Here is a 144,179-nt window from a genome sequence, read left to right on the forward strand (position 1 = left end):
AAGGCAGGAAGCTGGAGCAGGGGGAGCCCAATGCCAGCCGCTGGCCCCTCTGGGGATTGCAGGACCTGGCTGCTCCGCGCTTCATCAGCGACCTCAGGAAAGGGCTGGGCAACAAGGGGGACTTGCCTCCACCCGAGTAGGCCTGAATCCTACAGGGGCCATGTGGCTTATTTGGCCATTGGCCTCTCGGCTGAGACCACAAGCAAAGGAGCCTGTGAATGCCAGTGGGGTGTGTGTATGTGTCTGTCTGTGGCTGTGCAGGGATTCCCAGGGCCCAGGATTCATTAGCCCTGCACCCCATTGACAACTGTGACTCCCCCATCACAATCCCCCTCTTGCCCTCTGCCTGCCCGATCTGTTAACTCGTGCAGCAGGGCCTCTCTCTCACCCCGTTTCTGTACAGCACCTGGCAGAGCAGAGCTCTACGCTCAGACTGGGGCCCCTAGACCCTGCTGGGATATGCACAGTGATGGGGGAAAACAGCTCACACACGTGGTGAAATAGCAGTGGGGAGCCAATGGCCTCAACAGCCGTGCCGGTTGCGTGGCTGAGACAGACTGTGTTGTATTGCCTGTTGGTGCCTGAGCAGAAGCACAGCCAGTGCCCAACTTTGGAGCGTTTTGCTCTCCTAAGCAAACTAGAAGGCATCTGAAATGCACCCACCTCTAGGGTGGAGCATAGAGGGCACTGCAGAGCAGAACAGGGAGGAGACATTGGGATCAAGCTACAATAAGTGCCTGGGATGATTAAGGTCCACACTGGCTCCAGGTCTCCTCCCAAGGGCTCTAACACTGAAAACTGCATGCTGCTCAATTTATCTACCTTGTACACACCACAGGGTTGCCTTGACCTTGCTGGGACTTGAACCGCTGGCACCAGCAATTAGGTATGCGGAGTCCAGTACTTGGAAAGGCGCAGACTAGTTTGCCACCCTTAGTGGTGCCCTCCTTTTGGCTACTGCCACAGCTGCATATCAGCCGGCCCCTCAGCAGGGGCAAAATACTCTTACCTAGACTAGCTGTGTGTATACATTGCCTGCAGGTGGCCCTGTCACACCTCATTTCCCCTCTGCTAGCAGCCCCTGCATGTGTAACCCAACCAGACTAGGTCTGTTCTCTCTCACAGAAGCAGGATGGTTGGTGTCTGTATGTTGGGGTGTAAGGGAATGGGAAGAAGTTGGTTATAAGGCAGGAGAGGGGGAGGGGGGTGTTTCAGGGCTGCTCACTGCACAGGCTGCCCGTTGCACAGAGAGAACTAGTCACGGTCTTAGTATTTAAAGCTTTTAGATGAGCATCTCATCTGATATACGTAACGGGCTGCAGTGTCTCACCCGGTTACCCCGGTACTGAGCATGCTAACTCGTGCTTTAGTCACACCCACCTTCCGGGAAGGCAGCCCATCTTGATCTGAAGGCAGCAAGAGCTGGAGAATGCACCACTACTCCTGGGAGTTTGTTCCCGGGGTTAGTTAAGTTAATGCCTTATTTCCAGTTTCAGCTTCAGCTTCCGACCGTTGGGTCTTCTCCTGCCTATAGGACCAGCTTACCTTAGAAACGGCCTTCTCATGCACGGTGGGAGTCCCACGCCACTGTTTTGTGATGGCAGGAGGCAGGGCCTGTTCTGTGCGCAGGGCATGCCTGTCAACTTCTCTCCCTTTGGCGTACATCAGAATCTGCTGGGGGCACCCGTCAGGGCAAGACGTGGGCTGAGTCTCTCAGATAGTGTCAATCAGCAGAACTCCACTGAAGCCAGATGCAGCTGGGACAATGCCAATTTACGCCAGCTGAGGTTCTGGCCCAGAGTATCTTCTTAGGGATTAATAACAAGAACTTTAGTTATAAGTTGGGGACTCATCAATTAGAAGTAACGGAAGAGGAGAAGGACCTTGGAGTATTGGTTGATCATAGGATGACTATGAGCTGCCAATGTGATATGGCTGTGAAAAAAGCTAATGCAGTTTTGGGATGCATCAGGAGAGGCATTTCCAGTAGGGATAAGGAGGTTTTAGTACCATTATACAAGGCACTGGTGAGACCTCACCTAGAATACTGTGTGCAGTTCTGGTCTCCCATGTTTAAAAAGGATGAATTCAAACTGGAGCAGGTACAGAGAAGGGCTACTAGGATGATCCAAGGAATGGAAAACTTGTCTTATGAAAGGAGACTTAAGGAGCTTGGCTTGTTTAGCCTAACTAAAAGAAGGTTGAGGGGAGATATGATTTCTCTCTATAAATATATCAGAGGGATAAATAACGGAGAGGGAGAGGAATTATTTCAGCTCAGCACCAATGTGGACACAAGAACAAATGGGTATAAACTGGCCACCAGGAAGTTTAGACTTGAAATCAGACGAAGGTTTTTAACCATCAGAGGAGTGAAGTTTTGGAATAACCTTCCAAGGGAAGCAGTGGGGGCAAAAGATCTATCTGGCTTTAAGATTCTACTCGATAAGTTTATGGAGGAGATGGTATGATGGGATAATGGGATTTTGGTAAGTAATTGATCTTTAAATATTCAGGGTAAATAGGCCAAATCCCCTGAGATGGGATATTAGATGGATGGGATCTGAGTTACTATAGAAAATTCTTTCCTGGGTATCTGGCTGGTGAATCTTGCCCATATGCTCAGGGTTTAGCTGATTGCCATATTTGGGGTCGGGAAGGAATTTTCCTCCAGGGCAGATTGGAGAGGCCCTGGAGGTTTTTCGCCTTCCTCTGTAGCATGGGGCATGGGTGACTGGAGGGAGGCTTCTCTGCTCCTTGAAGTCTTTAAGCCATGATTTAAGGACTTCAATAGCTCAGACATAGGTGAGGTTTTTTGTAGGAGTGGGTGGGTGAGATTCTGTGGCCTGCGCTGTGCAGGAGGTCGGACTAGATGATCAGAATGGTCCCTTCTGACCTTAGTATCTATAAAAAGAAAAGGAGTACTTGTGGCACCTTAGACCTTAGTCTCTAAGGTGCCACAAATACTCCTTTTCTTTTTGCGAATACAGACTAACACGGCTGCTACTCTGAAATCTTAGTATCTATGAATCTATGAACCTTTCCTGGAGCACTGTGGTGTTTTCATTCAGGGGAAGACTTAAGACAAAGGGCAATTTAAAAAATGGTTACTAGCTGTAATGGGCAATCAGCTGTGCAGAACTGACTGACTTTGATGGAAGCAATTAGGTGATAGGTGTGCCATTACTTATGGCTAGGAGGGACCTACCCATTAAAGCACTGGTCTGGTAGCAGGTGTGGTGTGGAATTAGCTCTATACAAAGTGTCTCTAGTCACCTCTTTTGTGGCCTGTCAAGGTCTTTTGTCTGGGTGCTGGCAAGGGGCTGTCTCCTCAGTTCCTATACAAAGTGCCCAAGCCTGCCTGGCAGTAGCACTGTCAGACGTGGCTTGATAACAGTGCCGAAAGTCCAACATTTCGCTCCTTTATAGCATTCCCCATCTATAGATCTCACCATGCTTCGCAAGGGACAGTCATTATCATCACCCCCAAAATGGGGGACAGAGGCACAGAAGTGACTTGCCCAAATGCACCAAGCTGGCTAGCAGCACAGTTGGGATTGGAGCCCCATCTCCTGACCCCCAAGTTCAGTGCTTGAGCCACGGGGCTGTCGGAGAAGTACTGCAGCAATGGGGAGCCCTGTTCCAGTCCCAGGTGTTTCTATCCCATGGGATAAATCAGTTTTCAAAGGGGATTTAAACACAATAAGGAACAAACAGCTAGAAATTCAGGCATATTTGATGCCATGAGCGTAACTCAATCTATAGCCAGCAAGGATTGCTGTCGAAGTCAGTGGGGACCAATCCCGCGCTCAGCTACCCTGCTGTCATCATGCCAGGCGTCCTCCCTTGTCTCATGGCAACGCTGGTGCCAGGGGAAACCAAGTAGGTGGCGTGGCCAGCACAGGGAGTGTAAGATGGAGACAGGCCCCATTCCTTTATTTTACACTCTCAGGTTGGAGTGTTATGTTTCATATCATTTCTGTTCTGCCCCTGGGGGTGGAAGCGGCACTCCTGGGCATGGCCACTGGACCCCGCTCTGGTGGCACAGAGAAGACCGAAATCCAGCATCACGGGCTGGCTGGGGCTTCCCTTGACAGAAGGGGAATCCGGGGGTGGTCAAAAGCCATACAGCAGCTTCTAAGCCACGGCCTCCAGGCCCTGAGCACAGGAGACATGCCCAGGGGACAAGGTACATGGGCAGGCTGTCTCTGTGCTCTAGCTTTCCCCAGCTTCCAAAACTGCCCCTTGGAATAAAGGCAGACAGCTGTGATTAGAGCAGGCCTCAGACTGATCCCCAGCTGGCCCCAGAATCTAAAGACCATGAAGGTGACTTAAAGCCATAAGAACATCAGAACAGCCCTCCTGGGTCAGACCAAAGGTCCATCTAGCCCAGTATCCTGCCTTCCGACAGTGGCCAGTGCCAGGTGCCCCAGAGGGAATGAACAGAACAGGTGATCATCAAGTGATCCAGCCCCTGTCGCCCATTCCCAGCTTCTGGCAAACAGAGGCTTGGGACACCATCCCTGCCCATCCTAGCTAATAGCCATTGATGGATCTGTCCTCCATGAACTTATCAACCAACTTCCCCTCGTGGTGTGCAATGCTGCGCTAAACCGGAGTAGGGACTTGGGCCCACTGAATGCCAAATGGGTGCCAGTTTCACTCCTGTACCACTTATACCCATATTCTGGCTAAGGTTCAGCCCCAGGGCAACCCGCCTGGCCACCCCCCAATGCTGCTTAGCTCTAACTACGCTGGCACAAAGGAGTGTACATCCCATCTGCGCGGTGACATGTGTGAAAATGGGGCTGTGGTTAATGGGAGGCAGGAACCAGGGCTCCAGGCATAAAAAAACTCATTGGCACATAAAAGGAAAAAAACATCACTGCCCGCCCGGGACAACAGCCTGACCCACACCAGGTGCTCGGAGAGTCCCAGCAATGAGGGGCATTAGCCAGAGAGCTTCAAACAGGAAACCAGGTGATCTGGGGGAAAACCCTCAGCTGACGTAAAATGCTGTAACTATTGAAATCAGTAGCGCTACATTGAAGCACATGGATCAATGCTGATTTACACCAGCTGAGGATCCAGCTAGAATGGAGCTGTGCTGGTTTACATCAGCTGAGGATCTGGCCCCACTGGCTTCAGTGGAGCTGTGCTGGTTTACACCAGCTGAAGATCTTGGTTGGAGTGAAGCCGATTTACACTAGCTAAGAGTCTGGCCCTACGTTTAGAGATGATTGTTCTATCATCTGTTTTCTGTATTAGTAGCAGTATTTGGCCTCGTTTCAATTCCTTCCATGGGAGGCTTTCCAAGGACTTCCCAAAAATGAATGAGTTAAGCCTCACTAAGCCCTTGGGAAGTGGCTCTCATTATTCCCGCTTGCCCCTTTGTCTGACCACAGCATCCCATCGCTAACACCAGCGACATCCATCTGTTGAGCAGTAGCAGAATTTTGGGGGTTTTCAGATTGGCTTCCTAGGGGAGGAAAGATCAGTGGCATGGAGTGTGAGTATAGGCTAAATTGAACTTGTTTTAGGTACACATATATGCCAGTCCTGGCACAGAGACAGTCACAAACAGCATGCAGGAAATCCCTTCTAGCAGAAATCTCAGCCCACACACCAGTGCCCCAGGAAGCTACTCTGACCTAAGAATTGCCACCAATTATAGAGAATAAAGCAGAGAGCAAACTGTCTGCTATCTGCCATAGCTTCTCTCAAAGGTTGTTACTTCATAACAAAACAACACAGCTTTTCTTCAATGGACTGAAAGCTTGCTCACGCACTAAGGACTTTAAGACCATGTGTAATAGCACCATCTAGTACTTCTGCCATGCCATTCCCACTTACAGATGAGGGAAATAAGGTGGCGAGCTGAAGTGATTTACCCAAGGCCATGCAATAAGTCTGTGGCAGAGCCAGGATTCAAATCCTGGTCTCCTGATACCTAGTTAGCTACTCTGCTCTATCTATCTGTTTATGCACCCTCTTAATTGATTAATGGGACATCACTATAATTTTTACAGTAACCAAATATGATGTCACTAAGGAGAATATCTTCAAGTGGCAAATACGCACCAGGCGCAGATAGACTTTTAAAAATAAGGGATCTCATCCAGACAGGTGGAAGTCTCTGGACTCCCTGACTGACATGGAGTTGGACCTGTTTACATTAGGTCTGAATTTAACCCAAAGACTCTATTTCCTCCCAAACTCCCTAGTCTGAGGCTCACATTGAACTGCTCAGCACTGTCAGGCTGTGGCCAGCTTTGCACATGCCCACTGGCCAAATGTTAGAACATAATATAAGACCAGTCATACTGGGTCAGACCAAAGGTCCATCTAGCCCAGTATCCTGTCTTCTGACAGTGGCCAATACCAGGTGCCCCAGAGGGAATGAACAGAACAGGTGATCATCAAGTGAACCATCCCCGGTCGCCCATTCCTAGCTTCTGGCAAACAGAGGCTCAGGACACCATCCCTGCCCATCCTGGCTAATAGCCATTGATGGACCTATCCTCCATGAATTTATCTAGTTCTTTTTTGAACCCTGTTATAGTCTTGGCCTTCACAACATCCTCTGGCAAAGAGTTCCACAGGTTGACTGTGCACTGTGTGAAGAAATACTTCCTTTTGTTTGTTTTAAACCTGCTGCCTATTAATTTCATTTTGTGGCCCCTAGTTCTTGTGTTATGAGAGGGAGTAAATAACACTTCCATATTTACTTTCTCCACACCAGCCATGATTTTACAGACCTCTGTCATACCCCCCCTTACTCGCCTCTTTTCCAAGCTGAAAAGTCCCAGTCTTATTAATCTCTCCTCATACGGCGGCTGTTCCATACCCCTCATCATTTTTGTTGCCCTTTTCTGAACCTTTTCCAATTCCAATATATCTTTTTTGAGATGGGGCGACCACATCTGCACGCAGTATTCAAAAAGAGGGCGTACCATGGATTTATATAGCGGCAATATGATATTTTCTGTCATATTATCTATCCCTTTCTTAATGCTTCCCAACATTCTGTTCGTTAGGTGACTTTGCTGTCAGAAACGTAGGCACCTAAAGGATTTACGCACATACAGGCTGGTTTTGAGGATCTAAATGTTGAACTTGGTCACCTAAAAGTGGCAGTCAGGTGCCTAAATCCCTTTGTGGCTCTACCCCTTAGTCTCTCTGTGCCTCAGTTTCCCATCTGTGACATGAGGGTAACAGCACTGCCTTAGCTCACAGGAGTGTTGGCAGGGTAAATGTATGAAGGCCTGGGAAGTGCTCATGACATGGGACGTGTAAGCACCTTTTGAATAGTTGTCTATCCAGATTCTTGGTCTCTTATTTTGCTTGATGGGTTTCCCTGTACGGACTCCTGCGCTTTGCAAGTGCCAAAAACGCTACCCCACGCAGGAGGTGTGGTAGCCGAATCAAACCCGAAGCTCTCTAATTCCCCTCTGGCGACGGCCTGGCAGGTGGAATCTCCACAGGCAACCACTGAGGGGAAAAGCTATCTCTACAGCACACGATCCCCCAAAGCCCCTGCGCTAGCCACGCCCGCACTCCCTGAGAGGAAGCTAGGTAAGTCCTGGCTTTGTAACTGTGCTTGCTTTGAAAAGGAGCTGTAGTTATAGGTGTCTGGCTAAAGAGGAGCAGAGCCCTAGATTTCCCCTCCTCTCCTTGGAGATTGCGCTACTGAGAGATGCTTTGCATCACACCCTGCAGCTGACGGTACCTGTGATGATAGAAAAGCCACAGGACCCCAAAAGCGAGCCCAGTTGTTTCCATGGAGCCATTCAATCTGAGCTGATTCAGTGATCATAATGGTGACCATAACGTTTTGGCTGCAGCCTTTTTTCCTCAGTCGTTTTACTTTTTCCTCTTCTCAGAAATTCGGAGTGACGGTCAGGCTGGTGGAAGGTGCTGGAGTGACAGCCCCGGAGCATGGCGGCCTTTGTTTTTCCAGAGAGAAAAGCCAGCACAGGCAGCTGCCAGTGCAAGAGGCTGCTGCCTGGCCAGCTTGTCTTAGCCATCACCTGGCAATGTAAGAGGGGAGTTTAGTCCCAGATCCTCAAAGGAATTTCAGTGCCTAACTCCCATTGATTTCAAAATACCTTTGAGGATCCAGGACCAGACCTTCATTATTTGCTTCATCCTTGATCCCCTCAGCTAACACCTCTCTCAGTTCCTAGTATGCAGCTGGGTCTACATCCATACTCATCTCATCTACCCTGTCTGTTCTCCTATCTGCCTCAAATATGTCTCTGCTGCAGTGGCAATCTCTGAATCCACTCTCAGAGCCCCTGCCTGGCAGTACAGCGACACCTGCCCCTTTGCCAGGTGCTAATCATTTTCTCTGCAGCTGCAGCGGGCCGATGGCCCTTGCATGTTGATTCAGCACCCAGTCACCTTCCCTCGTTCTGCTCAGCAAGGGCCCGATCCTGCTCCCCTTCAAGTCAGAAGTAAATTTGCATCTGGATGGATCTAGCCCTTTGGTCCAGTCTGGTTCCTCTTTCAGCTCAGTTTGAGCTCTTTTCAAATGGTGGGCAAGAAGGAGGAAGTGTCATGACAATAAGAAAAAAGAAAAGGAGTACTTGTGGCACCTTAGAGACTAACAAATGTATTTGAGCATAAGCTTTCGTGAGCTACAGCTCACTTTCATCCGATGAAGTGAGCTGTAGCTCACGAAAGCTTATGCTCCAATAAATTTGTTAGTCTCTAAGGTGCCACAAGTACTCCTTTTCTTTTTGCGAATACAGACTAACACGGCTGCTACTCCGAAACCTGAAAATAAGAAAAGAGGAGGTACGGGTGTCTCTGCTGAGGGAGAGTTGACACCTCTGGTTAATTAGGAAAATCACTGGTCAATTTCACTCCCTGCTGAAAATGACAAGATGGGTTTACAGGGAGGAATAAACCCATTTTTATCCCAATGATTGCTACCTATTTCCAGGGGCTGAAGCCAGGTGGTTCTTTGCTGCTGGAGTGAAATGACAGGTCTGGGTGGGGATGCTGCTTTTTTACAAGGGGAACTGTTTTTAGAGCCCACAATTGCTTTATGATGGACACTTGAAGGGCTGTAAAAGTGCGGGTGTGTTTTTTAGGCGAGCGCCCCTTCTCCGTAGGCCCTGGGTCGTGTTTTTAATCTTGATTTCATGCTGCAAGTGAGAAAGGAAGTAGGGGAGGAAAATAATGTCCCCTTGAAGCTAAAGTAACGACTGAATAAAAGAGGAATTGCGTGTCCCCACCCCACACACGTAATAAAGTGTGGAGCAGTGAGGGTCCTGTCACGTATGTGTTAACTGGTGCTTAACTATGGGAAATGAAGCTTTATGATCCGTTGGGTTCTAGGCCTGGGCCATAAGCGCAAGCCAGAAAGCTTGGGCTAGGAGTTGTAGGAAAGCCACTGTGAAATTTCAGCACCGTAAAAAAGTGGCTTTGAAATCTGACAGCTGCAGCCAGTCTGGCATCTTTGCTTTCCAGCTACGGCAAAAGGAAAGCCAGGGGGCCTGATCCAGAGCCGCCCTGCCACTTGTGTTGTCATTTATGGTGCAGCAAAGCTAGTGCAGCCTGCTACCCTTCAGATCTGGGCGTGTTTCACAGCCACTTGGCACTGGCCCAAGGTACAGGGCAAAGGAGAATCAGGCCTGAGACCCAGGGCAAAGGAGAATCAGGCCCACAAGCATACATTTGCCGATGCACTCTCCAAATGGGGTGCCTCAAATTCTATCAGGGTCCGCTCCTAGTTCTGGGGCGTGGCCAAGCCGACCACAACATTGGGGCAGAGGTGGTTGGTCCACCATCTTTGCACCTTCAGGACTCTGAGGCTGCCAGTGGCCAGTTTGGACATGCAAGGTCTGATTCCCTTGGGGAAGTTTGCACTGACGCAGCTGCACAGCCCCGGAAAGCAGATGTGCTGCATGCGTGCGAGATGGGGTTCACGGTGGCCCAGCTCATTCTGGTAAATGACTGGAGTACATTACATTGGTGCAAGGCCCACTTTACACCAGTGCAGCATAACCACAGGAGAGGTTTGCCCTAGCATAGCTACATCAGTGCCAATGCTGGCAGCCCCTCAGGGCCAGACTTTCCCCTGTGGACCAAGGTCCCTTGCCTGACACCTGACAGATGACATCATGAGGCATTTAGGGTTCACCAGTCAGCTAGAACCCAAACCAGAATCTGACGGTCTTCAGGCTGACTTGCCCAGCAGCAACTCCAGATCAAGTATTCCTTGTGTTGCTCCAGATTTACACTGGTGTAACTCCATTGAAATCAATGGGGTTACACCGGCACAAAACCAGAGTAACCCAGGGTGAATCAGGCTCCTGAATTGCTAGACATTTATCCGAAGCTTTGATTGTTCATCCCCTGCGACTATAGTCCCAGCACCCACCTTAGATGATGATGATTTGTATTATCATAGCATCTGGGAACCCCATTGTGCCAGGTGCTGTACATACACAAAACAGACGGGCTCCAAAGAGTTTATAATCTAAGTCTATGACAAAAGACAACAGATGGAGCCAGACCAATGGGGCAGTATGAGGAAACAATGAGATAGTGTTGGTCAGCAGTGGTCCCAGCCCATCAGCACCCAGAAGATGCCCTCAGATGCCAGAAGCAACCCATTTCCAGGTGCTGTGTGGGGAATCCTGTGACTGTATCATGCCCATGTGAGGATCCCCAGAGCAGAGAGCCCCATGGCCAGGGGTTTCACTACCAGGATCAAGTTTTTCTATGGAGAACCTGAGAATCAGAGAATCAGAGAATATCAGCATTGGAAGAGTCCTCAGGAGGTCATCTAGTCCAACCCCCTGCTCAAAGTAGGACCAACCCCAACTAAATCATCCCAGCCAGGGCTTTTTCAAGCCTGACCTTGCCAATGCAGTGAGCTGGAATGATGGCCCAGGTTGGTTGGGACACCTTCCTCACGTGCTAGCTCCTTCATTTCCAGATTAAACTGATTTTTACCAAAAAATTTGCAGGTTTTACAAAAAGTGTTATTCATTTTTTTCCGATTTTCACCCTACTTTTGTATCATTCAAATATACAACCAATAACGTTTTAGTCTAGAAGATACACACAATAAACAAACGCACACACCAGCTCTGAAGTGCATGCCCATCTGAACGTACTGATGAATCTCACGCCCACCAGGTACACATTTCAAGCCGTTAGCAGATAAGGGTTTAAAGATCTGACACGCTAAAATGGGAAGAAAAAGAAAATCTGTATCAGACTATGGTTCCGAACACAAGGAAGTATTTGAAACTTTCAACGAAACAAAACCTGGAGAAAAGGATGAAGTTAGGCGTATGTGCTGCAAATGGTGTGGCCCAATTATTAAATGTAAATATTTGTAGGCTAATAGTTCTAAGTCTACAACAGTAGATTGTAACCTGTTCATTCAGATGAAAAGTTTGATTTGGGGATTAGAGATATCTTGTTTTCTTAAACTCAGAGGTGGCTTTGTGTTTTGAGCTCTGTTTTAGTTCCGCAGCAAACCACATGGACGAACGGGATTCAAAGCATGAATCTAGGGAATACTCTTCTCCCCCCCCCATCTTTCTGTCCACTAGAATAAACCCAATATTTACCCAGAAAAAGTGTAAATAATGTTTTGCACTGATTTTCACCTGTTTTTGTTGTTGTGGTAATAAACACTGATAAATTCCTGGGGAAATTAAATAAAAGAAAAATGAAGAGCCCTACTCATGTGATCTCTGCTGGCCTGGCAGCAGGGGGAAGGACAGCTGAAATCCAAGAGGGGCTGGGGTGGGCTCAAAGTGTTCCTCAGACAGATGTAATTAATAAAAATATTTGTTACTGTTAATTAGTGCTGCAGCAGCACCTAGGAGCCTCTGGGAAAGGGAAATCTCTTTGAAAGGGCCCCTGATTTTTTGGATTTACCAGTGGGTCCCTGATCCAGCTGACCACTTCCCTCCCCCCTTGTCCCTTTTACTCAGGAAACACCCTGAGGATGAACTGCCTTTCCTTTCCCCGTGGTTCCCTCCCTCCCTCAGCTCAATAAAGCCTTTAATTACTCCTGCGGAGACAGGTCTAAGCAGGAGCGTTGGTCTCAATCAAGAGGCGAGAGGAAGTGGAGATGACTTCATTAGCCTTCGAAATCTCTGTTAATGGTATAAATCAGGCACAGGTATGTTCCACGTCTCAAAGGTCAGGAAACAACCCTGACAGGATCCTCCTAAAACAAAGGCCTTCCCAGCAGTGATTCAACGGTGCCCTAACCTTTGCATACACCAGACGCCTCCCACCCCGCCTTTCCCTGGCTGCATTGTGAAACAAACCCCTGTGTTGCAGAACAGTAACCAATTACACCAGGACTAGAATCCAGAGCCGTCAGCTCCAACAGAGGTCTCTGTGCCTGGAGCTAGAAAAAAAAATCCTTAGGAACAGAAGAACTGCCATAGCAGATCAGATCTGGGCTCCATCCCACCCTGGATTCTGTCTCCAACAATAGCCAGCACCCACTGCTTCAAAGGAAGGTGCAGGAAAGCCTTCAGGAGGCAGACCAGGGATAAACTGCCGTAATGGAGTGTTACTTCCTGACCTCCGATATTTAGAGCTTGGCTTATACCCTGAAGCAGGAGGGTTTATAGCCCATCCAAACTTCCTCTGAATGTTCATATTATTCATGGAAATGCTTCAATCCTACTGAACTTTCAGACTCAGTGATATCCCGTGGCAATGAGTTCCACGGTCTCATTGTGCCTTGAGCAAAAGATGGATTTTCCTTTATTATTTGAAATGAGCGGCTTTCCAATTGTTCTGAATGTTCCCTTGTTCATAACTGATAGCGGGGTGTGTGTGATTAGTAGCATCTGCTTTGCCTTCTCTGTGCCATCCCTTATTTTGTAAACCTTTATCATCAGGCCTCTCTATCCATCTCCACTCAGAATTAAACAGACCCAATCCTTTCAGCCTCTCTTCATGCCTATGGAAGTTTATCCAGTATTATTACGTCTCATTCTTTCCGCAGCCTACACTTGGATCGCTTTATTTCCACTGCTGCTGCAGATTGACGAGCGGCTTTTGTTGAGCTGTCCACACTGATGCCCAGCACACACAGTCTCCTTAGAGCCCAACTCCAAAATCACAGGCTTTTACTACATGAGCTAAAGGAGAATCGCCATTCACTGCTTGTAATGTAGAGATTGTGCCACACAGTTGAGCAGTTCTGAGTTGATCCAGTAGAGGACAGTAGAGCCCATACAGACGAGCCATTCCATAACATTGTACTTTATTTTTATTATTTTTTTTTTATTATTTTTTGGTTTGCAGGTAGCCTGTAGTTTCATTAATTTACCGGGAGAAACACATTTAGCAGACGCTGTTCATTTCCAGCATAGTAGTATTGGCCCTGGGCTGCCCAGTTCCAACAGCGCAACAATAAAAGGCCACTTTAGGTCTGGCTTTTCCAACTCAGTTCTCTTCCAGAGGTATAAAGAGGATCTATTTTTAGGCTCCTATTTTGGGGCGAGGGAACAGGAAGTGGCACGGTTGCTAAATGAATCACAGAGTTGCAGCGTGGCCGGAATGCATGCAGCACACCCACGAGAAGCTCTTTTGGAAAAAAACCTCCCCGGCGTAGGCCCTGGATGCCAGCTGTGTGGGAGCCTTCACGCATACCGGGTGAGAACCACCCCTGGGCAGGGGGCTATGCTGCATCACTCTGGGCTGGAGGAGGACTTGCTGGGTGCCTAAGCCTTGTGATAGCTGTTTGCCCGGAGGGGTAGATTTCCCCCGCCATGAATGATGTCAGCAGATGATGTACAGTTTCAGGTAATCCCTTTTGGCTGAAGAATGGCCTCTTTTGATAAAGAGAAAAAGGAAATGGAGATAATTATTGGCTGTCGGGAATAAAGGAGAAACTCTGAACTCACCGTCCGGCTGACATGAGAAGGGGAAGCCGGGGCACTGTTGACAAATGGCCCTCAGCTCCAAAAAGCCCTGCCTCCAAAATGCCACTGGGCCCTGATGCAAAGTGCAGTTGGTGATTTAAAGAGAGGGAGGCTGGGACCTAGAACTGGGGTGGGGTGGGGATGCCTACAATGAACCAAGGGAGCAGGCTGTGCATCCTCCAGTCCACGCAAAGCCCCAAGACACAGCAGAATCGGACCTCAGGTGGCTTAGGGCTTGATCTAGCTCCACTGGAATCAATGGGAATTACACCTATTGATTTAGATGGGAATTGGATCAGACCCAGTTAGGGGCCTGATCCTGAGCACTGGAAAATGCCATTTAAATCAGTGAGGTCTGGATCCCTTCCCATTCCCCACTGATTGGGGGCTGGGGCGAGAGCCCTGCAGACCTGCAGCTGATCCATTGGCCTTCTAAGAAAGCCTGTACTTCACTCCACAGTGTCATCCCTTCTCCCACTGCCTCTAAAAAGATTTTCTACAATTGAAATACCTCTCCATGATAGGCCGGATGAGTCACATTTCCATGGCACTGGCCATGTTTATAAGAACCTTTCTGCTAGGCGGACCAGCTAGCAAGTGTGAAAAATCAGGACTTTTTTTTTCCAGGGGTGGGAGGATAGAGGAGGATAGAGGAGTTGCATCTATAAGACAAAGCCCCTAATATTGGGACAGTCTGGATAATACCTAGACATCCGGTCACCCTACCTTCTGCCCATCTCTTTGGGCTACTTTAACATGCAGCTCATTTATTCTTCGGGCAATTCCAATTACTGCAACAATGATTCCCCTCCACCTCCCCGACTCCCCAGTCTCCTTCGAGGGGACTGTTGTGTCTTTTTCTCTTTAGAGAATAAAAACAGTACATGTAGAAATGTCATGGGAAACGGAGGAGATAGCGCTGGGACTCAGGGCTTGGACCGGACAGCCCTTAGGAGAGCGGGACTCAGACTCCAATCTTTGCTCAGCCAAGTGCCATAAAGACAGTGATCTTCTCGCTGCTGTCACAACTGACAGCACCTTGAAAGAAGAAAAGCAGTACTTGTGGCACCTTAGAGACTAACAAATTTATTAGAGCATAAGCTTTCGTGAGCTACAGCTCACTTCATCGGATGCTGCAACAGTTGCAAGTGACTTGGGAGGCCAGGAGGGGGAGCTCTCTTGCTGTGTCAGGCAAAGAAGGGGCCAGCCAGTAGTGGGGTTTAGCTGAGATTTTTGGTCTTCCTACCCTTCTGCCTGCCTCAGGATGGCATTTGCTGCAGCTTCGTGGAGCTCGATTCAAAGGTCTGGTTGCTAGGGAGTGATTTGGTTTCGGTTCTGTTATGTGAAGATGCTTGTGCGGCTCAAATCCAGCCCTGGTTTGGGCTGATTTCATTCCAGGGCTGAATTTGCCCCTGCTGGGTGCGCAATAGCTAAAAAAGATGCTTTTGAAAAGCAAAGTGTCCCAGGCGACTTACCTGCAGCAGCATCTGTACTCCATTTAACAGTGGGGGAAACTGAGGCATGGAGCAATTACGTGGCTTGACCACAGCCATACAGAAAATAAATGGCAGAGATGGGCCTAGAACTCAGCCCACTTCCCAGTATTTCACTGCCCTCTTTTCTCCGGTTCAGTTTGTTTTGAATGTAGCTGCTGTCACTGGAGTGTCTGAGCACCACACACAGCAAAGCAGAGCTGCCTGGAGCTATCCAAAATAGATTCATCAGAGGATTCTGCCCCATTCACCAGCTCTCACTTTCCCTGGCATAAACAGGAACTTTTCTACCCCACCTGCTGCCTGCTCGTGCCATGCATTGCTCACTGCTATCAGTACCTGCTCACTGCTATAATTATCTCTGAATACATAGCGCTGCTCCTGCTACAAAGCCGGAAGTCAGCAGGGCAGTGGTACTGTTAAAGGGAAGGGTATCTGGCAAGTCAGCTCCCTTGTACGCAACAGAGCTGGGTACCGAAAATCCAACTGATCACAGCGCTGAAGGAATAGAAGCACAATCCTTCCTAACACGGCAGTCGCTGTTTCTTTTAAAAAAAGAAAAGGAGTTCTTGTGGCACCTTAGAGACTAACAAATGTATTTGAGCATAAGCTTTCGTGCATCCGATGAAGTGAGCTGTAGCTCACGAAAGCTTATGCTCAAATACATTTGTTAGTCTCTAAGATGCCACAAGTCCTCCTTTTCCTTTTGCGAATACAGACTAACACAGCTTCTACTTTGAAACCTGTTTCTTTTAAGATTCAAGCTAATGATGATATTGTCTCTTCTTAAAACAGGGAGTATGGGTTGTGTCTTGCTGGACGAATACTGGGCTGGGGTCAATGATGAGTGTTTGGCAATTACTAGGGCAACCAGACAGAATTACTGAGTTTTCACAATCACAAAGCTTCAAAACCGGCCTGCTTGACTGGGTCGAATACCCAGTCAATGGATAAGGCAACTAGAGCCCAGCGCCTCGAAGGTAGTTAGGCATTTCACTCCTGTGATGCAGGACAGGAAGGGGTTAAGGTGTCCAGGTAGGCCTGTTAACTGCCCTGGCTGCGGCTGGAGGAAAAGCCAGGCAGGGCGGGGCCCTAATTGCTGACAGCGCCCAGGTAAAGAGGAACAGGCAACCGAAGGAAGCTGCCCAGAAGTAGGCTGCAGTTGCTCCATTAGAGGAGAGTGGTGGGAGGTTGGTGAATCCTGAAAGGTAGGAGAAGGCTCAGGGGAAAGCAGCAAGGTAGGACAGTGCAGGCCTTGGCTGCTGACTAGAGGGCCCCTGAGCTAGAACCGGAGCGGAGGGCAAGCCCGGGATCCCCCTGCCAGCTGCTGCTGAAGTGGCATTGGTGAGGCAGTGAGCAGGAAGACAGCCTGAGCCCAGTGGTCAAGACTGACTTTGCTACCTCCGGAAGGGGAATACATATGGAGATCTAGCCGGAGGGCTGAGTCACGAAGAGGAGGCTGCAGTTCCTGGAGCGAGAGAGGCCGCAGGGTGAGACAGGACGGGTGAAGACACCACCTGAGGAGAGTGCAATGCCTGGCAGAGCTAATCCCTAGGTTGGCCTGGAGGAGGTGCCACCAGCAGTGAGTGGATCCCGTCACGCTCCCATGGAGGATTTGGGCCCAGGATACTTGTGTAACTAGCTTGGAAGCCTGAATGTCTATATGCCCTGGGCTGCTGTTTGTTTGCTGGAGCTATTCCTTGAACGTTTTCAAATGACAATCAGGTTCCTAACCCATGGGAGTGGTTTGTGCATGTGTCACAAAGCCAAAATAAAGTCCATCATTGATTCAGGAAAGCACTTAAGCACACCCTTCACTTTAAGCATGTGCCTAATTCAGCATGTAAGTCAGCGGGCTTTGCTGAATAGGGACGTGCTTGAGTGTTTTGTTGAATAGTATTTGGCAAATACTATTGGACTAGGGCCTGTGGGCTAGAGCCAGGGCCGCGTTAAGGGAGCTTTGCACTACTCCGTTGGCACAAAGCTGCCCTAGAGCTGGTGTAACCAGCCACATCCAGATCACTCACATGTAAGGGGATCCTCTAGGGACACAGAGCCAGTGTAGCTGCTCTGATACCCTCCACTGCAGCCATACAGGAACAGTGGCTGGGGAAAAAGGAGGCATGGCTGGGATATCCCCATGTCTCGAAGATCCCCGGTTGTCAATGGCAACTGGTGCAATTTAGAGCAGCCCCTAATAGAGGATACCCTAATTTGTGCCTGGGAAAGACCTAACTCAGATCAGTCCAGACCAGGGGAGCACAGAAGCATCTTAAAGCCACTAGCTCTCCCACTGAGCTGCACAGAGTTCTCCTTGGCCCCAGCTCAGAATCAGGTTCTGCATGGCCTCATACCATTGCCCATATCAAATACAACAAGCTCCGTCCGCTTCCAGTTTAAAGGGACTGTGCCAAAATGGAGTATTTTAAAAACTGTTTTATGAAACCTAATTGATAATCCGCCTGGAAATGTCAGGATTTTCAACAAAACCAGGTCTGTCTTTTTTTGTTTTGGTGAGTGGCACAGACTGAAGAGTTAAGCCTTCCCCTGCTGTCTTGGAAATCCTAACTCAACAGCATTGGCTTAGCAGTAGGTGAGAATGCGCAAGAGAAACTGACTATACATAGAAATCAAAAAGAAACCCAAGCTGGCCAGGCTGAGCGAAGTGGAGACAATAGACAAACAAACGACAGCTGTAGCAGAAAAGGAATTCAATTGTGGAACAATCAGAAGTGCTCTCGGTAACCCAGCGATGGAATTTTTCATATGCATGGAGTGTTTCTTTTGACAGCCCTGGGGAAGACATCATGCTATTGAACCTCGAAGCTGAGTCCTGAAATCTTTACTCAGTTTAATACTTAGTCATCAGGATTCCGGCAAAACGCCATTTGAAATCATGGCGTAAAGACTTCAAGATTTGGCCCAATGCTCCTACACCGTTGTTGGTGCCCAGATACTACACTGCTGGGCACGTAAAAATGCTTATCAATAGACACTATCCTTTTAAATAATAGCTCCAGTCTGTCTTTTACTGTAAACTGAAGGGTGTTTTGTAATAATACTTTTTTTTTTTTGGTTGGTCTTTAATGTGACTTTATTCTTTCAGTAAAAAGAAGAGTGAACTCTTATGCGACCAGAGCTGAAGCCGTGGATCACTCGTACTTCCAGTTGGGTGGGAGTACTCTCTTGGTCTTGTAGTAACGAGCCAGCCTGTGAATTCTGCTCTCAATCAGAATAGACGAAATTTGGCATCTTTATCCTTTCTGTTTCCGAACAGCAACAGCTTTCTTGATCAAGTGGTACAGATCCTCTGGAAGGTCTGGGGCAAGTCCCTTGGACTTAAGGATCCTTAAAATTTTGTGGCCACTGACAAAACGAACTTAGGCAGGTATAAACACGCCCCCCCCCTTGACCTAGGGATCGTCAGCAGGATTTGAATCCACAATTTTCAGCACTGGACTTTACTGCATGAGCTAAAGGACTAGCCTGTGAGCAGCTGGAGGTTGCCCAGGTCGTTCTCATTTATCACCGTTGCAGCACCCTCAGAATAACGTCTTGAGAAACGTGCCCGTTCCTTCTTGTGCACGTGATGGCAAATGTTTGATCTGCAGCCACTCGGCGGCTTAAACCGGCCTTTAGGGTGGACCGCAAGGCTGCTGTGCAGAGGCGTGCCTGGCTAGACTTCACCTGGCTGGGAACGATCCCTGAGACACCCAAAGCCGACGTTTGGGGCTGCCGTGCTGGGTCTTAGCCAGCGAGTTCACCTGGAGCTCACCCACTGGTTTGTGGCGGCGGAGGGAAGAGCTAGAGAGGCCCCTGCGTGAATTATCCCAAGGCTCAGGGCCAGCCACTGAGAGACAGAGTTCAACTATTTGTTTCTCTGTGGAGAGACCTCCTTGAGCGTGTTTGTCAGCAAGAGCCATGTGACCCGTGGTCATTTCTGAGATGCAGGCTACTGAAGAAATGCTGCTGAGCCCTCAGGCCCCAAACCTGCTCACCCGCCTCTGGGACTGGCATCACTGAGTCAAACAGGAGGAAGAAGCAAGCAGGGCCAGGCCCCCCAGTGCTCTGCAGAGCCATGTGGGGTTACAGCCAGCAGTTGGTGGTTGGGTGGCTATTTAGGCAGAGGTGGGACCTGCGTAAAATTCCCACTGACGCCACAAGCGGGTGTCTGGGCAGAGATCGGCTGAGCTGCTACTAGATCCCCAGTGGCTTATCCTGGGAGTTTTTTCTGTAGCAAGTCCCTGGCTATGGGACTCGCTCTCCCTCGTGTGTCCTTCTGAGCCTGATTTTAGGAAGCCATACAGTATGGTGTCAGGCGTGTCCTGTTGAACAAGCTTTCCCTTGTCCACGCAGGGCATTTATGGCTGGATGGGGCTATGCACACAGGCGGTGCTACTCTGGTGCACAAGGGGTTCACTTCAGCTCAACTTCCGCTTGCACGGATGGTCAGGGGAAGGGCTATAATGGGTTGCTTGCGGGAGGCAGAGGGCTGAGGCTGCCTTTGGGAAGACAGGGACCCACAGCCCGGCTCCCAGGCGTGAGGTGAGCCCCAGGCCAGAGGTTTTGCTTGTGTTAACGTGGTTTGATTTCTGGTGCAAAGGAAAAACCCACGCCGACTCCTCTTGTCTGTGGTTCCTGCTGAGTCATCTGGCCACGGCCTTGTTCAAATTGTCTGCTATGAACAGATTGATTCAGCGACTGGTTTTTCCAAATGCGGGACATACACGGAGCGGGCAGAGACCCTGCCATCACAGCCATGTGCCTAAGGTGCTGAAGAATTGCCATGCCAAGTGCCTGGATAGAGAATAACAGAGCTCGGTGGTTTCCAAGCATCCCTGCAGCTCTGAACCATCCGAGAGGGGAAAAAGGCCCGGAAAAAGAAATGAGAACCCAGTTCTGTAAGCCGAACCCGCGGCTCCCAGACACCTGGCGATCACGGTCCGACTTGGGAACAAAGTGCTAAAGCCAGATCCCCCAAGGACTTAGGCTCCCAACTTCCACTGAAACCAAACATGTATAGGAGCACGTGGGCCTAAGTCCTCAGTCCCAGTGTTGTACTGCCGGGGAGGCGGATGCCTTGGGCATATGGCTCAGGGCTGGGTTGTGTTATGTCTCAGCCTTGAAGAGCTCCTGGCTGCACCTTGTAAACTGCTATACAATCCGAGCCATTGGCACGGCCTCCCGCTCCACTGACGCGCCTTCCATTACAGGGTCATGCGTTGTGAAACTCCAGCCTTGGCGTTGGGCATCATTTCCACAGACCGGCTGTGACAATCTTTGCCTTGTACCCTCCCAGTCGAGCTGATAGTGTGTGTGTGTCTGCTGCGAGCTTCCCTTATATCCAAAGGGAAAGACCCCTCAGCTGGCGGAAAATGTCCTAGCTCCATTGCACTCAACGGGGCAAGTCCCCACTAATGTAAAATGTCCCAGCTCCACTGCAGTCAACGGGGCAAGTCCCCACTAATGTAAAATGTCCCAGCTCCACTGCAGTCAATGGGGCAGATCCCCACTGGTGTAACATGTCCCAGCTCCACTGCAGTCAACAGGGCCAATCCCCCACTGGTGTAAAACGTCCCAGCTCTACTGCAGTCAGGTGAGCAGATCCCAGCTCCATTGGACTCAGTAGAGTTGTCACAGTTTACACCATCAGAGGCTCTGCCCCCCAGAGCCCTTTTTGCTGTTACCGGGAATAATTAGTGCTGCTTCTCGTCTCTGTTGCCTGTTGTCCGAGACTCTCTGAAGCCTCGATGAACACACAGCTCAGAGCGAAGCTGTCAGGACCAAACTCAGCTGTGGTTGATGCTGTTTCATTCGCCCTGCTCCACCAAGGGAGCATTTACCACAACCCAGACAGATGGAGTGACTCCCCCATGGTCCCACAGCAGCACAGCTGGATCATGGCCTGGGAATTTTGAAAGGAGTCGAAGGAAGTTAGGTGCCCAACTCCCATGGGAGAATCTAGCTGTCCTGCTCTGTCCTCTTCTGTAGCCCCTCTTACCTCTCTACTGAACCCTCTTTCTATAGCTCTTGTTAATAATACCTAGCTCTCACCACTTTAATCCCTACATCCCAAAGTGCTTTGCAAAAGGAAGACGGATCATCATCCCCATTTTACATATGGGGAAACTGAGGCACACAGCAGGGGAAGTGACTTGTCCAAGGTCATCCAGCAGGCCAGTGGTAGAGCCAGGAACAGAACCCAGGTCTCCTGAGTCACTGTCGGGTGCACTACCCATAAAGCCATACTGCCTCCCAAGAGCAAAAAGGGGAGCAAGCTCTTCCCAGGAAACATATTGTGCGACCCACTTTGTTGTAACCACAGCTGGGAAAAAATGCCACAGCTCTTTCACCGGCACGACCACACTGCTTCCTGTGTTGGTCATCGGCTCAGACAAAACAGAGATCCTGTCGACTTGCGGTTGGCATAGACTCTATTGCGCTTTTTTACAGGAATCGGGGTGTTCACCCAAAGGTCTTCGCCGAACTCCCCTCTGTGCTACTGCTGCCATGTTAAACTGGGCATGGTGGCTCCTCTTCACTTTCCCTACTAAGGTATGGCCTAATGCTAGCCTGTGCTGTTAAAATGGTGGCCGTGTTCCTCCCCAGAGCTGATTGCTTTTCAATGCTGGATGATACGATCGCTCCTTGGGTAAACCTTAGCTATTTGAATGTGCAGCGGGGCACCCAAATAACTGGCGTTTTAGGTAAATGAAATTCATTCCTGTATGAATTTGGCACTCTGGGGACGTGCCCAAATTTCAGATAATCAGGATTCTGAGGGTGGGGATGTGAAGGGGAGGGGCTGACCTTGAGATGTTATAAAGGAGCAGCTGTAAAGCCCTTAGCAAAGAAAGAATGGTCTTGTGGTTAAGGCTGTGGGGTCTATTCCTGTGTGACCTTGAGTGTCTCTCTCTCTCCTTAAGTTCCCCATCTGTAAAATGGAGCTAAATAATCCTTCTTGTGTCTGTCTTGTCTATTTGGATTGCCAGCTCTTTGGAGCAGGGTCTGTCTTACTGGGTGTGTGTGCAGCACCTAGCACACTGATCGTGATCTCGGCGGGAGCCTCTGAAGTCCAGCTGTAATCCAAGTACCAAGGAGTCCCAGGCAGTGAAGGGGTGCCCCAAAACTTTCCACCCTTGTCTAGGTCGTCACATATTAGTATCATTATTCATTTTATAGGTTTGTAGAGTCTAAGGCCAGCAGGGACCACTCTGGTCATCTTGTCTGCCCTCCTGCACCACACAGGCCCTGGGACTTCCCCGGAATGATCCCTGTTTGTGCGGCAGTGAAGCCCAGAGGCCCAGTCGGGGCTCTGGACCCTGCTGGGCTAGGCACTGTCCACACATCAAATGGTGTCTTACAGGCTACGCTCTAGCCAAACCCTCTGCAGCCCTCAGTTTCTGCATCCCCAGCAAGGACAGAACGTTCCCGGAGGCCGTTTGCAATTCAGGCCCCCTGGTTGCCACCCTTCCCCTGTTTCCAGGTTGCTTTTTTCACTCTATCAGTTTACCAAGTTGCCTTTCCCCACCACAATGTTGGGAGAACACCCCACCTGCTTGACTGCAGTTTCCACAATCCGCTTCCGTGCCCTGAGCCTTTCCCTTAGTCCTCCCCCGAGCACAGGTCTGCCTTTGTGAAATCCAGCCGGCCTGCTATGCCAGTTGCACGTCAGCTCTGGCTTTGAGGCCGTATTTGGCTCTCTTCCCACACCCCACACCTAATGAACCCTAGAGAACATTCATGAATACACTGAACAGCTGTGAAATATCTCCTGACTCCGTAATTCGCTTTTTCCCTTTCAAGTGCATCCCGAACCTTGTGTGGGCTCCTCAGGTCCGGTGTCCCGTTACAGCCTTGGCCTCTTTGGTTTTGCAAGTCCTATTAAACTGGTGGTTTGATAGATGCTTGGGACTTCCCATGCGACAAGGGGAGGGAAGGGACAGAGCATCCCAATGCTCAGCAATCAGTCAGCACGGCAGCAGGTTCTCCGATTTCAGCCCCCGCTGCGTGTAAATGCGCAGGGGTCACCATAGCACAGGGAAGCAAATGGGTGCTCTGCTGTGGTGTGGGTGAAATTCCCTCCACTTGCGTAATGCTGGAGTTTGCAGAAGCTGTGGGGATGAGGGCCATGTAGGTGGGTGGGTGGATTACATTGGAGAGGGAGGATGGATGGATGGAATGAATTTGGGCTGCATGTGGATGGAGAGGTATCCACCCCCTCCCCAGCCCATGGCTAGGATGGGGGGCTGCCTTCTTCCCCACACCCCCCTAACTCCTCCTCGCTGGCTACACAAGGGATTTGCTCTACACAAATGAGCATCCCCAGCCCCTCCCCGTGAACTGCCCTAAGGTACCCTTCCTCACCTGCACTAGCTGGTGTGACGACCAGCTCTGCAGCATGCCGGGGCTGGAGGGGGGAAAGGCCTCATGCTGGGGGGTGAATCTCACCCAGTCTGAGACCATACAGCAGCACCTTAACCCAACTGAGGTTCCCTTGTATTGATGCAGAGTTACTCCCTACAATCTCCTCCCAGCTGTAGGGTGGGATCCCAGGTGCCAGGGAGAAATGGGGCCGTGCATTGCCTGGTGCTGCTGCACAAGTTTGGCAGGGGAAGTGCCTGCAATGGGAACAAATTTCCTTCCCTTCCAGGGACCGAGGCAGTCTCTGGATTTTCAAACCCCAGTAGTGCCCCTGGGGAGCACTATTTGGCTTATGGTACTATAAGGGCTAGGGAACAGCATGGGATTAGCTCCCTCAGTACAGACCCCAGACCCCACACGCATCCTGTCCTCAACAGAGGGCATGACTGTCCAGGGAAGGTTTAGGATGTAATTGGCCTCAGGTCCAAACCCCATCACGCAGCAGGGGGGATGGTCCTCCTTCCTCCAGTAAGGGACCACGTTACTTAGGAATTCAGAGAGAGTGGGAATAACTGGTGGCCCGTCTTGAGCCTTGTGCTCCTGCTCACTGGGCATATGGGGTACTTCCTCGTGTGCAAGGCCTGGAGCCTGAATGCACAAAGGAGCCAGCCTGAAGCCACCACTATGACCCACGCACAGCCCGGCACCCCATCCTGACCCGCTTCTCAGCCGCATCCCTCCCACAGTTGCAGGGTGTTTAGAGTTCAATGGTCGCTCACTGCGCATGTGGCACCCACCCATCAGGCCTATTTCCTCAGGGCTGAGGGCAGCCCCTACTGTTCTAAGCAAAATGCCAAATCACACTTAAAATGCCTGCCTTCTGCATGCCCATAGCATGCACCCACAGCCACCGCTGTGTGCTAGAAACATCCCGCAGGGGCTTCAATGTTATTTAATGGAGGGTGGGGGGTGCACCTCTTTATTACTGATGGAACTGAGGGCATGAGTTGTGACTAGACCCCTCCTTTAGAAGGGTGGGAAAGATAACACTGGGCCAGATCCTCAGCTGGTGGAAATCCACTGGAGCTCCATAGACTTCAGTGACGTTATGAGGATTTACACCCGTTGAAAACCTGTGCAGCTCTCCACCATCATAACAAGGACTGCAGATGAGCCTGATAGGGCTGTTCCCAGCTAGGCACATCATAGAATCATAGAATCATAGAATATCAGGGTTGGAAGGGACCCCAGAAGGTCATCTAGTCCAACCCCCTGCTCAAAGCAGGACCAAGTCCCAGTTAAATCATCCCAGCTAGGGCTTTGTCAAGCCTGACCTTAAAAACCTCTAAGGAAGGAGATTCTACCACCTCCCTAGGTAACGCATTCCAGTGTTTCACCACCCTCTTAGTGAAAAAGTTTTTCCTAATATCCAATCTAAACCTCCCCCATTGCAACTTGAGACCATTACTCCTCGTTCTGTCATCTGCTACCATTGAGAACAGTCTAGAGCCATCCTCTTTGAAACCCCCTTTCAGGTAGTTGAAAGCAGCTATCAAATCCCCCCTCATTCTTCTCTTCTGCAGACTAAACAATCCCAGCTCCCTCAGCCTCTCCTCATAAGTCATGTGCTCTAGACCCCTAATCATTTTCGTTGCCCTTCGTTGTACTCTTTCCAATTTATCCACATCCTTCCTGTAGTGTGGGGCCCAAAACTGGACACAGTACTCCAGATGAGGCCTCACCAGTGTCGAATAGAGGGGAACGATCACGTCCCTCGATCTGCTCGCTATGCCCCTACTTATACAACCCAAAATGCCATTGGCCTTCTTGGCAACAAGGGCACACTGCTGACTCATATCCAGCTTCTCGTCCACTGTCACCCCTAGGTCCTTTTCCGCAGAACTGCTGCCGAGCCATTCGGTCCCTAGTCTGTAGCGGTGCATTGGATTCTTCCATCCTAAGTGCAGGACCCTGCATTTATCCTTATTGAACCTCATTAGATTTCTTTTGGCCCAATCCTCCAATTTGTCTAGGTCCTTCTGTATCCTATCCCTCCCCTCCAGCGTATCTACCACTCCTCCCAGTTTGGTATCATCCGCAAATTTGCTGAGAGTGCAATCCACACCATCCTCCAGATCATTTATGAAGATATTGAACAAAACGGGCCCCAGGACCGACCCCTGGGGCACTCCACTTGACACCGGCTGCCAACTAGACATGGAGCCATTGATCACTACCCGTTGAGCCCGACAATCTAGCCAGCTTTCTACCCACCTTATAGTGCATTCATCCAGCCCATACTTCCTTAACTTGCTGACAAGAATGCTGTGGGAGACCGTGTCAAAAGCTTTGCTAAAGTCAAGAAACAATACATCCACTGCTTTCCCTTCATCCACAGAACCAGTAATCTCATCATAAAAGGCGATTAGATTAGTCAGGCATGACCTTCCCTTGGTGAATCCATGCTGACTGTTCCTGATCACTTTCCTCTCCTCTAAGTGCTTCAGGATTGATTCTTTGAGGACCTGCTCCATGATTTTTCCAGGGACTGAGGTGAGGCTGACCGGCCTGTAGTTCCCAGGATCCTCCTTCTTCCCTTTTTTAAAGATGGGCACTACATTAGCCTTTTTCCAGTCATCCGGGACTTCCCCCGTTCGCCACGAGTTTTCAAAGATAATGGCCAAGGGCTCTGCAATCACAGCCGCCAATTCCTTCAGCACTCTCGGATGCAATTCGTCCGGCCCCATGGACTTGTGCACGTCCAGCTTTTCTAAATAGTCCCTAACCACCTCTATCTCTACAGAGGGCTGGCCATCTCTTCCCCATTTTGTGTTGCCCAGCACAGCAGTCTGGGAGCTGACCTTGTTAGTGAAAACAGAGGCAAAAAAAGCATTGAGTACATTAGCTTTTTCCACATCCTCTGTCACTAGCTTGCCTCCCTCATTCAGTAAGGGGCCCACACTTTCCTTGGCTTTCTTCTTGTTGCCAACATACCTGAAGAAACCCTTCTTGTTACTCTTGACATCTCTTGCTAGCTGCAGCTCCAGGTGCGATTTGGCCCTCCTGATATCTTTCCTACATGCCCGAGCAATATTTTTATACTCTTCCCTGGTCATATGTCCAACCTTCCACTTCTTGTAAGCTTCTTTTTTATGTTTAAGATCCGCTAGGATTTCACCATTAAGCCAAGCTGGTCGCCTGCCATATTTACTATTCTTTCGACTCATCGGGATGGTTTGTCCCTGTAACCTCAACAGGGATTCCTTGAAATACAGGAAATCAATCAATATATCAATCAATATACACCAATATCCAGTTTATACTCCAGACTGCAAATGCATAGCCTTTGGTAGAATAATCTGGATTGCAGGCAGTTCCCAATTCCTTGGCGTTATAATTTCCTTACACAGGAATTTTGTTACTGAAGAACACTAGCAAACTCCATATACAAAGACAGAACAAACAGTGACAGGATGCACACGGTGCTTGCTGGGAGGACTACCTAGGAGATTGACCTTGGAAACATAGCTTTCCGTAGTGGAGATATTCCTCATATGTGCCATCTCCATTACTGGAGGTTTGCAATGGTGGTCGCCCATTCTGTACAATTCTCTGCTCATTTCTTTGTGGCTGAATAGTCCTTTGATCCACCTGGGATACCACATTGTCCATCCAAGAGTTTCTTTTTCTGCCCCGTGTTCTTCTGCCATCAGCTATCCTTTCCAATGCCGGTCAACATGCCTGGCCTGCTGAAGTCTTGAAACGTGCCCTGCTACTCAAATCTTACTCTTCGTAAGATCTCTCACGCATTTGGCTAGCCCATCTCCAACACGCTGACTTCTGCCCCACAAGCAGATGACAGCAGCATGGTGGCAGGACGCGACATGTGATTGTGCAGTGAATCTAAGCACTGGCTATGCTAAAGAGCAAGCGACTGAAATGCGCTTTGCATTCACGGGTTTCAATTTATGCACGCCCTAGATTCTGCCCCTACTGAGATTGGGTCCTATTGTGCTAGGTGCTGTGCAAAGGCTTGTTACACAGCAGACCCCGTGCCCTGAAGAGCCTATAATCTAGAGACAAGACCAACAAGAGAGGCGAGAAAGGAAGTATTAATTATCTTCCTTTTACAGCCAGGGACTGGAGACACAGAGACCAAGGGTGAACGCTGGGCACAGGCACAGATTGCCCTATCCGAGCTAGCTGAAATCCAGCTGCTGCAGGTAACAATGCAGGGAAGACAGGGCCGTGCAGGTTTCAGCATAGGCTCGGGAGCTGAGTACATACCCAGGGCATGTGCCAGGCTTGTCCTCCCTGCGCTGAAGCCCACGCTGCAGGTTCTCCGGCAACGTTAGCTTTGCTATTGGGATTCAAGCCAGCTTGGACAGGCTGTGCAAACCTTCCGTTGCATGGATCCATCTTAAGTGACCGACCTAAGGTCACAGTCCGTGGCTGTATCCTCCCTCATAAATCACTGAAGTCGTGATAGCTGGCAGGACGACGACTCACTGGATTGTGCGCTAGGGTGATGGCTTTGCTAGAATGACTGCTGGGGTCAACTCGGCCAGTGGTCAAAGCCAGGAGAGCCTTTGCTTGCTGGCTGAGTCCCTTCCCAAAGGTCCTGCTCCCGCAGTTACCACCTCAAGCAGCCCTTTACTCCCACTCTGCAGGTCTTCAGCCAGCAAGCCACAGCAGAACTGGCAGCCCTCTAGCCAGGCAGTGGGAGAAATGACAGGAACGGTAAGCAGGCAGTAGCAGCATCTACCCAGACGCTTAGTACGCAGCAGGGTGGTGCAAGGTAAATTTACAGCCCAGCTTGCCAGGGGCTAACTGCATCTAGACAAGCGCAGAGCATAGTAATCAGTGAATCATCAGTGTTCAGCTGTGTGGAGTCCCACATGCTGGCATATTAATGCAGGGGAGAAGCAGCATATGCTTAGAATGAGGGAACAGAAGAGAAGAGGGGGCAGACATTGCAGCCTTAGCCAATGAGTCACAGCTGGAGCAGAACTGCAGCGAGAGAGCGGAGAGTTTTATGGCCACATTGGGTAAGACCAATGGTCTATCTAGCCCAGCATCCTGTCTTCTGACAGTGGCCAGTGCCAGATGCTTCAGAGGGAATGAACAGAACAAGGCAATTTATTGAGTGATCCACCCCTTGTCATCCAGCCCGTTTCTGGCAGTCAGAGATTGAAGAATACCCTGGCCATCTAGGCCAATCCTCTGTGAGCTTAATTATTTTTTAAACTCGGGTATAGGTTTGACCTTCATAGGTTGCCTGTGGATGGTGTAAAGAAGTTTTTTCCTTAGGATTTTTTTAAATCTGCTGCCTATTAATTTCATTGGGGGGACCCGTTTCATGTCTTACGGGAAGGGGTAAGCAGCACTTCCTTATTCACTTTCTCCACACCATTCATGATGGTATCTATTTGTCTTATGGTACTATAAGGGCTAGGGAACAGAATGGGATTAGCTCCCTCAGTACAGACCCACATGCATCCTGTCCTCAACAGGACATCATATTCCCCCTTTAGTCATCTGTGTTAGAGGGATGCAGCGATTCTCTTGGCTTTCATACTTCTGCCCAAAAGGAAAAAAAAAAAAAGAAAAAGCCACCAAGCCTGCAGGAAAGGGATAGACTTGTGTGAAGCGTTAAAGGGGACTCAGCAAGTAAAGGAGGCTCACTGGCTACTGATGACAGATACCCTGTCAACCCTAGTGTAACTGCAGGGCAAACCATGCAGCAAGGTACAGGTAGTACAGACGCGCTTAATTGTTTTGCAACAGGTACTCTCTCTAGCGAGGAGGCGGCCATAGCTGGGTTCCACATTTAAAATCTTTCAGGTAGTTTGTATCTCAATTTTTTCTATTACAAGCACAACCAGTTCAACACCAGCCCTGAAAAGCAAGCTGGGTTCTGCCTGAAGGCACCTCGGGTGATAAAGATCCTGCAACTAGGATAGGATGTTTTGTTGATGAATGTGATGGGGTGCTCCACTCACTGCTAGGAATCTAGCTGGTCACTGGGGGGGAATAGCTCACAAGTCAGCACCCCTTCCCATGGTTGCACACCATCCTCACCTCTCTCTCGGTCTGCAGTCCTGCTTGCGCCCCGAGCTGCTGCTGCTGCTTCTTTGTAACTTGGCCCTCCAGCCAGGTCACCAAATAGTTTCTCCGTCCAGGGGTGGAAAGTCTTTCCTCACCAGCAGTCTTAGGCATTCTTCCCAGTAACTACCTCGTAGTGCCACTCCCTAACCGGGGCCCATCCTCTACTCTGGGTTCCAGCTCAGGGGCCCTCTAGCCAGCAGTCAAGGCCTGTTTCCTTCTAGACATTACCTTTCCCGAGCCTCATTCTACCTTCCTTGTGCCGCAGCCCAAACATACCTCTTCCCAAGGAGTGACTGCACTTTCCCATCAGCCCCCTTCTGCTTCCAATTTCCTCTTTATAAATCCAGCCCAGCTCCTTCCTCCTGAGCTGGGCTCCCTCACTGTCAGGGAATTGCTGAGCCACCTGATCTCCCTCAGCTGTGGCCTGTGGAGTTAATTAGCCCCCTGCTCTCTGCATGAATCCTTTCCAGGCAATTGTGGGGGGTAAAAAACCCTTATCACAATGAAACAAAACCAAAGTTAATCCAGGTCAGGCCCCAGTATCTCCTGCAGAGCGCTCACAAGCAGAGTAAGAACTTGCTTGTGTCAGCTATGGCTGAATGGGTAGCAGTGCCAGATGGTGCTCATTTTCTTCTTTCCCCAGCATTCTTTGATAATTCACAATGGCAAAAGGAAGTCTTCGGTCATTAAACTGACACCATGTCAGGGCAGGACTGTTTTGTTGTTGCAGAAGTGAAGTCACCTGAAGGTGGGGTTGGTTTAGAGTTCAGAGATAAAGTGGATATTTTTAATATGGGCCTGATTCCTGTGTGTTTTTCTCCTGTCCACAGACCTCTTTTCTATATGCCGTCGAATCCAATGCTTGTGCTCCCATTTCCTCCTCCCGTCTTCCCCCAGCCCAACCACCTCACCTGCAATAGTCCAACAATCAATTCTCCGACTCCACTTGGGCAAGCCAGCCAACCCCTCCCAGATCAGAATACTGCCCCATCTTAGAAATTGCTCCAGCCCCCAGGCTAGGTACTAGTCTCTTCCCTTGCTCTGAATCCCCTCAGATCACTGGATTTTTGTCAAGCTCAGACTTCCCTTCCCTCTCTCTGTTGAAGCAGGAAGCAATTGCAGGGCAGAAGACCCCAGTACCCACAGGAACTAGTCTGAAATCAGCTCCTCAGAGGCATTGTTTTGCCTGCTCTGTCTACTATCAGAAGCCAACGTGCTGCAGTATTTCTGATATGGGCTTTGCTCCAGTCCACAGCCAGGTTCACTGCAGTCCCCTAGGAACAATTACAGCAGCTACACCATAACGTGTGGTTGACAGGTGGGACATTTTTAGTAGGATTTCACCCCAGGACTCAACCAAACTCCAGAAGGAGGCATTGTTGAGATGCTGGGATTTTATTAACCATGTTGTTCAAACTAAGAGAAGGCTTATTTTCAGATCCCACATTAAGTTACTGCTTAGAAGTACGACAAGGGGTAGATTAAAATCCAGTGAGCAACCCCCACTGGATTTAAGCAATTTAAGGCCTAACACCTCCCTGAGAGGATTCCTTACTGCTCAGGTAGAAATGTGACCCATAATTACAAGTTAGGCAGTGATGCAACTCGGCATACCACAAATCACTGAATCTTTAAAATCAAGAGTAGATGTTTTTCTATTAGATCTGCTCTAGGAATTATTTTGGGCAGTTCTACGGCCTGCATTATACAGGAGGCCAGACAAGGTGATTCCAAGGCTGGAAGGGATCACTGATCTATGAATAATACTAGTGCAAGTTTCAGGAAACATTTTATTCGACAAGTATTTCTTTATGATTCTACAAAGGTGATCAAATAAACAGCAAGACATAAAAACATGAAATAGTTAAGAGATTTTATTCTAATAGCTTTAATTACAGTGCTTATTTGTCAAAATGAAAACTGAAACAAGTATACAAAACAGTTTGATTACTAATTGTGTATTGAAAGCATAAAGGTTTCTGCAACACTAAACAAACCAGTTCTGATAGTTCCCCAAGTTTAAATGTTTTCAACAGCTCCAGCTTCTTCAGTGTTTATCAAAATACGAAAGAAAAAAAAGTAAAGAGATCTTTTTCTGATGGCAAATCTGAACCTTGCAGTATGAGGGATGCCCAGGGTTTTCACACATATACAGATATGGGATTGTTCCAAAATGGGTTTGAATACTTCTAGAATGGAATGATTCTCCAGACTCTCATGCTTTTTTCTAGACACTATACCTAGATGTTTGGTGAATTTTTCATGGCATTTCTTATTTACGTACAGTACTTTCTGACTATAGAGCTTAGGACTGACATAGGCTGTGCTTTCTGTGGAAAGGTTTTGCCTTCTGGAGTGGTTTACACACAAGAAAAGTACAAAACACTTTACATAGAATGTAAGAGGTTAAAAATGTGACCCTCCCAGAAATTATTCAAGTCTGATGGAAGATCACAATATCAACCTTATCTGAAGCAAAACAGAGGTTTAAGTTGTATGAACAAATTTTCAAACTGCTCTAAACCAGTTCAAACAAACCTTTGAACACACATGCTATGAACTACAGAAAGATCCAGAGATCTAGCAGTTACATGGATCTGTATTTTAATCAGATGAAGCTTGGTTTCATCTCTGCTTTGCCATGTCAAAGGAATTAAAAGTCACTGGTATTCAAACTGGAATCACAGAAATTATGTCCAACATACTTCTTATGTGCTCAAGTGTTTTACTTTTCTATAGCTTTTTAAAAAATAGAGCATTCAGGTTAAAAACCAACCACCAAAATGGATCTCAACAGATCTCACAACCCAACAGGGACAGTATTCAGCTCTACTGCACATTGACTACTGGCAACCCATATGTTAATCCGCTTAAATCCCTTCCCAGTACTAAACAGTGAGTTGATTCTTTACAATAAAAAAAGCTGAGTAATATTGCATAGGAGTACCAGAAACTGCCTCATTGGAAACAAAAACTATTTACATTAAATAAGAAACCTGTTTTCAGGCTTGTATTTGCCACATGTAGCACAGTACAATACATACTGTGGCAAAAGTAATGAAAACAGCTTCCGGCACTCAATACCACAAAGTAGCACAGTTTGCCACATTAGAGTAAAGCGAAGGGCGAAGAGGAGGAAATAAAAGGGAGGGGAGGAAAAAGAGGGAAGAGGAAGTTTTATGGTTTCATTTCTGGTTTCGGAGCTGATTGGACAACCAGTCCAGTCCTTCATAGAGACCATCTCCACTAGTGGCACAGGTTGCCTGGATATACCAGCTCCTGTGACGAAGAGAATGGAGTCCAAGTTTGTCTGTAATTTCTGCTGCATTCATTGCATTAGGGAGGTCCTGAATGTGGGAAAACAAGGAAGTCATTTTCCACTAAGAAAAATCCTTTACATATTTCAGTTCAAGTGTTCACATGAGAGGGTACGAAACCAAGTAATACTTAAATGAACACTGAGAAATGTTTGCATAACACCTTCATATGTAACTATCCTAACTAAATGCGAGTTTTCAGAAAAATTTAACACAACGGTCAATGAAAGGTATTTATTTCATCCTATGAATGGAACTGCCCCAAAGTACTGTATTGTATAAGAAAAAGGAAGCTGATGATGCAGAACTGAAGTGCAGAATTCATTTTATTAAATGGAAAAGCAAGGATATCTAAAGATTTACCTTTTTAATTAAATTAGCAGTTAAATTTTAATTTAGCAATTTTAAAGAATTTAAATTACACCTTTGAAAATCTCTGCTCTCAGGTTAAGATTCTGCTTTCTCTCAGCTATAGATTAAAAGTAACAGCTTTCTGTTTACTCTTAACTTTGGTAATGTGCTTTTTAAAAAAGAGAATCTTACAGTTGGATCAAATTAGAAAAAGTGGTGGAACTCTATTCAAGCTGTCTACAATTCTATAACTGCTGGATGCTTCTACTAAGAGATCAGCAGCGAAATGGTTAATGTTGACATTTAACCTCACTAACCTCAGTAGAGAGCGCTCAGCGGTTGATTTATCGCGTCTAGACTAGATGCGATAAACTGACTGCTGGTGGATTGATCGCTGCCCGCCAATCTGGTGGGTAGTATAGACAAGCCCTAAGATTCAGAATTAACATGCACTGAGATAAGACAGTTCTCACTTCAGTGCAATTGTTTCAGGCCATCTGGGAGACCACATAATGTCAGCTCCCATTTATTCACGAGGTTCTCTTCACAGCTAAGGAAACGGGATATTTCTGAAAAAACTTGAAGTGCAGTTCTGACAAGCAGGTACATAAATAGCACTCTTAACAGCTCTGCTCCCTGCCCACCTTCAGTCTTGCCTGAAGTCTTTAACAACGACTACGTATTGCTTTTAATGGCTGTAGCCAATAAAGCTGAGTCAGCTGAATTCTATTCTTACACACAGAAGAGTTAATTAGTTGCACGTGTTCAAATTTGCAATACAGTTACATGAGTTTTAGGGAGGACCTAATCTGGACCAAACCATGCACTACTGGTGGTGATGCACGAGACAGAACACTTAGCTAGACTCAGTCTATGGAGAGTTTGCAGAGCTTGCCATTCTATATATTTTTTTTTTTTTAAAAAAGGGATACCACAAAGACAGTCAACTGACAGAATTTTTGTATCTATTACAAGGGACACCTAAATTTACCATAACTAATGGATTAGATAAACTATCTTCAGGTTACTGTATGCTTTGACAGTATTTATTTACAGTCAGTTTCCTGACTGCATGGGGAAATTCAGACAGGTGCAATAGCAGAAAATACTTTTAAATTAATTTTCCTTCAAGTTGGCAGCATTCTTTACTAGCAAGCTGAGAATTTGGTATGGAAATTAGTGTGATAAAAATACGAAGATTTATGATGTCACTTTGATGGAGTCAATTTTCCGAGAAGGACCCACAGTTTAAATTTTGCTGAAGCCCGTGGAGCTACAGATCAATGTCAATATGGTATTCCACTGAGTACCCTTTCAGTCTCTCACTAAGGAATGTTGAAGACTGCCATATCACAGTGTACCAAACATTTTTACACAACTATTTCATGACTCTTCAGAATTTTTTTTTTAAATAGAAGCCTTTAAGATCACTTGCTAACGCATACCTGTTTGTTAGCAAACACTAATAAGACAGCATCTCTCAGCTCATCTTCTGCCAACATTCTCATAAGCTCTTCTCTGGCCTCATTCACTCGTTCTCTGTCATTACTGTCAACCACAAAAATCAAACCTATAAAACAAAAACATTCATTATAAAAAACCCCAACTAGCTGCACACCAGAAATTCTCCTTTTTTTTTTGGGTGGGGGGGAAAATCAAGTATTTTGAAGTTTTAACAGAAGATAAAGCAAACAGCTTAGCAATACGTACCACTGTGTGTCTCTGGCTACTAGAACGTCTTTTGTTTGAGATGACAAATCCCAACAAATGCTGACTATGCATAGATTTTCTCCCAGTTTTGGACTAAGAACAGATTTCAAATTACACACACACACACACACACACACACACACACACACACAACTAAAACTACAAAAATATTTTCACAGTGTAAGTTCTCTTAAAAAAGAATTGTTATAGGGCAGGAGAGTTGCTACAAGACTTGTATTTTACATGTTTTAACATCAATTCCTCTAGTTATCTCATGTCCTTCACTCCTGGCTCTATGTTAGCTCTGTAGTAGATGACAAGTACTTAAACAAAAAATGAGCATATTTTCTCCATTAGTTTAAAAGCAGATTTTCAACTCTTCTAGAGGAAAGAATTCTGAACTCTGGTTTTGACAGGCAAGCAGCAGAGCTGATTTTCAAGTGTTTTAAAGAAGCAACTGTTGTCCTTTTTACATCTATGTTAATCTAATTTGGGAATTGAAACAAAAACACTGAAGTTTTGGATTGGTACCCACTTACCAAACCCTTGAATGGACAGTTTGATGCTTTGGTTTATGTTTTCATGTTGTAAGCAATTCAGGAAAAAAAAAAAAGTCTAACACACACAGGTTTCTTTACCATAGATAGTCATTTAACTGAGGACCCACCTTGTGTATTCTGGAAATAATGGCGCCAGAGAGGTCTGATCTTATCCTGACCACCTACATCCCACACTGTGAAGCTAATGTTCTTGTATTCTACTGTTTCTACATTGAAACCTGAAATAGAAATGGTGACAAAAAAATTGATCAAGCAGGAAAATATATACTACTGTCTCCAATTCATGCTCAGAAGTAATCATAAGACAAGTATATGAAGTTAAATTTAGATGCTTTCACACTTTTCCTCTCAAGACCTCAACATAGTTAAGAGCTGTTTCTCTTGCCTACTGAAGTCCCCTAAATATAGACAGTAATGAGTGTGTATGAATGGCTCCTCAACTGTAAGAGGAACTAAAGAGACTTAAATATATTCCTTTGTACTTTACCTTCAGATTTTATTGATTTGATTCCAACCTCTGATCATTCCATCTCCCCAGAAGAGCCACTGTGTTTTTCCATCCCTACCCCCTCAAATGCTTCATGTTCGCGGTGCCCTTAGAGAAAAGTTAGACAAACTTCTCCAGCCTATCAAGAGTTGCTCCACACACTGGCCAGAAGGAAGGAATGGAATTGAAAGCAGTCATATGCTAAGTTCTCTGTAAGCTGTGTGGCCACATGGCTGGCTATCGAGGGCCATGCAGACATGCAACCACAGGGGCCCTAGACTGGAGAGATGCCTCTCCCCCAGCCCTAGCCCCGGAGCTGCCACAGCCAGGAAAAGGTGCCTCTTCCCTGGCCCGCTGCAGTGAGATAGAGCTGGGGGGTGTGTGGTCCTTTCCCTCCACCACAGCCTGCACCCCAACCCCCTCATCCCTAGCCAGAACCCCCCTGCACCAGACCTGAGCCCAGTTCTGCACCCCAACCCTCTGCAACCTGCACCCCAAACCCCTCATCCCCAGCCCTCTCCCTACTGTATCCCCAACCCTCTGCCCCCTCCCATGTTCTGAACCACTGGGCCCCACCCCCGCCACACATCATCTCCATATTGGTGCATGTAACAAAATTCATTCCGCACATGGATGTAAAAAATTAGAGGGAACATTGGTCATGGGTTCTCTCCTCCTCCCAGGCCTAAAGAGGTAATTGCTTCCACCTCAACCCTTCAGAGGTGAACTGTCACTAGAGCCAAGTCAGGATGCAGCACCGCAACCAAGCCACAAAACCAGCAAAGCACATGACTGACTCGACCCTGATGTATGTAAACAATGCGCCACAGGGACCAGAATCTCAAAACAGTTAAAAAAGCAAGCAAAATGTAAATATCTTACCTATAGTAGGGATAGTAGTTACTATTTCACCAAGTTTAAGTTTGTACAAAATAGTGGTCTTTCCTGCAGCATCCAGACCAACCATAAGAATACGCATTTCTTTTTTGCCAAAAAGGCCTTTGAAGAGGTTAGCAAAAATATTTCCCATGCTTGAAATATGGTGTTCCCACACTGGCCAATGAAATCTAGAGAGAAGAAATTAAAGAATTAAAAACAACATAAGAATGGTTATAGTGGGTCAGACCAATGGTCCATTTGGCTCAATGTCCTGTCTTCTAACAGCGGCTTCACAGGAAATGAACAGAACAGGGCAATAATTGAGTGATCAATCCCCTGTTGTTCAGCCCCAGATTCTGCCAGTCAGAGGCTTAGGGACACCCGGGACACGTGGTTGCGTCCTGACAATCTCAGCTAGTAGCCATTGATGGACCAATCCTCCGTGAACGTATTCAATTCTTTTTGGAACCAAGTTATACTTTTGGCCTCCACAACATCCCCAGCAATGAGTTCCACAGGTTAACTATGCACTGTGTGAAGTACTGCCTTATGTGTTTTTTTTTTTTTTTTTTAAACACTTGCTGCATATTAATGTCAGTGGGTGATCCCTGATTCTTGTGTTCTGGGAAGGGGTAACTAGCACTTCCCAATTCATTGTCTCCACACCAGTCATGATTGTATAAGCCTCGATCATAACCCCCTTAGTCATCTCTTCTAAGCTGAGCAGTCCCAGTCTTCTAATCTCTCCTCACATAGAAACTAATAATTTTTGTAGCCCTTCTCTGTACCGTTTTTGAAATGGGGTGACCAGAATGGCACGCAGTATCCATGGTGTGGGCGTACCATAGATTTATCTAGTGGCATCATGATATTTTCTGTCTTATCTATCCTTCTCCTAATGGTTCCTAATATTGTTCGCTTTTTTGACTATCGTCGCACATAGAACAGATGTTTTCAGAGACCGACCTATGACGACTCCAAGATCTTTCTGAGTGGTAACAGCTAATTAAAACCCCATTATTTTATATGTATAGTTGAGATGTTTTCCAAAGTGAATTACTTTGGATTTATCAACACTGAATTTCACCTGCAATTTTGTTGCCCAGTCACCCAGTTTTGTGAGATCCTTTGGTAAATCTTCCCAGTCAGCTTTTGACTTAACTATCTTGAGTAATTTTTATTGTCTGTAAATCTTTGCCATCTCACTGTTTCTCTTTCCAGAAATTTTATATATTGAACAGCACTGGTTCCTGTACAGATCCTTGGGGGATTCCACTATTTACCTCTCTCCACTGTGAAAACCATTTATTCCTACCCTTTGTTTCCTATTTTTAACCAGCTACTGATCCATTAGAGGACCTTCCCTCTTATCCCATGAGTGCTTACTTTGCTTAAAAGTCTTGGAGACTGACTGTCAAAAGCTTTCTAAAAGTCCCAGTACACCATATTCACTTGCTCACCCTTGACCACGTTTGTAGACACCCTCAAAAAACTAACAGATTGGTGAGACAATTTCCCATTTTACAAGCCACACAGACTCTTCTCCAGCATACTGAGTCCATTTATGTATCTGACAATTTTGTTCTTTACTCTATTTTCAACCCATTTGACTGGTACTGAAGTTAGGCTTACCGCCTTGTAATTGCCAGGGTTGTCGCTGGAGCCTCTCTCAAAAATTTGCATTATGTTAGCTATCCTCCAGTCATCTGGTACAGAGGCTGATTTATGCAAAAGGTTACATACCACAATTAGTAGTTCTGCAATTTCATATTTGAGTTTGTTCAGAACTCTTGGGTGAATACCATCTGGTCTTATGTACAAGTTACTGCATGTCTAACTACTGACAACATTCTTCATAGTAACATGGGCTAAGAACAGTTATAGACTAGCAGCTGAACACAAATTCTAACAAAAGCTGTCAGGAGCTCATGGTCTATTTCAGGATTTTAAAAATGCACTGGATACAGATTAGTGGGTTTTTAACGGTTTTGCCTCACTATGGAAAATGCAACGACTTTGACAAATAGGGGAAAAGGTAGCCCTAATTATAAGATAGCTACCATACGTAGTCCTGAATCTTGTTAGTGTGCTTATGCAATGTCTTTCAATTACCGACATACTCAGCATCACCATCCTTTTCCAATGCTGAAAAGTTATACAAAAGCTAAGTATTAATTTTTAGTGAAAGAAAACATTGAAGTGTACATGATTTATCAACATGAACACACCTGACTACTTCATCTTGCCTCAACGCTTTGTGTGAGTTACTCATAGCACATTACCTCAAAATGATAAATATACCATTCACTCTAAGCTGACTAGAAGATGTTAAGACCTGAGCGACCTTTTTAATTTTTTTAAAAAAACCAAAACACTAACACTACTCTGTTCACTAAACAAAGACATGGGAAGTGACAAATCCCCTGACACAGCCCACCATGTTTCCCTGCTCTTTAACAGTTGCTTCCGTCCTCACTAGTGGATTGATTTATACAAGGAAGCCAATTTGCAATGTGAACAACATATTGGTTGAGGCTTTGCTAAATACCAAACCCGCATCTTTGAGACAGACAATCTTCTCAAAAGTGGATCAACTGGTTTTATTGAAATTTTCTATGAGATATCATTGACTGTTGGTTGAGATTGGGTACGCAAAAGTATCAGTCAAAATGACAATATGAGAAAATGATGGTGGTGTTAATCATTCTACTCTAATCCTCTATCTACAAGTGAGCATACAAGTGAGCATTGAAGTTGAGATGAAAGCGGAAGACCAAAAAAATAGCTCAGAATATGATTCTTTAGGATTTGAGGAAACTAGTGCTCTGAAACTGTTAAAATACAAGACTAAGTTTTAACAGATATCTGCTTTTCTACTTTTAAGTCCTGACCCACAGGGTTACATTTTCAGCAAAACCTTTGCAGTTCACCTATGTATCTGACACACTGCTATATTTCCACTAAAAGGTACATTATGTTGCTATCAGCAAATTCAGTATTACATTCTAAGGCTATGCAAAAAGAAAAGGAGTACTTGTGGCACCTTAGAGACTAACAAATTTATTAGAGCATAAGCTTTCGTGAGCTACAGCTCACTTCATCGGATGCATTTGGTGGAAAAACATCCATGAAGTGATCTGTAGCTCACGAAAGCTTATGCTCTAATAAATTTGTTAGTCTCTAAGGTGCCACAAGTACTCCTTTTCTTTTTGCGAATACAGACTAACACGGCTGCTACTCTGAAATAAGGCTATGCAGTGTTGTAGCTGTGTGGGTCCCAGGATATTGGTGAGACAAGGTGGGTGAAGTATCTTATCGGACCAACCTTGTGTGTCTCATCAACAGAAGTTGGTCCAATAAAAGATATTACCATGTCATTCTAGGGATAGGAATTATTGCTGTTTATGACAACAAAAAATTATTCTTTTCTAACAAATATCACTGTATGTTAGTGTTCAATTGAAAGCAGCATCCAAGACAAATTTTACCAGAGAGAAGGGGTAAAAACTTAAGGGCATTTAAAAACAAAAGCTTAACATTTTTTACGTTCCTTAACTAGTAGATGGTTGCACTGCATTACATTGAATTGGTGACATAATTCACTTTGTTACTGTTTTGCCTGGAAACTGAGGTCTCAAATGTACATTGATATATGTAGAGATGACCATCACGAATAGAAAAGTTAAGAATTTAAAATTAAGGTATACATTTTAGAACAAAAAAGACAGCAGGAATATATAGTCATAAACTGCATGATTTTTTAGAGGATTTCTATTTACTACAATAAGCCAAATTCTTTATATAATATGATGTGTACTTTGTTAAACCATTACCAATGAATCGGTCATCTGAAAGTTTATTGCACACGTGCAGTAAGCGAGTGAAACTTAAGACTGTCCCTTGAATTTAAGAAACACTTAAGATAGTCCATGTCACAGAACTTAATTTCCTTTTGATGACTAACACGTCAGTTATTACACTTCCAAAATACTTAGCAATGAGTAATGCAAAGAGACCAGAATCTACCTTGAGTTGTTTAGCAATGCGTTAATAGTATAGTTACACTGAAAAACTCACTGAAGGTGCTCAGCAATTATGTTCTTAAAAATGATGTTCTAGTCGATACATTTTAACCAAAGTTTTAAAAATAATTGTGGAATTACTGAATATTACTGAAGCCAATATATAAATATCGGAAGTTAGACTAAATATGACTCTGTAGTGCCCCAAAAAGATTTGCGCATCCCAGTGCCCTCTGTCAAAGGGATCCTTATTAGTCTCAGAATGATCAAGAAGCTATCACTCTCTTTCACATAGAGAAAGACTAAAGTTTAGGATCGGCACAGTGGAATGCTTCTGTTACACCACTGTCCATGCTTGTTTTTAGTCTCGAGGGCTGTCATTCTGGAATCTTTCACCAACATTTAATTCACTTAAATTTAATAAGATGTGGCGTGGAAATTGTCTTTAGTGTTAGGTTTACTTCCAGTTAAAATTTGTTTTATTGTCATAGTTAAAGAGATGCTTTCTCTTAAGAAAGCTTAATGCTTTCATATTCCTATAAAGCCAAAATATTGAGCTACTGGAGAGAACTGTAGTTCAACTTATGAATGTTGTATCACACAGAAAGATTATGGCATGACTCATTTGCAAAGGAATGCATTTCCTTCTTTCTAGAGCCCCCATTTCCTCAAAACACTGTCACCAGTCTTCCAGACAAGAACAGGAGATGCCTCCTTTTGCAGCAGACAATGTCAATCCTTATTTGGTGAGGGGAGTGAATGACAGGAAGCATTCCACTGGGCAGGAGTGTGTTGCCTCCACAGAAGCTCCCTATACCAGGCTAAAAAAAAGATTTGGACTTTATTTTGTTATATAGGCATTTATAACTACACTCTTGCTGGAGGGCTGAGTACCACCACTATTAGGCTACTTTACAAGCCCTGTAAAAAAAGTGGAGTAAATTTTAAAAAAATATTTTACATGTTTAAAGACATAACTGATTTTAGGTTGACTATCTTGACAGCAGCCATTTAAAATTTGATACTCAGTGAATATGTAGTTGAGATTCTTAATGTCTTCCCATGCCTCAAAAGAGGCATACAATCTGTGATTGTCTTACAACAACAAGTTTCTATGGGCAGGACTTCACTACCCGCTGGATCAGCGGGTAGTGATCGATCTATTGGGGATCAATTTATCGCATCTCGTCTAGACGTGATAAATCGATCCCCGAATGCGCTCCCCGTTGACTCCGGAACTCCAGTTCGCGAGAGGGGGAAGCGGAGTTGACAGGTGAGCAGCAGCGGTTGACTCACCGCCAGGTAAGTCGACCTAAGATACACCGACTTCAGCTACGCTATTCGCATAGCTGAAGTTGCATATCTTAGGTCGGACACCCCCCCCCCCCCAGTGTAGACCAGGGCTATGTTTACACTTAAATTCCATTGCTACTTCCCCACCACAAACTATGGAGACAGGAGGATTTTCCTTGAATTCTTTTAGTGGCAGATAAGTTTGTACTTCCCATTTAAACCTAAATTAAAACTATCATCCTCCTCAGTAGTTTTAGGACATCCACCGTTCTATTCAACTTCAGATTTTTACACTTTTCACTATGTCTCCATTTTAAATGATCTTTTCTAGTGAATATAAACTTAGCTCCTCTCTCTCCCTGGATACAATGTATACTTTACCACACTTGTTACCCAGTTCTGTGTCTTGTCCAATATTCTCTATAGCAGCACCCAAACTGTACACAAGACTTGAGGATATAGCTGTAGTTCTTTTAATGGCATAAAAATATTTACCAATCTAGTTTCCATCCATGTAAAAGTCAGAACTTGAAACATTTACAAGGTACCCATTAGATAGAAGCAAGACTTACCCAGTAGCAATGCTCTATAGAGAAACCCAGCTACAAACCTGCATTAATTATGCAATTCCTGGTGCTATTCCTGGACCCTGCTTGGGGTCTCTTTTGTATTTGCCTCTGGCTAGATGTCAGATAAACTTACCCCCAACCATGGCTGCTGGAAGGAGGGAAGCTTCTATTATTTTACACCTCTTCCAGTCTCCAATTCCCCTTTTGTCTCCTTTCACTAACTCATCTTCCAGTTTGTATCAATCAGCATAACTTGCATTCTCTCACCACCCTATAATCTCCCTCTCTTTTTTTTTAAGACAGGCTTTAGTGCTATTTTTACATATTATTGTTAACGTAAGAGATTCAGTCATGCCTTCTGTGTCTATAGATTCAGTCTATCTTCATGTGTCTGTATAGCGCAAAGTATAACAGGGACGCAATTGTGACTGGGGCATCTCACACTATTGTAATATAAACTGTCTTCTAGTTTTCCCCTAGCACATCTACTTATGAAGACCACCAGCCTAACTATTAACACTGACAATTTCTGAATAGTTATTCTCCACCCCATATGGCGAGACCCTTACCCAAAAAGGCCCATGAAAAGTATATTTACATTGCAACTAAATATCCATGGCTGGCCCATGTCAGCTGACTAGGGCTCACTGGGCAGTTTAACTTCAGTATAGATGACTGGGCTGAAGCCCAGATGTCTACACTGCAATTAAACAGCTCTACAACCTGAGCTCCTTGAGTCAGTCAGCTGACATGGGCCAGCCATGCATGTTTACCATGTAGACATACCAATGTCTTCTCATTCTCTTGCCTCTTTCAGATGTCTGGACATGTGCCATTATGTGTCTTACCTGAGAAAAGGCAAACTATACTAAAGCGAGTCTTAACTACCCAATATATAGCCTATTCTTAAGTAAAGAATCATCCTTTACTCCGGTTTGCTTTTCCCCTAACTCAAGTTAGTAGAGACCCCAAATATTACCACTGTTAACAGTTTGACAGTCCATGTGAAGCTAGTTTGGTGGTCTGTCTAGTTCCCAGTGCACAGGTATAACCACCACAAGTAGTTCAGTCAGGGCTTGTCTACGCAACAAAAGTTACCTTAATGTGGTTTATCCTTGTCTTCATATGCAGCCAAACCATATTCAGCACCACCCACTGTCAGCAATAGCCAGTTTTTGTATATAGGCAAGTCCCCAGCTAGCATCCTCAGAAGAGATACAAGAGAATTAACAGATTCCATTGTTCTATAACCTGTAAAGTAGGGCCCTCCAGGTCAGGGTTAATTTTACAGATTGAGCTACTGCTAAATGTGCCAACAGCATTTTATAGACATGACTGACATCTATGGAGGCCAAAATCTAGTACCATTCACCAGCTCTGAATATGCCAAAACACCCTTTGCTACTCTTACTTCTGTTTTGCTGCTCATTAGGACGAGCCCTGGACTACATACAAACTTATGTTGGTATAACTACATCCCTTAGGTGAAAATCCACACCCCTGAGTGACGTAGTTATACTGACTAAACCCCTGGTGTAGACAAAATTATGTCAATAGGAGGGCTCCTCCCGTCAACTTAGCTATTGTCACTCAGGGAAGTAGAGTACCTACACCGAAAGGAGACGCTCTTCTGTGGGGTAGGTAGAGTCTTCACTAAGTGCTACTGGGGCAGCTGCATCGTTGTAAGTAGACAAGCCTGAGCACTACAGAGCACACCCTTACTCTGATGTTGCATTCTATAGCACCTCCCACAAGGTTTGCACAGTGGTAGAAACCTGTTATTCAGGTTCAGTTAAGATGTTGCATGTCACTGGTAAGAGGAACAAAGACTCATTTCTGGATAGACTGCAAATTTATACCAGGAAGTACATCACATCTCAAACTTCAGGTACATTTCTAGTCATAGCAAAGTTAAAATTTGAGTGAATGAGTCTTATAGTAATGCTTTTACTACGCAGAATTCATTTTAGAAGTTTGCTCAAGTGGTATGGCACCACTGACAAATGTTAACCTTTAAGCGTTACATAATCTAAAATAAAAGGGACGTGACTAAAATGTACATGTTTAGTAGTGTTCTATACTTTAGCATCCATACCAGTTTTAATGGCATTTTATTTTACTTGTGTGCCTTTAGAAATTCAATATGTTCCTCCTTTTGCTGCTTCCATGCTATCCAACAGTTGTTGAATAAAGCCAGTCTATATACAGTATAGTTTAAATTAAAATTAGTAATCTGCCAAGAAAGGTGTGTGTTTTTACTGATGTTTTAGCTGGGATTTAAGATCTTTGAAAACTGGAATGCAGTCTTTTAGTCTTTCATGGCACAGTTCTATTTGGCCACGTACAACTGATTCAAATTCTTTATTGACTAAATAAAAAAGCAATTGTAATTTAAGTCACCATTTCCTGTAATTTCACACTGTTTTAACGAAAAGATATTATAGAATGCATCAAGGCAGGGGTTCTCAAACTGGAGGGTGGCGAGGTTATTACATGGGGAGGGGTCACGAGCTGTCAGCATCCACCCCAAACCCCACTTTGCCTCTAGCATTTATAAAGGTGTTAAATATATAAAAATGTGTTTTTAATTTATTAGGGGGCGGTCGCACTCAGAGGCTTGCTATGTGAAAGGGGTCACCAATACAAAAGTTTGAGAACCACTGCATTAAGACAATAGGGTGGGGAAAAACCTGGATATCCAACATCCTTCTGCCATTTTCACAATTTGAGTAGTAGAATGTTAGATGCAAAACCAAAATATTTACATCTGTGCTCCTCCATAACCGCACTCACATGGAGCTTCAGCAGCCATTAAACTGGTGTTACACATGTCTACTGTTTCAAACCATGGCAAGAAAAGCTACTGGGTAGGAGTATAAGCATCTTGCTCACAAACTGTCTTCTACTATTGATGATGTCCAACATAGAAAAGATGGAAAGGCACTGCTAGCAAATAAGACTGACTGCAAAAAAGCTTAATTCCCTACTTCAGAATACAAACATGCCATGTCTGTTAAATAGAAAGCAGCTGTAAGGAAGGCATTCTGAAGACTTGCTAAACCCTTAGCCAGCACTAGCAATTTCAGCTGTTTTTCCTTTAGCTTTTTCTTTCAATAGCTACAACTGATAGAGTATCATTAATATACACATTCTTGTACACCACAACATGCTATTTACAATATAACTAGTTAAAATGACTCCTTTGTATAAAAAAGCTGACCATATTGAAGCCACAGCACTATCGGTCTGAAATGTAATATTAAACTTGAGATTTCAGATATTTAAAATATTTTTCACAGCAGTCCTTTTCTCTATCCCCAACTGCCTATGTTAGCTTTCTTGTCAACAGTATAACCAAAATGTAATTTTAGAAACTGCTTCTTGTGTCCAAATGTTTTGCCAGCTACTTAAACGCTTAATGGGCACGAATGACAGGTTTATGAACCAATTCCCCCCACCCAACATATCAAAGGCACTCTTCCTCATTAAAGAAGAAGTAAAATTTATATTTGCACGGACTTATATGAAGTGCTAACAAATGCACAGAGTAAGAAAAACAGTTTTACCCAACCTCTTTAGTTTTCCTTGGTGTGCCTTTGACCTGTAAAGTACTATTTAGATGTTGGGTCATTTCTAACTTTCACAGGGATAAACTATTTTAGAAGTTTTAGTGCCAACGTAATCTAGCAGCATAGTATTTCACACCTGAAATGGATATATAGCCAGTTAAACAAACCTGCATGCTTTCGTACTTGAAGAATCTGTTTCCTTGCAGCTTAAAATGTTCTATTGCAGAAAATTTTAAAAATAGCTCCTGATCAGAATACTGTCAACTATGTAACTAAACACTATTCAACAGTTATACCCAACGGTTTGTAGAAGTTGTTTACTGGCCTTTCACCTATGAAGCAAAGGATGAAAGATGGCGAAATAGCAAGTAGATGTCAACAACTCAACAAATTCTTTGAAGCTGGAATTATAGTTTCAGATTTCTAATTTTTTCTACTGAAATCAAGACTACTACTTTCAAGATATTATTTACAGGACTAAAATTAAGCACAAGTTTTAGATATAGAAGTCATGTTAATTTTCAGAATTTTTAGTCTAAGTATGCATCATCAACATCATCATCTGCAATCTAACTTTCTATGAAGTCTTAGAATTAAAGATGAGTCACAGAGAGTATTTAAAGATGAGCTGCAAAAAAAGAGATGGTAACATATAATACTCTCACCATGATGTATAAAGACTACCTCTACACTCCTCCTCTTCCCTTCCACTAACAACTTGTTACAATATACTAAGCCCTCTGATCTCTTTAATGGAGGTATTTGGTAAGATCTGTTGTGCATCTTAAATGGTTGATCGCACATAATGCCATAACCAGAGCTGCAACTTTCCCTAATTCCAACTGAAGGGGGTGGGAATGGATGCTGAGTTTGAAAAAGGAAGGAAAAAGTTAAAAAGTTACAGTATCTTGGTTACTTACCAACCAATACAAGGAAAGCAGAGATCTGACATTCCTGATGTTTCTAACGTAAAATAAACCATTCCTTCTGGAAAAAGCCACTTGAAAGCTGTCTATAAAGACATGGTACAGTGAAGGGAATTCTGTCTTTGCTTCACAGTTCAGCTTTAAGAATTCCCTTCTGTGCCCATTTGAAGTGATTCTTCTTCATGGTACCACAAGAGCCATCAAAATGTATTCTTTTCTTGCTAAGCGTAACTGAAGATTGATCTAAATGTGGCTTTCATGTTCTCCAAGACTTGATGAACAGGGCACTCTATGAAACTAGATGAAGAATCATGCAGATGGGCTGGAGGAAAACATGTATACAGTAAGTTATTTTCAACCAAGAGTGGCATCTAAGCCTTTTAAAAAGAATGTTGAGGGCCACAACTGTTCTCAAATGCTTCTCCAAACGAACTGAACATCTCTGCCAAACTACCATACAATAGCAGCTAAATATCAGGACCAAATAAATGCAACTACTGCAGGTGCTGAACACAGGTTGGCACGTCTTCAAATCAAGATAATGTTCTTCATTGGTAGTAGATCTTACTTGTGACTTTGGCCACAGCTTTTCAATTGCTTCTGCACAAGAATGAAACATGACTCCTAAGGAATATGAGTTCACCTATATTCCATCACATCTCTTCTGTCTGTTAGAATTTAAGAAGATAGGTGAATGTAAGTTCTGTGAAGAGACCTTCTTCACATTGTGTGTTCGTACAGCGCTTAGCATAATGGGGCCCCTAGGTGCTACTGTAATAGAAATAAATAGGTGGGACATGAGCATGAACAGTTAGATATTGCCCTAGTGCACGAAAGATTTAGTCATTCCTGCAGTAATGGGAACAAAAGTAGACTGCACAATGTTCTAGAATCCATGGAGACAAAAGGTGGACCACTTAACATTTTACTTAAAAGCCACATCTGTCCGGGGTTCTTGTTTTCAAGTTCAACCTGATGCACGAGAAGTAGTGATGCAGTTCTAAGTTTCAAAAAATAAAACCCTGAACCACGTTAAAATATTATGAACAGTTTGTGTATCAAGACAAAGAACAGGGGCAACCCAATATTGTTTATCTAAAAAAAAACCAGGTGAATAATTTAACATATTCCACAGTAATCCAGTGGGCGCTCTCAGCTTTTGGCAGCCCACATTTTTGCAAAGAGATATTAAGTTGAGAGAGGCTCATTACTTCTGTATCTTCCTTTAAAAAAAGATTGGCAAAAAATGGAAAGAAATTCACCCTACTGAAGGAGTTTGACTACAATCATGAGATTTCTGGGCAGAAGCAGAAGGCTATTCTATTTTTTCCTTCTGGATGCCCCCAATTTCCTGAAAGAAGATGTCAGAGTTAAGTGTAGTCTCCTACCCAGTCAAGGCACATCTAAAGTAATTTGATTACAGCTTCATCTGCTATCAAAAATGGTGAAACCTAAGAACACCGTGCTCGTGAAACCTAAGAACACCAGCAGAAAGTGTTAACTACTTCCACTTAAACAGAACGTGGCTCAGACTTACAATAGCAAAATACTTATATACTTTAAAACTGCTCAAGTTTTAAACTATGTCTGACATACTACCCCATCCTCATTCACTATACGAGTTCAATGCTATGACTAGACTCACCCTAGATACTGTGAATAAATTCAAGTTAAAGAATAAGTGAAACAAGATTGGTGGCTGACACTTGACCAAATCCAAGAGCCAATGCTCAACTGACTGTTTGGATCAAGATCAGCATATGAATAGGAATTATATTAGAATTAAGACATCAGCAAAAGTAATACCATATATTCACAATGTTTTCATGTATTAGAAACAAGAAATGAAATTAGAAACTTACAAGCAGCAAGAAAAACTGCTGAATAATGCAGAACAGCAGCTGTTGTATCAGGAAGCTGATTCAAAACTTTTGCCCATCAGTACAAGGAAGAGAATGATAGCTGGGGATAGTGGTAGCTGTATTACTAGTTCTACAGTCTCCACACTAACAAGGCCTTCAACAGACCGGGGGGGGGGGGGGGGGGGGAGAGGAAATGGCTACATGAGAAAGTTTACAGCAGCGCAACTGCACCGATGGAGCTGAGCCACTGTAAGCTCTCTAATGCAGTGGTCTCCAAAGTGGGGTGTGCACAAAACCATCCCTGGGGGCACGCCGGTGGCAGCTCGGCTCTCGCCGCTCCGTCTTCGGAGGCATGCCAGCAGCAGCTTTTTTTTTTTTTTTTTGCACTTCCCCAGAGCTGGCCCTGGGGGTTCACGATTCAAAAAGTTTGGAGACTCGTGCTTTTATGTAACTGCTCTAAGCAGACGGGAGTCTCCTGTCCACTTAACTAATCCACCCCCAATGAGTGGCGGTGACTATGTCAGCAGGAGCTTTCCTGCTGCCATAGTGCTGTCCACATTGGTGCTTAACTAGGCACAAGTTATGTTGCTCGGGGGGTGGCCAATTCACACCACTGAGCAACATAACATATGTCCACTTAAGCTATAGTGTAGCCATAGGCTATGCTGACCAAATATACCCATTGTAAAGAATCCAGAACACTGAAATACTCATAAGGATGACCTACACTTGATAAAATATTTCATAACAGATGATGAAACTAAAGTGTGATTCTACTCTGAATTGTAAATATTGTCATCTCAGTGATTTTCTACTGAGCAGGTTTGATAGAAAAGTTGTTTTACTTAACTACCATCCTTCTAAACTCAACCAATCTTGTTGTCAAGATGGGTTTCTTTCCTTCTTCCACCAATTTATGTAATAAGGGTTCTGCATGGTAATTATGCCCTTAGTTGTACCCATGCAATTTTAGTACTTAGGGACAGTTTTACACAGGGATAACAAACACAGCGAACAAGTCTGCTGAGTCACAAAAAGAAACAGAATCCAGTCCATTCCTAACTCTGCTAGCTTCAAAGCCTAAGAAACTCTCCATTTTGTCAACAGACTCAGCAAGTATGACTCAGACCTACACAAAGATCTATTGAGTAAGAATGTACCACTTTTACAGTCCCTTTTCAGATAAGATTTTTTTTTAAAAAAAAAAACCTTTGATAACTTTATACAAAGGGATTTGCTGATACAGACTGATGTTGAGATTAGTAACAGACACTATATCCAATTTAAGGTTACTGAATTAGGAACCCACAGCAAATAAGTGGACACCATGATCAGTCAAGCCACCTATTTATGGGCACAACTTACTCTGCACCTGATTTTTAAAGGCGTTTCTTAACCAGTGTCCATTGCTGTAGCATCCAAAGCTGCTGAGCGGGTAGAAGTGACATTTGTTTAAACCATCTCATGGTTTTGCTGCTTTGCCAGAGCAGAAGTGTCAGTAAGCATGACAAATGAAGACAGTCAAGCCAGTCAACTTAAGAGCTTCAAATCAGGTAAGTTTTCTCACCTTTTCATCCAGGGCTACCATTACAATAATGGCTTGAGGAAAGTAGTCAGCTCCCAAGCTTTGCAGCAATTATGGGTGTCCAGTCGAGGAAATAATGGCATCAAACCAACCCTCTAAGTACATTTTCAGAAAATCTCTTTCCTTCCATACCTACAAGCTTAACAGTGTATATAATGGTACCGATTTGAGTAGAAAGTCCACAAAGAAATAATGAATATTTGGAGGAAAATTTTAACTCCCTTAAAGGAAAGTTATGATAAGGAATACCCAAATTCAGATAAAAACCTGTTGGGTTATTAGAGTGGCAAAAACAGTAATAGAACTGTTATGCTAAATGAACTTGGACAAACCACTCAACTTTAAGCTTTCAATTTCTCATCTGTACAACAGGGATAATAACGCTCTTCTAAGAGGTGTTGTGAGGCTCAGTGGTTGCACAGCAAAGTTCAAAATATCTGAATAGTTAACGTTTCCGCTATAGATTAAGCTGATGGATTCAAAAAACTTCTGTATACACTCAGTCAACCTGAAGAATTTGCTTTGGTAGGTACCAAGTGCCAGAGTGACAAAGTCAAATACCGTGACTGGATAATTTTGTGACAAAAGTTTTAATTATACTAAGATGGGGTAAATCCAATCATGCCTCATGACCAATGAATTCTATACTACTAGCGAGATGAATTGTGGGAGAGGTTTACCTTCCTGGAGTGTCATATATGGGCCACAGATAAAAGGCAGATGGGATTTTGTAGGCCAAGTTATAATCTGTTAAAAGGAAGCCTTGCATGCAGAGTAGTGGAAGTCTGACCTCCTGGGTCACCCACCCAAGCAGTTTATCCTGGAACAGAATTTCTTTCCAGTCTCAAGACAGCAACTCTACTCTTCACCATTTCATCCCATCACACAATCCAACCCAAGCACTACAAGAATTAAGCAATTATACCCTCAAACCTTTAATGAAGGCACACATCCCAGATCACACTCCCAGAACTGGACAGTCATTAAATACCTAAAGCTAGCCAACCGTCTGAGGAAGAGAAGAATCCATATGCCCTGGGACAGCTCTGAGTTACTCAGAGAGAGAGAGAGTTGGCCTGACCACCCCCATCCAATTCCTCCACTGGGGGGGGGGCCGGGGGAGGATGTTGGATCTGTAGACCTGACAAGGCCACGGTTGTGGAGTTAGGTCTGTAGAGCTAGCCAGGCCAAGGTGGGAGATTCCAGACTGAGGACTGGGTCCCTAAAACTGGCTGGGCCGAAGTCGGGTGCCTAAGCCAGGCCCAGGAGGCGGTGGGGCAGCAAGCAGGTCAGTGTCTAGGATGGGGCCGGGGGGGGGGGAGAGAAGAGAAGGGGGCAGGCGGGTCGGGTGCCTAGGCCGGGCCCAGGCTGTGGGAGGAGGAGAGAGAAGAGAAGGGGGCAGGCAGGTCGGGTGCCTAGGCCGGGCCCAGGCTGTGGGAGGGAGGGGGAACGAGAGAGAAGAGAAGGGGGCGGTGGGGGGGAGAAGAGAGAAGAGAAGGGGGCAGGCAGGTCGGGTGCCTAGGCCGGGCCATGGCTATGGGGGGAGAGGGGAGGAGAGAGAAGAGAAGGGGGCGGTGGGGGGAGGAAGAAGGGAAGGGGGCAGGCGGGTCGGGTGCCGAGGCCGGGCCCAGGCTATGGGGGAAGGAGAGAGAAGAGAAGGGGGCGGTGGGGGGAGGAAGAAGGGAAGGGGGCAGGCGGGTCGGGTGCCTAGGCCGGGCCCAGGCTATGGGGGAAGGAGAGAGAAGAAGGGGGCGGTGGGGGGAGGAAGAAGGGAAGGGGGCAGGCGGGTCAGGTGCCTAGGCCGGGCCATGGCTATGGGGGGAGAGGGGAGGAGAGAGAAGAGAAGGGGGCGGTGGGGGGAGGAAGAAGGGAAGGGGGCAGGCGGGTCGGGTGCCGAGGTCGGGCCCAGGCTGTGGGGGGAGGAAGAAGGGAAGGGGGCAGGCGGGTCGGGTGCCTAGGCCGGGCCCAGGCTATGGGGGAAGGAGAGAGAAGAAGGGGGCGGTGGGGGGAGGAAGAAGGGAAGGGGGCAGGCGGGTCAGGTGCCTAGGCCGGGCCATGGCTATGGGGGAGAGGGGAGGAGAGAGAAGAGAAGGGGGCGGTGGGGGGAGGAAGAAGGGAAGGGGGCAGGCGGGTCGGGTGCCGAGGTCGGGCCCAGGCTGTGGGGGGAGGAAGAAGGGAAGGGGGCAGGCGGGTCGGGTGCCTAGGCCGGGCCCAGGCTATGGGGGAAGGAGAGAAGAAGGGGGCGGTGGGGGGAGAAGAAGGAAGGGGGCAGGCGGGTCAGGTGCCTAGGCCGGGCCATGGCTATGGGGGGAGAGGGGAGGAGAGAGAAGAGAAGGGGGCGGTGGGGGGAGGAAGAAGGGAAGGGGGCAGGCGGGTCGGGTGCCGAGGCCGGGCCCAGGCTATGGGGGAAGGAGAGAGAAGAGAAGGGGGCGGTGGGGGGAGGAAGAAGGGAAGGGGGCAGGCGGGTCGGGTGCCGAGGCCGGGCCCAGGCTGTGGGGGGAGGAAGAAGGGAAGGGGCAGGCGTCGGGTGCCGAGGTCGGGCCCAGGCTGTGAGGAGAAGGGAAGGGGGCAGGCGGGTCGGGTGCCTAGGCCGGGCCCAGGCTATGGGGGAAGGAGAGAGAAGAAGGGGGCGGTGGGGGGGAGGAAGAAGGGAAGGGGGCAGGCGGGTCAGGTGCCTAGCCGGGCCATGGCTATGGGGGAGAGGGGAGGAGAGAGAAGAGAAGGGGGCGGTGGGGGGAAAGAAGGGAAGGGGCAGGCGGGTCGGGTGCCGAGGTCGGGCCCAGGCTGTGGGGGGAGGAAGAAGGGAAGGGGGCAGGCGGGTCGGTGCCGAGGCCGGGCCCAGGCTATGGGGGAAGGAGAGAGAAGAGAAGGGGGGGGGGGGGGAGGAAGAAGGGAAGGGGGCAGGCGGGTCGGGTGCCGAGGCCGGGCCCAGGCTGTGGGGGGAGGAAGAAGGGAAGGGGGCAGGCGGGTCGGGTGCCGAGGTCGGGCCCAGGCTGTGGGGGGAGGAAGAAGGGAAGGGGGCAGGCAGGTCGGGTGCCGAGGCCGGGCCCAGGCTATGGGGGAAGGAGAGAGAAGAAGGGGGCGGTGGGGGAGGAAGAAGGGAAGGGGCAGGCGGGTCGGGTGCCGAGGCCGGGCCCAGGCTGTGGGGGAGGAAGAAGGAAGGGGCAGGCGGGTCGGGTGCCGAGGCCGGGCCCAGGCTATGGGGGAAGGAGAGAGAAGAAGGGGGCGGTGGGGGGAGGAAGAAGGGAAGGGGGCAGGCGGGTCGGGTGCCGAGGCCGGGCCCAGGCTATGGGGGAAGGAGAGAGAAGAAGGGGGCGGTGGGGGGAGGAAGAAGGGAAGGGGGCAGGCGGGCCGGGTGCCGAGGCCGCGGCCAGGCTGGGGCGGTGGGGGGACGCGTCCCGGGGTCGGGTCGGGTCGGGGATGCGGGGGCTGGAACCCCACGCGGGCGGCGACCCTTTGAACGGCTCCCCGGACCCCTTCTGGCCGCCCCCCGACCGTCCCACGCTCCCCAGGGAGGGGCGGCCCGCGCTGCGGCCTGCTGGATCCTCCCCTCCTGGGCAACACCGGGGCCCCCGGCAGGGACACGCCAGCCCGCCCCCGCCGCTCCCGGACACCCAGCGGCCTCCACCCCCGGGCCCGGGCCGCAGCCCGGCCTCCCGCGCCGAACGGCACCAGGCCGCCGCCGCCGCCGCGCGGGGCGGGAGGATGTTGGGCCGGCGGCGCGAGGGGGAAGGCGGCGCTTACCCGGCGCTGCTGCCCGGGCTCTGGGTCTCGTTCGGGGCCGGCTCCCTCCCGTGCTTCTCTCCCGCTCCCCGCCCAGGCTCACAAGATGGCGGCTGCAGGCGGCCACGTCAGTGCCAGGGCCGCGCGGGGCACGCCGGGTGACCGAGGAGGGACAGGGTGGGCGGGGCTCGCGCTGCGCCCAGGCTCGGCGCGCGCAAAGGGGCGGGGGGCGGGCTCCGGGCGTCGCCGTGCGGCGCGCTGAGGGGGCGGAGCCGAGAGCCTCAGGCAGGTGCGCGCCGGGGGCGGGGCCCGGCAGGGGGCGGGGCCGGGCGGGGGCCCCGGCCTTCGACCTTTGCCCGCCGGCCAGGGGCGGTGAGCGGGGCGGGAGGGGCCCGGCGGGGGCGGCCCTGGGGCAGAGCGGGCCGGTGCGTCCTGCCGGCGAAGCCTCCGGCGCCTGGCGACACGCGCACGCCTCGCCTCGCCTCCGGGGGGTGACACGAGCCCCTTGCACGCCTTGGGGTCACACGCACAGGGCTAGTGGTGATAGCACACCCCTTGGGGTGACACACACATGGCTAGTGGTGACAGCACACCCCTTGTGGTGATAGCACACCCCTTGGGGTGACACGCACACACCTTGGAGTGACACACACAGGGCTAGTGGTGATAGCACACCCCTTGGGGTGACATGCACACCCCTTGTGGTGATAGCACACTCCTTGGGGTGACACACACATGGATAGTAGTGACAGCATATCCCTTGGGGTGACATGCACACCCCTTGTGGTGATAGCACACTCCTTGGGGTGACACACACATGGATAGTAGTGACAGCATATCCCTTGGGGTGACATGCACACCCCTTGTGGTGATAGCACACCCCTTGGGGTGACATGCACATGGCTAGTATTGACATACTTCCCTTGTGCTAGTACATCCCTTGGGGTGACATGCACACTGCTTTTAATGACAGCACTCCCCTTGGGGTGACGTTCATACCCCTTGTGGTGATAGCACACCCGTTGGGGTGACATGCACATCGCTAGTGGTGACAGCATATCCATTGGGGTGACACGCACATGGCTAGGGGTAACATACTTCCCTTGTGATAGCACACCCCTTGGGGTGACACACACATGGCTAGTGGTGACAGCACACCTCTTGGCGTGACACACACATGGCTAGTGGTGAGATACTTCCCTTGTGATAGCACACCTCTTGGGGTGACACGCACGTGGCTAGTGGTGACATACTATCCTTGTGATAGCACACCCCTTGGGGTGACACGCACACACCTTGGAGTGACACACACAGGGCTAGTGGTGATAGCACACCCCTTGGGGTGACATGCACACCCCTTGTGGTGATAGCACACTCCTTGGGGTGACACACACATGGATAGTAGTGACAGCATATCCCTTGGGGTGACATGCACACCCCTTGTGGTGATAGCACACCCCTTGGGGTGACATGCACATGGCTAGTATTGACATACTTCCCTTGTGCTAGTACATCCCTTGGGGTGACATGCACACTGCTTTTAATGACAGCACTCCCCTTGGGGTGACGTTCATACCCCTTGTGGTGATAGCACACCCGTTGGGGTGACATGCACATCGCTAGTGGTGACAGCATATCCATTGGGGTGACACGCACATGGCTAGGGGTAACATACTTCCCTTGTGATAGCACACCCCTTGGGGTGACACACACATGGCTAGTGGTGACAGCACACCTCTTGGCGTGACACACACATGGCTAGTGGTGAGATACTTCCCTTGTGATAGCACACCTCTTGGGGTGACACGCACGTGGCTAGTGGTGACATACTATCCTTGTGATAGCACACCCCTTGGGGTGACACGCACACACCTTGGAGTGACACACACATGGCTAGTGGTGACAGCACACCCCTTGTGGTGATAGCACACCCCTTGGGGTGACACGCACACACCTTGGAGTGACACACACAGGGCTAGTGGTGACAGCACACCCCTTGTGGTGATAGCACACCCCTTGGGGTGACACGCACACACCTTGGAGTGACACACACAGGGCTAGTGGTGACAGCACACCCCTTGTGGTGATAGCACACCCCTTGGGGTGACACGCACACACCTTGGAGTGACACACAGGGCTAGTGGTGACAGCACACCCCTTGTGGTGATAGCACACCCCTTGGGGTGACACGCACACACCTTGGAGTGACACACACAGGGCTAGTGGTGACAGCACACCCCTTGTGGTGATAGCACACCCCTTGGGGTGACACGCACACACCTTGGAGTGACACACACATGGCTAGTGGTGACAGCACACCCCTTGTGGTGATAGCACACCCCTTGGGGTGACACGCACACACCTTGGAGTGACACACACAGGGCTAGTGGTGATAGCACACCCCTTGGGGTGACACGCACACACCTTGGAGTGACACACACATGGCTAGTGGTGACAGCACACCCCTAGGGGTAACACGCACATGGCTAGTGGTGACAGCATATCCCTTGGGGTGACATGCACACCCTTTGTGCTAATAGCACGCCCTTTGGGGTAACCGCACATGGCTAGTGATGACAGCACACCCGTTGCGGTGACACGCACATGGCTAGTGGTGATAGCACACCCCTTGGGGTAACGCACATGGCTAGTGGTGACAGCATATCACTTGGGGTGACACGCACATGGCTAGTGGTGACATACTTCCCTTGTGATTGCACATTCCTTGGGGTGACATGCACACCCCTTGTGGTGAGAGCACACCCCTTGGGATGACACACACATGGCTAGTGGTGACAGCACACCCCTTGAGGTGACAGGCACACCCCTTGTGGTGATAGCACACCCCTTGGGGTGACATGCGCACCCCTTGTAGTGATAGTACACCCCTTGGGGTGACATGCACATGGCTAGTGGTGACATACTTCCCTTGTTATAGCACACCCCTTGGGGTGATATGCAGAACCCTTGTGGTGATAGCACACCCCTTTGGGGTGATACGCACATGGCTAGGATGACAGCAAACCCGTTGGGGTGACACGCACATGGCTATGGTAAGAGCACACCCCTTGGGGTGACATGCACACCCCTTGGGGATAGCACACTCCTTGGGGTGCACACACATGGATAGTAGTGACAGATATCCCTTGGGGTGACATGCACCCCTTGTGGTGATAGCACACCCTTGGGGTGACACACACATGGATAGTGGTGACAGATATCCCTTGGGGACATGCACACCCTTGTGGTGATAGCACACCCCTTGGGGTGACATGCACATGGCTAGTATTGACATACTTCCCTTGTGCTAGTACATCCCTTGGGGTGACATGCACACTGCTTTTAATGACAGCACTCCCCTTGGGGTGACGTTCACACCCCTTGTGGTGATAGCACACCCGTTGGGGTGACACGCACATGGCTTGTGGTGGCAGCATATCCCTTGGGGTGACACGCACATGGCTCGTGGTGACATACTTCCCTTGTGATAGTACATCCCTTTCCATGACCTGCACACCCCTTGTGGTGAGAGCACACGCGTTGGGGTGACACGCACATGGCTTGTGGTGGCAGCATATCCCTTGAGGTAATACGCACATGGCTAGTGGTGACAGCACATCCCTTGGGGTGACACGCACATGGCTGGTGGTGACAACACACCCCTTGGGGTGACATGCATATGGCTAGTGGTGACATACTTCCCTTGTGATAGCACACCCCTTGGGGGTGACACGCACATGGCTAGTAGTGACATACTTCCCTTTTGATAGCACACCCCTTGGGCTGAGACGCACATGGCTAGTAGTGACAGCTTACTCCTTGGGGTGACATGCACATGGCTAGTGGTGACAGCACACCCCTTGGGGTGACATGCTAATGGCTAGTGGTGACATACTTCCCTTGTGATAGCATACCCCTTGAGGTGACATGCACACCCCTTGTGGTAATAGCACACCCCTTGGGGTAACACGCACATGGCTAGTGGTGACAGCGCACCCCTTGTGGTGATATCCCTTGGGGTGACATGCACATGGCTAGTGGTGACATACTTCCCTTGTGATAGCACACCCCTTGTGGTGATATGTGGTGACATACTTCCCTTGTGACATGCACACCCGTTTGGGTGATATGTGGTGACATACTTCCTTTGTGATAGCACACCCCTTGTGGTGATAGTACACCCCTTGGGGTGACATGAACATGGCTAGTGGTGATAGCACACCCCATGGGGTGACATGCACATGGCTAGTGATGACATACTTCCCTTGTGATAGCACACCCCTTAGGGTGACATGCACACTCCTTGTGAGAGCACACCCCTTGGGGTGACACGCACATGGCTAGTGGTGACAGCATACCCCTTGGGGTGACATGAACATGGCTAGTGGTGATAGCACACCCCTTGGGGTGACATGCACATGGCTAGTAGTGACATACTTCCCTTGTGCTAGCACATCCCTTGGGGTGACTTGCACACCCCTTTTGGTGAAAGCACTCCCCTTGGGGTGACATGCACACCCCTTGTGGTGATAGCACACCCCTTGGGGTGACACGCACATGGCTAGTGGTGAGAGCACATGTCTAGTGGTGACATACTTCCCTTGGATAGCACACCCCTTGGGGTGACATGCACACCCCTTGTGGTGATAGCACACACTTTGGGGTAACACGCACATGGCTAGTGGTGACAGCATATCCCTTGGGGTGACATGCACACCCCTTGTGGTGATAGCACACCCCTTGGGGTAACACGCACATCGCTAGTGGTGACAGCATATCCCTTGGGGTGACACGCACATGGGTAGTGGTGACATACTTCCCTTGTGATAGCACATCCCTTGGGGTGATATGCACACCCCTTGTGGTGAGAGCACACCCCTTGGGCTGACACGCACATGGCTAGTGGTGACAGCACACCCCTTGGGGTGACACGTACATGGGTGGTGCTCACAACACACCCCTTGTGGTGATAGCACACCCCCTTGGGGTGACACACACATGGCTTGTGGTGACATACTTACCTTGTGGTGATAGCACACCCCTTGTGGTGACATGCAGATGACTTGTGATTCGCATACCCCTGGTGACAGGTTTCAGAGTGGTAGCCGTGACATGCACACGCCTCTTGGTGATAGCACATGCCTTTTGATAACATGGTCATGCTTCATACCTCATGGTGACACATGCTTTTCATGGTGACATGCACCCACCCTGTGGTGGCACAGGCACGCTTTACACCTCATGGTGACAGCATACGTCTTGTGACATGGGCATGGTACGCACTTTGTGGTGACAGCACATGTGTTGTGGGCACACGGGCATGCTCCATGCCTGGCGGTGACACACAAACACCTCGTGGAGATAGCACACATCTCTTGGTGACATGGGCATGCTGCACGCATCTTGGTGACTGTGCACATCTTGTGACACGCACATCTTATGTGACATGGGCATGCTTCATGCCTTGTAGGACTTGCACACATCCTGTGGTGACACACGCTTGTGACACTCTCACTTCTTGTGGTGAGAGCACACACCTTATGGAGACATGGGAACACATCTTGTTCTGTGGTGACACTGGCACTTACTGGTTTGTGGTGACAAGCACATGCCCTGTGGTGACATTGGCACACATCATGCCTTGTGGTGAAACATACACACCTTGTGATGATGGGCCTGCTTCATGCTGACACACACGTGGTGACACATCACACATCACACTGATGACATGCACATGCTTCATAAAGACACAGACGTACTTTGTGCCTCATGGTGACACATTTAAGCCCCATGTTGCTGCACTGTCACGTTCATGCTTTGCACAGCCCCATGAACAAGTTCATGTCATGTGGTCATCTTTTCACACTTGAGCCACTGTATAGTCATTTGCAAAAAGAAAAGGTGTACTTGTGGCACCTTAGAGACTAACAAAGGTTCAAATAAATGTGTTAGTCTCTAAGGTGCCACAAGTACTCCTTTTCTTTTTGCGAATACAGACTAACATGGCTGCTACTCTGCAACCCGTATAGTCATTCATGCCTTGTTTATGCCTCACATCCTTCTTGTAAAATAGTCATACCACACCACTTCATACCTTGTGAAGACAAAACCATGCTTTGTGGTTCTCAGGGGGCAGCTTGTGGCAGAGCCAGTAACTTGGCAACTTAATGAGCACAGTCAGAAGCTGTGTTTGACTTTGACTTTGCTCCAGGACCCCACCCCGACTGGAGTCAACTTTAACTAGCTGGGTGGATTGTCGCTCCAATCATTAGGCCAGACCACCCACGACTTAGTCACTGACAGTGGTGATGTGAAGTATTTGTGCACTGAAGCACAAATGTGACGTTTTGGTGTGCTGTCACTGTGATATTTTGATGTGTCACAGTGACTTTTTCATGTGGTGGGGTGATGTATTGCGGCACCGTGGCACGGTTTTGTTTTCATGTGTTGGTGTCTCTTTGTGATGTTTCACATTACTGTCTGTTGATGCTAATGATGGAGCACAATGAGGTTTTCCCAAAGCACCATTGGGATGTGTCACAATAGCTCAGGCTTCCCATTGTGTATTAGGAGCATGCTTGGGGCTACGTTGTTATTCAAACCTAGATTAGGGCCCCAATTCATCAAGGTATCATACAGCCCCCCAACCTGAAGCAAATACTCACCAGCAACCACACACCACACAACAGAACCACTAACCCAGGAACCTATCCTTGCAACAAAGCCCGTTGCCAACTCTGTCCACATATCTATTCAGGGGATACCATCATAGGGCCTAATCACATCAGCCACACTATCAGAGGCTCGTTCACCTGCGCATCTACCAATGTGATATATGCCATCATGTGCCAGCAATGCCCCTCTGCCATGTACATTGGCCAAACTGGACAGTCTCTACGTAAAAGAATGAATGGACACAAATCAGACGTCAAGAATTATAACATTCAAAAACCAGTTGGAGAACACTTCAATCTCTCTGGTCACTCGATCACAGACCTAAGAGTGGCTATACTTCAACAAAAAAGCTTCAAAAACAGACTCCAACGAGAGACTGCTGAATTGGAATTAATTTGCAAACTGTACACAATTAACTTAGGCTTGAATAGAGACTGGGAATGGATGAGTCATTACACAAAGTAAAACTATTTCCCCATGGTATTTCTCCCCCCCCACCCTACCCCCCACTGTTCCTCTGATATTCTTGTTAACTGCTGGAATTAGCCTACCTTGCTTGTCGCCATGAAAGGTTTTCCTCCTCCCCCCCCCCCCTGCTGCTGGTGATGGCTTATCTTAAGTGATCACTCTCCTTACAGTGTGTATGATAAACCCATTGTTTCATGTTCTCTGTGTGTGTGTATATAAATCTCTCCTCTGTTTTTTCCACCAAATGCATCCGATGAAGTGAGCTGTAGCTCACGAAAGCTTATGCTCTAATAAATTTGTTAGTCTCTAAGGTGCCACCGGTACTCCTTTTCTTTTTGCGAATACAGACTAACACGGCTGCTACTCTGAAACATATGATACTACTGTAGCACCTAGGAGCCCTAGATCATGGGCCAGGACACCGTTATTCTAGGTGCTGTACAAAACGACCTTCCCTACCCCAAATAGCTTAATGTTCTTGATCTTCCTTTAGTACCTGAACTCTTACATTGAATGAGGAAGGGCTCACCATGTGTTTTACTGCCATACCAATTTATCAATGCTGTCCATGCAAAGCACACCCCTCTTTCATATGTAGAATATTGGGAGGCAGCTTTTAAAAGGCCTCAAAGTTGTTAGAAGATGAATGTGCATCCACAGACTATGGTTTTCAAACTTTCAGTTTGGTGAAATCAAAACAGATTTTCATCAGGACAATGAAAGGCATTTACTTCTCCTTCGTCAGAGCTATTTCCTTGCCAGATTTCAACTTCTTGCCCTCATCTTTTCAGCACTAGCGCAGTTCTAAAAACGTTGCAATTTTTTTTTAATGGAAATTGTATGCTTTGTTCATTGAACTGGTTTTGCTCAAACTTAAAAACCCTCCAAAAACATTTTCAGGCAGAAAATTCAGGCTGAAAAGTGAACATTTTAGAAATGTCTGAACAGCTTACAAAGGGTAATTAGAATGGAAATATTTAGGCCAGTGATCCACAGAGCATTGACTGTTGGTATGTATTGAATCACATGATGGCATTCCTTGTTTCCAGCTGCTGCCACAAGCATCCAGGCTTGCCATTTGCAAAAATGGCCTGTAAAAGCAGATAAAAACAATGAGGAGTCAGCCTAAGTGCCTCTATTATAAGGTGCAGCTGCAGAAAAGGAGAAAAAATAGGACCACCATCAGGCATGGGAACCACCAGAGGGACTGGAGCTGCTACTTACCAGAATGCAACATCCCGAGGAGCAGGGGAGAGTGGTGTCAGGAAACTGAGCAACAAGTGCGGGGGAGCAGAGGGAAAAGAGACTGAGGTTGGGGAGTATATCCATGGGAATCACGGAAGAACCAAGCAGCAGAGAAATATGTGTGGGGTAGAGGAAGCAAAGGGGACATACTTTCCTAATATTCCTCTTTTAAGTAAACATTGTCTGGAGTTGCTATGGGGATGTTATGTGGTTTTGAATGGGAGCGAAGATATGAGGTGGGAGGAGAGGTAGTTCTCTATTAAAATATGGTCCACCCATTCTATGTTAAAGTTTGAGAAGGCCTGGGTTAGACAGCCTTAACTAATCTGTCACCACAGTTCCAGTTATAATGACTAAACACATGGAAAAAGAAAAGGAGTACTTGTGGCACCTTAGAGACTAACAAATTTATTTGAGCATTCTCTCTAAGGTGCCACAAGCACTCCTTTTCCTTTTTGCGAATACAGACTAAAACGGCTGCTACTCTGAAACCTAAACACATGGAGAAAGGCAGAAGACTGGAAGCCATGAGATTTAGGTTCTCTTCTTACCTTTGCCACATTGTCTGTGTGTGAACTTGGGGCAAAGTTGCTTTCACCTTCCTGTGCCTCAGTTTCACCATCTGGAGGATAATAATACCTATCTCACCTCAAATGATATGAGTAACAAATGATACGGCTAGATTCTCGCTGGAAAGTATTAAGGGAGACTATACTAGGCTGGGGAAGATGCTTAAGGAAATTGAGGCTCAGGTGATCTTTAGCGGGATCCTTCCTGTTCCTAGAGAAGGGCAACAAAGGTGTGACAAGATTATGACTGTCAACAGATGGCTTAGGCAGTGGTGCTATAAGGAGGGCTTTGGGATGTATGGCCACTGGGAGGCATTCACGGACAGAGGACAGTTCTCTCGGGATGGACTTCATCTGAGTAGGGAAGGAAATAGACTTCTAGGATCGAGGCTGGCACAACTGATAAAGAGAGCTTTAAACTAGGAATTAGGGGGAGATGGATGGGAGATGTCCAGAAAATCTCCACGCCAGATTTTAGCATTGAGAGGGAAGAAGATGAAGTAAGAAAGGATACAGCCGTGGGTAGGAAAATGTATATAAGGAGCGAGGGCGGTGTGGATACTAGTCTAATAGGTTATACTGGCTGTAGAATGACTGTGCCTAATAGGGTACAAAATGTGAGCGAAGCCAAACAGCAAAAATTAAGCTGTTTATACACCAATGCGAGGAGCCTAGGTAACAAAATGGAGGAACTAGAGCTACTTGTGCAGGAAGTGAAACCAGATATTATAGGGATAACAGGAACATGGTGGAATAGTAGTGGACTACAGGTCCACTGGATGACTGGACTACAGGTATTGAAGGGTATGTGCTCTTTAGGAAAGACAGAAACAAAGGTAAAGGGGTGGAGTAGCATTGTATATCAATGATGAGGTAGAATGTAAAGAAATAAGAAGCGATGCAATGGATAAGTCAGAGTCTGTCTGGGCAAAAATTACATAGGGGAAGAAAACTAGTAAAGCCTCTCCTACAATAGTGCTTGGGGTGTGCTATAGACCTCCGGGATCTAATTTGGATATGGATAGAGCCCTTTTTAATGTCTTTAATAAAGTAAATACTAATGGAAACTGCATGATCATGGGAGACTTTAACTTCCCAGATATAGACTGGAGGACCAGTGCTAGTAATAATAATAGGACTCAGATTTTCCTAGATGCGATAGCTGATGGATTCCTTCATCAAGTAGTTGCTGAACCGACTAGAGGGGATGCCATTTTAGATTTAATTTTGGTGAGTAGCGAGGACCTCATAGAAGAAATGGTTGTAGGGGACAATCTTGGCTCAAGTGATCATGAGCTAATTCAGTTCAAACTAAATGGAAGGATTAACAAAAATAAATCTGCAACTAGGGTTTTTGATTTCAAAAGGGCTGACTTTCAAAAATTAAGGAAATTAGTTAGGGAAGTGGATTGGACTGAAGAACTTATGGATCTAAAGGTAGAGGAGGCCTGGGATTACTTTAAATCAAAACTGCAGAAGCTATCAGAAGCCTGTATCCCAAGAAAGGGGAAAAAATTCATAGGAAGGAGTTGTAGACCAAGCTGGATGAGCAAGCATCTTAGAGAGGTGATTAAGAAGAAGCAGAAAGCATACAGGGAGTGGAAGATGGGAGGGATCAGCAAGGAAAGCTACTTAATTGAGGTCAGAACATGTAGGGATCAAGTGAGACAGGCTAAAAGTTGAGTAGAGTTGGACCTTGCAAAGGGAATTAAAACCAATAGTAAAAGGTTCTATAGCCATATAAATAAGAAGGAAACTAAGAAAGAAGAAGTGGGGCCGCTTAACACTGAGGATGGAGCGGAGGTTAAAGATAATCTAGGCATGGCCCAATACCTAAACAAATACTTTGCCTCAGTCTTTAATAAGGCTAAAGAGGATCTTGGGGATAATGGTAGCATGACAAATGGGAAGGAGGATATAGAGGTAGATATTACCATATCTGAGGTAGAAGCAAAACTGAAACAGCTTAATGGGACTAAATCAGGGGGCCCAGATAATCTTCATCCAAGAATATTAAAGGAATTGACACCTGAAATTGCAAGCCCATTAGCAAGAATTTTTAATGAATCTGTAAACTCAGGAGTAGTACCGAATGATTGGAGAATTGCTAATATAGTTCCTATTTTTAAGAAAGGGAAAAAAAGTGATCCGGGTAACTACAGGCCAGTTAGTTTGACATCTGTAGTATGCAAGGTCCTGGAAAAAATTTTGAAGGAGAAATTAGTTAAGGACATTGAAGTCAATGGTAAATGGGACAAAATACAACATGGTTTTACAAAAGGTAGATCGTGCCAAACCAACCTAATCTCCTTTTTTGAAAAAGTAACAGATTTTTTAGATAAAGGAAATGCAGTGGATCTAATTTACCTAGATTTCAGTAAGGCATTTGATACTGTGCCACATGGGGAATTATTAGTTAAATTGGAGAAGATGGGGATCAATATGAACATCAAAAGGTGGATAAGGAATTGGTTAAAGGGGAGACTGCAACGGGTCCTACTGAAAGGCGAACTGTCAGGTTGGAGGGAGGTTACCAGTGGAGTTCCTCAGGGATCGGTTTTCGGACCAATCTTATTTAATCTTTTTATTACTGACCTTGGCACAAAAAGTGGGAGTGTGCTAATAAAGTTTGCAGATGATACAAAGCTGGGAGGTATTGCCAATTCGGAGAAGGATCGGGATATTATACAGGAGGATCTGGATGACCTTGTAAACTGGAGTAATAGTAATAGGATGAAATTTAATAGTGAGAAGTGTAAGGTTATGCATTTAGGGATTAATAACAAGAATTTTAGTTATAAATTGGGGACGCATCAATTAGAAGTAACGTAAGAGGAGAAGGACCTTGGAGTATTGGTTGATCATAGGATGACTATGAGCTGCCAATGTGATATGGCTGTGAAAAAAGCTAATGCAGTTTTGGGATGCATCAGGAGAGGCATTTCCAGTAGGGATAAGGAGGTTTTAGTACCGTTATACAAGGCACTGGTGAGACCTCACCTAGAATACTGTGTGCAGTTCTGGTCTCCCATGTTTAAAAAGGATGAATTCAAACTGGAGCAGGTACAGAGAAGGGCTACTAGGATGATCTGAGGAATGGAAAACTTGTCTTATGAAAGGAGACTTAAGGAGCTTGGCTTGTTTAGCCTAACTAAAAGAAGGTTGAGGGGAGATTTGATTGCTCTCTATAAATATATCAGAGGGATAAATACAGGAGAGGGAGAGGAATTATTTAAGATCAGCACCAATGTGGACACAAGAACAAATGGGTATAAACTGGCCACCAGGAAGTTTAGACTTGAAATCAGACGAAGGTTTTTAACCATCAGAGGAGTGAAGTTTTGGAATAACCTTCCAAGGGAAGCAGTGGGGGCAAAAGATCTATCTGGTTTTAAGATTCTACTCGATAAGTTTATGGAGGAGATGGTATGATGGGATAATGGGATTTTGGTAATTAATTGATCTTTAAATATTCAGAGTAAATAGGCCAAATCCCCTGAGATGGGATATTAGATGGATGGGATCTGAGTTACTATAGAAAATTCTTTCCTGGGTATCTGGCTGGTGAATCTTGCCCATATGCTCAGGGTTTAGCTGATTGCCATATTTGGGGTCGGGAAGGAATTTTCCTCCAGGGCAGATTGGAGAGGCCCTGGAGGTTTTTCGCCTTCCTCTGTAGCATGGGGCATGGTTGACTTGAGGGAGGCTTCTCTGCTCCTTGAAGTCTTTGAACCATGATTTAAGGACTTCAATAGCTCAGATATGGGTGAGGTTTTTCATCGGAGTGGGTGGGTGAGATTCTGTGGCCTGCGCTGTGCAGGAGGTCGGACTAGATGATCAGAATGGTCCCTTCTGACCTTAGTATCTATGAATCTATGAATCTATGAATCTCTAAAGTACTTTAAGAGCCTGAGATGGAAGATGCTATGTACACGTGTAAAGCAGTATTGCCAATTCCAAATGTTACAAAAAGTTAGTGATTCAAATTCAGGTTTGGCGTAAGTGGGAATAATTCCTGTTGAGATCATGTTTCAGTTTTGACTCTCACAGTGACATGAAGCTCATGAGACTGACTTAAAAATCATGAAATTAAAAAAAAAAACTTTAGGTTTATTTTTATTTGTCTTCTGATTTGATGGCCTTTGGGTACATAGAGGTACATTTTTAAGCTTTTCTCTGCCACTGTGAGGGCTAGAAACTTATTTTTTAACAAATGAAAGCTAAGATTCTGATGTACTCACATAACTCCAGTAACTGGGGCTCATGATTATGAGATTCTCCATAAAAACATGAGAGTTGGCAATATTGGAAAGTGTTATTTGTTAGTCTCTAAGGTGCCACAAGTACTCCTTTTCTTTTTGTTATTAAACAGAAAGTGAAACAGATCAGTCTATAGTTTCACTGTCTATGGTGAATGAAGTGCAAACAAGTTTGCAAATTGCAGACCTAGAGGAAAGCAAAATTTGACTTTTAAGACTCTCTTTAACAACCAAAAATGTTATTAAATAATCCAGGAAAGATATTTTTAAATAGTATTTTATATTGTTTTATTTTATATTGAAATCAGTTAATAGTTTAATAGTTTTCCAGCCCGGGTCATGGACATGGAAGTAGATTTGGGGGCATGGGGAGGGCATGATGAAAAATCTATGGTCTTGGATCCACCACTCCTCATGTTGCAAACATGCTCTTGCTGCTCTACTAAAGCGGTGGCTGGCTTCTTGAAAGCCACCCACCTTCCGTTGGCATCCTTATAGTATTCCTCAGCATAACTGGTGGTGGGAGAAAATCACATGGACAAGGTTATATTCTCAGGCAGCCCTGCCTGCTGGCCCAAACTCCTCCTCTTAGGTCTACTCATTGGCACTCAAAACCACAAGAGCAGATGCATCCAGGACTTTGCAGCCACCAATACATCAAGGAAAAGAGAAAAACAACAAATGGAAAACAAAATATCCCCCACAACAACACAGGATTAAAACAAAAGAGAATGAAAAGGACAGGAAAGAGAAAATTGATAGAAAAAAGGAGAGTGATTATACTGAGACATGGTTAGAAGGGATCTTGGGAGGAAAAGGATCCATCCTCCAATCCCCCTGCCACCACTGCTGTAAATGACCATCTAGTAGAAATTATTTTATTTATAGTAGCACCCACAGTTAACTAGCACTTTCCAGTCATTAAAGGAGGTACAGCTACTGCCTTGGGGACCTCAGAGTGTTAAGACACATAGACATATAGATAGAGGTTAGGGAAAGGGGAAAAACAAATACGGATTTTTTTAAAAATACAGATCCACTACAGGCAGCATGGGAAAAATGGGTCTTTTCGAAAGACTTAAAGAACAGAATAACAAAGCAACTGTTGCCATGAACAGATTGTTTCACAATTCACAGTGATGAGAGACGTAGTGTGAAAACTACTGGGTTTTCAGCTGTCTGTCTCTATGTGTTACAGAGTATTTGTATAAATATTGTACTCAGCTTGGGCATGGACATTCCAGAATTATTCTTTGAGGGGAGAGCTGTCTGTCATCTATCAAAAAGAAAAGGAGTACTTGTGGCACCTTAGAGACTAACAAATTTATTAGAGCATAAGCTTTCGTGAGCTACAGCTCACTTCATCGGATGCATTGAGCTGTAGCTCACGAAAGATTATGCTCTAATAAATTTGTTAGTCTCTAAGGTGCCACAGGTACTCCTTTTCTTTTTGCAAATACAGACTAACACGGCTGCTACTCTGAAACCTGTCAGTATTGATATGGTATCCCCACTGATCTCTTCCTGATGTTATAAAGTAGAATCATAGAATCATAGAATATCAGGGTTGGAAGGGACCCCAGAAGGTCATCTAGTCCAACCCCCTGCTCAAAGCAGGACCAAGTCCCAGTTAAATCATCCTAGCCAGGGCTTTGTCAAGCCTGACCTTAAAAACCTCTAAGGAAGGAGATTCTACCACCTCCCTAGGTAACGCATTCCAGTGTTTCACCACCCTCTTAGTGAAAAAGTTTTTCCTAATATCCAATCTAAACCTCCCCCATTGCAACTTGAGACCATTACTCCTCGTTCTGTCATCTGCTACCATTGAGAACAGTCTAGAGCCATCCTCTTTGAAACCCCCTTTCAGGTAGTTGAAAGCAGCTATCAAATCCCCCCTCATTCTTCTCTTCTGCAGACTAAACAATCCCAGCTCCCTCAGCCTCTCCTCATAAGTCATGTGCTCTAGACCCCTAATCATTTTTGTTGCCCTTCGCTGTACTCTTTCCAATTTATCCACATCCTTCCTGTAGTGTGGGGCCCAAAACTGGACACAGTACTCCAGATGAGGCCTCACCAGTGTCGAATAGAGGGGAACGATCACGTCCCTCGATCTGCTCGCTATGCCCCTACTTATACATCCCAAAATGCCATTGGCCTTCTTGGCAACAAGGGCACACTGCTGACTCATATCCAGCTTCTCGTCCACTGTCACCCCTAGGTCCTTTTCCGCAGAACTGCTGCCGAGCCATTCGGTCCCTAGTCTGTAGCGGTGCATTGGATTCTTCCATCCTAAGTGCAGGACCCTGCACTTATCCTTATTGAACCTCATTAGATTTCTTTTGGCCCAATCCTCCAATTTGTCTAGGTCCTTCTGTATCCTATCCCTCCCCTCCAGCGTATCTACCACTCCTCCCAGTTTAGTATCATCCGCAAATTTGCTGAGAGTGCAATCCACACCATCCTCCAGATCATTTATGAAGATATTGAACAAAACGGGCCAAGTACTTTTGCTTGGTGACACCCGAAACTGCTCACTCGCAGTTTGTGGTGCTCAGTTTAATTTAAACAGTTCAGGGGAGCAATTTTATTACAGCAGGCAGAGACTGTCACAGGAGACCTTCTATATATAATGAAGGGTGAAGAGATGCCATTCAGACAATGCTGTTTATTTATATTCTGCAGAGATTCCCCTTTGTTTTTTGATTGTGGTGGTGTAAACTCACATAGGTGACGCCTGCTGGTGACAGCTTGCACTGAGAGGCTGCTTGCTCTTCTGCTATCAGGTTTGGTATGCTTCAGGGCAGAGAGCAAAATAAGAAAGGAGGAGGGAATTCCTTAGTTAGGCAATTGTTTATCATTTCTGTGCTTAGCCACTCTTATTGACTTAGCCACCTAATAACTGTAGTCCAGATACAGTCCTTATTCATAGCAGTATTTCGGTGGCGCCTTGTGATCAGGATGCCACTGTGTTAAGCACTGGACAAACACACAAGAGACAATCCCTGTCCCAGTGAGCTCGCAGTCTAAATAGGTAATGTAAACAAAAGGAGGGAGGGGAAATAGGGGCGCAGAGTGACTTGCCCAAGGTCACACAGCAGGTCAGGGGCAGAGTTGGAAATAGTACCCAGCTCTCCAGACTCCCATCCAGTGCTCAATCCACTAGACCTCACTGCTTCCCATCAGTGCAAACTTCCCCATCATCCTCAGCAATGAGCCTAAACTCTACTCTGGAGGCGCTATTTGTATTGGTTGAGAAAGTCTTCTGTATTGCTAACAAAGGGCCTGATGATACATAACTGGGCTAGGTTTTGTGAAGAGAATATTCTTCCACTGGCAGCTAGACTGAGATCCGCAAATTCACTTCACACAGGCTTGGGCTAACCTAAAATGTGTTAATTGAGTGTAAACTGACACAGTGCTGTTCTCTAGCATTTGCGGGCATCCAGAAACAAAGGCTCAGAGGTGTGAATTCTGCACTTGCACCATGGCAATGTTAACTCTGAAACCTTAGGATGGTAACATACATGAAAACATAACTATTTAACTTCTGATCATTTTAGCAAAAACATCCAGCTAACGTGTTTATCTCACCATCCACATCTTCTCAGGTATTAAAATCCTCCAGCTATTCAATAACCAGCTGGCAAAACCTCCAGCTTCCCAACTGACAGTTTCTATGGCGCAGATATGAATTATCTGTGCAAAAATCTGTGGCAGGTTAAAAACTGAAAATCTGAGGGCTGCGTAAAAATAAATATGTAAACTAAATAATACATAGGCTGTTATACATGTTTATAATTAATAAATTAATTATCCCCCATTTTACTTTAAGTGAAGCAGTTGCAGAGCTTCCAAACTTCTGCTACAGAGTGTGTCAGAATCTAAGGAGGTGACTGCAAAATTTAGATCCAGCTCACTTCAAAGCACACAGAGCCTTGTTTAATAGCACAAGTATAATCCTGAATAGTCATTAACCAATGAATCCTCCTTATGATCCTATAAAGGTATAGGTAAGTATTATTATTCCTATTTAACAGAGGGGAAACAGAGAGCAGAGTAAGTCACTATCAGAGCTGGGATTAGAAAGCAAGGGTTCCGAGCTCCTAGTTCTGTGCTCAGCCCACCAGACCACACTGCTTCCCAGTATCCCAAAAGAGACCAACATCAGTGAATAAATCAGGATTTACACAGGGAAAGCCTATACAAAGTTGGCCTCTTGTCAGTCTGAGACACTGACGACTGGTGGTATGACGCAAGTTGAAAGTTTTGCCGGGTGACTCATGAAATATATGCAAAGAGACAGCCCCTCTTTCTGTGGGTAGAGTGACGGAATGATATGTTTGGTTTCTTTTCTGTTAAGTTTCAGGATCTGAGGCACATCAAATTAAAATGAATTCCTCCAGGGGCAGTTTTGTGTGGACCTTAAACAAATACATAATGCTAGTGCAACAGGATCTATAATGCAAAAAGAAAAGGAGTACTTGTGGAGTACACATCGAATGCATCCGATGAAGTGAACTGTAGCTCACGAAAGCTTATGCTCTAATAAATTTGTTAGTCTCTAAGGTGCCACAAGTACTCCTTTTCTTTTTGCGAATACAGACTAACACGGCTGCTACTCTGAAAAAGGATCTATAATGTTTTTTTTCCACCAAATGCATCCGATGAAGTGAGCTGTAGCTCACAAAAGCTTATGCTCTAATAAATTTGTTAGTCTCTAAGGTGCCACAAGTACTCGTTTTCTTTTTGAGGATCTATAATGATTTCTGCAAACCTTTCCACAGTACATTCCCTTTGGTATTGCTTTCCCTTGGGGAGATTCGTGTGACAAATCTTCGTGCTGAATAGCATTCTTTTGTATTTGACTTATGAAAATAGTCACTCCCACAATTCACTATTTTCTGAGGTTTTAAAAATTATTACAGGATAGCAGCACTTGCTTGAGGAACTTTTGACCAATAACATGGAAAAAATCTCAGGCTAGATTCTCTATTGCTCCTTGACATCTAAAGGGATTTGGATAATGAATATGGGCTAGGAAATACCTGGGTCTTCCTAGCTGGGAATTGCTCTGGCTTGGGGAAGTCTGCAGTTATTGTAAAACCATTGTATCTAGCTCTTATGGCCTCCAGGCAGCCCTGGGGTAGGAGGTGTTTTGGAACATGGTCACAGCACTATGCACTTTGGTTATTCTCTGCTGGCAAACAACCCCTTGAGAGCCATAGCCAATGTGGGTACGTTATAGCTGTTCCCAGGAACTGCCATCAATCATGAAGCTGGTACCTGCCCCGCTGCAAGCCCCCCAGCTCTGTTGTGAGTAGAAGAAACTGCAACAGAAAATATGGACTCTTGTTTTTTATAATGTAATTTAGTGCAAGTGAAAATGCTGGCTTGACAGATCTGGAGAGTGAAGTCCTTTACCTGCAGAACAGATGCTATAATGGTGAGCAGAAATGGAAGCCACTCCACGCTGCCCCACTGATGTAACTGGGTGGGACAACTCCTAGCACTGGGAAGGTGGCTTGCTTTTCATGTCCTTTCAGTTCTTAGCCCCCCATGCTGAGATTGATGGCTGAGAGAGATGCTAATTAGTACCAGTGTTTTGGAAACCTGTCTGTTAGGAACTGTAGCCATCCCATTCCCTTCATAGGTGACTGAACATAGAAGATTAGGGTTGGAAGAGACCTCGGGAGGTCATCTAGTCCAGCCCCCTGCTCAAAGCAGGACCAACACAAACTAAATCATCCCAGTCAGGGCTTTGTCAAGCTGGCCCTTAAAAACCTCTAAGGATGGAGATTCTACCAGCTCCCTAGGTGACCCATTCCAGTGCTTCACCACCCTCCTAGTAAAATAGTGTTTCCTAATATCCAACCTAGACCTCCCCCACTGCAACTTGAGACCACTGCTTCTTGTTCTGTCATCTGCCACCACTGAGAACAGCCGAGCTCCATCCTCTTTGGAATCCCCCCTTCAGGTAGTTGAAGGCTGCTATCAAATCCCCCCTCACTCTTCTCTTCTGCAGACTAAATAAGCCCAGTTCTCTCAGCCTCTCCTCATATATCATGTGCCCCAGCTCCCTAATCATTTTTGTTGCCTTCTGCTGGAATCTCTCCAATTTGTCCACATCCTTTCTGTAGTGGGTGACCCAAAACTGGACACAATACTCCAGATGTGACCTCACCAGTGCCGAATAGAGGGGAATAATCACTTTCCTCAATCTGCTGGCAGTGCTCCTACTAATGCAGCCCAATGTCGTTAGCCTTCTTGGTAACGAGGGCACACTGTTGACTCAAATCCAGCTTCTTGTCCACTGTAATCCCCAGGTCCTTTTCTGCAGAACTGCTGCTTAGTCAGTCGGTCCCCAGCCTATAGCTGTGCATGGGATTCTTCTGTCCTAAGTGCAGGACTCTGCACTGGTCCTTGTTGAACATCATCAGATTTCTTTTGGCCCAATCTTTCAATTTGTCTAGGTCATTCTGGACCCTATTCCCACCCTCTATCACATCTACCTCTCCCCCCAGCTTAGTGTCATCCGTGAACTTGCTGAGAGTGCAATCCATCCCATCATCCAGATCATTAATGAAGATGTTGAACAAAACCATCCCCAGGACAGATCCCTGGGCACTCTGCTTGATACTGGCTGCTAACTAGACATCGAGCCATTAATCACTACCTGTTGAGCCCGATGATCTAGCCAGCTTTCTATCCACCTTATAGTCCATTAATTCAAACCATACTTTTTTAACTTGCTGGCAAGAATACTGCGGGAGACCGTATCAAAAGCTTTGCTAAAGTCAAGATATATCATGTCCACCGCTTTCCCCATATCCACAGAGCCAGTTATCTCATCAGAGAAGGCAATAAAGTTGGTCAGGCATGACTTGTCCTTGGTGAATCCATGTTGACTGTTCCTGATCACCTGTCTCTCCTCCAAGTGCTTCAAAATGGATTCCTTGAGGACCTGCTCCATGATTTTTCCAGGGACTGAGGTGAGGCTGACTGGTCTGTGGTTCCCCGAATTCTCGTTCTTCTCTTTTTTAAATATGAGCACTATATTTGCCTTTTTCCAATCCTCTGGGACCTCCTCTGATCGCCACAAGTTTTCAAAGATAATGGCCAATGGCTCTGCAATCACATCAGCCAACTCCCTCACCACCCTCAGATGCATTAGATCCAGACCACTGCACTTTTGCATGTCCAGCTTTTCTAAATAGTCCTTAACCTGTTCCTTCACCACTGAGGGCTGCTCACCTCCTCCCCATACAGTACTGCCCAGTGCAGCAGTCTGGGAGCTGACCTTGTCTGTGAACATCCATCACTTGATAACAAATTTTAGTGATTTAGTTACTAACAACCTGGCCTGCCTTTAAACCAACATTCTGGACTTGAAAGGTGTGTCTACCATTCACCAGAGCCATCCAGTACTTTACTACAAGTTTAACATTATGAGGTTAATTATATCAGTGCACCAAAATGCCTGACTGAGCATATGTGTTGTGAGGAGCAGGCAAAGAGTTTTCTTTGAGAAGGAATCGCTTCATATTATTTCAAAATGTAATCTCGGGGGAATTTGTATTTATGGGATTGATGTCTGAGCACATATATCTTCTTACTTCGGAGTTGATAAGTAATACAATCTAATAAGATACTTGTCTACAAATTCTTAATCCCTTCTATTGTTAACGGTGGAGATTCCTTGGTCCAATGCCTCATGTTCTTGCTACTGACAGTGCTTCTCACATGCGTTTTCTTTGATGTCTGTTTAATATCACTTCTAAAATGATTTAAAATACAAACACTTGCAGTTCAGTGGTGGCAAAGTTACTCCTGAAGAACTGTCAGCATCAGGCATGATACTAGCTTGTATGACACTGTGTCATTGCACTGGGTTGTTATTATTATTATTATTATTATTATTAATAATTATTATTATTATTTGTATTGCCGTAGCATCTAGGAGCCTTTGTCATGGACCAGGACCCCATTGTGCTATGCGCTGTACAAACACAGAACAAAAAGACAGTCCCTGCCCCAAAGAATGTACAGGCTAAGTAAACATGCAGCATTATGCACAATGCACTCATCTGCAGCCTGCTTTGGCTAAGATCCAGTGCAGTATCTCTGATACATACTCATACTATTGCATCTATATTCTGCCCTTGCAGATGGATGGATTCTATGGATTAATGGGTCTTTTCCAAGGTAGACTTTGATCCTATCTAAGATAACAGAGGGAGACTTTCAAAAGCACAAATGAGAGCGAGGTGCTCAACTCCCACTGAAAGTCTATGGGCGTTGGATGCATTTGAAAATCTGCCCCTGAAAGAATATACATCAGGTTTTGCACGTTGTATTCATACTTCCTGTATAATTTTCAAATATTACTAACTGCACACGGTGGAGGGCAATGGAGAATAAGGTCCAGTGTCCTTTCTGCTGTAGTAATCATATTCAACAATTCTCCTTGATCCCAATCTTTGTTAGTGCTTGGAGGTGCCTGGTCTGTTTGGGTTAGCTGTCCATCTAGAATTCATCTGTCCAGGGTCAGTGTTGGGTCATTTTTGTGTTTCTCATTTGAGTTAGTTACATTTTGTTTCAGAGATGGATCGGGTCACATTTGCTTCAAACTCTGTGTCAAGGATATGAAAGGTTGTGTTGCTATCCGGTAGCAGGGGGTTGTTGTCTGTGAGTTTCACTGCTACCAAAATAATGAATTTCATTACAGCCTGATTCATCAAGTTTAACATTATGAGATTAATTATATCCATGCACCAAAATGGTACTATGTGGGGCTACACACCTACTTAAAGCTAGGCACATGCTTAAGTACCTTGGTGAATGAGGGGCTGGAGAGAGACAATAAACCTGGTTTTGAATCCTGAGTTTCATCTTCCTGTTAATAAAGGGAAAGGATGAAAATGTTACCCAGTAATGTCTGCTCAATTACACCAGAGCAAATCAGCAAGAACTCCACTGGCTTGAAAGACCCACTCACTTTTAAGAGCTAGATTCTTTCCCGCACCGTGATAAGCTCTGTGTGGTATGTGTGCATTGTGGTTCCCTGACTGATTCACAAGTTGCCTTGTTCATGATGTAAGGCTGCTCTAGCTAATGGATCCGTGGGCATCAGAGGATGCATGCCATGTGACACAGTGACACCTGAATTTTAATTTCCTGTAGGCAACGTATTTTAAAATGGATCTGAAGGGATTATTATGGTTTTTGGCTGTTATTAACACACTGGTAGAAGAATCTCTAACTACATCTGCAGTGTAAGTGCTTTTATATTGGATTACAACAGTGACACTTGGACCTCAGTGGTTCAGGAGCCAGCTTAGTGATCAACATGACCCAAAAGAGCCACAGTAGTGTGAATTCATTGTTTCATTTGCTATATATATAATACTATATATTATTCTCACAACAAAATGACTGACCAAGTATTCTACAATTGATTAATAACATAGTAAAAGCATCCTGCTTGGTTAATAATTTAGATCGGTTAATAATTAAATCATACAGTCTTTTAATATCATGTGCTGCAAAGAACCACAGGAGGTACATTACAGAGCCACTCGCGGCTGGCAAGTCTCAGTCTGAGTATCACTGAACTAGAATCTGCCCTCCTTACATTGGGTAGTACCTCACTCCACAAGCTATCTTACTGAAATCAGTGATCCCACTGATCCAATATGGCAATTCCTATGTTATATTTATTATTTGAGCTGAACTCATTCATTTATCTTGAACATTTTGGTGGGAGCCACCAGATAGTGCTGTGTCACATCATCTTGCACTTTTTGTTCAGGGTGCAAGCAGTGTATGGTCTTTGAAGAAATATCTGTATTGTCATTTGTTTTTGCTGTATGATTTTGTGGTGGTGGAGTTGTTGCAAACAGCCCCAGAGCTTGCCTTAATCTCTCTACCTAGAGTCTATTCTTTAGGTGGAGTTGCTTCCTGGTTACCAGACACCGGTGTCTGGGCTGAGATTTCTGAAAGAGGGGTGTGCCTGCATGTCATTTATGACCATCTCTGTTCCAGAACTAATGCATAGAGTGCAAATGAAACAAGTTAGACCAAGAAAAATACCCAGACTCCATGTCACTGATTTCTGTTCAAGTGGGAAACTGACCACTTGCAACTCCCCTCAGCAGATCTCTCAGTTGCAGGAGTAGCAGGAAGATCAGGGCCGGGTTTACACCTTGTGTTTACACCCCTAGGAACAGCATCTTCAGCTTCCCATCGCCTGCAGCTGACCTTCTGCAGCGCCCCTCTGCCCACAGGTTTTAGAGTAGCAGCCGTGTTAGTCTGTATTGGCAAAAATAAAAGGAGTACTTGTGGCACCTTAGAGACTAACAAATTTATTTGAGCATATTTTTATTTGAAGTGAGCTGTAGCTCACGAAAGCTTATGCTCAAATAAATTTGTTAGTCTCTAAGGTGCCACAAGTACTCCTTTTACCTCTGCCCACAGACCTCCCACTGCCCAGTGGCCCCGCACAGCCCCACCACAACTTCCCAGTGCCCCACACAGACCCCCACACTGCCCCCAAAACCCTCCCACTGCCCAGTTCCCCCGCACAGCCCCACCACAACTTTCCAGTGCCCACACAGACCCCCACATTGCCCCCAAAACCCTCCCACTGCCCAGTGCTTCCGCACAGCCCCACCACAACTTCCCAGTGCCCCACACAGACCCCCACACTGCCCCCAAAACCCTCCCACTGCTCAGTGCCCCCACACAGCCCCACCACAACTTCCCAGTGCCCCACTCAGACCCCCACACTTCCCCCAAAACCCTCCCACTGCCCACGGCCCGACACAGACCTCCCACTGCCCAGTGTCCCAACACACACAGACCTCCCCCACCCCCACTGCCCAGTGCCCCCCCAAACCCACCACTGCCCAGTGCTCCCCATCCCCTCACAGCCCAGAAGTCCCCCATGTCCCCCCCACAGAGACCCACTGTCCCGCACCCTGTCCCCCCAGCCGCACTCACTGGTCCCACTGGGAGGTGAGACTGTCTGTGGGGCATAGCCAGGAGCTCTCCAGCAGGGCTGTGTGGGGCCGTCTCCCCCTCAGCCAGCCCTTCCCCCTGCCGGGACCCGGGGGTGGCAAAATTTGAATTTTTAGGCGCCCCTAGAATGCTGGCGCCTCTAGGCATGGGCCTGCTGTGTCTAATGGGAAATCCGGCCCTGAGGAAGATGCCCTGCAGTAGGACCCTTGAAGATCTTTCAAGTGCTCGTTTGTATTTGTGGATCATAGTTAAGGGCCAAGTAGGGCTTTACTCTGCCCTTACTCAGACAAACTGCTGGTGTCACCAGTGAGAATTTTCCTTGCCCACTGAAGTCAATAGCTATTTCCTTGAGTAAACACTGATTAAGGATCTTAGTATTTGACCTTAACATTGTCTTCTGGGATGTGCTTCATCTGTAAAAAAGCTCATCAATTTTTTTCAACTTTTTTGGCGAGAGCAGTTTGCAGCCCTGCTAGCTGAGACAGCTGTTGTGCAATTTAAATATAGAGGCGTTAATGCTGGCTTCAATTAACACTGATAGGATTCAGGAACTAACATGGATAGCAGAAACAGGTTTCTGTGAAACATCTGTGGTATATGTACAAATTGCCATAATTTTAAAATTAATTCCCAGCTAAATGCATGTTGTTTTAAACATTATGAGCCAAATTCATCTCTTCTGTAGCTCTGCTGAAGACAGTGGTGGATCGATGGCTGTTACAAAGGAGCACAATTTACAGCAGCCCTGAGGCTGCTCTGATTTGTGCTGTGGGCTGAATAAGCCTCTCATATGGCCTAGATTTAGGGAAGTGCAAAGCTGGCTTAAAGACAACTTTGCATCTACATCCCCCTCCATTCATTCCTGCGTCAAGTGCAAGAATTGAGCAATACAGAATCTGGATCTGAGCATTTTCGGGTGCAGTGCTGTGAATAGTCTCTGCAAACATTTACTTCTAAGTGTATGGCTTTCTATTAGGAGTAGTCCCATTGAAGGGTACTTCACCACAGTGGTAGCTAATCAGTAGAGCTGGTTGAAATTTTTCCAGTGGAAAGGTATCCCATCAGAAAATGCCGTTTGGGGTAAACCAAAGCTTCCCGTAGGAACACGTCAATTTCAACAAAATGTTGTTTAGGAAAAGAAAGAATGAAAACAAAACAAAACAAAACAAACAGACAAAAAAAAAAAACCCCAACAACAACCCTTTGTGATAAGACTGAAACTTTTAGTTTTTCAAAATTCTGTGTTTTTATTTCAGTTTGAACAATTTTTTTTTTAAATCGTGGATTTTCCCATGCAATGGAAATTCCTGTTCCTGCACAGCTCTACTAATCAGAATTGCTGGCATTGCAACATTGTTCCCAGGAAAACTACTTTCAGGTACTCTAAGGATGGAAGTCACAAACACAGCAAGTACTCACACTAGTAAGGATTACTGATAGTAGTAAGTATTTGTAGGATCAGACCCTTAGAGAAGAATTAATAGCTACTGTCCTCTCATTCTATGATCCTTAAAAATGCCTTTTTGTAAGGATAGAGGCATTAATTCCTTTGTCCTAGCTATTTTCTAATTTGGGTAATTCCATGCTTGCCTACCTGAAAGTAAACTAGATCACCCACTTAGCTGAGGTTCATTCTGAATTTCAGGGGAAGATTCTTACTTCAGTTAAGCTTGTTCATCCATTGCTCATAAAAAGAAATTTGTTGGAAGTTTCCCACCAGTAAACTTATATTTTACAGGTTTCAGAGAAGCAGCCGTGTTAGTCTGTATTCGCAAAAAGAAAAGGAGTACTTGTGGCTCCTTTGAGACTAACAAATTTATTTGAGCATAAGCTTTTTTTTTATATTTTATAGTGCAACTTTTATATGAAGATTTCAAATTACATTGTAGATATGAATTAATTAGACTTCACAAAATACTTCTAAAAGGTATCGTAGGTGATGGTTATAATACTAATTTTACAGATTGATAAGCTGAGGCACAAAGATGTGCAGTGACTTGGCCAAAGTCGCACAGGAAGTCGGTGGCCAATTCTGGAATGGAACCCAAGGCTCTCCTCTGACAATTAGACACTTGGTCTCTCATTGAACCCTGTTTTGACTTGCCTCTGAAATATATTTTGCAACTGTGCAGTGAAAAGGCATAAAGATGCATATCCTTGCTACAGTATACTGCCCATCCTCCACACCTGTGTGATACTGACAGGGCCATCTTGAGCTGGTGCTGTGGAAGTGATGTACTGAAAGTGAAATAAGAGCACTTTAAATATCCTTTTTGCAGGGTTTATCTTTAATTCCACGAGTTCCTGTATCTTCAGGGGATGGAGGGAAAATCAAGAAAGTGACAAAATGCAGGGAAGAATAGCCTCCCTAAGAAGCAGAAGGGGACATTGCCAAGGTAGAAATCACATCTGATTTACAAAATTTCTTTATCAATTGCAACTTTGATTATATACAGCTGAAATAATGCTAAAGCAGCTGACAGCATTCAACAGAAGCTCAGGAAACCATCCCCAGGTATAATTCTTCTGATAATGATCTGACATGTATTTAGTAGTTTTCATCCTAAAAGATCCCAAAGTAAATTGTAAGCTGCATATGAAACACTTCACTCATCAGGAAAGGCAGCCATATCTGTGAAGGGAAGAAGAACACTGTATCCAATTGAAAACACGGAAGGATATAGCCTGGCAGAACCATGTTACCCACTTCGTAATTTGATGAAGATATCAGAGCTAGCACCCTTACAGAATGTCGCTCTCATTCTCTTTCATTGCCCATCATTATGATATCTGAATGCCAAGTATGCAGCTGTGTGCAAAGTTCCATAGGATCTTTAATGACTACAGGTAGCTACAATTATAGAATCAAAGGCCTGGAAGGGACCTCAAGAAGTCATCTAGTCCAGTCATCTGCATTCAAGGCAGGACTAAGTACTATCTAGACCTCCTTGAGAGATGTTTGTCTAACTTGCTCTTAAAAATCTCCAATGATGGAGATTCCATAATCTCCCTAGGCAATTTATTCCAGTGCTTAACTACCCTGATGGATAGGAAATTTTTCCTAATGTCCAACCTAAACTGCCCTTGCTGCACCTTAAGCCCATTGCCTCTTGTCCTATCCTCAGAGGCAAACGAGAACAATTTTTCTCCCTCCCCCTTATAATGATTGTTTTATGTACTTGAAAATTGCTATCATGTCCCCTCTCAGTCTTCTCTTCTCCAGACTAAACAAACCCAGTTTTTTCAATCTTCCCTCATAAGTCATGTTTTCCAGACCTTTAATCATTTTTGTTGCTCTTCTCTGGACTTTCTCCAGTTTGTTCACATCTTTCCTGAAATATGGCACCCAGAACTGGACACAATACTCCAGCTGAGGCCTAATCAGCACGAGTAGAGTGGAAGAATTGCTTCTTGTGTCTTGCTTACAACACTCCTGCTAATACATCCCAGAATGAGGTTTGCTTTTTTTCCAACAGTGTTATACTGTTGACTCATATTTAGCTTGTGGTCCACTCTGACCCCCAGATCCCTTTCCGCAGTACTCCTCCCTCGGCAGTCATTTCCCATTTTGTATTCCTTCCTAAGTGGAGTACTTTGCATTTGTCCTTATTGAATTTCATCCTATTTGCTTCAGACCAGGTCTCCAGTTTGTCCAGATCATTTTGAATTTTAATCCTATCCTCCAAAGCACTTGCAACCCCTCCCAGCTTGGTATCGTCTGCAAACTTTAGAAGTATACTCTCTATGCCATTATCTAAATCATTGATGAAGATATTGAACAGAACTGGACCCAAAACTGTAGAACCTCACTTCATATGTCCGTCCAGCTTGACTGTGAACCACTGATAACTACTCTCTGGGAACGGTTTTCCAACCAGTTATGCACCCACCTTATAGTAGTTCCATTTAGGTTGTATTTCCCTAATTTGTGGAGTTTAAAGTCTCATCTGAAAGACATCACCGCCAGCAGCAGAGTGCACTGTAGCTCTATGCTAGGGCACTGGTTTGGTACAGAACCAGAGAGAAGAGTGCCACCTACTGAATCACCAATGCCACTTCCTGTAGCACCTGGCTTTTCCCTTAGAGGATTCTCACTGAATGGTGACACATCCTAACTTCAGAGAGCTGTCTGGACTGCCGTTTGAGGTGGCCTGGCTACTGACATATAAATGGTTGTAAAGCCAGGGGAATCGGGGTTATTATCACAGCCGTTTTTCCTAGATGGGAATGAAATTCCTGCTATTTTCCATCATCAGAACCTCATTAGGCCATGCAACCTACTAATTGATAAACCCAGAACTGACAACCTGCGTAAGAGGGGAAGACAGAAGTTGACCCGGGACCTGCCAATCAACGTCACAGCCGTCACTGGCTAGAAGTGAACTTTGACCTCTCGCAAGAATGATGCTGATTGTTTCAGATGCAAGGAGAAAAATGCAACCTTGCCTAATTATAACATCAATGTCAGGTCACATACTCTAATGGGACACCTGCAAGATGGAAAAAAACTGACTGCAGCTCATGGAGTCCTGCTGCTGTGAACCTAGACACATTACTTTGCTGAATATACAATCTGTTGGAAATTCTTCATAGGCCACCACGATACTGCTTTATACTGACTAGCTGCATACAAGTAAACCATCTCACTGACTGCTTCATAGAGCTATGTGAGAATATACAGTTGCTAAAGTAAAACTTAAATAAAAATAGATGGAGAGAGAAGTTAAAAGGTGTGGGGGAAGGGAACTAAGATACATGTTTAGCTGAGATTTCAAGGGAGAAGGAAGGTTGAGAAGGCAGGAGAGATACAGAGAGGCTGTTCCAGAAGCAGGAGGTCAGATTAGATGATCAGATAGTGGTCCCTTCGGGCCTGATAAAATCTGTGACAGGGTCAAACCCTGCTCATTTCACTTATGGGAGCAGTCTTGACATTGTGGATGTGTAAAGCAAACTGGATTCAGGCCAAGTTCTGGGGGATAGGCTGGTTGGCTCCAGGAAGTGTTTTGAACAGATGGAGCACACTTCTGAAGTGAGTCAGGAAAGATCAGCCAGTCTGTGTTTTCCTTCTTTCCACTTTTTAACTTTTTCCTGGTTTTTTCAATGCAGAACAAACCTGGAACAGCAAGAACACCCTTCAAGGCGTTGTAGGTAAACACATGCTGAGATGTGGAACAAAAAAGTATCCATACTAAATGTGCAAAGAATATGAAGCCTCATATGGCCACTTCCAAAACTAGCTTTAGGCTGCAGCCAGTCAAGTCAAAGGTGTTCCTGTAAAGACTGATCATGGCCCAATGCAAATCGATTGAAGTCATAGGGAGTTTTTCCACTGATATCGTTGGAGTGAGTTAAGGCTCAGGGAGAGCTGAGCAGAGACTGCAAAATAAATAAATACAAAACCCCTATGAGTATTTGCTTGAATTAAAGAATTAATTACCTTTGGCGATCTACCTTACTACAAACATGGCCCCTCTCACAGCTGTATCTGAGCACCTCACAATCTTTAAGGCATTTCCCCTCCCAGGACCCCATGAGGGGCTGTTATCCTCCTTGTGCTGATGGGGAACTGAGGCATAGAGAAAGTAAGTGCCTTTCCAGAGGTCACATATGAAGTCTGTGTCAGAGCAGGGCTCAGATTGCCCCCTGCCTAGACGAGTGCCCTAATCACTGGACCAGGCTCACTTTCCCATAGTGCTCATATCCCTCCAAGCAGAAGAATGCACAAGAAACACATGAACTGCCTGCCCCCTGCCCACACAGGAATACAATCTGATCCTCAGATTTTATTTAGTCCCCACTCAGGCAAACTCCCATTTATTTCAATTATTCATTTACATTTATAGCCAATGCATGACATTCTTATCTCCAGGGAAACAGATCGGCTGTTGAGGTTTGATTGATGCTAGCAAAATATATTTCAGTTAACCTGGATCCGTGATGTGGTTACAAAGGCAATATGATGAATCACCCTTTGACTCAGCTCTGTAACATTTTAAAACTTACCAGCGAGGGAGTTAGGCACACACATTCCTGCAGATAATATGTGTGTAGATGCACTCATTCAATTTGTGTGGGCTAGAAATTATTACACCCTCTCCTGTTCCTTTGTCCTTTTACTCCAGACCAGGGAGCATGCACTGCTTACTTACAAAATCTTTCCTGGTGATTCCAGTTATGTGGTGAAAATAGACATAAACCTCCCAAGACAAAGGAAATTTGCTAGTAGATGGACTGCACCTTGATCTGTCCTGCTGTATTGATACTGTAATAAACTGTGTGATGGGGAGGCTGGTCTAAGGCTCAGTGTATCTGCCTATCTAATTTCTTATGTTGTGCCCATCACTGTGGCATCTCACTTATTTCGGATAAAGTGGTAGGAAAGCATGGACTGTAGGCTTCTTAACGGCCAAGCCAGCAACAGGCAGGAACCATTCTGTGCTGGAGAATTCTGGAGGTCGCCCAGTTGAATTTAGAATCCAGCATCTGAAGCCGTGTCTCGGGAAGTGTGAAAACAGTTATTATAAACCAGCTAATGAAGTTGCACTGCTTCGCAGCGCTTGTCAGACTGAGTTATATATAGCTGCAGGAAAGGAGGTGCTTACCAGTGCCTTTGCAATGCTGGAATCCTACAGTGTGTGAATCTAAGAGACAAAACTTCCCACAGGGACCGCTTTAGACATTAGCCAAGCTGCCATATATAAAGGGACACTGGAGAATTGCGAGGACCACTCTGGCTACTCACATCCAGGCAATCTAGGGCTGGGGGAGAGGGGCATTGCACCCAATAGCGAGATTCAGCGCAACCAGGATTATCCAAACCTCACTTATCTGATCCCTGGTCCCCCAGTATAAAGAGGATCATGTTCACTGACCTTAGCTAGGCACCTGACCTGTTTGCCCATAAATTTGAACAGGAGGGGACCGAATTCAGGGGCGAAATCTTGCTCCATTGACGAGGGTGGGAGCTTTGTCATTGAATTCAGTGGGACAAGATTTCATCCCAGGTGATTTCTGTCCTTGACTTCACCTGCCCCTGAGCCAACAGAACCCACATTTTCACAAGGTGCACCAGGAAGCTCATCCTAGGCTTTGGCCAAGGGAGTGGATAGAGCGTGATGAGGCATTGGTGTTGTGCTGGGTCAGCTGCGTGGGTGCTCTGTGTCTGCAGCAGCGAGGTCTGGGTAGGGCAGTGTGTTGTAGATAGGGATTCTCTAGCTTTGGGTTTTTTTAAAGGCCCATGTGAGTATTTAGATCCTGGGGCAGGCGATGTATAAAACAAATGCCCATGCCTAAATTAACTGGGAGTGAAACCCCAGCCTGATTGACATCCCAGGGGAATTTTGCTATTGACTTCAGGAGGGCCAGGATTTCACGCCTGGCATTCGAGGATGGACTGAGAGGCTCCTGGAGAAATGGGGACTGGAGGAATCCTGTGAGCTTGGCTTCTGTGATGCTCTGAACAGCCTCAATCTTCAGGGACAATCTTTGATAGTTTTGCTCTCTTGACCCATCTTGCACTGGGAATACTGATGAGCTGGGGGTGGGCTTCTGGCTCTTCACCTTGTCTCACACACTGTGGGTCTGTGCCATTCGTGGCACAGCCTCCACCCAGCCAAAGAAGCCTGGGCCACCACCGGAGTCTGTGATTTTCATGTTTTCAAAAATCGATCCCTGTGCAGGTGGATGAGACAGTCATGGCTGGCCCAGTTCCACAGAGATCTTTGAGAGCTGCCGAAGTAACACGTGGGCCACGCAAGGAGAGTGTCTGAGGCCTGCATCTGCCTCAGTGGAAGTTTTGCCAGTGAACCCAACGGAAGCTGGATCACACCCTACGTGAGATTTGCTGGGGAGGGGTCCCTCTTTGTTCCATGGCTGGGTTAAGGGGCACCAGCACAACCCTGCTGATTTCGGTAAGGACAAGAGAGGAGAGGCACTCTGAAGAAGGGACAGGAGTGGCTTTCTCTAGCTCTGTGCGTACATCGGTACTGCAGTCAGAGGTGTGACTGCAGTGTGGGGAGACAGATCCGAGCTAGTGTTAGTCTGGCTAGTTCAGGTACAAATAGCAGGGAAGCTGTAGCAGTACGGACTTCAGCATGGGCTAGCCGCCTGCGTAAGTACCCAGGGCTCTAGGTGGGTGTGTGCAGCCCTCGCTGAAGCCTGTGTTGCCACAGCTTCATAGCTATTGGTACCCGAGCTAGCTAGATGAAGGCTAGCATGGGTATGTCTACATGTCCTGCAATGACACCTCTGATTGCAGTATAGACGTACCCTAAGATACAATATCTCATCACTTCACAATCTTTTATGTATTTCTCCTCACAACATAGGGCAGGGCTGCTCTCCCACTTTGTGGATGGAGAACTGAGGCACTGGGATGGGTTGTAAATCCCACACCAGCTCTGTAGGGGTTTAGAGGCACTGGAGAGCTTAGTAAGTGCATCTGGTTGCCCCTGGAGGAGGGGTCAGGACCAATTTGGGGGGAGACCCAGCTCGGGAGAGCAGGGTGGCTGCTATTAGGGTACAGCTTCAGGCCAGAGAAGAGAAGGAGGCCCAGGAGGAAGGTTGGCCTTGGGAACCCTCTCCTGAGAGGTAGCTCCGGAAAAGAGCCAGGAAAGGTGGGCTGCAGAGGAAGGAACCATCCCTGGGCAGCAGATCCTGACAGAAGGGCAGGACTAGGTGAGGGCTTTGAAAAGGGGGCTAAGCCCTGAAAGGGGAACCAGATGAAGAAGTCCCAGAACAAAGGGGAGACCCAGGAGAGAGGAGGCAGGGAGTTCCTTCTGTCTGGGACAGGCTGACTGAAGAAGGCCACAGGGCTGGAATTACACCCTGTGGCGGGCCCTGCACAGGGGCCAGGCACAGCAAGGCAGCCCTACAGGGATGGCATTCCCCAGGGAAAGAAGGAGCCGGGAGACCCTGAGGGGAAGTCAGAAGCCTGGGAACTGGAGGAGAGGCTGTGTCAAGCACAGGCTTCAAGGGAGCAGTACAAGGAGCTCAGAGGTAGGAAGTGGCCCATGGGGGGTTGCCACCCGTCCGGGTTTTACCTGGACAATCTGTTTTTTGGCGTCTATGTCCGGGTGCCATTTGACAAACCCTGATGTCCTGTTTTAAGTGAAATGCATAAGCAACACAAACAACCTTACTGCTTAGTGCAATATATTGTTTAGTACTGAAATGTACATTCTACGTTTTTGTGCTATTTTATGTTAAAATATGCCCTGTTCATTCGTTGAACTGCAAATGTCACGTAGCTAAGCCTAGCACTTCCTGGTGTCTCGTTTTGAATAAATATACATCAGCTGATGTGACATGTGATTCATGACTTGTGGGATTTCAGGTAAGAGGACATGAAATCCCGCAAGGAGAGGACCCTCACCGTGGCCTGCAAATCATTCCGTTACATATGGAAATGGCAAATGAGCAATCAACTCCTTTTATGACAAAGAAAGTTAAAAGATTTTGTTCTTTCTGAGACAAGTGGCTTGAAATGGAAAAGTTTAAAGCCTGGATTTAAAAAAACCCACAGTGATACAACCTCAGCAAGACACAATCTATGCCACATTTCATTTACAGTAAAAAGCATATCTCTCGGCTCACGCTGCTTCCCGCAGCCCCCATTGGCCTGGAGCAGCAAACTGCAGCCAGCGGGAGCTGCGATCGGCTGAACCTGCAGATGCTGCAGGTAAACAAACCCATCTTGGCCTGCCAGCGGATTTCCCTGACGGGCTGCGTGCCAAAGGTTGCCGATCCCTGCTCTATATAAAGGTGTTTCCAGACTCCAAGACTGCGAAGAAGCTAAGCTGTGGAAGAACAAAAAGCAAAGCAATTGTGCATACTGTGTTGTGCCCGTGTGCAGTAGAATCAGTTACGCTGGAGATATAGGAGGGAAAACCTTTTTCACTCTCTCTTGATGCATCAAAACAGAGAAAGCTAAAATACTTTCCCATTGCTGTGACCTATTTCACCAAGGATAAGGGGGTTAAGAAGGGTGTGATTGATATTTCTGAAGACTCAAATGAAACTTCAGACTGTATTTCCATTCGCATATGAGAGGTGCTGAACGGTCTCAATCTCAAGAACGTAGTTTCATATGGTACCAACAATGCGTCTGTGCACTATGGTGTGTATCATTCTGTATATAGTACATACCAATTTGAAGAACGAAAATGGCAAACTTCCCGCTGCTGGTTGCAATTGTCATCTGCTGCACTATGGTGCAAAACATGGCTATGAAAAGATGCCACATGATGTAGAATCATTTGTTATTAAAGTGTACAATGAATTTTCCTGCAGTGCAATGTATGTCAGTGAGCTGAAACTGTGCTTTGATATGATATTGATGTGATTTGCTATTGATATGATATGATATTGATCTGATATAAGCTTTTGATATGCTTTGACAGAAATTTGTTTCAAAATCAACACTATTAAAATAATTCTGTTGAACAATACACTGTTAGAAAATTACGTTACTGAGCTGTTTGTTGATTTTATGACACAATTTTGCTCCTGCCTGAACACAAATAGTATGTCAGCTAAAACTTTTCAGTGTACTGCACTATGTACTTCACACAAAGACGAAATAACATCATTCCTGCAGCATCCCTGCAGGACCTCGTTTTCAAAAGAGCTGTGAGGGCAACGTGTTTTTTTAAAATCAGAAAAGACACGCACTGCCAGACCCATCCACCTCACCAAGGTCCACCCACCTATCATCCAGGCCCACCCACCTCATCAAGCCCCCAACCCCACTCCTTGGGTGGAGCGCTGGGTGGGTGGAGTGGGGCAAGCCCCTGACCCCGCTCCTTGGCAGGAGTGCCAGGCGGGTGGAGAGAGGTAAGCCCCTGACCCTGCTCCCCGGTGGGAGCGCTGGGCAGAGGGATTGGGGCAAGCCTCTGACTCTGCTCCCCAGCAAGAGCACGGGGGGGCAGAGCGGGGCAATGGAGCTCGAGGGCTGGACTAAAAAGTCTGAATCATAGACTCATAGAATATCAGGGTTGGAAGGGACCTCAGGAGGTATCTAGTCCAACCCCCTGCTCAAAGCAGGACCCAGACCCAATTAAATCATCCCAGCCAGGGCTTTGTCAAGCCTGACCTTAAAAACTTCTAAGGAAGGAGATTCCACCACCTCCCTAAGTAACACATTCCAGTGCTTCACCACCCTCCCAGTGAAAAAGTTTTCCTAATATCCAACCTAAACCTCCCCCACTGCAACTTGAGACCATTACTCCTTGTTCTGGCATCTGCCACCACTGAGAACAGTCTAGATCCATCCTCTTTGGAACCCCCCTTCAGGTAGTTGAAAGCAGCTATCAAATCCCTCCTCATTCTTCTCTTCTGCTGACTAAATAATCCCAGTTCCCTCAGCCTCTCCTCATAAATCATGTGTTCCAGTCCCCTAATCATTTTTGTTGCCCTCTGCTGGATGCTTTCCAATGTTTCCACATCCTTCTTGTAGTGTGGGGCCCAAACAGAATAGAGGGGAACGATCACGTCCCTCAATCTGCTGGCAATGCCCCTACTTATACAGCCCAAAATGCCGTTAGCCTTCTTGGCAACAAGGGCACACTGTTGACTCATATCTAGCTTCTCTGATGGGCCGGACGCATAGGTTGTCCACCCTAAGGCCTAGTCTCCATGCAGACTTATACAAGTTTAACTAAAGGTGTGACTTTTTTAACAGCTTTAAACAAGAGTAAATGTGGTAGAGGGAGATGGATAGGAGTTGGTTGGAGGAGAGGGGCTAATTTTTCCTAACTTTCTGTCTGCCTGGCTCCCTGCTACAGATTTAAAGACAAACATATCGCCTCCGAGACAGAGCTAGCCTAAAATGAGTGATGGAAGTTTCCAGCACCTCCCTCTGTCTCTGCCCCCAGGCTAGTGCTCTGATCTTCCAGTTTTGATACATGGCATCTGGCTGCATTCCCTGGTGGATTGATCATTAAAATGGGGATAGCCCCCACGGGGGCATCACACAACTCCCCAATTCATATCTATGGAGCTTTGGAAACATTTTAAAGTACCCTTAAAATTCTGCCTTGTGATTTCATTGATTATTCTGCCTGAGGGGGGAATTCTTGCAGCCGCCTTTCTGTAGGCCCTGAGATCTCTGGACACAATGGAACTAGTGTTGTTCTCCAGGACAGGGTGAGCAGCAGCTGGAGAGCCTGCAGATGTGTGCTGCAGGCTCTTCTTAACGGGGCTGGACAAGGGTGAGGTCATTGAAGCCACCACTGTGTGGATTCACCAGGAAACGGGATAGCGCAGGAGCTTCAGCCATAACCAGAGAAGCAGTGAATTTGCCAGCATCTCGTCTAGGTGCAGATCATTAATAGCTTCCGACAGTGACGACATAGAGCCCCAACTACACAGCTAAAGAGACGGTGCTCCAGTGCCATGTAGCACAGCCTTCACCTCCGGAGAGAGGAAAGGTGTGAGCTTGTCACTTCATGCACTGTGGATCCTCCCCCCCCCGCCCTTTCCCCCTTCATTTTATCTATTATCGTAGCACTGAGGGGTCACAGACCAGGCCCCCATGGTGCTAGGTGCTGTACAAACACAACAAAAAGATGAGCCTGCCCCTCCTATAGTAACTTTAGTCCTAGGTTCTCAGAGAGCTTTGCAAATACTAATGAATGAAGCCTACCAGAACCCCCTGTGAGGCAGCAGGTGAGTAAGGGTTGGAACAAATCTGTGGCCCACTAGAGCAGGTGCATCATGGTTATCTCTGGGCTGCACTCCTAGGTCCCTTAGAACATCATGGGGACAGCGGGGACAGAACTCACATCTACCTACGCCAAAAGGCAGGCAGGCCCCTGTCACCTGAGCTAAGGGAGACTCTCACCTGCTAAGCTGGGGTCTGTGACCGTAGCCAAAGCAGAGACATCTCCTTCCTCTCCATCTATGATGTTAGACCTTTACATCAATACCTCCTGGATCTGTGACAATAAGGAGAAGCTTTGCTTTAGAAGTGAATAGATAAAGAATATTAGTTGTGTTGCTTTCGGGGTCCGCTATACTTCTCAACAGCCCTGGAAATGATTTGTCAAGGACATCTTGATCCCTGAAGTGTGCTTTCCTTAGCAGAGAAAAGGAGTACTTGTGGCACCTTAGAGACTAACAAATTTATTAGAGCATAAGCTTTCGTGAGCTACAGCTCACTTCATCGGATGCATTTGGTGGAAAAAACAGAGGAGAGATTTATATACACACACACAGAGAACATGAAACAATGGGTTTATCATACACACTGTAAGGAGAGTGATCACTTAAGATAAGCCATCACCCACAGCAGGGGGGGGAAAGGAGGAAAACCTTCCATGGTGACAAGCAGGTAGGCTAATTCCAGCAGTTAACAAGAATATCAGAGGAACAGTGGGGGGTGGGGTGGGGGGGAGAAATACCATGGGGAAATAGTTTTACTTTGTGTAATGACTCATCCATTCCCAGTCTCTATTCAAGCCTAAGTTAATTGTATCCAGTTTGCAAATTAATTCCAATTCAGCAGTCTCTCGTTGGAGTCTGTTTTTGAAGCTTTTTTGTTGAAGTATAGCCACTCTTAGGTCTGTGATCGAGTGACCAGAGAGATTGAAGTGTTCTCCAACTGGTTTTTGAATGTTATAATTCTTGACGTCTGATTTGTGTCCATTCATTCTTTTACGTAGAGACTGTCCAGTTTGGCCAATGTACATGGCAGAGGGGCATTGCTGGCACATGATGGCATATATCACATTGGTAGATGCGCAGGTGAACGAGCCTCTGATAGTGTGGCTGATGTGATTAGGCCCTATGATGGTATCCCCTGAATAGATATGTGGACAGAGTTCCCAACTAAAACCTCTCCAACGCATCATCAAGGATCTACAACCTATCCTGAAGGACGAGCCATCGCTCTCTCAGATCTTGGGAGATAGACCAGTCCTTGCTTACAGACAGCCCCCCAATCTGAAGCAAATACTCACCAGCAACCACACACCACACAACAGAACCACTAACCCAGGAACCTATCCTTGCAACAAAGCCCGTTGCCAACTCTGTCCACATATCTATTCAGGGGATACCATCATAGGGCCTAATCACATCAGCCACACTATCAGAGGCTCGTTCACCTGCGCATCTACCAATGTGATATATGCCATCATGTGCCAGCAATGCCCCTCTGCCATGTACATTGGCCAAACTGGACAGTCTCTACGTAAAAGAATGAATGGACACAAATCAGACGTCAAGAATTATAACATTCAAAAACCAGTTGGAGAACACTTCAATCTCTCTGGTCACTCGATCACAGACCTAAGAGTGGCTATACTTCAACAAAAAAGCTTCAAAAACAGACTCCAACGAGAGACTGCTGAATTGGAATTAATTTGCAAACTGGATACAATTAACTTAGGCTTGAATAGAGACTGGGAATGGATGAGTCATTACACAAAGTAAAACTATTTCCCCATGGTATTTCTCCCCCCCACCCCACCCCCCACTGTTCCTCTGATATTCTTGTTAACTGCTGGAATTAGCCTACCTTGCTTGTCACCATGAAAGGTTTTCCTCCTTTCCCCCCCCTGCTGTGGGTGATGGCTTATCTTAAGTGATCACTCTCCTTACAGTGTGTATGATAAACCCATTGTTTCATGTTCTCTGTGTGTGTGTATATAAATCTCTCCTCTGTTTTTTCCACCAAATGCATCCGATGAAGTGAGCTGTAGCTCACGAAAGCTTATGCTCTAATAAATTTGTTAGTCTCTAAGGTGCCACAAGTACTCCTTTTCTTTTTGCGAATACAGACTAACACGGCTGCTACTCTGAAACTTAGCAGAGAAGTGTCCCATGTGCTGAATGAATTTTATATACACAGTCCGATTTAGGATATAGAAACTAATTGTGAGTGGCAACAACAAAACCAAATCTTTTGTTCTTTGGACAATGGCTCTTTGGCTCAGTAACGTCAAGGCTTTCATTTTGATTACACTTCTGTCCGGCAGGGGGCAGCAATGAGTTTTAGTTGCTGAAAAGGCTGCACTTGGCAGGTATTCCAGCTGTCAACACAGCTGTGTAGGGAGACAGCCCAGTTTGAAGCAAGCAAATCACAACTGTGACGCCACAGACGTTCTGCAGGTACAGTAACATAATTGCCCATTGTCACTAAGGGCAAATTACAGCGAACCTGAAGCACCTGTTGACAGTGGCTTTAATGAAACATAGCCAAGTTTTTACACGACTTAAAAAATCGACAAAGAACGAAGGGTTTAACAAATAATGGTGGTGAGTATACAGGATGCTGGACTGACAGTCCTGGAAACAGGACAACTCCTCTGACCTACAGAACAAGGTGCAACAAACAGTTCAACCTCACTCAGACTTCAAGCCCCACCAATGCTTTAACCCTGACCACCTTCAGAGGGCCGTCTGCAGCTGGTCATTCTGTGGCAAGCTGAGACCTTCCTCCAGGGTGCCAGATGTGGGGAGTGGTCTTGTGTCCCGGAGACGGCTGGAGGAAGTACTTGGAATGAGATTGAACAGCTGTCACGCCGTAATAACGCCTGGTCATTAAGGATCCCTGGTTAAATTTGAATGAATCCCATGCAGCATCCACTACACTGCAAACATCAGCTAGGGCCGGGGCCAGGGTGAGTTTTCTTATAGACATTCAGCCTCTGACATTGAAGGATCAGTGGGCTATCACATCAGCATGGGAGGGCGTTGCACCCCTCACCCCCAATTAAGGAGATTTTGAATGCAGCCCTGCCTGGAGCAGATAAGAGCTACATAAGGTTTGACTCTGAGCTGCAGTGAAATGTCTGGCATTTCTCGAGGTCTGGCTCTATCTATCTTGCTGCTGCCTGAAGCCCTCCTGCCATGTGCCACTTCCCTTTGTCGGCTACCAGAACAAACGTGAAGTGTGCCTGAGCAAAGGGATATTTAGACCCTCAACTGGGGGAAGGAGATGTTGCTCCATTAACTTCAGTGGAGTAAAGGCTAATTTACACCAACTGCCGATCGAGCCCACAATTCCTAGGGCAGCAGGTGTCTAGGTCGGGACAATGCGGGATGCCTGAATCAGATCCCAGGAGAGAGCCGTGTGCTGGACTCTGAAAGTAGAAATGACTGACAAGTCTCAGGGTTGAAGATCGCCGATTTAGAATTGTTTTGGATTTCCTTCTCTGCAGTGCCAAGCTTTGCTAAACATTTTGCTAAACACCTTGGCAGGAAGGAGAGCACTGGGGTGAAGGCACGGGTGTGCAAGTCAGGATATCTAGGTTCAATGCCTCTCTCTGTGACCTTGAGAAAGTCTCTTAATTTGTCTGTGCTTCAGTTCCCTCTTTGTAGGCAACCATCGATCCAGTGGATCATGGTGTACGTGATCAGGTGTCTGATGAATCTACTTATGGATTTGTTTGTTTGATTCCTTTTTTCTATTTAGATTGAAAGTTCTTCAGGACATTCTGCCCCTGAATGTTTATCTGTACATCACCTAGCACAGAGTACCTTTGATCTTGATTGGGGGCTCTAGTGGTTTGTCTACACAACAGCTAGACACGTGCGGCTGGCCCGTACCAGTCGACTAGGGCTTGTGGGGCTCGGGCTGTGGGGCTGTTTCATTGCTGGGCTCTGGCTGGAGCCCGGGTTCTAGGACCCTGCAAGGTGGGAGAGTCCCAGAGCTCAGGCTCCAGCCTGAGTTAGAACGTCTACATAGCAATGAAACAGCCCCGCAGCCCGGGCCCCATGAGCCTGAGTCAGCTGGCATGGGCCAGCCACAGAGTTTTCCTTGCTGTGTAGACATACCCCAGGTCAGGAATTGTTGAACCTTAGGTCCCAACCTGGGCCTCCAGTGTCTACACTGCATTATGCTGGCCCGAGTCCGACCTTCTGCAGAGTCCTGGGCCCCTGGGCCCAAGCCCTGGCTTAGCACGATTTGTGTGTAGACGGAAAGGGGGTTTGGGCTCAGCCTGAGTTCAAACCCTGGGCTCACATTGCAGTGTAGACATACGCTGTGCCAGAACTAAGGGAGTAGTTCATTTATGGCAATGAAGTTCACTGTCTATGGATGAAATTCATGTGGAACTGAGGGCTAGGTTAGGGTTTCTTGCACAGTGTAAGCCATGCAGTGAGTTGTGGATGTGCACAGGGAGAGGGGCCTCAGTGGGTGAAGTGGGGCATTAGAGAGTGCCCCCTTTCTGCCTCTCTCACCAGGAATGCACCATGCAGCCCCTGCAACCCCACACTCCCATCCCGCTGGCGGCTCCAGAGCACATGAAGTGGAGGTAAGGGTGGTGGCAGGGCCACCCTGGGAATCCCTGAGCTGGCAATTGCATGCCCAGCCCCATCTTAGAGTTTGAAAAATGGAGGCCAGGAGGAATCCTGGAGTCCTGATTCTCCTTCCCCAACTCCCACAACTGCTCAGGGGGAAGCTGCTTCCTCCCTGGATCCCCTACATTAACTAGGGGAGACAAGCAGCAATCAGGCAGAGGGCCAGTCTCTGGTCCCCAGGAGGGAGCTCAAGGACCAAAAGAAACCCATTCTTTGACCAACCAATCATCCATCCCACCACCAGGGGCTGCAAGATAACCTGCCTGGTCATGCCATAGTACAGAGCCTAGCACACTGGGGTCCTGGTCTATGTTTGTGGCTCCTAGAACATAAGAATTGCCACGCTGTGTCAGACCAAAGGTCCATCCATCCCAGAAGCTTGTCTTCCAACAGTGGCCAATGCCAGGTGCATCAGAGAGAATGAACAGAACAGGTAATCATCAAGTGAGCCATTCCCAGTTTCTGGCAAACAGAGGCTAGGGACACCATCCCTGCCCATCATGGCTAATAGCCATTGATGGACCTGTCCTCCATGAACTTATCTAGTTCTTTTTTTTTTGAACCCTGTTATAGTCTTGGCCTTCACAACATCCTCTGGCAAAGAGTTCCATAGGTTGACTGTGTGTTGTGTGAAGAAATACTTCCTTTTGTTTGTTTTAAATGTGATGCCTATTAATTTCATTTGGTGACCCCTAGTTCTTGTGTTATGAGAAGGAGTAAATAACACTTCCGTATTTACTTTCTCCACACCAGTCATGATTTTATAGACCTCTATCATATCCCCCCTTAGTTGTCTCTTTTCCCAGCTGAAAAGTCCCAGCCTTATTAATCTCTCCTCATACGGAAGCTGTTCCATACCCCTAATCATTTTTGTTGCCCTTTTCTGAACCTTTTCCAATTCCAATAGATCTTTTTTGAGATGGGGCGACGACATCTGCACGCAGTATTCAAGATGTGGACATACCCTGGATTTATTTAGAGGCAATATGGCATTTTCTGTCTTCTTATCTATCCCTTTCTTAATGGTTCCCAACATTCTGTTCGCTTTTTTGACAGCCACTGCACATTGAGTGGATGTTTTCAGAGAATTATCCACAATGACTCCAAGATCTCTTTCTTAAGTGGTAACAGCTAATTCAGACCCCATCATTTTATATGTATAGTTGAGATGATGTTTTCCAATGTGCATTACTTTGCATTTATCAACATTGAATTTCATCTGCCATTTTGTTGCCCAATCACTCATTTTGTTGCTCAGTCTTAGGAGCTTTGTTACCAATAACTGCCCTCACTGAGACTGTAGGACCACACACTCTCCTGGGGTTTGCCTTGACTTACGTGGCTTGCTTAGGAACCATCTCCCCATCTCTGTTTCTCCATTGCACCTAGCACTGGAGTATCTAGGAGCCAGTTAGTGCTGCTGTCTAGTGCCCAGGCCTTCCGCTAGAGTGACAGAACTCAACCGAGCATCAGAATTTGGACAGGGCCCAAGGGGGAGGCAAGTGTCACCGTGCCCCTTTTACTTTCAACCTGCCAGTGTTTTGACAGAGGGCTCAATGCTGCTCACGGTTGTAGTGGAGGATAATGCACCTCATCCCGATGGTGGAGGGTGTTGACAGCACTGGGACAGTACTGAAGTCACTCGGCCCTAGGGCCATGTCCAGTCTGAGTGCAGTGCATGTGCTGGGACATTTCGCAGTGCTACGTGTGGCTCATGCTCTCACATGGACCTTCACAGGTCATGGATAGAGTCCCCAAATACCAGCCAACTTCCCAAGACAGGGTTAGGACACTCTATAGATTTACCATAGAAGATCTGTGTAGGGAGGGGGGGACGGTATGGTAGGGGAGGAGAGATGAGAGGCTGTGCTAAGGCCCAGAAATAGGAGTCAGGAGATCTGGGTTGTATTCTCTGATTCTATGTGGCCATGGGCAGGTCACCTCACCTTTCTGTGCTTTGGCTTTCTTGTCTGTAAAATGGGGATAATATTACTGATGTACAGCACTGGGGAGCTGCTAGGGTATAGGGCTTGCCGTGCACTCCCTGGCCATGTGGACCCTGCTATTGCGCACTCTGGGTATGTCTACGTTGCAGTCAAAACCCGTGGCTGGGCTCTTGGGACTCATTTGTGGGGCTGTTTAATTGCAGTGTAAACATCTGGTCTCGGGCTGAAGCCTTGGCTCTAGGACTCTGCGAAGTGGGAGGGCGCTCGGGCTGCAGCACAAGCTGGAATGTCTACACTGCAGTTTTATAGCCCGGCAGCCCACCAGCCCAAGTTGGGCAACACAGGCTAGCCAGGGGTGTTTAACTGCAGTGTAGACATACCCACAGAGACCAGGCTCCGGTCCCAGCCCGATTGCCTACACTGCTTTATAATTCTGCAGCCCGAGCCCCGCAAGACTATGTCAGCTGATCCGGGCTAGCTGTGGCCAGGCTGCAGGTCATTCATTGCAGTGTAGATGCAAGAGTTCTCTAGTGCACATTGACAGACTGCCATTTCCAAGTGCACGATGGGAACTTTCAGTGTGTGGTAGCAGGGTCTACACAGCGACTTAGTGCATGGCAAGCTAGTGCGTTGTCAATTTTACATGCTGGCTTCCCCCTAAATTGCCATGTAGACAAGCTCCCACCCCTGAGACACTCTGACATTTCAGCGACAAGTTCCATAGAAATTGCCAGTTGGGAGAATTTTTGTCAGGGATGCAAACCCTCATGCTTCAGGGCTTAGGAAGACGTTTCTATGGGTAAGTTATTCCAGAATTGGCCATTGTTATTTATTGTTTTGTACCATGGGAGCGCCTAGGAATTCCATTGGTGGTAGGAACCAATTATGCTAGGCGCTGTACAGTAGTTAACAAAGAGCCATAGATGGCTCATCAGAGAGGACATGACAGGTGGGTGAAATGGACAAATGGGCTGGGAGGGGGTTGAGAATCTGGGGAGGGGGGTCAGGGACCCACAGCTCATTCCTTGGTGAAGAGGAAGGAAGACGCTGTTTTCCACCTTCCCAAAGGAATAATGGGAAGGAAACTCTGCAAGGGAACTTACCTGATCTGCTCTGCACTGTGAGTATTCACAGGGACCAAGATCCATCTGAAATGGAACAACATAGACTGGGCTTTAAGCAGTAGTGATCATCCCAGTGCAGAAGAAATTGAGGGGCGAAGTGTAAATGATGGAAGTCCTATTAGCAGATATACCTGAAGATGAGGAATGGAAATGTGAGGAAAGTGATGGAGAATCGTCCAGTTTTCCGGGTGGTGTAAAGGGGAGTGATGGTAAAGGAGAATGTGGCTTACAAGAAAAAGGAGAGTAATGACAAATTAAAATCTGGCTTACAGAAAAAGGAGAGAAACGATAAAGAAGAATCAGCCCCGCATGATGACAGAAACAGCAGTGAGAAAAATTGCATGCCACAAATCATTACATCAGATCCTGCTTTATGGCCGGTGATCCTGAACTCTGCCAGTATTGACTGTACAATTTGGAATGGGCTGGGAAATATTGAGGCTATGACGCTTCCAGTAAATGAGTAGAAGTGACATTTCTCAAAGTCACACTATGAAAGTGTGCTCGAGAATGGTGAGACACTGACACGGCATTGGCTAGATTACTTGAAATCAACTGACAAAGTATTCTGGTTTTGTTGCAAAATATTTGACAAGGATGCCAAATCGTTGCCAGCGCTATCCAGGTACAATTACTGGCATAACTTAGCTGATGCTCTGAAGCAACATGAAAAGTCACCCAGCCATTTTACAACCTGCTCCAAATGGACGGAGGTCAAGTCCGGGCTCCAGTTGAATACATGCATAGTCTCAGAAAACCAGCGCATTATTAATGTAGAAACCCAGCATTGGAGGAACCTGCTTGGGCGTCCAATCTCAATCACCCTCTTCCTTGCAAAGAATAATTTGGCTTGCCGGGGCTCATCCGATAATTATGGCTATGAATTTGGTAGGGCCCTAATTATGATAGTGCCTGGAGCCCCCAAATGAGACTGGGAGTGGGACCCCCTTGTGTGAGGCTCTAGACCCACACATGGTCTGAGACAGTCCCGGAAGCGGTTGCAGCCTGAACAGGCAAGACAAAGGGTGGGAGAGAGAAATATTATTATACCCATTTTGTAGTGGGGGAACTGAGGCATGGAGAGGTAGAAGTAACTTTCCCAAGGCCACCCAGGTAGTCTGTGGCAGAGCTGAGCATTGACCCCAATCTTCTGAGTTGCAAGCCAGTTCCTTAGTCCCAATAATAGCCTTGCTCCAAACTAAAAATGGGAGAGCCTCTGCTTGGTATAGTATCTAAGGCAGGTTTGCTTTCACCCAGCAGCAGTTGAAAGTAGGAAGAGATGCAGACAGGTAGTAGTTTATCAGACCAGGGAAGAGATCTTATTTGGTGCAGGGTGAGCCTCGGTCTGCAGGTGTCCCCTGGGCTGTGTGCTCATATATATCGTCCCGGCTTCAAGATAAGGCTGTGCGTACACAATACAGACATTCAGCTGAGGCAGGAGAGCCAAGCCGCCATCCCAGTTGAAGGCATTTGAGTTCCTCTCCCAGACAGTTTTGTATCTGATGAAGTTAATTTAAGTTTCTAGACAGTTGCTGTTATCGTTGGGCAGCGAACTGATGTCAGAGCGTGACCTGATATGAAAATGTTCTTGGTAAAGCACAGACAATAGGCACTGTTTCTTTTCAGGAAATGTTTATATTAATATGATGTTTAATATATTGGACACTATGGGATCAGAGAATCTGTAGATGTTCATGTTTCAGAGTAGCAGCTGTGTTAGTCTGTAGCCGTAAAAAGAAAAGGGGTACTTGTGGCACCTTAGAGACTAACAAATATTCCACTGTATGCATTCGATGAAGTGAGCTGTAGCTCACGAAAGCTTATGCTCTAATAAATTTGTTAGTCTCTAAGGTGCCACAAGTCCTCCTTTTCTTTTTGTAGATGTTCATATAGTTCTTTTATTTACAAGCTGCAGCTTGTGGTAAATTTAATTTCTGCCTCCCTCCTCCCCACCGTGGCTTGCACAAAAGCGCAGCTACCACCTAGGGAAAGTATTGATCAAGCAAGGCATGAATATATGTGGCAGTGCAGAATAGTGAGTAGCTACAGGTCTTGTCTCCCTCTTGCTCCCCAGTGAAGCCATGTGGGTAATTCCCTATGGGTGTGGAGCCCATCTGACTTTGCTGGGATTCCATGCAACTGTGGCCCAGATCCAGAAAAGCTCATGAGTCATTGACATTAGTGAATGACCAGCATGCTTCAGTGCTTTGCTGGATCAGGGCATATGAAGGTCTGCCTGTGTGGATCCAATTATAGGATCAGGACCTACCAGGTTACTGTAATTTAGAGAATACAAAATAGACCCACTAGTGATCCCTGGTAATCCACATGATCTGGATCTAGTTTGGATTAGGCTGTAATGTCTATATAAGCATGGCAAACTGTAGCCTAAATCAGCATGGCCATGTGTCAGACAGTGATACCGAGTGTGTGGGTTGGTTCTACGGAAAAGAATCAGTTTATTTGAATGACTGCGGGGAAGGTGGAACACCAAAGTATGGCTGTCAGATACGGGACACTAGGGCTGAAGGTTTGAGAACCGCAGTGCTACAGCTTTCTTCTATGACAATGCCCCACTTGGCCATTTTCCAATGGGGTTGGTGAGAGATGGCTGGGGAACAAAACCATCTTGGACAGCTGAGATCAAACATGGACGTGCTGAACACCAAGGGCCAGATTCTCATTAACACGTAGGCCCCTTTTACACCTCCCTGGAAGCATTTACACAGACCATATGTCCCTTTTGTTTTGTCAGCATGGTAAACAGTGGGTGTAAATGCTTCCAGAGTGGCGTAAAGGGGCCTTCATGTCAAGGAATCTGGCCCAAAATAAATGGACTTGTGTGGTGCTTAGGGTGCCCCTTCCATAGGAGCCTTAAACAGATGGTTATGGCTCAGCCAATTATCACGGGTAAACAGAGAATCATAGAAATGTAGGGCCGGAAGGGACCTGAGATGTCATCAGATCAGTCCTCTGGCAGGACCACGTAAACCTAAACCATCCTTGACAGTTGCTTGTCCAATCTGTTCTCTGAAGCTTCCAATGATGTGGATTCCACAACCTCCCTTGAAAGCCTATTCCAGAGATTAACTATCCTTATAGTTAGAAAGTTTTTTTTCTAATATCCAACCTAAATCTCATTAGCTTCAGATTAAGTCCATTATTTCTTGTCTGATCGTTAGTGGACATGGAGAACAATTGATGAACATCCTTTTTATAACAAGCCTTACCATATTTGAAGACTTTTATCAGGTCCTCCCTCAATCTTCTTTTCTCAAGACTAAAGGTCTTTTTAACCCTTCCTTATAGGTCAGGTTTTCTAAACCTTTCATCGGTTTTGTTGCTCTCCTTTGAACTCTCTCCAGTTTGTTCACATATTTCCTAACCTGCGGCACCCGGAACTGGACAGAGTTCTCCAGCTGAGGCCTCACCAGTGCCAAGTAGAGCGGGACAATGATCTCCGGTGTCTTACATATGACACTCCTGTTAATACACCTCAGAATGATATTCGCTTTTTTTGCAACTGCATCCCATTGTTGACTCATGTGGGATTTGTGAGCCACTATAAACCCCAGATCCTTTTCAGCAGTACTGTTGCCTAGCCAGTTAACTCCTATTTTGTATTTGTACATTTGATTTTTTCCTTCCTTAGTACAGTACTTTGCACTTGTCTTGATTGAATTTCATCTTGTCGATTTCAGACCAATTCTCCAATTTGTCAAGGTTGTTTTGAATTCTAATGCTGTCCTTCCAGCATAGTGTCATCTGCAAATTTGTCTACAGCTTCCCCCATTCACTAGGTCAGTAACCCTGTCAAAGAAGGAGATTAGATTGGTTTGGCATGTTTTGTTCTTGACTAATCTGTGGTGGCTATTCCTTATAATCATATTAACCTGTAGGTGCTTACAAATTGATTGTATAATAGTTTGTCCAAGTAGCTTTCCAGGTACTGATGTTAGGCTGAAGGGTCTATAATCCCCCAGTTCTCTTTGCTCCCCTTTTTAAAGATAGGTGCTATGTTTGCTGTTCTCCAGTCCTCTTGGGCCTCATCCATGCTCCATGAGTTTTCAAAAAAAATAAATTTCTAATGGTTCAGCAAGTTTCTTAAGTACTGAAGGTAAATTTCATCAGGTCCTGCTGATTTGAATACATCTAACTTATCTAAATTTCTTTAACCTGTTCTTTCCCTATTTTGGCTTGCATTCCTTCCTCGTTGTTTTTAATATTAATTGTGTTAAGTATCTGGTCACAATTTTTACCTTTTTATTGAGGACCGAAGCCAAATAGTCATTCAACACCTCCGCCTTCTTGGATGTCATCCATTATTACCTTTCCTTTCCTGCTAAGTAATGGGTCTACACTTTTCTTCATCTTTCTCTTGCTCCTAATGTATTTCTAGAACCTGTTCTTACGACCTTGGTGTAACTCATTTTGTGCCATAGACTTTCTGATTTTGTCCCTATATGCTTATGCTTTTCTTGGTTACTCTTCCTTAGCAATTTGTCCATGTGTCCACTTTTTGTAGAATTCCTTTTTGATTTGAGGTCATTATTGAGCTCCTGATGGAGCCATATTGGCCTCTTATTCGTTCATCATCCTATCTTTCCTTCGCATCAAGATAGTTTGCAGTTGTGCCATTAATATTGTCTCTTTTGAGAAACTGCCAGCTCTCTTGAACTCCTTTATCCCTTGGATTTTTCCCCCCGGGATCCTATGCACCAGTTCTTTAATTTGTTACAGTCTGCCTTTTTTGAAGTCCATTGTCTTTCTGTGGCTCTCATTCCTTCCTTTCCTTAATGAGTGTTCTGCAGCCAGAACTTTGTTGATAATATGTAAGAGAGAATGTAATTCAGCTCCATCCCCCCTTAGCTTTGCAAGGGGGTTTGTTGGCATAGCTAGTGGTGCTAATTGACAAGACCCAGATGGAGAAGATATTGGGATAGATTTCTTTGCTGAATCTGAGATCCATTGAGTGTAGCAGAGGGGACCATGCCAGGAAGCCACTTAACAGCTTCCTGGTTCTCTGCTTGGTTGGTCATAGGACTGTCTGCCATCTGCCCAATGGACTGTCTGCCAGCTGGGAGTAGCTGGATTGCGTAACTCCAGTGACAACCCTGGCCTGCCCTTCACATATCCACCATGCTGCCTGCACTCAGGTTGCAGGGGGAGTGCATAGGAATTGACCACACTGGCTCTTATGCTGGTTGGGAACTTCTCCAGACTTGGAGAATCCCCAGCTAGACAGATGCAAATGAGGTATGCTCTTTGGGCCACCTGAGTCGACTGGCCAGTGAATCTCGCCCATTTTGACCAGGATGGGTGTCATTGTTAACACTCACTTTTCTGATGATGGTCAGACCTTATGGCATGATATTTTCCCCTAACTGCAGCCAGACTTTACCTTGCTCTATGCGGTGGGTGGGCTGTGCTACAAAGTACAGTCTGTGGGCTTCATAGCATGACTGAAATCTTTGAGAGCAGCACAGAGAATAAGCAAACGCCATATGAAAATCAGAAAGGTGAAGGTCTGCCCCGGCCAGTCATATTTGCCATTGCCTCTCTTTAAGCCTTAGGCTGACATACAATTCTCTTTCCTCCCTGCATCCTTTATCTGGGTAGGAAACAAAGGGGCCAACCTCCTCCTCCGCCCCCAACCCTTTTAAATTTCATAAAAATGAAAGGGACAATATGAATGTGAGTTGCAATGAGGCTAAAGAGACCACCATTCCTAAGCAGCATCTGTCCTCATCTAATTGGATTCGACCTTCAATGCTGGGTGGGGGAAGCCCCCTTAATATTTCCATAATGATCCAATTGCTGTTGATCCCTTGCGGTTGGCAATAGACCATGTGGTTCTGATCATGTGATTCTCAACCCTCCCAGCTTGTGGTAGGACAGCTTTGTTCTCTTGGAGCCTGGGTGGGCCCGAAGGCATCAGAGCCTGAAAAGGTTTATCTGAATTGTTGCATTGCTTTATAGCAATAACTGCAGGGAGTTATTCTCCTCAGAATTAAGTCTATGACCACTGGAAAAGCATTAAGGTGGTGTTTCTAAATTCCAATTATCTTGGCCTCTTGAACAAAAAAACAGATTATGTGGTCCTGGACAAAAGGATTTTTCTATGTAACTTCTTGTCTCAAAGCCTGATATTGTGTAATACCAATATAAATACCGTAGAGCTAGCCTATCCTATGTTGTGGTCAAATCTCCCATTCAAAATCTTCATTTATGAGGGGGATCCATTCAACGGGGAAACCAAAAGCACATTCAGTTCCTATCATTACAGGCCTGACTGAATACGCCGTCTTTAAGATATGATCTGAACAAAATCCTCAGAGGCACGTTAACCGATATGAAAGGAGGAGTGGAAGGCCAAGAGTTTGTCTTCTGTTCCTCTCTGAAAAGACAGGATGCTCCATTCTTCCCTCCGCTCTGCCTTTTTTTGTCTTAAAGAACTCCCAGCACCCAGACAACCCTCCCTCCACCCGGCTCCCTCCAGTTGCTCATTGAGCAGAAATCTTTGGATTGCAAATGCTAATAAGCATCAAGTAATCCTTGAAGGCGGGAGTGGGAGTGTGTGTGTGGGGGTTAATTGTATTCAAGGAGGCAAGAATGATCTAGGACCAGAGATTTCAAGCTAGGATATCAGGGTTGGACTGGACGACCTAGTGCACTAGGCCTCTTCCATCTCCCATGTCTATGGAGCCTGTTTTGTCACTTTTTCACAGTCAGGCCCTGCTGAACATGAGCAAACAGCCACATGAGTTATAGTGGACTTGCAGAGTAAAGGAGTACTCAAATGTGAGAGTTGGGCCTGTTGTTTCTATTCCAACCCCGCTTCTATTCCAACATATATGGTTACCTGAAATATTATGGCCCCAAATCTTCCATGATGGCTTCTGGCTTTAGGTGGGTCAGTTTTTAGATCCCATTTGAAACCTCTTGGGGCCTGACTTTCAGAGGTGCTAAGCACTTGGCTCGCCACTTGATTTCAGTTGGCTTATGGCATGTAGACCTTTCTCTTCACACCATAACAGAGGTCATAGCTGAATCTTCCTCTACAGGCTAGTCTACACGAGAAGCTCTCCTGCTGACATATCGCAGTCCACTTAGGTCAGTGTAACTTACGTTGTTCGGGGGAGGTGTGTGTGTGTGTGTATGTGGCTTATTCACACCCCTGATCGACATAAATTATACTGACCTAAATGGTAGTGTGTACAAGCCTCTCCCTTATCTGAGTAGAGAAAGTGGGGAACATCAGTGTCCTAAGAAGCCAACTAATGCCATGAACATCAATACTGGCCCAGCAGCAACAATTCATGGCTCGATTCTTTGCCGGTGTAATTCTATTGACCTCAGTTGAGAATTTGGCCATTAATCTATGTTATGCAGGAGGTCTGACTAGATGACCATAATGATCCTATAGATACACAGAAATAGACTTTAATAAATTAATCAATCATCTCACCATGAGCCAGTTTTGAAATTATGTTTGAATCTGACATGGGTGGGGTAGGAATGGACATTCAGACTCCCTTAATGTACAAGCGAACTAAGAGATCCCACAGGCTCGGCTCTCTGGACTATGGACAGGACAAAGCCAAACGCTAAATGTCCATGCACATGTTCATCTGAGCCTGCGCGTGCTGTACCTGACTCTCATGCATGTGGCTGTAGGTTTTTTATATTTGCATATGCCTGTGCACACTCATTGCGGCCATACAAGAAAATCTGCCCCCTTTAAAGCTTCTTCGCACTTGGGCTGTTCCGAAAGAGGGCCATATTTTTTTTTTAGTGATATTACAGCCCCTTGGCACCATTTGGGTGATGCCAAAGGGCTGCAACAGCCAGAAATACCCAGCAGAGTAGCCCTACCAAAAGGGAACTCTCAGCCAGTTCATCTGGGTCCTGCACTCCCCCACCCGGCTTGGGAGGCTGGATCTTGTGGGCGTGCGGTGGAGATACGCTATACCACTCCTCCACGAGCACCATACCACTGGGGCAACTTAGAATTACCTAGCAGCAGCCCTAAAAGATGTCCCTGAGGATTGGGGAGCTAGTTCCCTGAATGCCTCCCCCAATATCAAACAAAGCTGGTGCAGGGGAGAAACTAGCCAGCAACGTTCTTCAGAGCCATTTCCCACTTGTCAGCATCATGGATCTTGTTGTGTTCAACAACAGGATTGGAGCTTGGCTTGGACAGTGATAGATGCTATCTGAAACCCTGAGATCATTAGACTAGAGACACAGTGGCCCAATGGATAAAGCGCTGGAGTGGGAATCAGGTAGCCTGGGATCTCTTCCTAGCTCTGCTACTGACCTGGCATGTGGACAAGTCACATCGCATAGCTGTGCCTTGGTTTCCCCGTCTGTAAAATGGGGATGGTGATACTTACCGAGTGTGGTAATCCACTTTGAGATTGATGGATTCAGCATTCCATAGAAAGAGGTGGGCATAATTATAAAGTCAAACCACAACAGGAAGAAAGACATATGAAAGACATATGAAAATGCCAAAGGAATTTTTCTTTAATTGCAGGTGTCCTAGATATTCCTGTGTCTGGGGCTGGCTACTGAAATGGTACCAAGAGTGAATGGCAATTGCCAGTTAGAACTCAGAGTAGCTGACAATTATCCCCTTCTAAAAATGACAAACATAGGTGGGAGGGCAGGCAGAATACCTCCCTAACTGGAGTACATGTTTGCCCTGCTCTCACTGTCAGCTCGGAAACACTGCTCAATTTACTTGTAAGAGAAAAACAATGAAGCAAACATATCATCATGCTGCACAGCTGAATGATTATATAATAGAGTATTTTCCGAGAGACACGTGCTATCATTTAGGTATAATGGTGACGATTGGCGTTAAAGGTTTTTTTTCGCTGCTTTGCGATATGACGCTGACTATATTTGTGAATTGTCACCTGAGACACTTGCGTCAGTCACTTCAGCTATGGCAGTTAATCAGCAAAGGTCATGACTTTGTGATTAGATGCATGTGATGGGGTGAAATAAGTCTGGAGGCCCCCTGCTGGAGGCCTCGCGGCCCTGCTGCACCCCGCCCCAGAAAAGGGCAGTAGAGAGGTCCTCCAAGCTTCCTAGAGTGGCTGTGTGGGACATAGCCAACCAGGAAAGAGGCTGCAGGGAGCAGCCACTAAGGGCCCAGCAGGATCATATAAAAGGAGCTGCAGGGCCAGAGTTCAGTGTGCTTGCAAGGACCAGGGGAGCAAGAAGTGCTCCTGGCTGGCTGCAGGAATGGAAAGGCTCGACAGAGCAACTGCTAGCAGGGGTAGCTGCAGGAACTGCAAGGGGCTAAGCAGGTCATTACTGGAAGTGACTCAGCAGGGACCTGTGGTCAGGGAACTGAGTCCAAAAGGGCTGGCTCAGCAGGAAGGCTGGGGTCACTGGGGACTCAAGTAGAGGCCAGGAGTCCCCAGCCACTGCTCAATATGTATCAATAAGCAGCAGGTTTAAAACAAACATAAAGAAGTACTTTGTCACACAACACACAGTTAATGTGTGGAACTCATTGCCATGGAATGTTGTGAAGGCCAAAAGTATAACTGGGTTCAAAAACAAGGAAATAAGTTCATGGAGGATAGGCCCATCAATGGCTATTGGGCAAGATGGCCAGGGATGCAACCTCATGCTCTGTCTCTAAACCTCCAGCTACCATCCTACTGCCACAAATCACACCTCTGGGGATGGGAACCTGCTGCAAAATCTTCTGGCTAGATACCTTCATTCTGGTGTAGCTCTCTTCACAGTTGGCTGCCTATCTAGTTTAGACCTAAAGGTGCCCATGGTACAGCAATTCCAGTGTTGGACTGATTGAGGGATAGACTCCTGTCTGTTCCTTCCATTTAGGACAATCACTTGCACAAGAGCAGCACTCTCTGCTACCAAGGACCACATCAGAATTAAACTGAGACGAATTGTGGGCCACCCTCTGAAGGCTGCTTCAGATTGGAGAGGCCCTGGAGGTTTTTCGCCTTCCTCTGTAGCATGGGGCATGGTTGACTTGAGGGAGGCTTCTCTGCTCCTTGAAGTCTTTGAACCATGATTTAAGGACTTCAATAGCTCAGACATGGGTGAGGTTTTTCATAGGAGTGGGTGGGTGAGATTCTGTGGCCTGCGCTGTGCAGGAGGTCGGACTAGATGATCAGAATGGTCCCTTCTGACCTTAGTATCTATGAATCTATGAATCTTGGGAAACCTGGATTCAGTGCCTAACTCTGCCACAGACTTCCTGTGTGGCCTCAGAGTATCACTCAACCTTTTCAAATATTAGTTCCCCATCTGTCCTGTGTACTTCGGGCTTGTCTACATGGCCAGCAAGTGTGTGGCAAGCTGGGATGTAAATATACAGCCCACTAACCTGCTGCACGCTAACTGGCCATGCGGACCCAGCTGCTGCTCGCTAAATGTTCCCTAGTGTGCATTGATGCAGTGCACATTGAAAGGGGAGCAGGTCAAAGTGCACTATGAAAAGTTTAGTGGATGGTAGCAGGGTCCATGTGGCCAGTCAGTGCACAGCAGGCTACCGCTTTGTAGTTTTACTCCACTTTGTCACACGCTAACTGGTTGTATAGACGAAGCCTTAGACTGTGAGCTCTCCAGGGCAGAGATTTTTAGCCTGTGTATATACAGCCTCTAGCACAATGGGGCCTTGATCCTGACTGGGGTCTCTAGTCACGACTGCAATGCACTAAATTGATAGTGAAAATCACTTGGCCAAATTAATCTCTGGTGTAACTCCAGTGGGTTGCAAGGATTAGTTGTTTTGAGTGAATCAAAAAGTTGGAAACCATTTTGTTTCATTTCCTGGCATTTGTAACCATTTTTTAAAAATAAAAGCAAAGGAGATTTGGAAATGAAGGGGACTTAGGGGCCATGGTTGATTTCAATGGGAATTAGATGCCTAAGTACTTTGGAGTTTCTGGGCCATAGCCCCTGCCCTGAAGAGCTTGCAGTCTAAAAAGAGAAGGTAGACCAGCGGTGGGAGAGGAAATATTACCTCAATTGTTAAATATGGGGAACTGAGTCACAGACATGAAGTGATGTTCCCAAGGTTACACAGACAGTCAGTTGCAGGGCCAGGACCTGCATCTGGATCAGCTGAGTCCAGTTTTGTGCCTTACCAACATGGCCATTCTACCTCTCACAGGTATGTGTCACACAACTTTTAACTCATTTTCTGAAATTGACTAGATTTCAAGTTCAGTATCCCTTTAGAAAAAAAATAAAAAAAATAAAAGGTTATCTGGAAAATTTTTTGAAGCAGTTGGAGCTAAAAGTTTCACAAAAGTAAGGAAATAGGTGATAGCCCCATTGTTTGGGTTCTTTTAAACTGGACAAAAGACTAGGGCTGTCAAGTGATCAAAAAATTAATCGTGCAATTAATTGCACTGTTAAACAATAATAGAATACTATTTAAATTTTTTGGATGTTTTCTACATTTTCAAATATATTGATTTCTATTACAACAAAGAACACAAAGTACAGTGCTCACTTTCTATTTATTTTTGAATACAAATATTTGCACTGTAAAAAACAAAAATAGTATATTTCAAATCATCTAATACAAGTATTAGTGCAATCTCTTTATCATGGAAGTTGAACTTACAAATGTTGAATTATATCCAAAAAACCCCTGCATTCAAAAATAAAACAATGTAAAACTTTAGAGCCTACAAGTCCACTCAGTCCTATTTCAGCCAATCGCTCAGACAAACAAATTTGATTATATTTGCAGGAGATAATGGTGCTCGTTTCTTGTTTACAATGTCACCTGAAAGTGAGAACAGGTGTTCGCATGGCACTGTTGTATTCAGCGTCGCAAGATATTTATGTGCCAGACATGCTAAAGATTCATATGTCCCTTCATGCTTCAACCACCATTCCAGAGTCATGCTGATGATGGGTTCTGCTCGATAACGATCCAAAGCAGAGCAGACCAATGCATGTTCATTTTCATCATCTGAGTCAGATGCCACCAACAGAAGGTTGATTTTTTTTTGGTGGTTTGGGTTCTGTAATTTCAGCATCAGAATGTTGCTCTTTTAAGACATCTGAAAGCATTTTCCACACCTCGTCCCTCTCAGATTTCGGATGGCACTTCAGATTCTTAAACCTTGGGTCGAGTGCTGTAGCTATTTTTAGAAATCTCACATCGGTACCTTCTTTACGTTTTGTCAAATCTGCAGTGACAGGGTTTGGAAATCAAACAACATGTGCTGGGTCATCACCCGAGACGTCTGTAACATGAAATATCTGGCAGAATGCGGGTAAAACAGAGCAGGGGACATACAGTTCTCCCCCCAAGGAGTACAGTCACAAATTTAATTAACGCACTATTTTTTTTAACGAACATCATCTCCTGAGGTCCCTTCCAATTCTGATATTCTATGAATCAGCATGGAAGCATGTTCTCCAGAATGGTGGCCAAAGCATGAAGATGCATACAAATGTTTAGCATATCTGGCATGTAAATACCTTACAACACTGGCTACAAAAATGCCATGCAAATGCCCGTTCTCACTTTCAGGTGACATTGTAAAAAAGAAGCGGACAGCAGTATCTCCTGTAAATGTAAACAAACTTGTTTGTCTTAACGATCAGCTGAACAAGAAGTAGGACTGAGTGGACTTGTAGGCTCTAAAGTTTTACATTGTTTTGTTTTTGAGTGCAGTTATGTAACAAAAAAAATCTACATTTGTAAGTTATACTTTCATAATAGAGATTGCACTACAGTACTTGTAAGAGGTGAATTGAAAAATACAATTTCTTTTATCATTTTTACAGTGCAAATATTTGTAATCAAAAATAATATAAAGTGAGTATTGTACAATTTGTATTCTGTGTTGTAATAGAAATCAATATTTGAAAATCTAGAAAAACATGCAAAAATATTTAATAAATGTCAATTGGTATTCTATTGTTTAACAGTGCAATTAATCGTGATTAATTTTTTTGAGTTAATCGTGTGAGTTAATTGTGATTAAGCGACATCCCTACAAAAGACCATAAAACAACATGCTGTTGAGAGAAATTCTGCATTAGTTGTAGTGGAATGAATTAAGAAACCTAGCAGGTCTTTCCCATCTCTAATTTCCATGAAATTACATTCAGCTGTTAAGGTAAAACTCCTTTCTAAGAAAAACTACTGAATAAAAGTGGTTTTATTGCCATCTATTAATACGGGTCACTAAGGTGCACATGTTTATGTAGAGGAAACGAATAGTGTTTAATGCAGAAATGCACACTCAACAAAGAACAGCCAAATGCCACCTAATGATCTGCCAAGGAAATGCAGCTAGGCATTCATCAAGGATACCCGACGTGGCTTGGAAGGATTAAACTTTTATTGGTAAATACCGATTTCACTGCACATACACAATTTGAAGAAAAAATATTTCCATCGACGATCATTGAAATTTACAGAGGGGCAAAGTAAGAAAAAAACTGCTTGAGAACTTACTAGAGTTTGATTTAAGGATAAATATTTTGTATGTTTTCACATGTGATGTTGACAACTTGTATTTTAATGGTTATAAAGCTTTAACTTTTTGAATCTCAATGCCGACTGTCATTTATCTGTCCCTCCCCCATCATGTCCCACAACAGTGAAAATTTATTTGGCAAAAATTGAAAAAAATGCTTAAAACCTATTGATTTGTTCAGCTGTGAAAATTTAAATCAATAAAAAGTACTCGCTAATAAACATTGATATTATCCATCGAAACTATGAAAATTGAATTATACCAATCCTAGGTATGTCAGAGCTCTGCGGGCTTCAACAAACCATCCTGATTCATTTGTGTCTGTGCGGGTTCTTCTGCCCTTGGGGTGGTTACTGGATCTATGAAGATAGATGATGCGTGGGTTTCTTGTATACCTTCACAGATCCAGTAACCACCCCAAAACACAACAAGAAATCCGTTATCTGCAGCAAGGTACATATACCAGAGAATAAGCTCCAAGGAGAAAGTCTGGGATATACACAGTAAAGAACTTAAAACTGTCTTCACCAAACAAGAAGTAGATTGCATCATGGAACAGGCCATGCAAATACCCCGAGAGAACCTTCTTCAATACAGAAATAACCCCGGCTCCTACCAGTGACGCCAGAACAAGGGGGCAGCTAGAGATCTCAATCATCCAGTTGGGAGCACCGACAAGAAGCTGGGGCTTCAGACCCCACTCCCAGCTGGAAGCCGGGGAGAGAAGCCTGAGAGGTGAGTCATAAAATTGACAATGCTGCTAGGCTCTTGGAAGGGAGTGGGAGCGATGGGGGCAAGAAGCTGGGGCAGCTGGACCCTGCTCCCTGGTGGCAAGACCTGCATGGCTTCCCCCAGTGGGGAATGGGAAGTAGAGGGGACGGGGGAACAGCCTGCTAGGAACCTGTGGACCAGCTGGGCTCCTGGCAGGGTCCTCAGCTCTCCACACTGCCCCTCTTAGGTCGGTGGAAGCGCTTCTGGTGAGATCGCGCACCAGCAACCCAAGGAGGGTCGTGTGAACATGCACCATCGCAGTAATTACAGAGGTGGCTGTAAGGCAACCTAATATAGTTAAAAGAAAAGGAGTACTTGTGGCACCTTAGAGACTAACAAATTTATCTGAGCATAAGCTTTCGTGAGCTACAGCTCACTTCATTGGATGCAGTTGGTGGAAAATACAGAGGGGAGATTGTTAGTGTAGACAAACCATTAGTCAGTAAAGGCCCTGGTTTTAGCTCCACAGAGCTAAGGCTCAATCCCAGCTGCTGATGACCCATGCAGGGCTGTGATGTTTCATCACTAGAATTTATGTAATCCTTCTGTCAGGTGGTTAATGGCAGCAAAAAGGGCTGGGTTCAATATATCTAGGATCCTGTGTGGCAAATAACTAAACTGGCTCAAAGTCCCCACCCATTAATCTGGAAAAACTAGAAGTACCCTTGGGGGGTTGTAACGATGCTGGTTCTGGTGGGACCCCACTGAGAGTGCCCGTTCAGGACAAATTGCTTAAAACAGGGCAGTTACAGCCCAAGGCTGGGATTTCTATGCATACCAAGGCAGACCAAATCAGCCAGACAGAGAAGACTTTGGTTTTACCCCACTGGCTAACCACAAGTCACACAAGCAATTCCCTTAGACACTCCAGTTTCCCGGTATCACAACCAGTGCCACTCGTTATGGGGACAGATGGTTATGAAAACCAGTATTCCAATAAAAGAAACAGGGTTCTCCAGATCCCAAAGGACCAAACCCCAGACCCAGGTCAATATACAAATCAGATCTCACCCACAAATCACGCGGTTGCCAATCCTTTAGAATCTAAAATCTAAAGTTTATTCATGAAAGGAAGAAGATATAGATGACAGCAAGAATTGGTTAAATGGAATCTATAACATACAGTAATGGCAAAGTTGTGGGTTCAGGCTTGTAGCAGTGATGGAATAAACAGCAGGTTCAAATCAAGTTTCTGGAGCACATCCACAGCTGGGATGGGTCTTTCAGTCCTTGGTTCAAAGCTTCAGTGTAGCAAAGTCCCTCCAGAGGTATGAAGAAGGATTGAAGACAAGATGGAGGAGCTGCAGCAGCTTTTTATATTCTCTTGCCATGTGGTCTTTCTTTCTTTGTCCCAAAGACCAGCTGTCCATTACACGGCCTGGAAAAACCTCAGAGTTCTGTGCATAGGCAGGTCCATGCACACCTTGCTGAGTCACAAGGCGTGTCTGCCTTCTCTCAATGGGTCAATTGTATAGCTGATGGTCCTAATGAGCCATCAAGCAGGTTAGGCAGAGCTGACACCAATTTGTCTGGGATGTCACCCAGAAGCATAGTATAAGTTTGAAATACAGACACTATAGAGCCAATACTTATATCTTTAAATACAAAAATGATACATGAAAACAGATAGCATAATCCTAACTAGCAAACCATAACCTTGTCTTAGACACCTTATTTGACCCCCTTTATACAAGATTTGGTGCCACTACAGGATCTTGGTTGCAACAATGATCTGTATGGTCCCAGATTATGTCAATAACGTCACAGGTGTGCCCTAAAAAGGTAGAAAGAAAAGAAGTACTTGTGTCACCTTAGAGACTAACAAATTTATTTGAGCATAAGCTTTCGTGAGCTACAGCTCACTTCATTGGATGCATTCATTTTCCACTGAATGCATCCGAAGAAATGAGCTGTAGCTCACGAAAACTTATGCTCAAATAAATTTGTTAGTCTCTAAGGTGCCACAAGTACTCCTTTTCTTTTTGCGAATACAGACTAACACAGCTGCTACTCTGAAATCTAAAAAGGTAGAACTTCCCCACTTACAAGCACTGTGAGGTTGTGTCCAAACAACAGAATCTTTCTTAGGGGAAAAGGAACCCAGCCATGAACTTGGGAAAACACAGCAACAGAATATATATGCATATACAAAGTAAAATAGCTTCCCTTTTAGTAACTTTAGCAGGGATCCATCCAATTCCTTTCCCAGCCGCTAATAAGAACGTCCCATGGGAAATAGTCCTTTAGCCACATGATCTCACCCATCCACCAAACCTCACTCCTGGCTTGGAGCAGCACGTAGTGATGTCCAAAGTGTCTCTGCTAAGTCAGTCTCCAGTCTCAGGGGAGCTACTTGCTCAGTCCCACCTACCAGTGCTTACCCAGCTTTGTGATTCAGCTTGATTAACATACTGCACAGGTGGGGCATCACTGGAGTCCAGGTAGCTTTGCTGCTGCTACCCGCTGCTGCACCCTGTGTTGTCTCACATGGCAAAGCCTTCATCCTGCCTCACTGTGAAGTCCCCATACAAAGACAATCCAGAGCACCCAGGACCCCAAAAGACATTTGTTTCAAGATAAAAGCACTTCTCCCAACCCCCTCTAAGAGCCCACTACCCACCAAAATCCAAGTTTCTGTATCATTATGGTGACTTCCCAAGTGTCAGTGGAATTGTAGGTAGGTGGCATATGCAAATGAAGCTCCCTGTGGCTGCACTTTCCCCTTTTCAGCAACAGAGGGCGTAGAGAGCTCTTCCCTCTGGAGCTCCTGGCCCTAGGGCTCTCCTGGTGTAGACAAGGCCTCTGGGCTGAGTCACATATATGGATCCTGGACATTTCTTGTGTGAACCTGTTGCCGAAATTGTTTCTCATAAGCCATTGCCTGATGGGAGGAATATCCATTCCAGCTTGTAGAGCAAGCTCTGGCCTCCTGTATGGGGATCAGCCACCCACCTGAACCATGTGAGGAATCCAGATATCACAGATTGTGCTGGCGTGTCTCTCTCTCTCTCTGTGTCTCCTGCCTGCAGGGCAGAGAAGCATGGCTCAGCAGTCAAGTCTGCGTGTGCCTCTGCTGTTGTACATTCAAAAAGCTCCAGTGCCAGCTAAGAAGGGCCCGGAGAAGTCAAACCTTCAACGCTAATGACAAATGAGACCACACCACTCGTTGTCTCGGAACGATTCTCCGAGGCTCCTGAGATCCAGGCGCTGTAGCTTTTGAAAGCAGAAGCCTCAAGCTTATTCAGACCAAGTGCTATTTTTGGTTCAGCTCTGCATTTCCAAACTTAGATGCCAGGGGTCTGATTCGCCAGTGCCCTGCACCTTGTGTCGTCCTTTGCAGCAGTGCAAAGGGCTGTAAAGCGAGTCCATTCTTTGGGAGTTTGGGTGCCTTGGGGTACATTTATACTACCCGCCAGATCGGCGGGCAGCAATCGATCCAGCGGGGGTCAATGAGACGCGATAAATTGACCCCCGAGTGCTCTCCTGTTGACTCCTGTACTCCAGCGCTTGTGAGAGGCGCCGGTGCAGTCGACGGGGGAGTGGCAGCAGTTAACTCACTGTAGTGAAGACACCGCAGTGAGTAGGTCTAAGTACATTGACTTCAGCTATGTTATTCACGTAGCTGAAGTTGTGTAACTTAGATCAATCCTCACCCCAGTGTAGACCAGGCCTGAGTGTCTGTGAATCTCAGCCTTTCAGCTCCAGGACTAACTCCCCGTGGACAGACCTTCCTTTGGCCTTGGATGACACTGACTCCTGAGGAAACAGGGGCCTACATCACTGCTCTAACCACATAAACAAAGTGTTCTGTTTAGCTTGGCATGTGCGTGGTGTGAGTGGAAATGCAAAAAGGGGTGGTGGTGTGTGTGTGGGGGGGGACGGGGGACGGACGGAAAACAACCTACCGCAAAACCACAATAAACTGCACACTTGAGCCGTGTGTTGTGCTTTCTAGGGCAGTTACTGTCAGCAGGGCTTGAACACGCAGGCGCACTGTGCTGCTATCCTTTTCTAGTGGGTCCTCAGCTTGCACAGAATCTAAACTCAAGAACATAGGAGTTGTTAGACTGGATCAGACCCAAGTCCAGCTAGTCCAGGATCCTGTGTCTGACCGTGGCCGGTACCAGCTGCTTCAGAGGAAGGAAATCCCGGCACTAGGCAGATGTGGGATAATCTGCCCCACACATTAGATCTCGTTTTGATATCTGATAGAGACTGGCTTGCGCCCTGAAGCATGAGGCTTAATAGCCCTTCCAGAATTTTTGTTGTCATTATTGTATAACTCTGGATATCCTTAGTAATCATATACATTTCCAGTCCCTCTCTGAATCTTGCTAAGTTTATTTGCATCAATGACTTCCTGGGGCAATGAGTTCCACAGTCTAATTACAAAGTCATGTATTTCTCTTTATCAGTTTTGAGTTTGCACTTTTTAATTTAATTGAGTGTCCTCTTGTTCTTGTGTTATGAGATGGGAGAACAGAAGTTCCCCAAATCCCTTTTCTAGGCCATTCATTATTATATTTACTTTTATTGTGTCTCCTATTTTTCCTCTCCTTTCTAAAGTAAAGTTTCTAGTCCTTACGGTTGTGAAGAAAACCTTCCAAATATGCCCCAATGTAGTGTCACTGAGTCTGCAGAGAGGTATCCTGAAGCAATAGCTCTGAGAGAGGTGTGGATTTTCTTGTTCAGTTCACAAGAGTGTTAACCCTTAACACTAATGATGGCATTATAAACATTATTAGCACTGTAAACTATTTCACTATGGTTCTCTTTAGCAGAAGCATCCTACTAAGGTGCTTTTCCAGACTGGTATAATAGTATAATATTATATACCATAATAGTAGCTGGAGATGGGGAAAGACTCTCTCTCTCCAGGGACTTTTTATCCATCCAGGGAGCATACACAGGATTGTGCCTTCTGGCATAGTTACCAATGTTTTGTACGGGCTAGTTTTAAATGTCTGAAGTGATGGACCTTCTAGCCTGACTTATTTTTCCATCCTAAACTGCCTTTTGTAAATTTAACTCCATTTCCTAGTGATCCCCAAGATTTCAAACTAAAACCAGGAAGGGGGAAGCAGCCAGCCAAGGGTAAAGGGGAGAAATGGAAGATGCAGGGATAGAGAAGAGCATCGGCCATCCAGAGGAGATGGGAAGAAAGTAGAAAGAGTGATGCTGTGGGGGGAGTGCTCACAGCAAGTGGGGCATGAGCTAACATAAGGCCATAGGACTGGAAGGGACTGCCTGGGTCATCGAGTCCAGTCACCTATTATCACAGGCCACCCTGTCATTTAATCCCATTAATAAATTTATCAGGCTCCATCTCAAAACCAGTTTTGTTTCTTGCCCCCACTACTCTGACTGGGAGGCTGTTCTGGCACCTCACTCCTCTGATCATAGGCGCCAACTCCATGGGTGTCCGGGGCTGGAGCACCCACAGGGAAAAATGAGTGGATGCTCTGCACCCACTGGCAGCCAAGCTCCCCGCCCCTCCCCACCTCACCTCACCTCACCTCACCTCACCTCACCTCACCTCCTCCTATGACTCCTCCCCGAGCGTGCCGCATCCCCACTCCTCCACCTACCTCCGAGCGCTTGCTGCCACCAACCAGCTGTAGCAAGCTCCGGGAGGGAGGGGGGAGGAGCGGGAATGTGGGGTGCTCAGGGGAGGGGGCAGGGAAGTGGCTAGGCCGGGGCAGGGATTTGGGGAAGGAATCGGAATAGGGGCAGGGAGGTGGTGAAGTTGGAGCGGGGACTTTGGGGAAGAGGTTGGAATGAGGTGGGGGGCGGGGGGACAGAGGGGGGTTGAGCACCCACCGGTGCCAGTAGAAGTCGTCGCCTATGCCTCTGATGATTAGAAACCTTCTTCTAATTTCTAGCCTAAAATTATTACTGACCAGTTTCTCCCTATTTGTTCTTCTACCAACATTGTCCTTTAGTTTCAATAGCTCTTTTCCCTCCCTGTTTACCCCTGATGTATTTATAGAGAGTAATCATATCCCCTCTCAACCTCCGTTTTGCTAGGCTAAACAAGCCAACCTCTTCAGGTCTCCTCTCGAAAAACCAGCTTCCCTTCCCCTGATCATCCTCGTCGTCCGTCTCTACACCTGTTCCAGCCTGAATTCATCTTTCTTGAACGTGGTGACCAGAACACTACAGAGCCTCTATGGTTCTGGGAGTGAGCTGGGTTCTGCTCTGGCTCTGGCATCATGATAGAAGTGTTGGCTAAATTACAGGTTCAGGACTAAATGCTGCACAATTGGGCTGTATCGAGGTGAAGAAGGCAGAATTTGAAAATAATGGGGTTCCATGGGGGTAGGTAACGAAGGGCAGAATAGGGCCTAGAGATTCACTATTACAGATGCTGACACGGGAGCAAGAAGGAAGCCATCTCGCCCTTCCTAGCTCAGGCTGTTTTTGCAGGGCTGGCAGTCCGAAAAGCCACTGATTGACCTATCAGTGGAGTACATTTGATACAGAGTCCCTGGCTCATTTTTATATTTGTTTGTACGATGGGCGCCTCTAAAGGCTGCACAGGGGGATCAGGGCCCCATTGTGTTAGGGGCTGTACAAACATACAGTGGAAAGCCACCCCAAAGAGTTTGCATGCAACAGTAAGCTTGGAACCCACCTTGCTGCTTCGGTGGAGTCCCTTTGCAGAGCTCTCAGTTTCTTCTACAGAAATGTTTCTAAATGGTTTGTTTGCGAAGGGGGCTACATACGTCACATTGAAAATGAAAGGTGGTGCTGGTCTGCTGTGTGCGCTGGCAGCTCGGCTAGCCACTAAATCCCCAATCCTGCAAACACTGAAGCATGTGCATAACTTGGACCATGCAAATAGCCCCTTGACTTCCAGGAGCCTACTTCCTTCAAAAAGGATATATTAGTGGGAGCAAAGTTACTCCCAGGGGTGAAAGTAAAATTGAAAACTTACTGGTACGGGGGACAGCTCTGCCCCCCCAGAAGGGGCGGGGCCTCAGGCAGAAGAGGCGGGGCTGGGGAGTCAGCCTCCCGCAGCCAACCCTTCCACGCCCGCACTGCCCAGGGCTCCAGTGATGATTTAAAGGACCCGGGGCTCCGGCCGCCATTGCCGCACCAGTGGCCAGAGCCCTGGGCCCTTTTAAATTGCCGGCCCTGGCACAGCTGCTCCTATTGCCCCTCACCCCCACTGGCAGCCTGGGAGGGGGGTAGTGGCAAAAGGGGCAGCGATGTTAAAGTAAGACAGTAGGGGCCGGTACTGGTGGCCACCTTTTACTGGTACACTGTAATGGCCCGTATTGCCTTACTTTCACCCCTGATTACACCCATGCTTAAGTGTTTGCAGTACCAGGCCCTACTTTGTGAAGCAAACAATTCTCCCTGCCCCCTTTTTTTGGACCCACCTAGAGGAACCAAAACACATTGGGGAAGAAAATGAAATAAAAATAAACAAAGGAAAAATGTGTGTGTGTAGATCAGAAGGAAGGGGGTAAATAACAAGAAGGGAAAAGAGCTATTTAAGCTAAAAGGGCAGTGTTGGCACAAGAACAAATGGGGATAAACTGGCCATGAATAAATTTATGCTGGAAATTAGAAGAAGGTTTCTTCATTCATTCTCTCTCTCTCGCTCTCTCTCACACCCCGCCCCCCATATTTATTACTACCAACAATATGATTGCCTCTGTTGCTTAGTAATAGGAGCAGTTTGCAGTCCAGAAAAGTTCATAGAACATATAATAGTGGTAATCTGCACAACACAAATGCAGTCCCTTCCCATGAGTATCTTCCTGGTAACTTTGTCCTCCATCTTCTCTCCACTCACTGGTTGCCTCCTTATAGAAACTGTTTTCCCAGCATGCTTTTCTAGTGATTAGAGTATGGGAGAGGTCTTAGGGTTCTAGTTCTGGCTCCATCACTAGGGAAGTCATTGAGGGAAACTGAGGCGCAGAAATTCTCTGTAAATTAGAGCAACTATAGTTATGAAGCGGGCTGGTCAACAATTTTCTGTCAAAATGTCTTTTCAATGGAAAATCGGGTTTTCAAGTTAATGAAAGGTGTTGGCTTTCCTCAAAAATATTTGTTTTTTGGGTTTCAAGGTTTTTTTGATGGGGGGAAGAAAAACCCATTTCTCAGTCAAATCTAGTTGTGAGGCTGCATTAATTCATTGCTTATAAACTACTTTAAGGTCCTCACCTGGAAGACGCATCCACCACTGGAAGAGGCTATGAGGAAAATAGTCTTTGTTCCCTGCTTCGTAGATAAATAGGGGCACCATTTTCTCCAGAGAGCCATCAGTCCGGAAGCAATAAAATTAACTGAAAGGAAAGGGAGTGAACCTAGGTATGATGGCCTTACGTCAATGAATAGCTTCAGGAATGGCATTAAGAATGAGACAGCACATGGAAGGATGCATATATGGTAGGATGCATAGACTTAGAACATATATTATGGTCCCTTCAAGTCTCACAGGATCTGTCTACACACAGCCTGCAGCAGCAAGCCTCCGAACCCAGGTTGATTGACTCAGGGTTATGGGGCTCGTGGTAAAAATAGCTATGTAGATGTCGCAGTTTGGGGTGATCCTCTCAGCCTAAGTTGCAATGTCTACATAGCTATTCTTAGCACAGGAGCCCAAGTCTGTCAAGCCAGGCTTGGAGACTTGCCGCCACTCACTGTGTAGACGTACCTATAATGGCCCCTTCTGGTTTTAACATCTATGAGTTATATGGAAAGGAAAACACATGAATCTGGACAAGAGGATTCTTTGGTTCAATATTCACAGTGTTTGGCACTTCACAGGGGAATGAAGTTGTACTGGCCTCTTTCCTCCAGTCCTTTTTTCCATCTTCATGGGGAAAAACAAATCCACTGATGCTGTAAAAGGGTATAAGTTTGGCTGTCATTAGTCATGGGAGAACCTTCAAAGGTTCAGTTCAGTCTGGATGCTCCTCAGAAGTTGTTATTTGAATAGGGCCTAGGAGCCTTTGTCATGGACCATGACACCACTGTGCTAGGCGCGGTCCAAACACAGAACAAAAAGATGGCCCTGCTCCCAGGAGTTTACAATCTAAGTATAAGAGAAGAGACAACAGATGGATACAGATAGATGGGGGAATCCAAGGACACAGTGAGGCAGTATTGGTCAGCGTGATAGGCAGTGGTCTCAGCACCCCAGCAGCCTCGCTGTTGCATTCAAACTCTCTAAGGGGCTACCAAGTCTGAAAAACCAGGCAGGAAATCTTACAAGAATAAGCTTTCTTATGAGATTGCTACTGCTCCCAGCCATACAAGAGATGAAAAAACAACTGTTCTCACAGCCATTTCCTGTCCCTTCTGGAAAGGAGGAGCAGGAAGAATGAAAAAAACAAACTGGGGAAAAAGTTAACTATAGTTTTTCATTCCTCAGATATGGTTCAGCTAAGGTTAGGATCAGCGCCGGGAGCCGTAGTTCAGGTTAGCTTTCACTTTGTCCAAATGTGTCCATCCTGAACAGTGATGTGCCTGGCTGTAGCAATGTTTGTCTGATTAAAGGGAACATTATCAGCGAAGGGAATGTTTTCAACACTAGATGGAGCAGTGATCCTAGACATGAGGGAGTGAAAATGTCTCTTTGATTTGTTAACTCCTTCCTCTCTGTGTAGTCCACATAAGTTCCTGAATTTTTAAATATGAAGACTCCCTTTGGAAATCAGACTAGTACAGCATTTTGGGGGCAGGAGGGGGAGATATTCATTCTTGGGGTAACTCTACTGAAATCAATGAAGCTACAGAAGGATGACTAGACCTGTTGTATCTCGAAATTGGGATGTTTGTGCTTTGTGAATTCATCAGCTTCTTTGCTCATTCCCCCTTTGACAGCCGCACGTCATGCTTTTCTTTGTGACATCACAAGCTGTTTGCATGATGATTATGATGTCATAAACAGACCTAGGTTCAAATATCTTGTTTTATGCACGTGTCTCTAGCGATATTAAAAAAAAAATTAGGCAAGAGAAGAATGAAAGAGATACAGGATATTGGCCAAAGCGTCATTAAGTAGAACGTGTCTCTAAAATTTGCCATAAAGTGTCCAGAGCCACAGCTGGGGACAGCCATCAGATTGGTAGCTACTATCAACAAGTCATAGACAAAGCCACCTTCATCAAAATTCGACTATTTTATAGAACAGGAAACTGGCTGTTTGCCTAAATCATCAAGACAGGGAGCTCCGTGTAGCTGCTGGGTCGTGGGAGGCTATTGATTGATAATAGATGCTTTGGCAGCAGGAGCACCAGCCAGCATGTGCTAGGATGTCATCTGGCCCAAGGGCTGGTGAAGTCTGAGATCAATCGATTGAGACTCACACTTTAGAGGCAAAGGCTTGTAAAGGAATAAGGATCAGGAAGATCAGGATCCAGGTCATTTCCTTGTTGCCTTAACATGTGAATTTCTCCTCTTCTGCACAATGAGGAAAGGTCAAAGGTTCGGGATTACAGCGCAAATGGTGATAGACGGCTAGCTCAACAAGGGCCAAGTGAATACATCGCTGTATATTGAGGCTGCTGAGCTGCTGGCAGACATAGAACTGTTCCGGCACGTTTTCTTTCATGGGATCCCACTTGTAGGCTGTGTCCTGTATCTTCCTACAGTGACTGGCTAGGATGGGCTGGTGGGCTGGTAGGTCTGTAAGATGTTTATCAGTAATAAGGCTGCATTTAGATAGCGCCAATCATCCTGAATGGTCCCAGAGCTGGGTTGAATGGGCGCTGATCTCACAGCTTTCTTTGAAGCTAAACACTCAGGGGCCTGATCCAAAGCACACGGGAGACAATAGAAAGACCCGACAGTAGGTGACACACAAGTGCAGTTAGGGGGTTGAACGCTTGCATTTAACTCAAGCCACTGCATTGTCACTGTTTGATTATTTGCATTACGGTGGCACTTAGAGCCAGGGTCCTATTTTGCTAGGGGCCGTACTAATACATGACAAAGTACTGACTCAATTAAGCAAATTGCTTAACCTCTGTGTGCCTCAATCTAGAAGGTACAAGATTAGCTGCCTTCCTCACAGGGTGGGAGCATAGATGATGTTTTCGAAGTGCTTGGGGATCCTTGGATGAAAGTATAAATTATTACTAGATAGTTAGGCAGCTGCTATGCTGTGCTCATTGCTAATCCTCTCACTATGCCCTTGAGCTCCACTCGTCAGTCTGTTTCATCTTGCTTTACGCTGAGGCTCGGTCTACACACAGAGTTGTGCTGGCTTAATTATAGGTCTGTTTTTAGATCAGTGTAGTCAAGCTGGTGCAGCTTTGGGTGTGGATGCTCAGATCAATTGAAATCTGGCTTATATCAGTCTAGCTAGCACTTGCAACTGGGGCCTCTAGGGTATCTACTGCAGTGCAAGTAACAGTGATCAAAATGAAGTGTTCTCACTCTATAGGCATAGTCTGTTATTCTGGGTACCAGTGGCCTCTCCATCGCGGACACGTCATCCAGGAAGAAATTCAGAGCCAGTCAGTATAAACCCTTTAAAACATGGGATGTAATACCTCTTTCTTAAACAGGACTTTTCATCAGTTGATCTCAAAGCACTTCAAAAGCTTTAATATATTTATCCTCACCACCCATCTGCAAGCCAGGGTAGTGCTAATATCCCCATTGTACAGACGGTAAACTGAGGCACAGAGCGGCTAAGTGACTTGCTCAAGGTCACATAGGAAGCTTGTAGCAGAGCTAGGAATTGAACCCAAATCTCCAGCTAGTGCCCTAACCACTGGGCCACCCTTCCTCCCTTTAAACTATCAAGTAATCTCCCCAAAGCTGGCGAATCTAGAATCATGGCATTAATTTGCACCCCGGACTTAATTTGCAATTCAGCAAGCCAGTGACCAGTGATGTCAATTGTCTCTATAACAGAGGGAAACCCAGGTAAGCGCTGTCTTTATTCTGAGGCCCCGTTTTTATTGGTCACTGACTGTATCTTTATGTTAACTCCATGTTGAGACAGTGTCCCAGAGGGATTAGAACAAGGGGCTCAGAGTTAGTGCTTTTGGCATTTCTTCGTGGATCCGCCCCCAGCTCACACCATGACCCTGGACATGTACATTGAATAGAGATGAGCCCAAACTAAATCCAGCTCCTAACACCCTCTTCTAAACTCTGAGAAGGGAGGCTTTGTATCCAGAACTGGAGCTGAATTTTTCAGCTTGTCCCTTCACGTCTGATGGGTTGATCCAAATACCCGCTCTGACCTTTGGGGTTCAAAGTTCAGATCGGGATCCAACTTCTGTGCCTTAGGCCCATCTCTACACATGGGCCCTGCTCCTACAAAGCACAAGTAGTTCCATTTAAATGAAGCCTGTGCTCAAAGTGCTTTGCTGGATCGGGACTTCTGAGCTTCAGAGAACAGGTATAAGGATCCTTTTTCTTCAGAGTGCTGTCATGAGGCTAAATTCAGTCACGTGTGTAAAGTCCTTTGAGATCCTAAGGCGAGAAAGGCTAACGAAGCGCAAAGGGTTATGAGCAGTGTTTGGAAAGAGAGCGAATAGCGGACATTGACAATTCCCACCCAGTTCGGCTATGCCCAGTGTATTATTCTGGCCATGTGCCATTGCTGGCTGTGTACATGTTCAGACAGATGAGGACACCCCCACACCATTCAACACAGACCCAAGTGTCACCGATGTCTCAGACCTTTTTAGCAAACACAGAACCACGATATTACAGTGCGCTGTAGCCCAAGGGTAAGACATTTTGAGCGTGCGCTTAATTTAGTGCTTCAAAAGGGGTTGTGTGTCTCTGGAGCTGGTAAGGTGGCTCCGCCAGCAATGACCCAGTCTGAAATACCTGAGGCTTGAGTCATGACTGGAAGAGGAAACGTGCAGAAACAAGCAGCAAGTCAGGAAACTCCATGTCGGAGGTGGACAAAGGTAAAAAGTAAGTGGCTTGGTATGTCTGTGCGATAGCAAGAAAACCAAAGGTAGCAGTTTTAGCTGATAATCGCAGGGCCTCAGGGAAAGCGGTGTCAGGTCTAGTCACTATTGGGCTGGGAGACCTCCAAGGAACACCCAGGGTGTTGCAAAAACTAGTGATGGTTATTCAGCAGTAATAATACCCAGCTCTTGCAGGGCACTTTTCATCAGCACTTTGCAAAGGGAGGTCAGTATCATTAGCTCCGTTTTACAGACAGGAAAACTGAGGCGCAAGGAGGCGACATGATTTGCCCAAGCTCATCCAGCAGGCCAGAGCCCAAACTGGAACCCAGATGTCCTGAATGCCAGTCTAGTGCTCTAGCCACAAGGTTGCACTCCTTTTCTGCCTTTTTTTTTGTCCATGCCATGACAGTGCCATAGCATAGGCTCAAGGGCAATGTGCTGCCTGAGGTGCCATGTCATGATGAGACTAACAAGGCAGTAAAGACCCCTTACAATATACAGATATATATTTTTTTCAAGACTAATGGTGTTAACCCCATTGTCCTGATCAAGTTCCAATTTGGGTAGCCGCATTCTGCCTCCCAGAATTCCCTCCGCAGTTTGAGGGACCATGATGGTCATCTAATCTGACCTTCTGCATAACACAGGAAAGAGAATTATATCCAGTGATTCCTGCATCAAGCCCAAATTCAGATTCAGTTGATTATTGGGGGGAGGCAGTGAAGTCTAGTGGATAGAGCACTGGACTGGAAAAGCTGGGTACTATTTTGGACCCTGCCACTGACCTGCTGGGTGACAAGTAGTCACTTCCCCATTCTGTGCCTCAGTTTCCCCATCTGTAAAATGGAGATAATGATACTGACCTCCCTTGTCAAGAGCTTTGAGACCTACTGATGAAAACTGCTATAGAAGAGGTAATGTAATAAGGTATTATTACATTTTGAAACTTTCAAGCCTACAGGTGTCACGTCTCAGCCCCAGCAAGCCCCGGAACAAATTAAGCACTGTGCATGGGGAACAAATACTTGATAATGGGCTCTTTAGTGTAGCAGAGAATGGTCTAACATGGTCCAATGGCAGGATGTTGAAGCTAGACCAATTCCGACTAGAATAAGCCATACATTTTTAACAGTGAGGGTAATTAACCATTGGAACAATTTATAAGGCTCCTGGTGGATTCTCCATCACTGACACTTTTAAAATCAAGATGGGAGGGTTTTCTAAAAGAGCTGGGAATTATTTTGGGGGAGTTCTGTGGCCTGCGTTATACAGGAGGTCAGCTAGGTGATCAGATTTCAGAATAGCAGCTGTGTTAGTCTGTATCCACAAAAAAACCAGGAGTACTTGTGGCACCTTAGAGACTAACAAATGTATTAGAGCATAAGCTTTCATGGGCTACAGCTCACTTCATCGGATGCATTGCCGATATAGCCCACGAAAGCTTATGCTCTAATAAATTTGTTAGTCTCTAAGGTGCCACAGGTCCTCCTGGTTTTTTTTAGTGATCAGAGTGATCCCTTCTGACCTTGGACTCTATGAATATGTACAGCCCTTGGTGCTCCTTGGCAATGAAAGCTGCTGCACAAAGGTAAGGGGAATAGAATAACAGATACAGAGGAGAGGAAAGACCAGGAGACATGAGAAACATTGAAGTCAAGGGGCTTGGGGGAAGTGGAAGAGGAAGGAATAGAGTCACAAGTGAAACTACCATCACAAGGAGGGACTGAAAACAAATTATTATTGACCCTGCCCCCCTTCTCCCCAATGCTTGACACTTGCTATCAGGAAATCAAGAAAGACAGGACTGGAGGACCATGAGCTAGAATGAAATGAGGGTCTGATTTCAAATGTACTTCAATTTTATGCCTTATCTCACGGTGGTAACTCTACAGTTGCACACAATTGCTTAAGTAAGCGCGCCCAGCTGGCTGGTAAATAGACGATGAGTGATCTACATGCCCTGAGTTTGCATTTCTCACGTGGAATGCTTCTTATCTGTAGATCAGTTTCCCCTTTTTTCTTATGCCACACTTATGCACATTGTCCCTAAAGTTAATTCAGAGGCAGGGGAGAGTAAGTGGGGAAATACCCTTATCAGCCTCTCTCTGCATCCCCTTTCATAGCTATAAATCAAGTGGATTTGTAATGCTCTCCTGTCAAGTATGGGCATTATTGCAGTGATGTGCAGTCATCTCAGTAACGTATGCCATGGAATGTGCCTTATCTGATCTACCTTCTGTTTTTTTCTTTTTACTCCTTAGGCCAGTGCACACCTCTATTTCTCCACTCTGCTCCAGATCCCTCTACAGTGAATGGAAGTTTTGCCATTGACTTCAGCAGAAGCAGGATTGTGCTCTTGATTTGTAAAAACTCAGAAGGCAGCACATACAATCATTTTGGTTTCTTAGGCCATGATCCTGCAATCAAATCCATATAAACAGACCTTCAATGAAAATCAGTGCAGCTCCTCAAGGCTGCAGGATCTGGGCCAGAGACTGTGAGTATAACATTACCAGAGTGTGTTGTGCCCCAGTCAATAGTGGATAACAATCACTACTGCTAATGGGGGTAGAGATCTACTCTGTAGTGCTATAGAGCTACCTTAAAAACTTATTATGGCCTGCATTAGTGGAATACGAGAGCACCTCAGCGTATTTATTTATCCTCACTACCCCTGTGAGGCAGGACAGTGCTATTATCCCCATTTTACTGAGGGAGAACTGAGGCACAGAGAGACTAAGTGACTTTTCATAGATTCTAAGACCAGAAGGGACCATTTTGATAATCTAGTCTGATCTCCTGTGTAACACAGGCCAGAGAAGTTCCCCAAAATAATTCCTAAAGCAGATATTTTAGGAAAACATCCAAATTGATTTAAAAGTGGTTTCTGATGGAGAATTTATCATGACCCTTGGTAAATTGTTCCAATGGTTAATTACTCACCGTTAAAAATGTAGGCCTTATTTCCAGTCTGAATTTGCCTAGTTTCAGATTAAAATCATTGGACCATGTTAGACCTTTCTCTGCTAGATTGAAGAGCCCGTTATTAAATATTTGTTCCCCATATTGGTACTTATAGACTGTAATCAAATCACTCATTAACCTCCTCTTTGTTAAGCTAACTAGATTGAACTCCTGGTGTCTGTCACTATAAGGCAGGTTTTCTAATCCTTTAATCATTCTCATGTTTCTTCTCTGAACCCTCTCCAATTTACCAACATCCTTCTTGAACTGTGGGCACAGTATTCCAGCTGTGGTTGTAGAGGTAACATAACCCTTCTATTCTTACTTGTGATTCCCCCATTTATGCATCCATAGATCACATTGGCCCTTTTGCAGAGGGAGCTCAAGTTCAGCTGATTATGTACCATGACCCCCAAACCTTTTTTCAGAGTCACTGCTTCCCAGGATAGACTTTCCCATGGTCAGACAAGAAGTGTGTGGTGGAGTGGGGAATCAACCCAAGGTCTCCGCTGGCATCCTAACCATTGGGCCCTTCTTTCCACTCATGCTGAAGGTTCTATTTTAAAACTACTGATGATCCATATACAACAGAGTGATGTACCCCACCAGGCCTTGAAGGGGTTAAAGTGATCCTGAGAAGCAGTTTCGTTACCTGGCTGCACCTGTAGGGAGAACTAGGCTTAATTGACCATGACACCCAACTGGGCAGGAGCAGATTGGTCATCATGAAGCCAGGAAGTTTGCAGCAGAAAGAGGCTGCAAAGAGAGAGACTCCAGTCACTCTCTGGTGGGATAGATCAGGTAGCAAGTGGCCCAGGGAGTAGACCTTCGCTGCCAGCTACAGGATCTCTGGACTGGAACCCAGAGTAGAGAAAGGACCTGGCTTCCCCTATCAGCCACCAAGAAAGATGGGGTGAAACCCCCCGAAGTAAGGGGTATATGGACCATGGAGCCCAGAGACAGATGAAAGACCTGATGTAAGGTCACCAGACTATCGCTTGGTTAGACTCTGTTACCCTGGAAAGGTTGGACTAGAGAGTGACCTGGCCAGAGGGCCAAGTTGCGGGAAGAGAGTCTACAATGATGGCAGAGGGTGTCATAGGGAGAGACAGCCACTATGCCATGCCTGGCCATGAGGAGGTGCTCCTGCAGTGAACAAACCCCTGTACAAGCAGACATATAGAGCCGTTCTGCTGGTTCACCTCTGCAGCCAGGCAGCATGGGTTACAGTCGTTTCAGTTTGGGGATGTATACGTATTCGAACAATGCTGATGACTCACATGAGATGTTGTTACGTACGCTCCTTGAGGAAGAGCCCATGTCTGTCTCTGTGTTTGTACACAACCTAATGGTTGTACACAACCTGGCATAATGGGACCTGATCCCTCATTGGAACCACCTCAGTATTAAATAATAAATACAGAAGAGGATTAGGTTTCCACAGGCCAAAATGACTGGTGGGTGGAAATGGAATCTCTCCCTTCTGCAATAGGAAGGAGGAAGGGGCAGAAAGCTTGGGCTCGAAAATGAAATCTGTCCAGACAAATCTGTCTACATGGATTCACGGGATAAACGTGGAATGGGAGGTGTCTGTGTTGGATTTCTTCCGACAACCCTTCATGCAATGGGGGAAGCATGTGTGGAATGTGACAAGCCTGTTCTCTCGCTATTTGTGTAAACTAGTTGGGTCTATTCTCTTCATCCTGAAGTGAACATTTTAAGGCTCCTTGCAAAGCAAATTTACTTTTCCAAAGTACAAGAGCCTGCTCCAGGGAGACCACAGGTTGACTCGATGGATCTAAATTTTTTTTTGCTTCTGAAGCAACAGACTGTGAACATCTGTCTGTCTGAATCCAAGAGTGCACGCTTGAAATTGTGGGGCTGGATTGAGTAGACTGCATGGTTGGTAACCCCTTAATGGACCTTTCCCAGGGACTGGCCCCTGGAGGATTAACATACTTTGGCATCTAAAAGACATGATCTAGTTCAACTCCAAATTAATGCATGGAAGTCCTATGGCCTGTGTTAAGCAGGAGGTCGGACGACATGATCATAATGGTCCCCTCTGCCCTTAGAATCTATGAATGCCAAGCAGGGCCAAAAAGCTCAGGATTCAAACTGGACTTGCCTTAAAATGGGACAGTGGCACTTGAGCAACCTACAAAGGGCCTTTCACCCGAACGTCTCACAGCACGTTACAAAGATGGATGAGTTCAGCCTTTCACCATCGTGAGAAAGCACAATAGGTAAGAATGATTTGTATGGATATTACAAAAGCATCTGCAGGCTCTGGCTGAAATCAGGGCCCCAGTCATGCTAGGCCTTGCAAAAACAAGGAGCGAGAGACAATCCTTGCCTCAAGCTGCTAACAATCTAACTAGACAAGACCGAGGGGGGAAACAGGTGAAGTGACTTGCCCCAAGGTCAGACAGCAGGTCAGAGGTGAATGCAGGAAAAGAATCCAGGTCTCCTGGGTCCCAGTGCAATGGCCTCTCCACACTCCTTATAGAGGACTGTTACTCTAAATAATAACATCTTAATACTTACTGTTGGCATTTTACTGATAGGTAAACTGAGGCAGAGAGCGGTGAAGTGAGTTGTCTACAGTCACACTGCAAGTTGGTAGCAGAGCCAGGAACTGAACCGAGGCGTCTTGATTCCCGGCATCTTATCCACCCCCCCGCCCCCACCATAAGAGCATTTCTATAGCAAGAAACGCGCTTTGGCCTGTCATTGTTTTGGATTCCCTGTGCTGCTATTAGAGAAATTTGTGCTTGGGAAAAGGGTTTCCTCCCGCACAGCCCAGCCGCTCCCGCAGGGAAGTTATACTGTGGTGTCTGACACAGCAGTGGGTTCCCACTGGGAGGAAGGGGCTGTTCCTGGGGCAGCGCTGGGACTGTCCTGCAAGCTGGTGGAGGAGGAGGCACCTGTGGGCTGCCAAGGAGGCATTCCACAGTGAGAAAAGAAATATGTTTGGGTAATGACGAAAAGTGGCAAGAAAACCTTTGGGGAAAGGCATGCAAAGTCTTTGGGCTCAGAGAGCCACCAAGGAAGAGGGATTAACAGGAGATGTAGGCCCTGATCAAGGGCAGGGCCTGTCAGGGACTGGGACGTAGGTGGTTGTGCCTAGTGGTTGGAGCAAAGTCCTTTGTTTGTCCACAGGCAGAGCAAGGCTTCTCCTCAGCCTCATCTGGAGAAGGCAGAGGGCAGTCAGCTCTCTATGGCCTGTTCAGCTCTTGGCCTCTGTGCCGAGAATGTCTACAAGGGGCCTAGTTATTACACAGGAACATAGGCATTGCCAGTCTGGATCAGAGGCAGGGTCCATCTAGCCCAGTAGCCACTCACCAAAAGTGCCCAGTACCAGATGCTTCAGTGGAAGCTGACAGAAACCTTGCAGTGGGTAGCTGTAGAATAACCTACTCTCAAGGAAAATTGACTCCTGATCCCCAATTGTTAGAGCTTGGCTTATTGCCCTGAAGCATGAGGGTTGATGGCACCTTCCCAAACTCTTGGCTATTTTGAAATATTTATTCTTCTATCTCTGGTTATTCTTGTTATCCTTATAAATGTCAAATCCCTTTTTTGGCTCTTGCTAGGCTCTTGGCCTCAGTGATGTCTCACGGCAGTTATTATTATTATTATTATTATTAATAAACATTTATATGGGGATAGTGCCTGGAAGCTGAGATCCCACTGTACGGGATACAGAATAAATGACAGTTCCTACCCCAAAGAGCTTACAGTTCAAAATACAAGACATATCAGGTGGGTGAGGCAAACACATGGGAATAATTTGGGGGAGCCGGGGGAGGGGCATTGCCCCCCAAACTGCAAGCCTCGCGCTGGCACAGAATTTGCCCCCTCCCCCCCATGTGCAGCCCCTTTGGCCAGACTGGAGCTGTTCCCCCCGCACAAATATAGAAGTCAAACTGTGCCTATGGGCAAACAAGGACCTGGGTGGAGGCTGTGGAGGGTCAGAAGAATACTCCTACCTTGTTGCCTGTCTAGTTGTTATCAGCAGGCAGTTTTCTGTATGCGATGAGTTCCACAGGCTACCGGCACTGTGGGGCAAAGTATTTCCTTTGGTCAGTGTTGAATTTGCCCTCTTTCATTGTCCCTGAATGCTCCCCAGTGCCATCGGTGGTGGTGATTTTAATGCCATGGACCATTGTCCAGTGGAAACCAGGATGAGACCACCCAGGTAGGGGTGTGTTTGAACCCACGACTTAATGGGAAAAGGATCTCTAGCTAATTAAGAAGTCCCTGAGCAATCTTAAAACTTGTCTAGACAAGCAGTTAAGTTGCGGCAAGCTGGGGTGTAAATCTACCCCGCACTAACCCACCCTGAACCCTAATGCCATGCACTGAAAATTCCCTTGAGCCATTTGATCTACCCTGCATTGAAACGGGTGTACATCAAAGTGCATTTGGTGCAGGCTCATATGGACCCTTAATGCATGGCGGGCGAGTGAGGGATAGATTTATACTCCAGCCTCCCGCAAAGTATAGTACAGTAACTCCTCACTTAACATCGTCCTGGTTAACGTTGTTATGTTGATCAATTAGGGAACTTGCTCGTTTAAAGTTGTGCAATGCCCCTTATAACGTTGTTTGGCAGCCGCCTGGTTTGTCCACAGCTTGCAGGAAGAGCAGCCCGGTGGAGCTGGCTGGTGGGGACTTGGAACCAGGGTGGGCTGGCAGCCCCCCATCAGCCCCCCTGAGTTCCCTGTGGGGCAGCCACCCTGCAGGCTATCAATTGCCAGGCAGTTCAGCTGTCCCTCCCCCACACAGCCATGTGCTGCTCCTGCCCTCTGCCTTAGAGCTGCTCCCAGGAGCCTCCTGCTTGCTGTGCAGGGGGTGGGGGAAAAAAGGAGGCTAATGTCAGGGTGTCCTCCTCCCCTCCGCTCCTGCCCCCATCTCCACAGAGCTGCATGGCGGGGGGGGGACAACAGGGCTCAGGGCTCAGCTGCTGTCTCAACTTGCTGATCTACTTAAAAAGGCAGCGTACTTAGAGTGGGGTCAGCGTACTTAAAGGGGCAGCGTGCATCTCTCTCTCTCACACGCACGGTATGTGTTTCTTTCTCTGTCTGCCATGCTGTCTCCTGTCCCTCCATTCTTGCTGCCTTGTAGAGTGTGAGGCTACATTAACAGCAATGTGTTAACCCTTGAGGGCTCTGCCAAGTGCTAGTTCATCATTTAGCAGAAAGGCATTCCCTGGGAAATATCCCACCTGACTTCACCACCTCAACTAAGCTTCATAATAATTATTGCTGTGTACAGTATTAAATCATTTGTTTAAAAAGTATATATATATATATATATATATATATATATAGTCTTTTGTCTGGCGAAAAAAATTTCCCTGGAACCTAACCCCCCCATTTACATTAATTCTTACTGGGAAATTGGATTTGCTTAACATCGTTTCGCTTAAAGTAGCATTTTTCAGGAACATAACTACAACATTAAGCAAGGAGTTACTGTATTCATCTAGACAAGCACTAATTCTCTTTGCAAGGAGTTAGCGATAATGCATCCGATGAAGTGAGCTGTAGCTCACGAAAGCTTATGCTCTAATAAATTTGTTAGTCTCTAAGGTGCCACAAGTACTCCTTTTCTTTTTGCGAATACAGACTAACACGGCTGCTACTCTGAAATCTGCAGAGATAGTCTCTCCCTAACTCTGCATAACACCAGATACCTTTGTTACTAGGGGGAGAGGAGGTCTTTCAAGACCTTACTCGTTAAAGACGTTTCTGGGGTTTTGCCTTTTCCGGAACAGGCCTTGGCATGGTGTTGGGCCAGGAGAATGATAAATTCATATGGAAGAAGCTCACCGGTAAGCCGGTTTGACACAAACAGCTGAGCTGTCAAATTTTCTCATAAGGCAGCCACACACACGTCTGTGCTTCCATGCCAAATGAGATCTGACATTTAATTTAAAATCCACGGGCTCGCTTAATGTCTTGCCTCACTACAATAAGAGGAGTGGAACAGCAGGGCATTCTCTCTGCTTGTGTAGGTTTTTAATGGCAAGAATGAACCCAAAGAGTTTACTTCTCCCCTAGTTACTTAATAATTCAGAGCAATCCATCCATGAGAGAACATTTCACTTGGAGCGCTACCGTCCTAACAGCCATTATTTGATTAAAAAAATCTTACAGCCCACCTCAGGAAACTCACTCAACCCAAGGTGGGCCCTTCTCAATCTATGGAAAGAACACTAGGGTCTGCAGTAAACTGAGACACCCCAGAACCGGGGCCCACAAGTGAGTGTCATTCTGTGAGAAGCCGCCTTTGCAACACAAGACAAAGCTTCAGAGTAGCAGCCGTGTTAGTCTGTATTCGCAAAAAGAAAAGGAGTACTTGTGGCACCTTAGAGACTAACAAATTTATTAGAGCATAAGCTTTCGTGAGCTGTGAGACCCACCCCTTGCTTCTGGATATTAAAAGTTGTTCAGAGCTGGTGTTGTTCAGAGTTCTGTGTTCCTCAATGATTGGTTTTGAAGTCCCAACTTTTATTGTCAGTGGCTAGTATCTGATGTATGGGCCACTTGATGTCTGGATTCAGAGCCCCTGATATTAACACACAGCTGCCGGTGTAGAAGCCATTAAACAGGATTTGGCCAGCATAAAACCCTTTTCTCCATTGAGGCACTCATTGGAAACCCTGGTGGTACCGGACAGCTGTAGGGAGGATGGGCTAGCGGACAGGACTCTGGACTGGCACTTAAGAGACCTGCATTTGATTTCTTGATTTGCCATTGATTCTGTGCACAAGTCATTTAATCAGGCTGAAATCTACAGAAGGCCGGGGGGGGGGGGGGAGGAAGGGAGGGGAAGTAACTCTCTGCCTGCCAAGGTTGCTAGGAAGGTTCAATCACTTAATGAGCATGTTCAGATATTATGGTGATAAGGACCATCAAAGTGCTGGGATTGAGGGCTTTGTGGTGTTCAGTGATCACTCAGGCCAGGCCCTCAAAGGTATTCAGACTCCTAATTCCCACTGAATTCAATGGAAGCTGGGAGTCTAAATACCTTTGAGGATCTGAGCTTCAGTGCTTAAGGAGCCTGCCAGGGCTCAGCTTTATTCTGTGACTGGTTCTAGCGGGCTGTGCACAACAAGTGCCTAACAGCGCCCCACCCACACTCTGCCTCTGGGAAGCTCAGCCCTTAAAGGCATAGTCCCCGATACCACAGCCTTGTCTTCGCTGCATTGTTAGCTCAAGCCATAACTTGAGTTTTGACCCTAACCTGAAATGCACACACAAATATCTAGCTGGAGTTAAGTCGTGCTTTAAACTCAAGTTTTTTTGGCCTCAATGCGTATGTGTCATACTGCAGCTGGCAGCGAGCCTCCCAGCCCGGGTGGACAGACTTGCACTGTCGGGGCTTGAGCTAGCGCACTGAAAATAGCTGCGTAGACACTGGCTTGGGCAGCAGCTTGGGATCTCAAGCCCACCTGGTCCCTGGGTCTGAGGTCGGGTGTTTTAGCCTAAGGGCTTGTCTTCACGGACTGTGCTACAGTGACACAGCTGTAGCAGCACCAGTGCAACAGCACAGCTGTAGCACTTGAGCGAAGACACCCTACACCGACGGAATAGCTTCTCCAATTGGCATAGTTAATGCACCTCCCCGCCAGGCAGGAGCTGTGTTGGTGGGAGAAGCTCACCCGGTCACGTAGTGCTGTCTACACCAGGGGTTAGAGATTAATGAATCTGCTCTACAGCCTTAGCTAATGGCCATACGGCTTTTAGCTCATGCAGTAGAGGCTCATGCGCTAAGCTCCATAGGTCCTAGGTTCAATCCTGTCCGCCGCCGACCGGGGTCTGTGGATGTTGTACTAGCTCGAGCCCCAAGAGTGTGCATCTGTTTCTGCAGGCTGAGAAACTGACTCTCACCAGTCGGGTCAGTGCTGCTGACGCTGCAGTGAGTTATGCCGTGAGAATGCAGCAGCTGCAGTTACAGCCACAACTCATCAGCCTCTAGCCCAGTCACTCTGCCTAGCTCTGGTGTGGGTTCACGTTGCGGCTGCTCTCGCTCAAGCCAGGCTAACTCCAGTGGCATAGCTGGAGAGAACTAACTCATGCTGCCGCAGTGAAAACAGACAAGCCTTGATGAATCTTCCCCTGCAAAGCCCCTCATATGCAGGCCTGTGAGATCAATGACACAATCTAGCCTCTTGCGGGAAGAGGAATTTCTCAAACTGGCTCTAGGGAATTGAGGGAAACCCCCATCACTCGAGTCAGTCAAGGGTGGACTAGTGAGTGTAATGTAGCAGGGGAATATCCTGCAGTGAAGGCAGAGGGGACTGCTACAGGCTGGGGACCTGGGGATTACAGTGGATGAGAAGATGGATATGAGTCAGCAGTGTGCCCTTGTTGACAAGAAGGCTAATGGCATCTTGGGCTGTATTAGCAGGAGCATTGCCAGCAGAACGAGGGAAGTGATGATTCCCCTCTATTCGGCACTGAGGAGGCCATATGTGGAGTACTGCGTCCAGTTTTGAGCCCCCCACTACAGAAAGGATGTGTACAAATTGGAGAGAGTCCAGCAGAGGACAATGAAAATGATTAGGGGGCTGGGCACATGACTTATGAGGAGAGGCTGAGGGAACTGGGCTTATTTAGTCTGCAGAGGAGAAGGGTGAGGGGGGATTTGATAGCAGCCTCCAACTACCTGAAGGGGGTTCCAAAGAGGATGTAGCTCAGCTCTTCTCAGTGGTGGCAGATGACAAATAAGGAGCAATGGTCTCAAGTTGAAGTGGGAGAGGTCTAGGTTGGATATTAGGAAACACTATTTTACTAGGAGGGTGATGAAGCCCTGGAATGGGTTACCTAGGGAGGTGGTGGAATCTCCTTCCTTAGAAGTTTTTAAGGCCTGGCTTGACAAAGCCCTGGCTGGGATGATTTAGTTTGTGTTGGTCCTGTTTTGAGCAGGGGGTTGGACTAGATGACCTCCTGAGGTTTCTTCCAGCTCTAATCTTCTATGATTCTATGACTGACTCATCCAGGAAAGCTGGGTGGGTTTTTCCCATTTGTGAAGTTCTTCTCAAATGTTCTTCGCCCTCTTTCGCAGCTCCATGTCGCTCCGTGTGAATGGCTCCTCCCGTGGATTTGGAGCAAGGACTTCCTGATAACACAGATTATTTCTGCTCCCTGTTACGGATGGTGCCCATCATGTGGTACCAGAGTTCCTGATTGTCTGTGGGGCAGGGAAGGGCTTGTTGGATCTCCAGCTGCTGTTTAATGTTCTCAGGACAGCAGTGACCTGGAGACCTTTTCTCCTTTTCCCTCTGCCTTGGAGATGCAGCTGTGTCTACCAGAGGCAGACCTTGCCTCCAGGTTTCATGACTTTGTAGCCCCAAAAGAGGATTGTGCTGTATTTGGAGTTACACCTTACACCAACCTAAACCAGTGGAGAATAGAGCAGCCTGCTTATTAAAGAGTGCATCTCATTGGGCACACATGGCCCAGTGCCCCATGATCTGCACTGGCTGCCTACTAGTTTCAGGGTGGCATTAGGAACACAGAACGTAGGATTGGAGGGGACCTCCTGGGTCACTGAGTCCAATCCTCTGCTATCAGAGGCATCCCCTTCATATAATCTCATTCATAAACTGATCAATCCCCATCTTAAAGCCAATTTGGTTGTTTGAACCCACTGCTCCTACTGGGAGGCTGTTCCAGAACCTCACTCCTTTGATGGTTAGAAACTTTCTTCTAATTTCCAGTCTTTGTTTATTCATGGCCAGTTTATCCCCACTTGTTCTTGTCCCAATCTTGTCCTTTAGCTTCAATAGCTCTTCTCCCCCACTGCTGTTTGGTTGGTAAGGTGTTGGCTTGGACCTATAAAGCCCTGAATGATTTGGGACTTATGCTCGCCCAGCCTAGACTGCCAGGCTGTGATTGGTGGAGTCTCTCGAGCTGGGAATCTCAAACGACTCCTCCCAACACAACACACCACTATCCCAGAATCCACAACCTATCATGTTGGAAGTGGGTGGTTTGGAGAAGGGGGATGGAGAAGCATGTGTGGAGGGGGCAGATTTAAGATGGTGGTGCATGGGCTATTGTAGACAGTAGTTGCGGTATGTGGCTTTGGGTGGAGGAGTAGAGGTTGGCTTTGCCTTCCCATTCTTTTCTGGGTTCCCTGAGCACCAGCCATCCTGTGCACCAAGTAAGGCAGGGGTGCTGTAGTAAAAATAGCATGAGATCAAGAATTAAAGCCTATTATACTGGTGTATAATGCATACACACCAAGGGGCTGAGTTAAGATTTTAGCTGCCAAACTTTAACAAACCTCTACTGAGCATGTGCAAGCTGAGATTTTTCTGAGGCTTTCAACATGGCAAAATTTGGGGGATTTTCACAGGGAAAGCAAAGGGCACATCCTTGAAACCAGGGAGCCCCCTTTCTAAATTCCAGGTCCCTGCTCCAAAGCATGGGGGTGATAGAGCTTCTCAGTGAAACAGTTGTAATCATTTTTGTTACATGGGCCAAACTATGTGTTTTTCCCTAATTTTGTACTTGGAAATGGCTGTCCTTTTTTTTTCCCCCCTAAATAATAGTGCCCGAGGCAGACACCCAGCATGGAAAACTTCAGGCGAAATGGTTAGTTTGGCAAAGTTATAAGCAACTGAAAACAGAGTCTTTTAATAGAAAATATCGGGCAATCTTAGCTTTAGGTGGCATTACTAGTTCTATAATTGGAGAACTAATGTAATGCACCATCCAATCTCTGCTTGTTCATGAGGATCCACTCCGCAGATAAGTTCTCTGAGGCAGGGACTGTCTCATACTGTGTCTGTAAAGTGCCTAGCGATTTTGGGCTATATATATAAACACCTAGGCCCACATCCACAGAGGTATTTAGGCTCCTATCTTCCACTGAAATCAATGGACATTAGGAGTTTAAATACCTTTGTGGATCTGGTTCTCAAATATTGTGTTTTGTCTTTACAAAGTGCTTTACAAAGGAGGCAAGTAGCATTACCTTAAATTTGGCAATGGGTAAACTGGGACATAGAGCAGTGACATCACTGGCTAGGAGGCTAGTGACAGAGCCAGGAATAAAAGTCAAATTTTCTGAGTCCCAGTGCCCTATCGATTGGTGGACACTGACTCCCTAATAAGTGGACTCAGTTATATGTTTGGTTTAAATCTTGACTTCCTGCTCACTAGGTGCTCAGATGCAATGGTGGTGAGCACAGCAAGAGCTCCTAGCTAGCTAGGTGCCTCATTGTTTTGTCCTTCTTCCGAAGCCATCCCTGGATATAAGTCCAATTTTTCAGGACAGTATGCTTTTTCTGAATTTCCTTAGCTTATATCCAATCTGGCCTGTTTGACTCCTTGAATTGTTTCTTTCGGTGCGATTTGGAAAGTCTCCCTCCTAATCATCTTGTTGATGTGACTTTTCAGCACCGCGAACTCCTCTGCGTGCTGGCAGCTGCGCCCCGTAATGAAGTCAGAGAAGACCATTTGCCTGGGTGATGTTTATCAGGCTGCAGCTACAATCCCCCCTTTGTTAGTCCTCTTCTCACCCCTCTTGGGCTGGCAGGTTCCCATGTACCTTGCACTCCCTTTACCTTTCACTTTGCCTTTAAATGAACAGAGCCAGCAAACATGAGCGCAGCACTGTCTGTGGCTACCGTAGGTTTATTATTAGTTTGGCTTGAGGAGCCCAGGAGCTAGTGGTGATGACAGGCCAATGAGACACATTGTGACCCTGATGTTTAAGCATCTGGATGGGCCTAGCCCAAACCCTCCTCCAGTGATATGCATGGATTATGCAGCAGGGCAGATCCTCCCCTGGTGCAAATTCAAGTCCACAGGCACTATTACAGTTTACTCTGGCCGAGGATCTGCCCCTAGTGTACAGTCTATGCACCATAACAGAGTTTGCATTCTGCTCAGTGATCTCGGTCCTCCTTCTGTGTAAACTGATATCAGCTCATCACAGGATTCCTTTCGCTCCTCTTATTGTGTTGTGCTTCAGTCAAGGAGCATTTGACAACTTACCACAAACAATCATGCTACCTGATAGGGGAAGTATTCTTCCATGGACAAGGCAGACAGCTTCAGGCAGCTGTTATTTTTGTGTTTCTTTGTGCCTGCTCCCCACTTCAAAGTAGGTGGTTACTAAACACGATAGGCAACCTGCAGATGTGTGCAGGAGCGAAAGGACTTGGTGGAGCAGAGATCTCAGCTGGAGAGAGCTTTTCAGGGATCACAAAAGGCTGCTGTGAAGGCACCGGTGTCTGACGATCAGGATGGCAAATGTGTATCTCTCTAACAGGGATTTATTGAAAGCACATTTTCTTTTATGCTCCGTCAAAGGCACCACGGGCCAGTGGAGAAGGTGAGGGACTGGCAGTCAGGAGTCTTGGGTTTTATTGTCTGACTCACTGTTTGATTTTGGATCACTCCGTGCCTCAGTTTCCCGATCTGTGAAATGGGGATAATGATACTCAGTCTCCTCTTGAAAAGTGTTTTGAGACCAGAGGATGAAATAAGCTGCATGCAGGGTGCATGTCTTTTAAAAATGTATTGAGTGCTGATGGAAGATTTAGGGCTGGTTCAAAATTTTCCATCAAAATTGTTTTTTGATGCAAAATTGGGTTCTTGATTAATTTTGTCTTAAAAAGTGCCTGCTTTCCATGGAAAGTGCTGACTTTTTGATGAAAAATCGGACACCAACATAGTGGATAACATAGTTCCTCATGGGAGTTGTAGTTTGGGTGCTTCATGCCCCCATTCTGCTATGTGGGCTGGGTTCCTCAGCTGGACTACATTGCCCATGATGCACTGTTGGCAGGGAATCCCATGATGTAACACAGTGGTTGAGCAAAAGAGGAGCCCATTGTGCATCATGGGAGATGTTGTCTGGCCAGGGAAAACAGCCCATAGAAGACAATGTGGGCACAAAGCACCTGGACTACAACTCCCATCAGGCACCATGGTAGCATTTCCAAATTGAAATTGTTGGGGTTTTATTTTTCACTCAAAAGTCGGAATTATTGAATCAAGTTAAAAGTCTCAGTCTTTATCTTCAAGGCGCTTAATGGCCTGGGCCACAGGTATCTGAAAGATCATCAGAACTTCCAGGATCAAGACTGTGGTCTGCAACTCTGCTCCTCCGGCATGATGGACCTCTCTACAACAGGGGAAAAGCTCATCCGTGCAGGACACAGGATTTTCTTGGGGGCTGGTTGCAGAATGTGGGGGTGGACTCCCTCAGGAACCAAGGAGCCCCCCAAACCTTATCACCTTCCACTCCAAGTGCAAGACACACTTCTTCCATCAGCCTTCTCTAACTGAAACATGTGTAAATAAATAAAAAAAATCCCTATCAAAACAAACCACTCCACTGCACACACAGTTCTCCTGGGGAGAGCCCAAACACATGTGCTAGGCTGTCATTAAGGCTAAGGGCCGCATTCTGATTTCAGTTACAATTGGTATAAATCTAACCTCACTTGCCTCTCCCTGTTACTCTGGATTCTCACTGATGTAACTGAGACCTGGCCTAGAAACAAGCCCTTTGTACCCCAGGAAGAGAAAATACCCACTCGGGTGTTCCTGCCTTTCGGTTAGTTAGCAAAGGGAATGGCATCCTGATGCGAGGAACTTGACAGGAATTAAATCAGCTGACTGTACCATGCAGACCCTCCAGGCTCAATATGTCCTGATGACCCCTGAAGTTAAGAACTTCTGCTCCTCTTAATCTGGTTCCAGGTCAAGATTCTCACCTAAGGCCTTGGGTGTGTGTCACTGGTGGCGTCTACCCTTGTTGTTCTCTTTTGCTGGGGTTTGAGACACCAGTTAAGTACATGTAGCAATTTGTTAAGTGTCGTTTCCCTTTCTGTCTCTGCCTGATCGAACATGCTTTCTGGGAAGGAAGCCTCCTTCTCCAGAGTTAATTGAGTAGGTAACTCTGACCCTTGTTTACATCCAGTAGCAAAGGACAGCGGGGACTTAGCAACAGCAACGCATGGGAGTTTTTAATATGCGCCTGGCATGCTAAGGAGCACGTTCTTATGACCTTTCAGAACAGGACTGAAAGCTGTTCCAGTACCAGGGGTACGTAATCCACCATACGTAGACAACTGAATGGGGAGGGGGCTGCAAGAGGTTATGGGAAGGGCAGGAGGGCTTAATCTATCTCTGACAAGTTAATTAAATGTAAGCGCAAACATTCTTATCCTGGTGATGTCAAGAAATACAGGTAGACCGGCTTTTCTCTCTGCTTGGCTGTACAGAAGTGCTTAGAGGCCGCTGATATTTCAGTCCTTGATTCAGGAAAGCATTTAAGCATTTGTTTAAACTTTTATGCCTGTGCTTAAGGGCCATTGTGACTTAAGCATGGGCTTAAAGTTAAGCACAGCCTTAAGCGTCCTCCTTGAACAGGGATTCTTTACTGAAGGGGGCCTAACTAGGGGTTAGAAGGGTGATGGAATTTGCTTTCTGAGTAGGGAGGAGGGGAAAGGTTTTAGTCACTAGTGGACACTAGTGATATGGAATGATCTGAAACACTGTGTGGTATTCAGGGATTTTCAGCAGAGGAAAACGTTTTTCCTTGTCTGAGATTTCTGGACAAAAGATGAGTTTCGCTCACCACTTCTCCACGCACCCTAAAGCTGAAAATTCATTTCTCCACCCCAAAAAGCAGTTGTTTTCAACGAGGAAATGACAGAAATGG

The 144,179-nt window shown here is 46.3% G+C and overlaps 1 protein-coding gene and 1 long non-coding RNA gene across 2 annotated transcripts; both read right to left on the reverse strand.

Annotated features, from left to right (window-relative positions):
- Window positions 1–18,488: 18,488 nt before the first annotated feature.
- On the reverse strand, window positions 18,489–25,621 carry LOC122458556. Its single transcript, XR_006278601.1, has 3 exons — window positions 25,612–25,621; window positions 20,674–20,680; window positions 18,489–18,778 (listed from the first exon to the last, which is right to left on the reverse strand). It is a non-coding gene; the product is annotated as an uncharacterized LOC122458556 (long non-coding RNA).
- Window positions 25,622–31,740: 6,119 nt separating this feature from the next.
- On the reverse strand, window positions 31,741–54,914 carry ARF1 (ADP ribosylation factor 1). The gene is made up of 5 exons (XM_038390467.2): window positions 54,759–54,914; window positions 37,192–37,376; window positions 35,930–36,040; window positions 34,998–35,122; window positions 31,741–33,231 (listed from the first exon to the last, which is right to left on the reverse strand). Exons 2-5 carry the CDS (start codon window positions 37,337–37,339, stop codon window positions 33,070–33,072), a joined length of 546 nt encoding a protein of 181 aa, XP_038246395.1. The 5' UTR covers window positions 37,340–37,376; window positions 54,759–54,914; the 3' UTR covers window positions 31,741–33,069.
- Window positions 54,915–144,179: the final 89,265 nt, after the last annotated feature.

Source organism: Dermochelys coriacea, chromosome 2 (assembly GCF_009764565.3).
Source record: "Dermochelys coriacea isolate rDerCor1 chromosome 2, rDerCor1.pri.v4, whole genome shotgun sequence".
In the NCBI taxonomy this organism is placed as follows: Eukaryota; Metazoa; Chordata; order Testudines; family Dermochelyidae; genus Dermochelys; species Dermochelys coriacea.

What these genes read in the sequence shown, in the direction of transcription:
- ARF1 (XM_038390467.2), bottom strand. Translation starts at nt 37,339, where the DNA reads ATGGGAAATATTTTTGCTAACCTCTTCAAAGGCCTTTTTGGCAAAAAA. An exon ending in AACTACTATCCCTACTATAG is followed by an intron (nt 36,041 to 37,191) that starts GTAAGATATTTA and finishes TTTCTATTTCAG; the next exon opens with GTTTCAATGTAGAAACAGTA. An exon ending in TTATTTCCAGAATACACAAG is followed by an intron (nt 35,123 to 35,929) that starts GTGGGTCCTCAG and finishes TTTGTTTTATAG; the next exon opens with GTTTGATTTTTGTGGTTGAC.